Below are 144,179 nucleotides of genomic sequence, written 5' to 3' on the forward strand. Positions count from 1 at the left end.
CAACTATGCAGGTTACATAATGGAAAAACCCATTATCTACATGTCAAGGGAAGAGAAGGAAGTCCCAAAGACTGAAACATATAATTATGGGTATAGTTTTAACATACTGATAAGGATAAAACTATTCTCCAGTTTCTATCCAAAATGAACTTTTAGTGCTACCATTGTGCTTCAGACTTAGGAAAGGCTAGCTTTGAGAAGTACATAGCTTTCAGATGGTTTAGACAATGAAATTTCCACAACTGATGCATTTATGGAAACCATAAACTTCGGTGCACTTGCACTGTTTTTATCTGTCCCGCTGAGTAATTAAAGAGGAACTTCTTGACACACTGGGAACATTTAAGTCGCAATTCAAATTCACAATCTCCCTCCTTAAAAGAAAAGGTGAACAAAGCCAAGAAAAGCAAACACTTTAGAAATGACCTTGCATTATTCGTGGTACTACCGCAAAAATGCAATTCTAAGGGTGATGATGGAAAGGAATAAAATGCAACATTCATTTTCCACACTGAAAAACTAAATAATGCTTTGTTAGTGGTTTTTTCTAAGGGAACATTTTCTAGTCTTTGCCACTTAATCATAGCTGAACCCTTTACACATACAAAACACAATGCCATATTTAACTTTAGCCATTAGAAAGATGGATATTGTGTAGATGTTAAAAGAAGGAAAGATAAAGATAGAGACAATTGCATGATATTTATGGCATATAAAATAAAATACTGACCATCTATCACAGTTCGAAAACAACCAGTATTCTAAAAATTGAGAGTTGTGGCATTATTTAAAAATTTGGGCCAGTAGATAATTAATATGAGGTCGGAAAGGTCATCAGAGCTACCTAGAAACTAAACTGGTGCCGTAATATAAATTAGCTTGTTAGAAATTGAGTGAACAAGCTAGGCCAGCATCTACAGCATGATATAGCACCTTGGGATATCTCATTAGATATTTCAAATTGATGAAGTGCTTTAACATTCTAATGTGCTTATTTACTGATTTAAATTCAGCCCAACAAAGCAGAAAGAAAAAAGAGACAGAATACAGCTGGAGCTTAAAGGAGAACCGAGCAGGGAGGAAGCATTTTTACTGGATCCTTCAGAATTCATTTGTTTCTTATGCCAGTCATGTCAGTGGGCTTCTAGGGAGTGACTCTTCTCAAGAGGAAAAAAGAAAAGAAAAGAAAAGAAAAAAGCTTGGTATTTTTTTTTCTCTCAGACATTTGCCCTTCATTCTTGTCTGCTTTGTTCAAGAATCAAATACTGACTTTCTTCTGTCCTTATGCTGTGATTTTCGTATAACTAGATGCATGAAATCCTAACCTAAAATAAGCAGTATGTTGTTTTGCCTACAGTACAACAACTGAATTTTCCAAAGATAATATTTTCATTTTACAATATGTCAGCCTTTTTCTTTGGTGTTTTCTTAGTATACACACACTTAAAAAATCTTTTGGAAAGATTTTACCGGAAAAGGTTTCTCCTGAGCTTTGTAAGCATGTATAAGCACCCCAAGAGCCTCAACACTCAAATACGTGGCTAACGGTTTGCTGTCTTTGTAAGACTTGAATCTTTGCATTGAAGCTTTCGTTTCCCTCATAACTATATTCAGATGGCTCTAGAAAATGTTTGCTATGGGAAACCTGGTCAAATGAGGAGCTTTTAGAAGGCAAGTATAATTTAATTATTTAGGGCAGTTAGTTAGCCCTTTATCTTCTCTGAGAAAATACCACTAACTCTCAGACCCAATCCAGTTCATAAAACTGTAGAGAAAGCATGATTGTTTTCATGGGCCTACTCCTTTAGAAGATGATGACCAGTCACACCTGAGTATTGCCAGGGGGAATCCCACCAGCCTTGGAAACAAGCAAACCACCCCTTTGGGATAAATGAAGACTGTTGCCACTGTCAGCTTGTCTTCTCCCTCATTTATTTTCTCACCTCCCTTACTAAGATAGAGCTGTGTTTTTCTGAAAGTTTCTTTTAATCTGCCCTGAGGGATATTTCCTAGTTACTACTTTGCCCCAGCCTTAGTGAAGGCCACTTCCCATAGTTACCAGCTACCAACTCAACAGGAAATCACAAACCAACACTATGGATCATTACTTTAAGAACAACTTCAGAGTTCCCTGACTTTTTACCAAAGGGTCTACAATTTCCTATTTGCCAGAAACTGCTACAATTTACAAAAAAAAAAAAAACTGTATTTCTCAGGAATTGAATTCAGTCCTCTCTAACCTTAGTCTAGAATTTCCCAGGGATATGATAAAGAGTCCTCACTAGTTGATAGGACTTCAGCCTCTTTGCCTATATCATGGATTATCTGATTCTAACTGAAACCTTGCCTGGCAGAAATGTTGAAACAAACATAGAAAACTTTGAAATACAGCAATATCATTATGTTCCTGGGGACTCAGAGATTGAAAAAGCCAGTTCCGGTTTTGTTTCCATCTCAGGAAAGAATTTTAGGTGGCAAGGCCCATCGGTAGTTTAAGAGGAGAGATTTCTTAGGAAAAACAAGAGCCAAAAACCAAAACAATCAGTAATATATCCCCCTCCCCAAATGGTGAGACCTAGAGAATAAACTTTGCACATAAGATGGGAGACTTTATTTATTTATTTATTTATTTATTTATTTATTTATTTATTTTCCTGACTCTTGTCTTTTCCTCCCCTTGTCTGTAAGCAGATGATTCAAATATGCATAACGAGCATCATTTGTGATTCATTGATTCAATGCAGGTGAAGTTGAGTAGGCATCATTAGCTTCTTGCAACAGATAACTGTCTTTCAGGTCACTTTTATATCAGCTGGGTACCCTTCATCTTAGCCCCAGTGCTGACATATGGCATCTTCTTTTTGAAGCCATTTTTTTCTTTCTCCTACCTACTATAAGACCTAGTAAATATTTTTTTTTTACTCACTCAAAATCTAAGATATATCTCTTCACAGCTGTGAACCTATAGTTTTTGTACTTTATTTTTACTATGTAGCCTTGACCGGTTTTCTCCTACCCAAATGTTCATTTAATTTTTGCTCCCGACAAACAAGGCAAAAAACTAAAAATAAACCAAAATAGAAAAACCAGTACATCCCCTAACCTTCCTTCTAGTTGTTTCCTGTTGGCAAAAAATATCTCTTCCTTTTCTACTAATTCTAGCTCTCTCTTATGAAGAGAATGAAGTCACAAGGATAAATAATCCACGACTTGAAGGAGGATGCCGTAAGTCTACTAGTTCCCAGCTCCATATCATTCCCAGATCTAGCATTTCCGAACTCTTACCTTTTATTTTATTTTATTTGTGATTTAATAATGATCGACAAGATTGTGGGATGAGAGGGGTACAGTTCCACACAATTCGCACCACCAGAGTTCCACATCCCATCCTGTCTATTGGAAGCTTTCCTATTCTTTAGCCCTCTGGGAGTATGGACCAAAGATCTTTATGGGGTGTAGAAGGTGGGAGATCTGGCTTCTGGAATTGCTTCTCCACTGGACATGGGTGTTGACTGGTCCTTCCATACCTCAGCCTGTTTCTAACTTTCCCTAGTGAGGTAGGGTTCTCAATAGGTGGGGTTCCAGGACATATTGGTAAGGTTGTCTGCACAGGGAAGTCAGGTTTGAGTCATGGCAACATCTGCAAATTGGTGGCTGAAAAGTATTAAAATATAAAGCAGGACAAAATGTTTAATAATCAGGAATCTAAAGGTAAGAATAGAGCAGATGAGATTTGGGGTCTATTTTAAGTATATTCCAAGGGCCCTTGACTTTACTAATTTTTGTCTGGGCCTGAGAGCTTATGTGCAGGTGGACTAAAAGTATTGTCTGGGAAGATGGTGTCAGAGTTGTGAACTCTTACTTTGAACTCTACATTTACAGCCTACCTCTTTTAATAACTCAAAAGAGTTGCCTTTCAATGAGAGATAAAAAATAAAAAGACATAAACATAAAACTAAGTAATAATGGGAAAATCTATAAAGGATATGAACAGATTGTGAGACAAAGTGCTCTGTGGACAACGGAGCTGGAAAATTGGTGCAGACTGTGGTGTGCTGACCCTTTTTGTGGAAACATAAAAAGTTGTATATTGGGGGTCAGGCGATAGCACAGCAGGTTAAGCGCACATGGCGCCAAGCACAAGGACCAGTATAAGGACCCTGGTTCGAGCCCCTGGTTCCCCACCTGCAGGGAAGTCGCTTCACAGGCAGTGAAGCAGGTCTGTAGGTATCTATCTTTCTCTCCCCCTCTCTGTCTTCCCCTCCTCTCTCCATTTCTCTCTGTCCTATCCAACAATGAACAACATCAACAACAACAATAATAACCACAACAAGGTTACAACAACAAGGGCAACAAAAGGGGGGAAGTTGTATATTTTAGCTAAAATAGTCTTGCAAATTACCATTTTCCTCAAGAAAATTATTTAACAAAAACAACAACAAAATGGCTACGTTCAAGGAGAGGGGGTCATTTTTTTAAAAATGTATATATTTATTCATTTACTGTGTTTTTTTTGCATTCAGAGTTATTGCTGGAGTCGGTGCCTGCACAATGATGCTACTGCTCTCAGAGACCTTTTGTTGTTGTTTCATCTCTTTTTTATTCTTTTTATTTTATAGATAGAGAGAAATTGATAGGAAAGGGATAGAAACAGAGAGAGAATGAAAGATACCTACAGTATTGCTCCATCACTGCTTGCAAAGCTTCATTGTTGCAGATGGGAAGCAAGAGATTTAACCTGTTTTTTTTATTATTTTTATTGGTGATTTAATAATAATTTACAAGATTATAAGTTAACAGAGGCATAATTCTGTACAGTTCCCACCACCAGAGTTTTGTATACCATCCCCTCCATTGGAAGCTTCCCTATTATTTATCCCCCTAAGAGTAAGCACCAAAATTCTTTATGAGGAGCAAAAGGTGGGAGTTCTGACTTCTGTATTTGCTTTTCCACTGAACATGAGAAATCCCCAGCCTCTTTCTATCTTTCCCTAGTGGGGTTTCTATCTTTCCCTAGGGCACTGGAGAGGTGAGAGACACATTGGTGAGGTCATCCGCCCAGGAACCTCAGTTTTTTTCACATGTTAATGTGTCCTACTAAATGTACCACCACCCCATCCTGAGGAAGGAATATTTTGGAGCAATGATATTTGAACTGGAACTTTACTTATCATGAACAAGATATGTAAATAGGAAGAGTAAAAAAAAAAAGTACATGCTAAGAAACAAAGGAACTGTTATGGTCCTTGGCAGAAATAATTCAGCATATTCATGATAGAGAAGCAAGTTGTTGTCATAGTAAGAGAAAAGCAAGTTTAGCAGGTAGCTAAAATATTTTTATTTGGGAATATCAGAGACTTTCAGTTAATGATACATATGTTTAAACAGATTCCTATAATATGTACAAAGGAGAGAGCAAGATCACGGTTCTTAAAGAAGAAAAGACATGGATGAGGTAGAGGTAGGTGAGGTAATAGCTGAGGTAATGGTCACATGATAGAGACACAATGTGAAATGGTTAATGGTCACAAAATTAAAGTAGGTAAAAATAATTCTCTTTATCAAGTCTTTCAAGCAGGTTACTCTGGTTTCTATTGACTTCTTAGAATTTTAGCGGTATGTTTCAGTTCAGATCAAATATGAATCAGATTTAGCTTCAAAAGAACACTGAAGAGCTGAGAGACAGCACCATCAATAATGTAACAAACTTTGATGCCTGAAGCACTGCTGGGGACATCCCAAGTTCAATCTCTGGTACCACCGAAAACCAAAGCCAAACAGTGCTGTGGTTAAAATGAATTAAACATAAATAAAATAGTTATATTAAAGGACAGCACAATAGAGTTTCCTGTGGTGATCTTCTTCACTTCTATTTTATTATGATGCCAATGATGTTGATTCTTCACAGTTAAGAGACATAACATAATATAAAAAGAAGAAAGGGAGGGACAAAATTCTAATATGAAGTGGGAAAGATAAGGAATTATCTCATACAAGACTTTATGTACTACCTACTGGATTTTGCTTTTACAATCTCTTCAGTTGAAGTCCTCAGACATATTGAATTTGGGACAGGTACAGTGTGTGTGTGTGTGTGTGTGTGTGTGTGTGTGTGTGTGTGTGAATATAATATAATGCAATCACTTCCCTCTTTGATATGAAGAATGCAAGTGACCAGAACAGAAGTAGAAAGTTACATTGGTACAGTAGCTATTCATCTTGATATTTCTGGATTTTGCCTAATGCTTCATCTATATAAATGATTTTTTTTACTTATGAAGTTTGTGATTAAGTTAAAGACATGGTCAACTTCATCACTAAAAGATCTCTATATACAAGATAGATATATTCAGGTCTGCAAGTGTCTATGTTTCCTCCTCTCTGTCTTCCCCTCCTCTCTCCATTTCTCTCTGTCCTATCCAAGAACAATGACAAGAAGAATAAGTACAAGAATAAAACAAGGGCAAAAAAAAAAGAATAAATAAATAAATATTTTTAATTAAAAAATATATATATTGTCTTATGCCCTTTGGTGGAGCAGTGGTTAAAGCACTAGACTCTCAGGTGTGAGGTCCTGAATTGAGCCCCAAGCATCACTTGTGCCAAAGTGATGCTGTTTCTCCAAGATAAATGAATAAATATCATTTTCAAAGTGAAAAAAAAAATAAGGTAGATATAATTGTCCTACGTGGTACTGTTGGTGGGAGAGAAAACAAAGCTATTTTGAAAGTAGAAATAAAGGACGGATTTTACTGTTGTTGGACTAGTAAGTGGGGAGGTAAGTGAAAAACACAAGCCAAGAATGACCCTCCCCCCATTTTTTTTAATCCTAAATTGATAGTGTCACCACTCACAAAAATAGAAATGCCAGATGTAAATCAGTCTTGGGTAGAGAAATACCGGTCTATGCAGTAGAATGAAAATAAGAACAAAAGTGGTAAAAGAAAACATAGAAGATAACACTGCCCTTCCAAAATACTTCTTATAACTCTCCTTTTTTATGTTCAATACTCACTCTTCTTCAACTGCCTCAGAGACTCCTGGAAAAGCAAATGTGATTGAATGAATTAATGAGGACTGAATATCTATTCACATTATTTCAAATATCAGCAAATCTTGATTTTTGTTCCATTTTCAACACAAAAGTTAGTGTCACTGCCATTTCCTTCCCAAACTTTAATGGGCTATTGTTGGTGTCTTTTGCTATATTCATCCCATTTCAGAGATTAAATTTATACATAAATTCTTAAGGCATAAATTCTGCCTGTTCATTCTCTTCCATGTATTTCAGCAGTGCAAGAAGATCTCTTCCACATCAGTGATGTGTATTTATGTCCAACACAAGTGAGACAATATCTCTCTCCTTTTCTTAGTCTGTATTTGATGGCAATTCACTTAGACATTCTTAAATTCTATAATTCTTTCTAAAATCAAAATGACACTTGATTTCTTTTTTAGCCTCATCCTAAAGCAGTGCTTCTAATGATTGAATCAAATATTAGTAAAGTATTAGTAGATAAACACTAATATACAAAAGGTATTGACACCTCACAGCCAACTATCCACGCCTCCAGTGAGCTCTATTTGATGGACACTCACTCAGTTTCACTCTCAACAGAAAACTATCTGTCTATATGCTCAAGAGATGCAATGATTGTTATTTCACTACCATTTTCTAAAGGAATAAAATATGAATCTCATTTTTATATATCCATGCCCTCTAAGAACATTAATATTTAAACATTATTAAATATTCAATAGTTTAATTTCATAGCTAGATATTTAGAAAAAGTCACTGAGTCTTAGACATGCACGGTATTGAATAGATAATACCTGTAAGGCATTATCTATGAGTAAAGCAGAATAATATGAAAGTGAACATGCCAGTTCAGCAATAATTTTCCATGTGAACAAAACACAGACTTAATTTCATCTATTTAATGAATGATCACTATGTCTATAACAGGCTAGTGGTCCCTGTTATGAATGTTAAATTGACCAAAGACTGATTTAAAAAAAGATTAAAGACAAGCACTAAGTACAATGCAGTAAATGTATGAAAATAAAAGGAAGAGTTTCTGTGAAATCATCAGGAGGAAGGAAGAAGGTATATCCCTTTTTTGGAGGAAATAAAAATTCTGAACTTCAGAACTCAATTTTTCCCATAAAAACTATCAACTTGATTGTCTTCATAACTTCTATTTACTGGTCAAAATGGATGTGTCAAATAAATGGATGTAGATGAATTAAAAAAAAAAAAAGAATGGGGTTTTGATAGAAAATAAACAATTTTCATTGTTTTCCAGTGACTTATGTATTATCACTCTTGTTACAATCCAAAATGTTGTTTATACTATGCATAATTTAATTTGTTGTACTCTGAAAACAATGTTTTTAAACTGTCTTAACGTACACAGTTTTACAATGTAATTGACAATATTTGACTTAGAATTAAGTTTTGAGAAATAGTGCTCCACAACTATTTCATATATGCTCAGCTTGGAAGATGATATTTGTGTTTTTCTTTTTTTTTAAGTTTTTATTTATTTTTATTTTTTATTTTTTAATTTTTTTATTTAAGAAAGGATTAATTAACAAAACCATAGGGTAGGAGGGGTACAATTCCACACAATTCCCACCACCCTGGGTCCATGCTCCCAGAGGGATAGAGAATGGGAAAGCTATCAGGGGAGGGGATGTTTGTGTTTTTCTTAGCTTAATGTGATAGCAGACATTTTATAAAAATTCAGTGATCAGCTGTTAGCTCATTTAGGCTTTTCTAACTCCTTCTATAGAGCAATAGTAGTATCTTTAGAGAATTAGACATTGTACAGAATTAGGAACCAAATACAGCTTGCTCATGGTCAAAATTAATATCTTGGAAGGTTCAAGCATGTCTGACTCTAGGTATATACATCTGAAATATGATTTTCCCTCTGCAATATGTAGTAACATCCCACTATTTTATTTTAATGTTTCTCCCCAGTTATGTACACTCTCACTCATTAAATACTTAAAAAAAATAATATTCCACTCTAAGGATACACTGCAAACTTTTTCAGATTTATTTATTTTACAAAGGGGAAAGACAAAGAGTATCAGAGCACTGGTCCACCATGTGCACTGAAGTGATCACAACTAGGATTTCACACAAGAACAGAATAGGTTCCCTTGCTCACACTCCTTCCCTAATAATTTGAAAAATTCCTCTACATGGAATATTTGGTCCAAAGGTTAGTTAAAACTCATCATACCAGGTGCCATGTGATAGATGACCCTTTAGAGCACTAACACTATACATGCTCATTCAAGAACACAGAATCTAGCTCACCTGTAGGGGGGAAGCATCTCTCTGTCTCTGTCTCTCTCTTGCTCTTGCCTTTCATAGAAAGAAAAGAGAAATCTAAGGCCATACCACCCTGAACACGCCCGATCTTGTCTGATCTCCGAAGCTAAGCAGGGTCAGGCCTGGTTAGTACTTGGATGGGAGAAAGAAAAGAGAAAAAAAAAAAAAAAGCTTCTGGGAGCAATAAAGGAGTAGTACAGGTACTAAGCCGCAATGAAAGCCTTGATGGTCAAAAATAAACAAACCTGGTTATGGTATGTATCTGAAAGTCTAGAGATTTTATTTTGACCCCAGCTAACAATGTACAGTAGAAATTCTCACTTCACTACAGTCCTACATGTGCTAAATATGACATTACTTAATCCTCACTAATTTGGGAAATTAATAGCATATTTTATTTGATTGAATAATTAAATGAAGAGCCAAGTGGTAGCATAACTAGTTGAGTGCACACGTTACAATGCACAAGGACCCAGGTTTGGGCCCTGAGTCCCCACCTGCAGGGGAAAAGCTTTGTGAGTGGTAAAACAGTGCTGTATCTGGTATCTCTCAGTATCTCTCAGTATCTCTCTCTTTTTTTGGGGGGGTGTCTCTCTTTCTGTTTCCCTCCTCTCTCCTTATTTCTGGCTGTCTTTATCCAATAAAGAAAGATAATAATATAAATGATTAATTATATTTTCTTTACAAACTGCAAATATGTTGCATACTTTGGTTTCATAGGTAATACTTGAGTTTGTTTTTTATATTCTGTATTCTTTACAGAAATTAACGAATTTTAGTAAGCCTTTTGATATATGAGAGAATGGTGTTCTGAATACTTTACTCAATTTATTATCTTGGTACTCTGAACTTCAAATATCATTATTTTTCTTATGTCATTTATTTGAATTTCTTTATACTTATAAAGTTATTCACAACAATTTATCTTAATTTTCATCTGGCTGTTGAAAAAAGTTTTTATACGCAATGGAAATACTCACTTGTTAAAAATTATGATGTCATCTCCTTTGTATCATCTTGGATGGAAATGGAAGACATCATGTTAAGTGAGATAAATGAAAAAGAGATTAATTGGGATTTAATAAATTAAGACAAAGGTAATCCAGAAAGTGAAATGTGAACCGGGTATGGTGTAGTACATCAAAGCAAGAGACTCTGGGGAATGAGGGGAAGGTAAGTAAGGGTGCAAGAGAACTTTGGGGTCCTGGCAGATAATAAAGCATAACTTCTTTAAAATACTGAAAATAAAAATATTGAAAACATAATAAAATCATACTCATATATCAATGACTTCACTGTAAAGCATTCACTCCCTCAATAAAAGTGAAGAAAGATCTTGATTAACTTTTGTAAATTATTTAACTCATCTAAAATGATTTAGTTCAGATTATATAAAGACTTTTTTAAATTCTGGAACAGTTGTTCTAATATTATATAATGAATCACCTTTGTGAATCACATTCAATAAGCATCCCACTTCACAATGAACGAGTCACTTCTCTAAGAGCTGGATTTTTTCACTACAATGGCTATGACCTATATTTTAAACTATCCAATCTATTCCATAGATTGTCCTTTTTTTCTTTTGTAATATATTCTAATATACATTAGGGTAGTGCTCCAGTTGGGCCTTTGGACATTTTGAGAAAATATATTATGCTGCAAAAAGGTAGTAATATCTTGCTTTTTCTTCAGTTATGTATTGTTTTAATTTTAGTAATATAAATTATTTTGACTTTACATATAACTACTTTATTACTTTTTTAACTACTTAATCAGATTCAATAGAATTCTCATTCTCTTTATAAATATCTTATTAAAGATTAATTTGAAAATAATTAATGTAGCGATTTTTATAATCTTAAATTTCCCACTTAAGAAAATATCACATCTTTCTGTTTGTGATTTAATTTTTACTCATTAATGCTTTCAGAAAGAACTTGTGAGTTTCTTTATTCCTAATCCAATTGTTATACTCTTAGGGATATAGTGTTTCACAATTATTTTTGTGACTATTTTGGGGTACTGTATATATATTCTATTATATATATTAGTTTTTAATATTTTTATTTTCAGTATTTTAAAGAAGTTATGCTTATTTTACCTGAGAATAATTTGCACTATGTGCTGGTTTTTTTCCACAATAATAACTTTTATGACTGTTGATTGATTGTTACAGTTGATTAGTTCCTGTTCCAAGAACAACAATAGTGATGTGAGTTTCTCCAACTCTTGCTTTTTCTTTAATGGGAATGACTCTGACATTTCAAGGTTAAGTGTGATATTGTTTGTGGACTTCCACAGACAGTATTTATTATAAAAGCTGACACTCCCTATTAGCTCTCCATAACATTCATATTCAAATGTATTACTACACACTGTACATTTTTCTTTAACTTTTGAAAATAGTTTCTGACTTTTCACTTATATGTAACATTTTCCAGCACAAAACTGTGGTGACATAGTATACTGATGACCATGGAAGTCCAGGCACAAGGCTGATGTCACCCTTGACTACAGAGCATGCAGTGATCTACACAGGCGCATGGTGGACTGTGGGTGCATCCACTCTGTGCTGGTGTGTAAAGCATTGTGGGTAGACTGAGTAGACTTAAAAGTAAAACCAGCTGGAAGTCTGGTCTCTTTGGCTGCTGCTTCTTCTCCTGGTTAGACTAATGCATCTAGGCAGAGGCTGTTCCAGGTGTTCGCCATGGCTGCTTTTCCTGGGAACTGAACATGTGACTCAGCTAACCAGTAAACTCTTAAGACTCTACAGCCATGAGCAACCTACACCTCGGCTGATAATTGTTTATCTCATGGGACTGACCTATTGATAACTATTCATAGACTTTATGGACCTAGGGTATTTTTAACCTCTGATGATAACTGCTTACTTTGCAGTGCCTAAAATATATGTTCCATACTTTTGTCCTGACCTAATAAACCTTGTATTGTTTAAACCCGTTCCCAGCAACCTGCAGTTAATCTTTTATGCGATGCAGCCCAAAGACTCTTTTTAAGTTTCTAGTTACAACACAAAACCACTTTTGTTTTCATATAATCTGCCATACCTGGGCATATTAAATTTATCATTTGATAGAGTGAGCATATTAAATTTATCATTTGATAGAGAGGGCTGACGCACACAGCACACACAGTATGTTTTCTCCTGTATGCTTTCTTAGATAGGCTTTGAAATATAGAATATTATAATTATATTTTTATGAAAGGACTCATTTTCAAAATAAAACTTTTGGAGGAATACAGGATAACTTAAAAGGAGATAGAATTACCAGTAATTTGAAATCTGGAGAACATATTTATTAAGCTGACTAGATTTGGAGACTTTAAGAAATAATTCATTGACTCTTTGTTTTCACTTCTTCATAGGCCTTTTCAATGATTTTAATAATTTTATATTGCATTCATTTATGGATGTAACAATTATACACCCTGTATTTTCTTTCATTTTTTTTTTTTTACCAGACTACTATTCAGCTCTGCTTTATGGTGATGCCAAAGATTAAATTTGGACCTTCTGGGCACTCAGCCATGTGAGTTCGGTAAACTATTTTCTTATCTTCCCTGCTCACTGATCTGCCAAGTAAACGAAGTTCCAGATAAACCTTATTGGAATTTCTATTCATTAAAACTCAAAAATAAATGATAGTGATTTCTTATCAAACTTAAAAACAACAGCTCAAAAAAGCTGTCACTGTTCAAAGTCACACTGATGTAGCAAGTAATAAAGTTAAAATTCCAGTAATTCAGAGTCTAAATTTATTTAGGGAGTAATTTCACTTTTCTTTTTATAGTTACTAGATAGAGGCAACCATAAAGAAAGGAGGAAAGGGATAATAGAGAGAAAGAGCCAGAGAGACACCTGCAACACTGCTTTGCCACTCACAAAGCTTTTCTCCTGTAGGTGGGAACCAGAGGCTTGATCCCAGGTCCTTGCACATTTTAACATATGTACACCACCACCAGCCCTGGAGTCTAGACTTTTTTTGGCCATACTGCCTTGCCTCTTACATAACTTTGAAATGATCCTACGGATTCCCTTAACATGTTCTTCCAGTGCAATTTAAGACTATTTCCCTGTATTCTCTTTGAAATATCTTCCATCATCACACTTATCACACCACATAGACCAAGATGGCCTTAACATTACCCTGAGTAACTGTGGGACAAATTCCTTCCTAAAGGCTCCTGACCTTCTTTGAAAAAAAAAAAGAAGTAATTTAAGAAAACAATTGTAGGAGGGGGTAGATAGCATAATGCTTATGCAAAGAGACTCTAATGCCTGAGGTTCCAAAGTCCCAGGTTCAATACCTCCTCACCACTGTAAACCAGAGCTGAGTAGTGCTCAGGTATAAGAAATAAAAGAATACAATTGTAATACTCTTTTTGTTTGTTTGAAATGTAACTATTTTCCCAGATGTTTTCTAGTGTAGTAACTAGGAAGATCAATCTGAAGGAGCATTTCAATGAATTGTATTCATCAAAAAGATAATAATACCACTTACTCCTGGTATGTGTATGAAGACAAGTAACAACTAACAAGACACCATGGCCTGCATGTTGGTGAGTCCTTGGCAAAATCAGTTAGTGTACCATACTAAGAAGGCGATAAAGATGGCCTGCCTGTGTGAAGGAATCTCCCCACTCGATGTCCTAGTGATGGAAAACTTTGCTACTTATTTCTGCTCTGTAGCTGAGTTTAAAGTCTCTCTATTGTTTTCATAGTCTTAAATAATTTATCATGTAACCAACTCTTTCAGGTAATTTTTTTTTCTTTTACAGTATTATAGATAACATGTTCTATTTAGGGAGTCGGGCGGTAGCGCAGCAGGTTAAGCACAGGTGGAGCGAAGTGCAGGGACTGGCGTAAGGATCCTGGTTTCCAGCCCTGAGCTCCCCACCTGCAGGGAGGTCGCTTCACAAGCGGTGAAGCAGGTCTGCAGGTGTCTATCTTTCTCTACCCCTCTCTGTCTTCCCCTCCTCTCTCCATTTCTCTATGTCCTATCCAACAACGACATTAATTACAACAATAACTACAACAGTAAAACAAGGGCAACAAAAGGAAATATATAAATAGGTAAATATTTTTTTAAAAACTATTAACAAATAAATAAATAAATAAATAAAAATTTTAAAAATGTTCTATTCAGTGGCCTCCATCTGTCACTCTTAGAGATTTTTTTTAATGAGACATTTTATTTAAAAAAACATTTTTTAATTTATTTTTTTAAGGAAAGAAAGATACAGGGAGAGAAAAATCAGAGCACTCATCAGCTCTGGCTTATAATGTTCTGGGAATTGAACCTAGGACCTCAGCATCTCAGCCTCTGGTTCTCAACTGCAGGGAAAATGCTTTGTGAGTACTAAAGCAGTATTGAAGGGGTCTTTGTGGCTCTCTTTCTCTCTACCACCTCCTTCTCTCTTGATTTCTAGTTGCCTCTATCCAATGTTCTTAGAAACTTAAATAAAGTTTAATCCTATTCTTAATCCCAAAACTAACCATTAAAGCACTCAAGCATATTAATCATTTCATTAATATAACTCATGAAATACTGTGAATGAATAAATGAGTGAATGGGATAGCAGTTGAAAGCACTGATACTATGTTGAGAAGTTATTAACTAACTGGTGTCTAAGATATACTTCTATAGGAAATGTGGACACAGGGTGATCTCCTCCTAATATGTCCTTCGTGTCACTAGTTGAAACAGTACATGAAGCCTGTCCCTCAAGAATAATAAATTAAATACTTTGCTATATAGCAGTTGACTATAGTTCTGCTTCAGTAACTGCTTCCACCCATGGGCATCCAATTTTCTCAGATATCTGATCAGAAAGATGTTTTGTTGATAGTAAAGATTGAAGGCAGGCACAGTGTTTAAGTCCATCTTCTTATACATGTGTCAGGCAATATCTATAAAGAATGAAGGAGAGACTTGAGGTGTATAGGATATATTTATTTATTTTTATTTTTAGGACATTTCTTTTAAAAAGAGAAGATAGTTTTCAGATGAAACAGAACAAGATGGGAAAATACAGAAAACAGGTTTCAGGATAAAGAGAAAGGGGTTTTAATGTCATCAGAACCCCTGGCTTCCTGAATGCTAATGTGTTTTCTATGCATTTCATATAAAACAATTGCAGTAGGTCATGGAGTTTTATTGCTCATTTGAAGGTAAAAGGCAAACAGAAATGGGAGTGGGATAGAATGGCTGAGATTCTGTGTTCAGTAGTTCCTACAAATGAGAATGCAACAGAGTTATTATTTTTGTTTAACTCAACTTTTGAATGTCAGACAACCTTGCACTATTGGGACCATATCTGATAACTCTGTCTCTTTAGGGCCATACTATCATCAGATAGATTTTATTAATGAAAGGCAGAGCATTAGTCTTCATCATGATGCATTATGAGACCATAGTTTTTTCTTTATCCACCCATCAATAGACAACGAGATGTTTACAATTCCTTTTGCTATCTTACAGTGTTTCTTTTAATTATTCCTATTCTTCACTGTGTATAGTCACAGAGTTGGCAGTCAGCTGAGGTCAAGAACAAACACCTCATCACAGACCCCTGCAAGTGTCAGTCTGGCTTTGTTCTAGCACGTTATGATTGGACCCTCCTCAATCGCTATCGAACAGGCCATGGCCGGTGCCGCTATGTTCCATCGCTGGGGAGCCAGAGACGACCCGAACTGCCCCTGCGGCTCCAGACAGACTATGACCCACATAGTCAACGACTGCCACCTCTCCAGATTCAAAGGAGGTCTCAAAACTTTACATCAGGCTCAACCTGACGCTGTTGACTGGCTATGGAAGAAGGGCAAACGCTAGAAGAAGAAGTCATGGTACCATGTCTGGTTTCCAAGACATTTTCTTCTTTCTGAGTGAATTAAACTTATTTCAGTTTTAGTAACATTTTTGTATTATATCTTGTAGTCTATCTTTTTATACGTGTGTCAGGCAATATCTATAAATAATGAAGGAGAGACTTGAGGCTGATAGGATATTTTTATTATTTATTTATTTATTTATTTACTGTTAGGATATTTCTTTTAAAAACAGGAGATAGTTTTCAGAACAAACAGAACAAGACAGGAAAATACAAGAAACAGATCTCAGTATAAACAGATATTAGATCCAAACTGCTTTTTCACTGGAGAAGAGACTCTTTAAGTTCATAAGGTCTAAATGAGATAGACTTCAACATTGCACCCACCTTCCTTAAACTGTAGACTACAATAAAATCTTTACTATCAGCAAAACATCGTTCTGATCAGATATCTGAGAAAATTGGGCACCCATGGATGGAAGCAGAGTTACTGTAGCAGAACTATAGTCAACTGCTGTATAGCAAAATATTTAATTTATTATTCTTGAGGGACAGGCTTCATGTACTGTTTCAACTAGTGACATGATACAAATGAGAGGTTAACGCAAAGGCAATTATCTTCTGTCCACCTACCTGTTACTTTGCATTCAAGCACTTCCTTACAACTTCCTGTATTGCTACTTCCTTCCTAACATTTAGCACAATTTAAATGTGTCTATTTCCTGTCTTTATTGCTTAATGCTTGTCTCTTCCTCAAGGGACTATGATTACAGACTGTGCCATTTTTATTTTATATGCCCTGACATTTGATGGATACTATATAAATAATTTCTAAGTTGTGAAGTGAAATTTCCAAGGAGCCAGGCTACCATAGAGAGAGAAAGATAAAGAAAAGAGAGAAGTGAAAAAGGAAATGACTAGATGCTTTTAGTAGTAAGTTCATGAAAACCCAGCGGTCAAAGAAAGATCAGAAACCTGCAACTTTGATAAGGTCTTTCCAAAATTTCCCACCAGAAGAGAAAGGCATTGGCAACCCCCCCCCCCCCACACACACACACACACCAAACTACCTCAGCTCTTTAAAATAACAAAAATATACAGTTAAATTTCCTAACATTTATAAATGCATCATTTATAAGATGATGGGATACCTTGATACCTTTCTATAAACCATTTTAGCAAATGTATTTACAATTTTTTTCTTTAAAAAATTTATAAAATCCAATTTCTGAAAACAAACACTTGTTTACTCATGACTTGACCCATACCTGTCTAGAATTAAGGGGGCAGATTTTATAGGGGCTCAAATGATGAGAACACCTTTCATCCAGGGACCTTTCTTTTCCCATTTCACCTGTAACTGCCTCTTGGTGTATCCGTATCTCTTGCATTTTTTTTTTTAATGCAAGATCCAAGTTTCAAGCGACACATTGCAAAGAAGAATAAAACAAGGTGAGGGGACAAGGGCTCAAAATACTTCCCTCAAAGCATAAAATCTAGAATGGTAGCATATGTCACTCTGCTAATATATCTGCTTGGAGAGTAGTGAGAATAGTTGTGGACTGTTGTAACTGGTTTCGAGAAAACAGATCTGAGGAAAAAATGTCTAGAGTAGTAGTATAACTCTGTAGTAGTTATTTGTTCTTTAAAAAGCAGTGTTACTCAACCTTTTACTCAACTCAATCTGTTCTTGTGATAAATTAAACTGCATGTTATTCCTTTTTTTAAACCTTTTTGAAAGTTACCTTTATTTATTTATTGGATAGAGACAGTCAGAAAATGAGAGGTGGAGGGGATAGAGAGTGAGGGAGACAGAGAGACACCTGCAGCCCTGCTTCACCATTGGAAAAGCTTTCCCCCTGCAGGTGGGGAGGGGCTCAAACCTGGGCCCTTGCACATCGTAAGATGTGTGCTCAACCATGTGCACCACCACCTGGCCCCTCCTTTTTTTTTAAAAAAAAAAAAAAGCCAGTTATTAATGCATCCAATGAGAGTGTTTGACACCCTACTAATGCCCAATAAAGGCTGATAAGATGATGGTGACAACAAAGAATCTTTAATTCATTCATTTTCAATCCTTAAAAGCCTTAATGTCTTATTATAATAAAGCATGTGTGCATAAGCATATTCCTGAGTGTTTTTTTGTTTGTTTTTTTACCAGATACTGCTCAGCTCTGATTTAGGGTGGTACGGGGGATTTAACCTGCAGCTTTGGAGCCTCAGGTATGAGTCTCTTTGCATAATCATTATGTTATCCATCCCTGCCCTTGTGAGAAAAGCATCTACACACACCCTTTCAAATATCCTTTATATTATCATTCACTCACATCTGTCTATCTCCCATCATTAGCCTCTTAAACGTATCATTTTTGTGGTCAAAACCTGTGTCATCCCAGATTGAGGGTTAGAGACCAGGTGCTCTCCAGGAAAGCCAAACAAGGTTGGAAGAATAGTCAGAGTGATGCCTTTTCCCTAGAGACTTGGGTCCTAGTCTCGGTTGTACGAACAGTTAATTAAATGACCTTGGGCAAGTAACAACCCGTCTAGGTTTAGCCCCTTCATTTGTAATGTGACAGGACTCAGAAAGATCACCTTCTTAAATTCCATTTCTACAATGACTGTGATTAGTGCCTGTCAGTCTAGGCAACATCTTACTGTCTTAGCTAATAAGACCATGCATGTTCAAAATTCATCTCTCCATCACTGCCTAGTTATTACAATTCTTTATCAGTGTTCTTCAGATCAGTCTAAATGAGTGCTATGTATTTCTAAAAATACTCTCCCTAAAAATGGACCAGATAATAAACTTGTAGTTTAACGGATACACTCATTAACAAGTTATTCCCAGAAGTTCAATAACAATACTTCTCTAGGAACATGCCTATCTTTGCCGTAATCCTATCAATTAATCCTAGCTTCAGCAGACATTATTAGTCAGCAATTACTATTATTAGTGATGATGAATCAAATGCTTTTTTAAATATCCAGAAGTGAGGTTTTGTCTATAAGAAATAAAAAGAGGAATAAAATAATTTTCTATGCAATCTTTATGTTGTTCTGTTTTTTCTTTGTCAAGAGTATTGAGAAATGAAACACTTTGTGCTTCAACTTCATTGTGTCCATTGAACTTCATAAATTTTTATCGGTTATTTGCAGACTTTTAAAAAAAAAGCCTTCACTTAATTTTTGTTGTTCATTTCTCTTCAGAATAATTTATTTCTCCTTAAAAAAATGTTGTCTAAAAGGATTTGAAGCACACACTGAATGGCATTTACTCTTCTTTATAATGCAGATTTCTTTACTGAACTTATCTTCAGCAGATTCCTTAGAAATGCTTCCTACAACTGACACAATAACCCCAAAGATGAATGTCCTGAGTACATAGCATAATTAAATTAAAAGATGGAGTTTGATTATCTTCACCTTGTGGTACTGGTAGCTGGATCAGAGTATTTACATTCATGTTTTAATCCTTTAATCTAGGAATCAATGTGTGACCTGAGGCAACAAGTTAACAGCTTGCCAAAATCTAAGCTGGGCCAGATGGCAACATTGATCCAGATTTCAATTTTCCAAGACTCCTAGATATCCAGTGCAAGAGTCTGACAGTCACTGAGGAAACAGGATTCTTCCTACAATAACTCCCTGATCACCATGACATCACTTCACGGCAACTCAGGACACTGAGGTTTTTGAATTTTCTATAAAAAATATTTTATTAACAAATCCTGCTTTACCTGGGACACCATGGATCAAGATAAATGCCATTTATATTTATTTCAGTCAGGTAATTGCAAACATACAATATTCTACTATTTTACTGCCAAATTTTTCTTTCTGCCTCTTAGAACAGATTTTGAAATTTATAATTTTTAGGGGAAAAAAAACATGACTTCCTCAATCTTATTATTTTTTTTCTTTCTAGGCAAAAATTTCAGTCTTGCCATCACAGCAGATGGCAACACAAGGTTATATAACAACATTATACTCAGTCAATGACAATGTTTGTTTAAAAGAGCAGTGTGTTGTTTTTAGTAAGGACTCAAATCAAAGGGTTGAATCTCTCTGCTCTGAATTTGTGTACTCTTCAGCCTAAAACTTACTTCTCTGTGTGTTTGTCTTGATCATTCACAATATTTTCTTTCAACTTGTTTCTTCTAACTCACAACCTGAAAGATATATCCTTTGTCTTTCTTCTGGTCAAATTTTAACATCCAGATTGCGTCTGTTTCCAATCTCCCAAAGAACACTTGACGTCCATCAAATATTTCATTTTGTGGTGACTATTAATAAATTTTTCATCTTCAGTTGAGTAAATCTCATTTTTAACACCACAACTTTTCATTTTACCCTAACATTTAATTAATCAAGGATAATTAATTAACTAACTGCAATTACTGAGTTAGTTGCCTTGATTATTTCACTCTTGAAGTCGATGTGCATGTCCTTATTAGTTCTCTGATCAGTTCATACCCTTGCTCAAAACCTGTCTTCAGACAAATGACCTAAGCTTATTTTCCACCACTCTCCAACATACTAGCTCCCCTAGACTCAGGCTTGCATTCTCCTATTGAAAATGTGATGTTCATATTTTATTTTTCTCATGAACAATAATAGGACCTCTACCTCAGTGTCCTCGAAGTTATCTGCCTACTGGTGTTCATGTAATTCACTGTCACTTCAGTTCAATCAGGTCTTATGTCTTATTATATGTTAAAAGCTCTCTTGTACTATGCCATTTAGGTATCAGACCCAGATCTCTGACAGTGTCTTAATACCACCTATAACATCATACACGGTGTTTACCATATAGTATGCAATTTTTAGATTGTTCACAACATGAAATAATGTTTGTATATAAATGTACCAAAAGATTAATAATAGATATTCTCAGGATACTCACATAATATAAATCGCTGTTATGTATATTGTACAATAAGCAACATGTATTTTACATACTTTGTGTTACATTTTTATTTTGGGAAAATGTCCAGAGATGAAATTTTTAAGAGGATATTTTATATCTTGAGGTTGTAAAAGATCAAGATGTAATAAAAAGTAACAGCAGATCATTAATATAATTCAGTCAAAAAGCACAAACTTCTAGTTATAAAATAGATGTTATGGGGGACAGCATGGTGAAAACAGTATTTAAAAGTAGCACAGAAAACAAATACAAAAAGTGCTTATCGTAAGAAAAAAATCCTGGAGTTTGGCACTTGAAATGAGTGCCTGTGTGATTGTACAGTTCTTAGCAGTTCCACAAAGAGAGAGACAAAAAGAGAGAGGAGAGACCATAGCATTGTTCCATCATTCATGAAGCTTATCCTGGTGCCCTACATATGGTGCAAAATATCAAACATAGATCCTTGCACATAGTAAAGTGAGCTATCTGCCAACTCAAAGAAGAAAAAAAAACCAACTATGTAGATTTATGAAAGTACTTTTAATTCACATTATAGTTTTCTGTTATATTTATAAATGTCAAATCATTCTCTTATGCAAATATCAAATCATTATCTTTAGCTTCAAATGATATTTTATTTATTAACCTCAGTAAAATATAGCATGATTTATCAATGGATCATAATAGTATGGTTAGGTTATGGAGAATGAGTATTTAAAAGCTCTTTTCAAATGCAATGTAGTTGCATGTTATTAAAATATATCATATACTTTGGATTGATACATCCTTACAGGCTTATGGATAGAATAGTTACTTATTTCTTCAATTATCTAGACATATGTATTTCTATTCTTTCAACTTAGTATAAAATGAAGGTCTTTATAATGATATTATTTAGTCTTCAGAAGTGTGCTATACACTTGTTTAATAATCTAGTTATTTCTACATTATTGAATATTTTGTTTTAGTATGAGTCTAGTTTTAACTTTATTAATAATTTTATTAAGAACAAACTTCAAAAAGTTTATAGTTTCTACTTATTTTCTTTGAAAATTTTTTCAAAAAATATAGATTTTCATAGGATTTTTTTGGGGGGTGAATGGTTTACAGTACAGTTGTTGGCACATGAATATGGAAAGTATCTGCAAAATAACTCACTCCCAGCTTAGGACCTTTTCACCATCACCAAGACCTGAAAGTCTTCCTTGACCCCAATTATCATCCCGTCCTCCTTTTTGTAGAGTCCTTGGCTTTGGTGCAATACGCCAAACTAGTCCAAGGTTTACGCTATGGTTCTTTTTTCTGTTCTTGTTTCTTTTCTAAATTTGTGATTTAATATTGATTTACAAAATTATGAGTTAATGGATATAATTCCACACCATTCCAACCACTAGAGTTCCACATGTCCATTCCCTTCATTGTAAACTCCAGTAGTTCTCTCAAGGCCACAAATAGGGTTGACTATTATTTCTGTAATTACATAAATTTATATATATTTGCCCATTTTTTTCCCATGGTCCTGCCTTCTCTTCCTTTCTAAGTCACACCTCCATCTATTGCTCCTTCTGTTGTCTTTCCTCAATTCCTCTTCTCTCTCTAGGTCTTGAAGAAATTGGAGCTCAAAGCCCTCTGGTTATCCTTCCCTATCGTGTCTTTACCTCTGTGAGTATAGACCAAAATTCTTTATGGCGTGTAGAAGGTAGGAGTTCTAGCTGTTGTAATTGTTTCTCCACTGGATATGGGTGTTGGCTATTTGATCCATGCCTCCAGCCAGTTTCTATCTTTCTGTAGTGAGGTAAGGTCCTGGAGAGGTGAAGCTCCTGAACACATTGGTGAGGTTGTCTGCCCAGGGAAGTCAGGATGGAATCATAGTAGCATCTGCATTGGTAGATGAAAGGCCGTAAGATATAAAGCAGAACAAAATATTTAATAAACAGGAACCAAAAAGGTTGACTGTAGCAGATGAGTATAGGGATCTTTGGGTGGAAAGATACAAGGGATTCTATTTTAGGTTTTGTTTTGTTTTTTTATAGGGGCCCATGTCTTTTGTAATTTTTACTTAAACTTGATAGCTAACATGCAGTATGTCTAAGAATATTGTCTGGGAAGATTGTGTCAGAATTGAAAATAGAGCTAGAAAGCTGGGTTAGGGCAGAGAGTAACTCCCAAACTTAAAGAAAGTAGATATATACAATTAACTCTTTACCCCACCAATCTGACCTAGGCCCCATATATATTCATATTTAGTACAGGAACCTGTGAAACCTCTGAGTCCCAGTCAGTCTGAGCTTGCAGCCCAAGGTAACTGCTGGGAACATTCTTGCCTGCAAGAATCTCAGAACCAGTCTTCCTCCAGTGGCAGTGTAGGATGATCCAACCTCCCTTCAGAAAGTGGGGAAATCCCTACAGTGCTGCTTTATAGTCAAGGCAAAGTCCTGGAGAGTTCCACAGGAGAGATTATGGTAACATTTTTTATGGAAATGACCAGTGATGGTGGATAGAGGGATCTATTAGAGGTCTAGACCCATCATGTCTATGTGGGAATCCAAAGATTCTCTGACTAAGGTCCCAGATAATAGGACATTCTGGTAATGGCCAAAAATGCCACCATTAAGTGAGCCTTGTCCAGCTTTTGTAATCCTGTCTTTCTTTTCAAATTTGGTGAGTTTGGACTATCTCCCTGCTATTAAAGTATTGAGTGTCATTTGTTGAATCCAAACCAGTACTAGATTTATGGGGTCTGGCCTCAAGATAGGGAGGAAATACACCTAGATTTTAGTGAGGTCTAAGTGAACCTTAAGTTTTGCTGCATTTACTTGTTTGATGATTCTGATAAAGGTTGTCAGATGGATACTAATTGTCCTTTAGTTGATAAATATATTTTCCAGTATATGTCTTGGCTAATTATATATACAATGTTTCTTCTAAAGATTAGCAAGGGGTGAGAATGGTGCTGATACTGTCAGAATAAATTAGGATATAACTCTTATTTTCTTTTGCATAGTTAGTTGAGTAGTTGAATGACTGATGGAAGTGAAACAGGGGGGTATGAGAGGAAGAGGCCTAGGCCTAAGTAGTAAATATTTGATTAGACTATTTAGTGTGACTTCTTTAGGCTTTTATACTTATTTGCTGAGCTTAGTAGGTTAAGAACTAATCACAAAAGACTACTAAGATCTTTTACTTTAGGGTATATAGTTTTCTCTAATTTATGGATATGTAGAAACATGAACCCAGTCCTCTAGGCCCTAGCCTATATATAGGGTCTATAACTTTGTTAGAGAATGCACCATTTGAAATGAATCTAGGTAAGCCCATGTGTTAGAAAAAGTCTCCATATTTCTTAAATATGAAGCTGGAAGATTGACATCTCAAAGTTGGTGTGTCCGGATTCAATCCAAAGCAAAAAGGCAGTGGCAGCATAACCTGGCATGGTGGCACTGATTGTACATGGTTGTATTGATTTAGTTGAGGTCAACAGAGGCAGTAGAAAAGGATAAGGGATCAAGAAAGAGATATCAAGAAATACAAGAATATCCCACAGGTTCTAGAACTGGGGGAAATACAGATTTTAAAGAGGATGGGAAAGGTTCCTTTAAGTTCTGCCCAGGGAGTGAGATCATCCCATACTCATTTTTCTCTTTCTGGCTTATTTCACTTAGCATAATCCCTTTAAGCTCCATCCAAAATGAGTGAAGAGGGTGATTTCATAATTTTTAATAGTACAGATTTCTAAAGTGACTTGGTAGGTCATAGGGTAAGAAATAACTTGAAAGATTTAAATGATATTGCTCAATTTGCAGGGCTAAAGTACCCTCTGGATTTATTTTTGACACATTATATACTCTTCTAATAAGTTACCTTCTAAAAATAGTCATTGAATGGTGATCACTGCTACTTTCTGAGAAGATCTTGAAATAAATGGGTTCTAGTGTTGTTGTTACAAACAGGGGAATTCCTTCCAGGATTAGGTGCAAAGTTCTTTGACCCTCTCTGTGTGATTATGTTTTACTTCTTAAAAATGAGATGGTCATCTTGGCTTCAGTGTGCTCTCCAGTAATTTCCTCCTCTATTCTCATCACAGACACCTGATTATTCCTTTTAACAGATCTAATTCTATTAAACCCAAATAAAATGCAACTCAGTTACATTATCTTTCTTTCAAACATTCTCCCTTCAACTGTTAGACGTGTTTAGCAGTCTCTTTATAATTCAAGTTTTAGTGCTAAAAATCTTACCTTTTTTGTTCCAAAAAGCAATAAAAACCTGTTTTGAATAGACTGATTACTAAACATATTGTAGCAAATAAATTGAACTTTTCAGTCATACTTAATAATCTGTGCAGCTTAAGCTTAATATTTATACTAGGAGAATGACTACAATGAAACTCTTATTATTAGAAATTCATTTTTCTTCAAACAACCCCTTGAATTTATTTCAGTTCATTGATATGAGGATCCTTAACTTATTGATTACTATGAAAATATACTTTCTTTAGAGTATTCTCATATTTTATATCACTAAGTGAAACAAGTCAAAAGGAAAGGATGGTATTGAGATATATATATATATATATATATCTTGCGGGGAAAAAAAGAAAGAGGGTAAAACACAGGGTGAAACTTGAACTAGTTATATCTTATTGAAGCAGAACACAGGATTATAAAAAGGGCTGAGAAAGGAATTGGAAGACCATAGGGGATCCATTGTACAATCATGGAGGAAGACCAAGATGGAGATAAGAATGGCATGTGACAACTATCACAGAAAGATAAATAATATTATTTGTGTGACAGCAACAGTCATGTAATCATTGTTTCTCCAGTAAGATATTTGAAATTCTTTTTAAATTTTAAATGCCCATATCTGATGTGTTTATAGGCAGAAGAAATCAGAATGCAAGACATGTAGGTCAGCATGAACCATAAAACAAAAGGTGAGCTTTCTGATCCAAAAGTAGAAATTGTAGCTGCTATTTTGACTTTAGATTTTTGACAACATGAGCTAAGAGCATCCTGGGGACTGCTATTTTCCCTAGTTTGCATTCATCACAGAAAAAGAGGGTACAGATTCTAACACTTTTTATAGAGCTGCAAAAGTACTATTCATATCATACTTCCTGTCTTGTGTTCTTTTTTTCCTTCCTGAGTCTGTCTAAAAACAACACCAAAAGGATGCTTTTCCCTTTACCCCACTCTGCCCTTAAAATTATAGTTAAATCTTGACTTGGTCTCCACTGTGATACAACTGAAGGGGAGCGTTGAATGAAAAGATCATGGTTGAGTGAATTAATGGTCCATTGGACATCTTCCAGTGGCTGCTGGAAGTTGAATCTCTACAGAAATGTTGAACTTTGTCTTTACTGAGTGATGCCTGAGGAGATCAGATGTAATATATAGACAGCAATTAACAGAGGCAATGATTCTCAGCTATGGAAAGACACTAGGATCACCTGAGGACTGTTAAAATGACCAATTTCCAGGTAATTAGAATTGACTTGTCTGTGACAGGGAGATGCATCTGTTAGATTTTTGAATCTACCAAAGTATTTGTAATGTAAAGTCAGAGAAGGGAACACCTGAGTTGAAATTTCTCTGAAGTGGTAGCTATCAATTTCAAACAGTAGGCAAGAAAAGAAAGAAAATAGGGTTTCAGTGGAATAACTACTCTTACAAACCAGCAATTAGGGTATTAGAGAATAGTGTTTGGTGTGCTACTCTTAGTAGAAGGACTCTCAAGGGAAAAGTGGTTGAGTGTACATGTCACTGTGTGCAAGGATCCAGGTTGAAATCCTCTGTCCCCATTTGTGGGGTATAGGGAACTTCATGAGTGGCGAAGCAGGGCTGCAGATGTCTCTATTTCTCTTACCCCTCTCAATTTCTCTGTCTTATCAAATAAAAAAGGAAAAATGAAGATAGGCTATGAATCTTCTGTGAGCTTACTGAATTTCTCAAGTATGCATCAAACTTAAAAGAAAGAAAAGGCATTCTCAATAGAAACCAAGACATGAGGGTCAGCAGTAGTGCAGTGGGTTAAGCACACATGGCACAAAGCACAAGGACCAGGGTTGGAGCACCCGTCTCCCCATCTGCAGGGTGGTTGCTTCACAGACAGTGAAGCAGGTCTGCAGTTGTCTATCTTTCTCTCCCCCCTCTGACTCCCCTCCTCTCTTGATTTCTCTCTGTTCTGACCAGCAATAACAACAGCAATAAAGACAACAAAGGCAACAAAATGGGAAAAATGGCCTCCAGGAGCAGTAGATTCTTAGTGTAGGCACCAAGCCCCAGCAGTAACCCTGGAGGCAAAAAAAAAAAAAAAAGAAAGAAAAGAAAAGAAAAGAAACCAAACCAAGACAGAAATGCAAGCAAAAAGATTCAACTAACCTGTCAGGAGAGGTGATGTAAAATGGGCATCTTAGGAAATGTATTCATAGTTGAAGATTCTCTTCATATTTAGATATAAATATGCTATATAGCCCTCACTTTGGTGTTTTGGTAGAGGGATATTTTTAGGTGACATGTTAGATAATCTGTTTTATTGAACTGAGGACATGTGCTTGAAGTTCAATGGTTTTTCCATAATGTTTCTTTAGTGTAATGTTCTCATTTGATCTGAGTGTGAAAGTAAATCAACTTCAAAATGTATTAGAAAATTATAGACATTTGTGACTGTCCTAAGGTTTACTGTTATGGTCTAGCTTTCTGGCAGTCTTATTTATCCAACTCTAAAAGTCAAGAAAAGGGAAAGTCTGATAACCAATCATGATATTCCATAAATAAATAAATAAGTAAGTAAATAAAAGCTAGAAAACAGAGAAAAACTGGGTGAAGCACTGAAAAGCTCATTTTTTGGGGTGGAGTGAATAAAGATAAGTGAGATTAAATCCATCAGGCTCTTGGGCCAGTGCTTTCCCTGCCTTAACAGGTAGATCAGGAGGAAAGAAGTTGACTCAAATGCCAGGTGAATAGGGTCTTTATACTACCTCTTCCTCCTGATGCTTTTCTTTTCTTTTCTTTCTTTCTTTCTTTCTTTCTTTCTTTCTTTCTTTCTTTCTTTCTTTCTTTCTTTCTTTCTTTCTTTTTTTTGCCTCCAGGATTATTGCTGAGGCTCAGTGCCTGCACCATGAATCCACTGCTCCTGGAGGCCATATTTCCCCCCTTTTCTTGTCCTTGTTGTTGTAGCCTTGTGGTCATTATTATTGCTGTTGATGTCGTTCATTGTTGGATAGGACAGAGAGAAATGGAGAGAGGAGGGGAAGACAGAGAGGGGGAGAGAAAGATAGACACCTGCAGACCTGCTTCACTGCTTGTGAAGCGACTCCCCTGCAGGTGGGGGGAGCTGGGGGTTTGAACCGGAATCCTTATGCTGGTCCTTTAGCTTTGTGCCATGTGTGCTTAACCCGCTGCACTACAGCCTGACCCCCCTGATCCTTTTCTTATGCCTACTCATACTCTTCTGAACTTTTCTTCTTTTGCATGTACTTTTATCTTTTATTTCACCTCATGATTACCTGATCTGAAATATTATAACTTTGGGTTTGTTCAATTCCTTTAAGTCGTTCAGTGACAGTTCAGATTTACATTTTCTATTTTTGGAGTCAAAGGAGTACTGTCAACCTTACCCTGTTCTTAAGAACCATCTCTATCTTGTATTTTTTTAAGCACACTTTAGTCCTAAATGCCTATCATTTCTCATAGAATTTAAAGATTTTTTAATTGTCAAAGAAGAGAGTTTTTTTCTTCACTATAAGATAAAATTAAATCATAAATTAAGAGAATAATTTGATATATCCTAATGAGTTCATTTTTATTTTTTAATTTTGGATAGTGACAAGAGAAACAGAGGGAAAGGAGGAGAGAGATATCTACAGCCCTATTTCACCGCTCATGAAACCTCCTCCCTATAGGTGGGGACTTGAGCATAGGTTCTTGCACTCAACCATAAAAGCCTGCATGCAGCTCCCAAATGAGCTCATTCTACTAGCTATCATCAAGGGCAATTTTTGCATAACTTTCTATTTATTCTCAGCATGTTAACAAGCTTGAGCTTTATTAAGTTACTGAATGGTTTTAGAGAACTTTATTCAAGATCCTATAGATGAATTTAAAAGTCATATGTATGTGAGTTTTTAAATCAATTTAACTTTGGAAAGGTCAGGTTTGAGTATCCTACTTCCTCTTAGACTTCTCAGGTCTGTGGTCCAGGAAGGGCAGCTGAATTTTTTTGTTGTTGTTGTTAAGCACTTGCTTTCCTCATTGCTGGACTCCCACCTGGACTTGGAGTCCCTCCATATCCCCCAGCCTATTCACATTTTGTCTCTTTCCAAAGAACTGACTTATTGCCCAGATGTCCAACCACAGTTTCTATCTAATTTTTTTCTTGGCAATCTTTTGTAACAATGGAACTCTTCTCATTTGCTGGTCTTCTGGCCCAGATCTGAGTTCTCCACTGCACAATCCCAGTCTATAAGAAGGTGTCCTGTAACAAAGAGACAATGTGATTCAGAAAGAAACCATCATTTGGGTTTAGATAACTTATTCAGCAGGTCTAGTTTTATCACTCTATTTATTGAATATTTCTCCACAAGAAAACCTTGCCCCACTCCTATTTTTATATTTGGTGTTGTCCGAAGAGGCTGACATTAGTTGTGGTATGATTTAAAGATAATAAATTAGAAATGTGCTCCTCAAAGAGAAATAGTAACATTAGTAGGATGAATACTTCCTTGCCAATTCTATATGGGATTTTGGGGTCTTGGTGGGAGGGAAAAATTAATAATAATAATAATAATATCTACTTCCAACACTTTCTAAATCCTATTTAAAGGAATTAGATTATCTATTCACAGCCAAGGCTTTAAAAAAAAATTCTCACTGTTTTTGAGTCTCTTAATTCCTGAACATAAGTGTATTGTTTTTGAATATGACAGAGCCAAGTTCTAGCTAGTCATAATTATCCATTGTATCTATCCAGCTTTCCAAGTCTGGTCATTTATCACTTAACCATAATCACCTGTTACTAGAATCTTCCTTTCTTGGTCTGGATGAGAGAGATCCATTTACATATGTGAAATTCTGAGAGTGGCCAGGTGGTGATGCACCCGATTGAGTGTGCACATTACAGCTCTCAAGGAACTAGCTTCAATAGCCACTCCCCACCTGCAGGGTAGATGTTTGTAAATTGTGAAGCAGTGTGGCAAGACTCTCTTTCTGTCTGTCTTTCTCTCTCTCTTCCCCTCTCTCTCTACCTTCTCTCTACACAGCTCTCTGTCTATATACAAAATAAATACATAAAGGACTCACTAAATTAAGTAATAACCAAATGGACAATTTTGTATAAAAGTGGGGTGAGGAAATAGATAAAATTTTCACCAAAGAATAGATACAGGGGGTGGGGGGAAAAAGATATATATATAGTGTTCAAAGTCCATGATTATCAGGAAAATGCCAATAAAGACATTGAGATGCCACTTTATGAGAATGTCATACATTAGAAAGAACAGAAACAACAAATTCTGGAGAAGGTATGTGGAGAAAAGAATAATTCTATACTGCTGATGGGTTTAACTTAGTCTAACCCTTATAGAAAGTCCTGGAAATTTCTAAGCACACTAACAAAGAGGCAACCATATGACACAGTAATTTCTCTTCTGGGGAGTCAGAAATAAATATGCACATGCCTATTTTAATAGAAGTACAATTTGTAATTATCCAACTTGGAAGCAACCTAGATTTCCCATGACAGATAAGTGACTAAGAAAACTTTGGTATATATACTCAATGGAATACTACTCATTTATTGAAAATGAAATCTTCACCTCATCTTGAATAGAAACTTGAAGGAAACATGTGAAATGAGATAAACCAAAAAGAGAAGGACATTGAACAGATATTAAAAAATAAGGACAGAAATGGAAAACAGAAAATGAAACTTGGACTGAATAAGGAGTATTGAACCAAATCAAAGACTGGCAAAGGTGAGTAAAAGTAGGTATAGAAATGACACAAGGTGCATGATGGTGGAAGAGAGGTAAAGGGTGAGAGAGTTCTTAGGTACCTAACATGGAGAGATAAGTAATTATACCCATATATCAACAATTACACTATAAACAGTTTACCCCCCAATAAAATGTTTTAAAAATCCAGTGCCAGAGAAAAAAAATCTAATTGTATTAGGAATTACTTTGCATTCAACTGTAGTGTGTTAAATCAATACATAAATTAAATATGAATAACCTATCCACACTTATTCAGGTATGAAGATTATGTATATTCTTTATCAGTGTCATCAGACAGCTTACAAAATTCCAAAAATATTAAGAGAAAAAATAAGCAAATAATCAGTTGTTAAATTATAAGCACAACGGGAACACACATGCATCTATTGAGGAAAAACAAGCAGAACTTGAAAATGCAGTAAAATATCGACTACAGACTAGTATACATGAATTCACTATTCCTAACTCATCACCAACAATAGAAGTATCCATTTCAAGTATTTTAATAAAATGTAAGCCTTCTGGGATTTTTACACATTTTAATGCATGTTGAGTTATGAAACTCGAAGGCATTGGAGACCCTCACATTTCCTTCATCAGTTTTGCGCATCTGCAAGCTGCTGTTCGTGCTGCTATTGACACAAATGCAATACTCATTCTGTCAATAAAAACAGCATTGATGCTAAAAAGCATTTTAGAATATTGATCCCTTGCAGTCTCAGTATAATCTAAAACCACTGTTTATTATCCATTATCACCCATTGCTAGAAAAACATTTCCCACTCTCAAATTTCAGACCATTATCTAACGGCTGAGACTGCTGTTGTTGTTATTATAGAGTCAAATGCTTTCAGTATGTAACTCCATAATTGTACTGCAGGGGGAAATTCCACAGAAACTCCACTTCAGTTTTAGAGAACAGGGTGGACTATGGGAGAAGCATTTTCTCTGAGGAAACTGGTTTGCCAGAGTTCCTGGAACAGTCTGGCTGCAACAGACCCACAGCACTTCCATCTAAACAATCTCTATTGATTCCAGCAGCTGCCTAAATGGCCCATGACTATCATCCCTGAATGTATACGTTTGTACCACCATAATAAACTATCAGTCTTTACCCTGTATGTCACCAGTGCTAATATTACCTGAAATAAAAAGCTCTAATCTGCTTGTTCCATCTCCATATTTCTGGATACCTGTGACCTTTCGTATAATATTTATAATTGAATCCCCCTAAGGGCTAGACTGCTAACAATAGTGAGGTATCATATATAGACTATATTTTTCAATTTCATAACAACAATAGCAATAATAATACTAGTAGTGGTGAAAAACACTTGCACAGGGAGAGGTAGAGAGCATAATAGTTATGTAAAGAGACCCTCATGCCTGAGGCTCCAAAGTTCCATAAACCAAACTGATCTGTGCTCTGGTTAAAAAAAAAGAAAGAAAGAAAAGAAAAAGAAAAAAAACTTGCACAAGACTCTAATGCGTGATGTGCAAATACTATAAAGAAGTAAATTATTGATTGATTGATGATAGATAAAAGTGGACATTTTTCATTCTGATTTCTTGATTGGAAAATAGGCAAATTGTAACTTCAGTGACATATAAAAAGTCTTTATTTCTAGAAGCAAATTGACTAAATAATTTTGGAAAATAAAAGTTTTTGACCCCACTGGAGAGATAGCACAACGGTGCAAAGAAATTTTCATGGCTGAGGCTCCAAGGTCACAAGTTCAATCCCCTTTACCATTATAAGCTAGAGCTGAGCAGTGCTCTGGTCTCTCTCCCTCACTCTATCATTTTCTCATTAAAACAAGTAAATAAAACATTTAAAGATAAATAGCTCTTCTAAGCTAAAAAATTTCCCCTTTCTTTCTCTCCCTTCCTTCATTCTTTCCTTCCTTCCTTCCTTCAATCTTTCCTTTCTTCCTTCCTTCCTTCCTTCCTTCCTTCCTACCTTCCTACCTTCCTACCTTCCTACCTTCCTTTCTTTTTTGCCTTCAGGGTTATTGCTGGGGTTTGGTGCCTGCACTAGGAATCCACCACTCCTGGAGGCCAATTTTTTTTTTTTTTAAGTTAAAGGCTCATATGGGATTAAATAATTTGGCAGGGTAAACTCATCAGATAGGGTGTGTGGCTGACCATGTTCAGGTTTCAGCCTAGGCACCACGTGACTGTTTCTGTAGAAATAAAAACACTCATATTTTGATATCTTTTATCTGTTTATCTCTCTCTGGATGGGAAAGCATAATAGAGAAGTGAAATTGTTCATACTCAAGATGGGGGCTCTGCAAAATAATAAATCAATAACAATGAACAGTCTATGTTTGTATCCTACAAAACAGACATCAGACCATATTTTAAAGAATGCTTTCTATTAATTTACATTTACTTAAAAAATCTTTATAGTTTCAGCCTCCTTTCTCACCAGCAATAATTCCTGGATGCCTTTTAACAGAATCTTTGATTCTATTCAAGGGACAAGTTGAAATGCAAGGTGTCCTAACTAGATGATTTTTTTTATTTTATAAGTAAAGATATTTAAACTTGAACTTGGAGAAGCTTACACATTTAAATAAGAAAATTAGATACTCTAAGCATGCTTTGGGCAGCAAGTTGCAAGGTAAATCAATAAAAAAAAGAGTAGTGTAAGAGCATAGCATTTGTTGTCCTATAATTTTGTAAATCAATATTAAGTCACTAATTAATAAAAAAAAAAAAGAACATAGCATTGTTTCCTAAACACTTGAGTTTGCTGGATTGTCTTCACAGAAATAGAGCACAATGGTTCATGACTAACACAAATAAGTGAAAAGGTGAATTTTTGACAAAACCAGGAGACATATCCAGAGTAATGACTCAAACAAATTGAGGACAAATGAACTTGTTTCTATGTAGACATTTTCCCATTATAAGAGATTCACTTAATCAACTCTCTCTAACCATCAAAACTATATAGACAATATGGAAATGATAAAAATCAAAACCTGGAATAGAAGCAGCCAGAATAATTAATGGAACAATTGTAGGTATAATAATAAAATAAAATACTATTTTACCCCTCTAGTCTTAGACTGTATTCCTTAGCTATAGTATAGGTTCTTGATTTGAGCCCTAGCACCACATGGAAGCATCACCGAAGGAACCTGAGAAGCATCACAGAATGGTAGAATAGCTTTGAGTTGTCTTTCCTCTCTTCTCTCTTTCTCTATAGCTTTCTGCTGTCTCCTCACCACCAAATAATAATAATTTGTCGTGGACCCAACTCAGTAGCACCACCCATGTGAGGCCCTGAGTTGAGTTCATCTCTCTTAAGAATTAAAACAAAACAGTGATATGTCAAAAAATTTTCAAACTATTGGTACAAAGTCATTTTGGAAAGCTAGTATGTATAATGCTACCTGCCATGTTTCCTGAAACCTGCAAGTGTTTTTGTCGGTTTTTGACTTTGATATCTGTTTACGGCATACCAAAAGTAATAATTTCCACCACCATCTAAAGCTTGACTGGGAAAGGCAAAATTGTAGGAGAGATGAACATACAGAGAAGCAAATTTTAATGTTTAGTAGACATGTAATTTGTCATACTTTTCTTTTTGAAGATCCAATAGAGCATCAGTCAAAAACATAAATTACCATACTTTTGATTCTAAGAAAAAGTAGCAACAAAAGTGCAAAATTATTAGCTAAAGAAAAATGAATGTGTCTTGGTAAACAAAATTTGAGAGATATTTCATGAAGTAGATACATTCCATCAAGTGTGACTGAATTAGACTAATATATGATCTGATTAGACATACATATGTACACACAAAATATTTCCTGTAAATATTACAATTTGTGATATATTCTTGACAATCAGATTTGCTTAATCAGAATATAAAATTTCATAAAACTATAGCTCAACAGAAGAAAATTACCACACTCCTAATATTGCAAACACAATTAACTTTGAATTATATGAGTTAACAGTGCCTAACAAATTATCATTCAGCTCTAAAATTAAATTCTTTCATACCATTAGATTTGTTTGTTAAGCTCAAGTAGACAAAAGCCGTGTTTAATAAAATAATAATGGTGCTTTGCTAAGAGTGTCTTTGGGAAGCACAGATTTATCTAATATAAATCAAGACATTTCTACTATTACTAGTGAATATCGTGGTAGGTTATATAATAAAATTAAGAGAGAAGAATGCTCTTATGGGTTGTTTTATCTTTATTACAGGAAACCCCTTCAAATTAGCTCTTTAACTGGGTATTTTGTACTATTTGCTATAGCTACATGTAATACTTAAGTATAGACATGTTTAATATTACTTGACTCAGAGGTTTGTTTGGTTTTTTTTTTTTTAAGTCATACTAGTGTTTATTTACTAAAAAAGAACTTAAGAAGTCAGCCTTTAGGTTCATGATTAGTCAACAATTTGTTTGGTTTTATATGTTAACTCTTTTTTTCAGCCACCAGGTTCCAGATGCTAGCATGATGCCAACCAGACTTCCCTGGGCAGATGATCCTACCACTGTGTCCTGGGGCTCTGATTCCCCAGAAACCCACCCCACTAGGGAAAGAAAGAGGACAGGCAGGGAGTATGGATCGACCTGTCAACGCCCATGTTCAGCGGGGAAGCAATTACAGAAGCCAGACCTTTCACCTACTGCAACCCACAATGACCCTGGGTCCATACTCCCTGAGGGATAAAGAATAGGAAAGGGGATGGAATGGGATAGGGAGTTCTGGTGGTGGGAATTGTGTGAAGTTGTACCCCTCTTATCCTATGGTTTTTGTCAATGTTTCCTTTTTTATAAAGAAAGAGAAAGAAAGGAAGAAAGAAAAGTCAGACTCATCTAAACCTTCTCTTACTTTATCCAACTCAGATAATTTCCCCTATTCATCCTCCAAACACATTCTGTTAAGAAACAAAAAAACAAAATATTCAAGTATTTCATGTAATTGGATGTTAAAATGGAAATTTTTCTGTGTGACATAAATTACTCACACACATAAATTCTTTTGTTTTATTGGACTGAGATTTTAATATACCAGAAAACAAGAATAAGGGCATGCTTTAATTTCTTTATGTAAAGAAAGGAATTTTGCTGATATATTTGACTACGTTTTTTAGCAGGTTATCATCAGAGCACTATAAATCCAAGAAGTGATACGGGGGAGGTTTCTGAAAGGCTTGCAGAATAGTCTTTTGTGGAAGACAGAAATTATTTTAAAACAAAATCAGATTCTTGCTGCCTCAGATGGCTTGATTGCTGTCATAATGCATATGTGTTCTCATTCACTAGATATAGGGATCCTGGTAAGCTCAGCCAATTTAGGGTCTCCAATAATATTTGAGTGTGGTTTGAAATAGCTTTGTCATGAGGAGGACTAGGAAAATGTTTAAATTGCAGGTGTTTTGAGGCTGAGTGTAAAGTTAAAAGGACATGCAAAGGCAAAACATTTTTTGCATAGCATATACAGTTATTCACACGGATAGAGAGTGCAGATAATCATGTCTGTTACTTTAAGCCTAAAAATCAAATGGTAAATTAAAATGCTCACAGGAATGCACATAGTACTATGCACTAAGGCCCAAGCAAGGACCAGAGTTCGAGCCCCCACTCTCCACCTGCAGTTACAATGCTTCAGGAGTGATGAAGCAGGTCTGCAAGTGACTTTCTCTCTCCCCCTCCACTCTCAATTTCTCTATGTCCTATTCAATAATTCTTTATATATAATTTGTATTTATAAAAAGGAAACACTGACTAAACCATAGGATAAGAGGGGGTACTATTCCACAGAATTCCCACCACCAGAACTCCATATCCAATCCCCTCCTCTAATAGCTTTCCTATGTTTTATCCCTCTGGGAGCATGGACCCAGGGTCTCTCTGGGGTGCAGAAGGTGGAAGGTCTGGCTTCTGTAATTGCTTCCCCGCTGAATATGGGCGTTGACAGGTCGATCCATACTCCCAGCCTATCTCACTCTTTCCCTGGTGGGGAAGGCCACTGGGGAAGTGGGGCTCCCAGACACATTGGTTGGGGTCATATGCCTAGGGAAGTCCGGTTGGCATCATGGTAGCGTCTGGAATCTGGTGGCTAAAAAAAGCACTATTCCAGCCCTTAGTTTCATGATTAGTAAACAATTTGTTTGGCTTTATATGTTAAGTCTTTGTAGCCAATAAATTTTTTAAAGGAAAAAATGGCCACCAGGAGCCAGCAGCAAGCCCCAGTGATAACCCTGGAGGTGAAATAAATTAATAATAAAGAAAGCAACACAATATTAAAATAAACAGTTTAGGAACTTGGTTGTAGAACTACAAATTTGTGGTACTTATTCTCAGACATAGTATCATGAATATTATGTTTTTTTCTTTTAATCACTGTGCTTAACTTATATTAAATACTTTGATTTATAGCATACAAATATAATATTAATTATTATTTTCTGACAGATACTTATACACATGTTTGCATGAATAGACAAAGTAGTCATTGAGTAGCATCATGAGCTCAATCAGGTGACTTTTCTCAGCTTTAATTGCCTCTCCCTTTAAATAGGAACAGCAGTATTGCCTGGTTCATAAGTAGATGTTACACTTACATGATTTTACTTATAAATTAATAAAAACAGAATCTGACAAATAATACACAATTACTAGTTATTAAACCCTATAATTCGGCTTTAATCTCTTTACTGGGGGATTAATGGTTTGCAGTTGACAGTAAAATACACTAGTTTGTACATGTGTAACATTTCCCAGTTTTCCACATAGCAATTCAACTCTCAGTAGGTCCTCCTCCACCTTCATGTCCCAGGTCCTGAGCCCTCCACCCCCACCCCAGAATCTTTTACTTTGGTGCAGTACAGTAAAACTCCCATAATTCTTTTATTATTTTTTAAAGATTTTATTTATTTATGAGAAAGATAGGAGGAGAGAGAAAGAGCCAGACATCACTCTGGCACATGTGCTGCTGGGGATCAAACTCAGGACCTCATGCTTGAGAGTCCAAAGCTTTATCACTGCACCACCTCCCAGACCACAAATAATTCTTAATCTCGTGAATAACAAATTACTTACTTTAATGCTGTCCTTTGCTGTGGAAGCTAACATCTATATATCCAGAGGTTACTCTCACAAATCTGTACTAAAATTAGTGAAAACAATTGCTAACAGCATTTGTTTAAAATAAATTATATGTATGTCATTTTTTCACTAGTTGGGTAACTCCTCATTTTTTGTCTTCTATTTTTCAAATATTATATTCATTGATTGGTAGGAAATATTGGGACTATAAAGCTCTATCTTTCTTTCTGAAATCAGTATGCATCCAGCAAAATCTATATTCAGATGTCTTAAGTAATTCTCTAGTATTTCCTTCCTCTCTAACACGTACATAACATCTACATTACTTAGGGGAGTCCTGGGATTCCCAAACAGACATCATGGGCCTAGACCTCAAATGAATCCCTCTTTCCATTGTTAACAGAGATCTCTATAAGGAAAAATAAAATAGACCCCTTTGTCGTCCCCCTATAGGACCTTGCCCTCAACTTGGATCAACAATGGTAGAGAATCTTCCATTCTCCAAAGAGAGGCTTGACAACATACTCTATGCTACACCTGAGAAAGATGGGTCCTGATATTGGGGCAGCTTGGAATGTTCCTACTCATGACCACAGGGTGTGAGCTCAGATCTACAGGGATACAGAGGTCACATGGGCTCCTAAGCTGAATATGGGCCCCAGATCACATCAAATCAATGGGGTTTACAGTCAACAATGTTCGTACACCTTTCTCATATTTGGGAGCTGTTCTCTTCCCTGATTGAGCATTCTGGTCCTTTTTCCAACCATGATATCATCTCCCCAGACAATAACTTGGATCCACCTGCATATCAGATTTCAGGCTCGGGGGGGGGGGGGGTGGGGGGGAACTAGTATAGCCACAGGCCCTTTGGAATATAACTAAAATATGCCTACTAGCTATCTACAAAATGGAGGACCCCCCCCCCAACTCTTCATCTGCACTATTCCAGCTTTCAGATTCATGATTGGTCAACAATTTGTTTGGCTTTATATGTTAACTCTTTTTTCAGCCACCAGGTTTCAGATGCTAGCAACCAGACTTCCCTGGACAGACAATCCCACCAATGTGTCTTGGAGCTCTGCTTCCCCAGAACCCCGCCCCACTAGGGAAAGAGAGAGGCAGGCTGGGAGTATGGATCAACCTGTCAATGCCCATGTTCAGAGGGGAAGCAATTACAGAAGCCAGACATTCCACCTTCTGCATCCCACAATGACCTTGGATCTATACCCCCAGAGGGTTAAATAGGAAAGCTATCAGGGGAGGGGATTGAGCTACGAAGTTCTGGTGGTGGGAATTGTGTGGAGTTGTACCCCTCTTATTCTATGGTTTTGTCAGTGTTTCCTTTTTATAAGTAAAATAAAAAAGTAACATTTCCATTGCTTAAATTCTAAGAGCAAATGACTCTTATTAAAATGAGATTTTTATAGGTTCTAGTGTAGATCATTGCCTCTAGGTGTTGCAGAATCAAAATCAAAACTACTGAATAATTTAGTAGTAAGTTAGCAATTAACTGAAAATGACTCATTACAAACTACAGTTTGTGTGTGGCAAACAAGCTGACAGATTGTTATAATTCTGACAAATCAGTAGCCTCTCAGGTTTATGAAAACATAGAAAGTAATCTGTATAATAAAAATTAATATAACATTTTATATGCAGAAAATTAACTGTACCTAAAATTTCTTCCATGTACTATAGTTTTATTGGTTAGAAAAAATAAATCTTATATGTAGAAAAACTGGAAGGGAATCTGTACTTTTACATCACTTTTAGTGAGTCATACTTTAGTGATCAAAATCATGTAATCAATTTGCGAGAAATTTAAAAATATATAGCTTTATTTGGGACTAATATGATACCTGGTTTTCAATATTTTATTTTGGAAAAAGTAACAAAAAATATTCCTTACTGGTGATAAAAACTTTCATACAAAATATGTTTGGAAAACATAACAAGCAGTAGCAAACACTATTTTTATCATGGCTATACTGACATGTAAACGTGATCACAAAACTCTACAGGGTTGGAAATGTTGTTTCTTTATTTTTATATATAAAAAAAGAAACATTGGGGGCTGGGTGGTGGCTCACCTGGTTGAGTGCACATGTTACAATGCACAAGGACCCAGGTTTGAGTCCCTGGTCCCCACCTGCAGGGGAAAACTTCACGAGCAGTGAAGTAGTGTTGCAGGTGTCTCTGTTTCTCTTCCTCTCTACCCCCCCTTCCCTCTCAATTTCCAGCTGTCTCTATCCAATAAATGAATAAAGATAATAAAAAATATTTTTTAAAAAAAGAAACACAGACAAAACCATAGGATAAGAGGGGTACAACTCCACAAAATTCCCACCACCAGAACTCTATATCCCACCCTTCCCCCTGAAAGCTTCCCTATTCTTAATCCCTCTGGTTGTATGGACACAGGATCATTGTGGGTTGCAGAAGGTGGAAGATCTGGCTTCTGTAATTGCTTCCCCGTTGAACATGGGCATTGGCAGGTGGATCCATACTCCCAGCCTGTCTGTCTCTCTCTCTCTCTCTCTCTCTCTCTCTCTCTCTCTCTTTCCCCGGTGAGGCAGACTCTGGGGAAGCAGGGCTCCAGGACACATTGGTGGAGTCCTATGCCCAAGGAAGTCCAGTTGGCATAATGCTAGCATCTGGAACCTGGTGGCTGAAAAAAGAGTTAACATATAAAGCCAAACAAACTGTTGACTAATTATGAACCTAAAGGCTGGAATATTGCAGATGAAGAGTTGGGGGGGAATCTCCATTTTGTAGATAGCTAGTAGGCCTATATTAGTTATATTCCAAAGGGCCCATGACTACACTAGTTTTTTCTTTGGTTGTTCCCAGATTACATAAACTACAGAAGATAGAGGCCAAAGAGATCAGATTTCAAGGCAAAAGCAGCAGTTAGGTGTGTGTCATTCCAGGAGCAAGGGCTTCTATCTATGGATTCCAGGTCCTGTGTGCTTTCTGTATCTCAGTGCAAATAATAATAATAATAATGATAATAATAATAGTATTAGTATTAATATTAATATTAATTCAAAGCACTGATCCCTAGGATCTAGTGAGGTGATACAGTGGATCAAGCATTGGAACTCGAGTCTGAGGTCCTATGTTAATTCTCAGTATCACATGTGCCAGAGTGATGCCTTACCCGGGTTCTCTCTATTTCTTTTGCTTCCCCAAGAATAAATAAACAAATCTTTTTAAAAAGAATTGATTCCTTATAACTTACTTTTTGTATTTTTTTAATTTTATGTATTTACCCATTTTGGATAGAGACAGACATAAATCAAGAGGGAAGGGGGACACAGGGGGAAAGAGACATATCCAGCACTGCTTCACCACTTGTAAAGCTTGTCACTACAGATGGCAACCAGGGGCTTGAACCCAGGTTCTTATGTATTGTAACCTGCACTCTACTGGGTGCACCACCACATGGACCCAATAACGAACTTACTTTTGATTTGACACATTCTTGTCTTAATTTTTTTCCATGTGATATATCTATTTTATTTATTTATTTATTATTTATTTTTTATTTATAAAAAGGAAATATTGACTAAACCATAGGATAAGAGGGATACAACTCCACACAATTCCCACCACCAGATTTCCTTATCCCATCCCCTCCCCTGATAGCTTTCCTATTCTTTAACCCTCTGGGAGTATAGACCCAAGGTCATTGTGGGATGCAGAAGGTAGAAGATCTGGTTTCTGTAATTGCTTCCCCGCTGAACATGGGTGTTGACAAGTCAATCCATACTCCCAGCCTGCCTTTCTCTTTCCCTAGTGGGGTGGGGCTCTGGAGAAGCAGAGCTCCAGGACACATTGGTGGGGTTGTCTGTCCAGGGAAATCTAGTCGGCATCATGCTTGCATCTGGAGCCTGGTGACTGAAAAGAGAGTTAACATACAAAGCCAAAAAACTGTTGACCAATTATGGACCTAAAGGCTGGAATAGTTCAGATGAAGTGTTAGGAGGTACTCCATTTTGTAGATAGCTAGTAGGAATATTTTAGTTATATTCCAAAGGCCCTGTGGCAATCTGTTTTTTGTTTTTGTTTTTGTTTTTTTCTTTTTCTTTTTTCCCCTGAGCCTGAAATCTGATATGCAGGTGGATCCAAGTTATTGACTGGGGAGATGATATCATGACTGGAAAAGGACCAGAAAGCTGGATGAGGGAACAGAGTAGCTTCCTAATATCGGAAAGGGGTATAAATATTGTTGACTGTAAACCCCATCAATTTGATGTGAACTGGGGCCCATATTCAGCTTAGGAGCCCATGTGACCTCTGCATCCCTGTAGATCACACCCTGTGGTCATGACTAGGAATATTCCAAGCTGCCCCAATATCGACCCATCTTCCTCAGGTGTAGCAAAGAGTATGTTGTCCATCCTCCCTTCAGAGGATGGAACATTCTCTACAATTGTTGATCCAAGTTGAGGGCAAGGTCCCATGGGGCCCACAAAAGGGTCTATTGTGTTGTTCCTGATAGAAATGACCAGTAATAATGGAGAGAGGGATTTATTCAAGGTCTAGGCCCATCATATCTGTTTGGGAATCTAAGGTCTCCTGATTAGGGCCCCCGCTGAGGGGGTGGCCTGATAGTGACTAAAGAGTAATTGTTAAGGTATGCCAGTCTCTTGCCTTGATTCAGCTTTTTGCAGTCCTTGCTTTGCTGAGGTTAACTTTGGAGTGAGTGAAAGAACTGTAACAGGAAGTAGGTGAGGAGGGTATCTAAGTATAAGTAGACACCATTTCATTATGAACTTGATACTGACTCAGTACAGACTTTTGTGTATTTTTGCTTTCAGGTATATATTTTGCCCTAATTTATGGATACATATGAACATATGCTATATCTGACAGGACCTGTCCTATATCTAGGTTTTGGGACTTTATTAAGAAGTGAACCTCCTGGACTGGAATTAGAGAATACTATGAAAGGAAAGGTTTCACTTGAGTAATGAAGCTGAAGGGTTGACATTCCATGCCTGATGTCTCTGAACACAGTCTGAAATGAAGCATGCTGAGGTGGTACTCATTGCGTTGATTAGGCTGAGATCAGAGGATACAATATCATTTGGTATGACTTGATAGAAGCATGCAGGAAAGTGAGCCCTACCCTATAGGTTCCAGGACTGGGGAAAATATAGGCTCTATAGAGGAAGTGGGAGGTTCCTGCTGTCTTAGGGTTTAAGAAGACAATAGATAATTATTGCTATAATCACATTATTTGGCAATTGGGTTAACTTTGAAATATCTCTTTGTTTGGATTTGCTGTATCATAAATAACATCACCATAATTTATGTCCTTTGACATTATTTGTATATAGCTGTGCCACTGGTTGCTTCTGTTCTCCCTGGTCTAAGCTTTTAAGAGAGTCAACATATCAAAGACTCAGCCTATGTATTAAAAAGACTCAGTCTGTGCTTTAAAAAGTTTGAAATATTCAGTCAATTTTCCCCTCTCATATTAGTTATATAGTAATTTATATGACTACAGATTAATAGGAGTATACATAAACACCATTCCCACCACCAAAAGACTGTCCCATCCTATCCCCTCCACCCCCACCCAATGAAGTTGAACGTCCACCCTCACCCTCACCCCAGGGTTTTTACTTTGGTGCCCTACTCCAAATTTAGTCAAATCCTGCTTTTCATTTTCCTTTCTCTTATTCTTTGTCAACTTCTGTTTATGAGTGGGGTCATCCCACACTCATCTTTATCTTTCTGACTTAGCTCACTTAACATAATTCCTTCTAGAAAAGGAACATAGAAGGAACCATTTAGAACACAGTGAACATAGTTTGATTTATTATTATTATTTTAAAAGATTTTATTTATTTATTAATGAGAAAGATAGGAGTGAGAGAGAAAAGAACCAGACATCACTCTGGTACATGTGCTGCCAGGGGTCAAACTCAGGACCTCATGCTTGAGAGTCCAGTGCCTTAGCCACTATGCCACCTCCTGGATCACGAACATGGTTTGATTTCCAATAAATGGAAGCAATATACCATGATCTCATACTGCCTTCTTTCCCACAATCATTTCAAAACCTCACAAGGGAAAAATAAATTTAAATTATCATTATCTTATTGTTATAAATATTAGAGGGAAGGATAGCATTATCAGTTGGAACTCTCTCTTTTTTTCTCTTCTAAATATTTAAAAGTCTCCTCGATATCATTTTGAACTCAATGGGGAAAAAAGACGGAGATCTAATAAATCATTAACAATTAATTTTAGTATTTATAAATTCATTCAGTTTATTAAGTTCTGATATTCTTGAGAGTAGAGTTGGTTGGCTTCTATAATGCCTCCTGCTACAATATGTCCAGCACCTGATAAATATCAAACATTTTAGAGTAGGGAGTCAGGCGGTAGCGCAGCAGGTTAAGCGCACATGGTGCAAAACACAAGGACCAGCAGAAGGATCCTGGTTCGATCCCCAGTTCCCCACCTGCAAGGGAGTCACTTCACAGGCAGTGAAGCAGGTCTGCAGGTATCTGTCTTTCTCTCCCCCTTTCTGTCTTCCCCTCCTCTCTCCATATCTCTCTGTCCTATCCAACAACAACATCAAGAACAACAATAAAACAAGAGCAACAAAAGGAAATAAAATAAATCTAAAAAAATAAAAATAAAAGATTCTAGAGGAAACTATTGAGTTACTCAGTCATGTTATAGACTTTAGCCGCTTTCCTTTGGGAGGCTGTTTATTTATTAATTTCTTTCTCAACTTTTCTAATAAAGAAGTACTGAACTATGTATTGTGCTGTGCTCTAATACAAACACAATTCCCTACTATGTAATGGAAAGATTATTTTGTAATTTTAAATTGTCAGATTGCTTTGAAAAATTTTAATATATTGTTTCCTCCCAGAAAACTGGGCTTTACTGCTGACTCAGTATCAGTCAGAAATTCATTCTCTCAACCTCTACCCCTCGGGGTCTATTTCTCCAGTATTAGCACTTAGGCAATCATCCATTATAATAGAATCCCAAGACAGAAAGACAATTATCTTTCTAAATGAGCTTGTTGCTAATTAGTGTAAAAAATAAAATACCTAACCCAGAAATGTTTATTTTCCTGGAATCTCAATATACATGAATATTGTTTTGTTGCTTTCAACCAAGATTGTGAGAAGGATTTTTCTTCATTAGTGCCAGAACTCATGTAAGCAATAAAGATACATTAATTAATTATCCAAGCCCAACTCTGAAAAGGTGAGCCAATAATGGAAACAATTTCTATACTGAGGGTGAATATTCAGCTATCTAGGCTGATAAAGAACAAAGGCAGTAAGCACTAAGGACAGAGGTTTGAAAAGTTTGATAAAGGGGCTGGGCAGTGGCTCACCTGGTTAACTGCCCATATGGACAAGGACCCAGGTTGAAGACCCTGGCCCCCACCTATCAAAGGAGAGTTTCAGAAACACTAAGCAGAACTTAGAGTGAAGTTGATGTATTGCACCAAAAGGGATGCATTGGATCGACCTTCTCGTGGTGCATCCCGTGAGTACCCATTCATTGGGGAAACTGACGATCCTTCCTAGCTGACTGAAATGGATTCCAGTCACTTTCAAAGCCAGCAACAAGCAGCTCCTGACAGCTTTCAACCTGACGCTGTTGACTGGCTACGGAAGAAGGGCAAACGCTAGAAGAAGAATTGCACCAAAAGAAAATATTCTGGGTGGGGGCAAGGGCTCATGTCCTGGAACATGATGGCAGAGGAGGACCTAGTGGGAGTTGAATTGCTATGTGGAAAACTGAGAAATGTTATGCATGTACAGAGTATTGCATTTTACTGTTGACTGTAAACCATTATTCCCACAATAAAGAAACAAAAAAAGTTTTAAAAAAGGAGTGTTTCATGAGCAGTGAAGCAATGCTACTGGTCTCTTTCCCTTTCTATCTCCCCCACCCTCTCAATTTCTCTCTGTTCTATATCAAATAAATTAAACTTTTAAAAAGTTTTTTAAAGTTTGAAAAAAATGCAGGTAGTCAAATGAGAGGATGATGGATTTTGAAGCAAGAGAGATCAGATAGGGAGCTAAGAGTAGAAATTAATGTGCAATGATAGAATAGTTGGAAGAGAGAGTGTTTTGCAGGCATCTGTCATAGAGAGAGGAGAAATTGTACCCATGTATCAACAACTGTGGTATAAACTATTAACCCCTAAATAAAATGAGGCAAGAAAGGGAATTTTTTTTTAACAAAGTCTTTTAATGAAGAGATCTTCTAGTTTAGGGAAAGCGAGAGTGAAAAAAAATTGAGTTGCACATATCTTCTCAATGAATGGATCATCTTAGGAGCAGTTCTCTGCTTCAAAACAACTCTTTGTCAGGATGACTTTTATTATGAGTGATTTAACTATTGTTCTCAAAGTTCTAAGATTTGAGGGATGTATTTTCACAGCCACATAAATGTGTGTGTAATACACCACATCCCCCATCAAAGTCCGATGCACTCACTTCCCTCTGATAATCACTATTGTTCTCACAGAGTTTAATAGATAGGTTTGTTGTTGTTGTTATTGTTCCTTTCAGTTGCCTAGACTCCACATATAAGCAAAACCACGCTGTAGTGGTAGTTTCCTTTTTATTTTATTTTTTTACTTATTTCACCAATTATAAATCCTCCATTTCCATCCATTTTGTTCTGAATTATACAGTCCTTTTTAAATTTTTATTATTTATTTTCCCTTTTGTTGCCCTTGTTGTTTTAGTTATTATTGTGGTTGATGATGTCGTCCTTGTTGGATAGGACAGAGAGAAATGGAAAGAAGAGGGGGAGAGAAAGACACCTACAGACCTGCTTCACCGCTTGTGAAGTGACTCCCCTACAGGTGGGGAGCCAGGAGCTCAAACTGGGATCCTTATGCAGGTCCTTGCACTTCGTGCCACATGCGCTTAACCCACTGCGCTACCACCCGACCCCAATATTATCCTTTTTAACTACAGGGTAATATTCCAATGAATACATATCCTATAACTTCTTGATTCCATCATCTACTAATGGACATTTAGATAGATTCCATACTTTAGTTATCAGTCAAGTTGTTAAAGATTTGGAGAAAAAGGAACTCTGATATTCTATTGATGGGAATTCAAACTGATGCAGCTTTTTAAGGAAAAGTTTGGGTTGTCTTTAAGCAAATAAACACAGAATACCTTATGATCTAGAAATACCACTCCTACGTATATACCCAATGGACATAGAAACACCAATTTAGGGAGTCGGGCTGTAGCGCAGCGGGTTAAGCGCAGGTGGCGCAAAGCACAAGGACCGGCATAAGGATTCCGAACCCCGGCTCCCCACCTGCAGGGGAGTCGCTTCACAGGCGGTGAAGCAGGTCTGCAGGTATCTCTCTTTCTCTCCCCCTCTCTGTCTTCCCCTCCTCTCTCCGTTTCTCTCTGTCCTATCCAACAACGACGACAACAACAATAATAACTACAATAATAAAAAAAAACAAGGGCAACAAAAGGGAATAAATAAATAAAATAAAATATTAAAAAAAGAAACACCAATTTAAAAGAATATATTAATCTATATGCACAGAACAATTATTGCCCCAGGACAAAAACAGCTATTCTTTATAGTGTTGAATTGGGCCATATTCGTTGATTGCAGAAAATTTCTCTAACATCTGTTCTCAGCCTGGAAAAATGCAAACTGTTCAGCAAGTATTGATAATACCAGTTGATTAATTATAGTTCAGATTTACATTTACAAGGGCATTATTATTGACAAATCTCATATTTTCATTAAAGGGGTTATTTTCATATTGTCCTCTTCTGCTCTGAAAATCCAGATTTTTTTTCAATTTAAACAGAAATTGGTGAGGGGAACAGGGAGGGGAGGTGTTATAAGGGCAGCACTAATCAAACTATAGAGAAATGCTGACAAAGTTACACATCTCTTAGCTAATTTGACTTTCTGCTTGGCTTCTTTATCATCATCTGTTGGAAAATTTTACATAAATTATTATTCATTTGTCAAATAGCTATTGAAGACCTACTACAAAACCAACATTATGAAACATTACTATGATAGAGGAGTGAACTAACTCTAGGAAGTGAAATACTATGAGAAAATGGCCATACAACCCTCCTGATTTCTACCATATTGTCCTAAATTTCCCATCCTAATTCTAATTTGAAATTTAATTTCACTTAAACTAAATTAAATTTACTATCCTTGAATATCTTACTGTAATTTTGAGAAATCCTAGAATTTACCAACTGATATAAAAGCAAGGTTAAAAAATATTCCTTATATTAGATATTCCTTGATTTTTAAAGGATACATGAAAAACAACTTGAATATTAGTTTCTCTTGTTATAAATGTGCTAGAAAATACACACATTATTGGATCAGGAAAACCATTCACTTGTATTTTATGTTGCTTTACCATGTGTGTGACCCAGGTTGGAGCCTGACTCCTATTTCATTAAAAGAAGTTTCAGTACAGTGATCTCTCTCTCTTTCTCCTCTACCTCTCTGTCTCCAAGAGAAAGAACATGTTTAATACATTAAACATTGGAAAGTAAGAATTTGAGGTAGAAAACAACTTATCAATCATTTATCAAAATAAAATTCAAGGAAGAGAAGATGGGACCATTAAAAAAAAATAAGGATGAGAGTGGGCAATTACCTACAAATATAGACAGATAGTTGTAAAAAGTAATAGTTAAATCAAAGCGCAAGGACTGGCATAAGGATCCCAGTTTGGGCCCTGGGCTCCCCACCTGCAGGGGAGTTGCTTCACAGGCAGTGAAGCAGGTCTGCAGGTATCTGTCTTTCTCTCCCCCTCTCTGTCTTCCCCTCCTCTCTCCATTTCTCTCTGTCCTATCCAACAACAACCACATCAATAATAACAACAACAACAACAATAAATACAACAACAAGAGCATAAAAAGGGAAAATAAATAAATACAAAATAATTTTAAAAATAGATGAGTGTAGAATGGCTCTTGACAAGACAATTTCTGCTTAAAATTTTGACCTATGTGATAACATTTTGTGGGTCACAATAGTGCCTTTGTCTCGTTTTGTTGTGACACCTGTCTCATACAAAATGCTAGATGGGCTATCTTCATTTTTATAGTTCACTTAAACTATCCCTGGCTTTGTTCCAGGTTTTATGTGAAGTGGCATTCTTTGTGCTATAGTAACTTCTCAGATAATAAGAGAAATCATGTTATCATCTATCCCATGCTCCAAGCCTGACATCAGTTTATAAGTTTCTCTAAAGTCTGAACACATTTCCCCCATGGTCTGAAAACAGTTTATAATAAATTCTAGATCAATGGCTCCTGCTGAGTCATGACTGAACTGAAAAACTTCCCCTGTAGTAGCTAGGCCTGGAAAAAGTGAATGCTGTGGGTTTCAGAGAGCTACAGTGATAGACTGGATATGATATTGATTCTATCAGCCCCAGCTAAAAGTCCCTTATGGTTTGCAGTTTCCATTTCTCTGACCTATTATCTGTTTGTTTGTTTTTTTCACAAACCATAGTATCAGAGGAGAAACTAATTCTCTCTCTCTCTCTCTCATTCATCACATCTCTAGAATTATTTAGAGGTGAGTAGTTGAAAACAGAAATTGTAGTCATCTCTCACTGATTTCTTCTTGCTTAGGCATGAGAAGCAGATAATGCTTTGTCTTATCTGGAAAATTAGTAAAAATTCTCAAAAATTTTTTAACTGGGACGTATTGGTCATTGTACTTATGTTTTGACCTGTTACTTAAGTTGAATTGGTAACATGAGAGACTGTTGTGCTTAACCTGCTTCTGTTTTTACAAAGAAATAAAGATAAGCAATAAGTTCCCATTCATAGGCTGAAACATTTTATTTTATAAAACCCAGTTAACTAGTTTACTTAAACTTGATATGATGCTCCAGAGCTTCTTTTCTTTTTTTTTCACTGTTACTTATATAGTTGTTTATTACAGTAACAACTATTGATTGTAGTCTGTAATGAATTTTTTTTAATTTCTTTATTGGTGAATTAATGCTTTATATCCCACAGTAAATAAAATAGTTTGTACATGCATGACATTTCCCAGTATTCCATATAATAATACAGCCCCCATTAGGTCCTCTGCCATTCTTTTTGGACCTGTATTCTCCCCCCACACCCCCACCCCACAGTCTTTTGCTTTGGTGCAATACACAAACTCCAGTTCAAGTTCTACTTGTCTTATCTCTTCTGGTCTTGTTTTTCAACTTCTGCCTGAGAATGAGATCATCCCATATTCATCTTTCTGTTTTTGACTTATTTCGCTAAATATGAATTTTTCCAGGACCATCCAAAATAGGCTGAAAATAGCAAAGTCACTATTTTTAATAGCTGAGTAGTATTCCATTTTGTATATATACCACAACTTGCTCAGCCATTCATCTCTGGCTGGACACCTGGGTTGTTTCAAAGTTTTGCCTATTACAAATTGTGCTGCTAAGAACGTTTGTGTACATAGACCTTTTTGGATGGGTGTGTTAGGTTCCTTAGCATTTACCCCCAGGAGAAGAATTGCAGGATCACTGGGTAGGTCCATTTCTAGTCTTCTGAGACTAGACAGAAGTTGGAGCAATTTAAATTCCCATCAGCAGTGCAGGAGGGTTCCTTTGACCCCAAAGCTCTCCAGCATTTGCTGCTCCTACCTTTTCTGATGTATGCCATTCTCACAAGGGGAAATGGTATCTCATTGTTGTCTTGATTTGCGTTTCTTTTTTTTTAATTTATTTTTTATTTAAGAAAGGATAAATTAACAAAACCATAGAGTAGGAGGGGTACGACTCCACACAATTTCCACCACCCAATCTCCATAACCCATCCCCTCCCCTGATAGCTTTCCCACTTTCTATCCCTCTGGGAGCATGGACCCAGGGTCGTTGTGGGTTGCAGAAGGTGGAAGGTCTGGCTTCTGTAATTGCTTCCCCGCTGAACATGGACATTAATTGGTCAGTCCATACTCCCAGTCTGTCTCTCTCTTTCCCTGGTAGGGTGGGTCTTTGAGGAAGCAGAGCTCCAGGACACATTGGTGGGGTCTTCAGTCCAGGGAAGCCTGGCCAGCATCCTGATGGCATCTGGAACCTGGTGGCTGAAAAGAGAGTTAACTTACAAAGCCAAACAAATTGTTGAACAATCATGGACCTTAAAACTGTAATAGTGCAGATGAAGTGTTTAGAGTATTCCCTGCATGCTCTTGTGTACTTCTGCTTTCAGGTATATATTTTTCCCTAGTTTATGGGCACGGGTGAACCTATGCTCTATCTCAGGGGACCTGGACTATATCTAGGTTTGGGGACTTTATTGGGTAGTGGAACACCTGGAATGGAATTAGAGAATACTATGAAGGAAAAGTCTCACCGGAGTTATGAAGCTGAAGGGTTGTCATTCCACAGCTGGAGTCTCTGGACACAGTCTGAGCTGAAGCATGTTGAGGTGGCAGTTATTGCATTGATTAGGTTGCGATCGGCAGATGCAATATTATTTGATATGGATTAGGAGAGGCATGCAGAAAAGTGGGCCCTATCCTAAGGTTCCAGGACTGGGGGAAATATAGGCTCTCTAGTGGAGATGTGAGGTTCCTGCTGTCTTAGGGTTCAAAAAGACAATAGATAGTTAATGTTATCATCACATTATTTGTTAATTGGGTTAACTTTGAAAAGTCCTTTTGTTAGGGTTTGCTGTATAGTACCCAGTATCTTGTATGTAGCTGTGCATTGGTTGCTTCTGATCTACTTGGTCTAGGCTTTTGAGAGAGTCCGCATATCAAATACACAGCCTATATATTAAAAAGACTCAGTCTGTGGTTTAAAAACTTCGAGACATACAATTAATTTTCCCCCTCTCATATTAATTAACTAGTGATTTATATGACTACACTTTACTAGGAGTGTACATAAACACCACTCCCACCACCAAAAGTCTGTGTCCCATCCCACCTACCCCCCTAAAACCCCCACCCCCCCACCAGTCCAGGAAGCTGCATGTACACCCTCCCCCTCAAAACAGGGTTTTTACTTTGGTGCCCTACTTACAATTTGGTCAGGTCCTGCTTTTAGTTTCCCTTTCAGATATTCTTCCTCAACTTCTGTTGATGAGTGGGATCATCCCATATTCATATTTATCTTTCTGACTTAGCTCACTTAACATAATTCCTTCTAGATCTGTCCAAGATGGGTCAGAGAAAGTGGGTTCATTGTTCTTGATAGCTGTATAGTATTTCATTGTATATGTATACCACAGCTTTCTCAGCCACTTATCTGTTGTTGGGCACCTGGGTTGCTTCCAGATTTTAGCTATTATGAATTGTGCTGCTATGAACATAGGAGTACACATATCTTTTTGGTTGGGTGTTAATGGAGTCCTTGGGGTATAACCCCAGGAAAGGAATTACTGGATCATATGGAAGGTCCATGTCTAGCCTTGTGAGAGTTCTCCAGACTGCTCTCCTCTGCCCATTTTTGGATGGGGTCATTTGCTTTTTTGTTGCTAAGTCTGCTGAGCTCTTTATATATTTTGGTGATTAGTTTCTTGTCTGATGTATGGCATGTAAAGAACTTCTCCCATTCTGTGAGGGATTCTCTTTGTTTGTTTAATAGTTTATTTGACTGTGCAGAAGCTTTTCAATTTGATGTAGTCCCATTGGTTTGTTTCTGCTTTAGTCTTTCTTGCAATTGGGTTTATTTCATCAACGATGTCCTTGAGGTTTAGGTGGGAAAGTGTTTTACCAATGTTTTCCCTAAGTATTTGATTGTTTCTGGTCTAACATCCAGGTCTTTGATCCATTTGGAGTAGATTTTTGCTTCTGGTGAGATAAAGTGGTTCAATTTCATTCTTCTGCATGTTACAACCCAGTTTTCCCAGCACCATTTATTGAAGAGAGCCTCCTTTTTCCATTTAATACTTTGGGCCCCCTTATCAAAGATTAGATGCCCATAGGTATTGGGATTTATTTCTGGGCTTTCAATTCTGTTCCACTGGTCTGTGTGCCTATTTTTGTTCCAGTACCAGGCTGTTTTGATGATGATGGCTTTATAATATAGTTTGAGATCTGGGAAGTGTGATGCCTCCATTTCTGTTTCTTTTCCTCAAGATTGTTTTGGCAATTCTAGGTGTTTTCTGGTTCCAGATAAATGATTATAATTTTTGTTCTTTTCTCTTAAAGAAGTTTGGTGGAAGTTTGATGGGTATCACATTAAATTTATATATTGCTCTGGGGAGAATATTCATTTTGATATTTATTCTTCCAATCCATGAGCATGGGATATCTTTCCATTTCTTGGTATCAGTTTCTATCTCCTTGAGTAGCGACTCATAGTTTTCAGTATACAAGTCTTTCACTTCTTTGGTCAACTTTATTCCTAGGTATTTGATTGATTTTGCTGATACAGTAAATGGGAGTGATTTCTGGATGTCTTCTTCTTTAGATTTAGTGTTTGCATAAAGAAATGCCACTGATTTTTTACATTGATTTTTTTTAGCCTGACACCTTGCTATATTGCCTAATAACTTCCAATACTTTTCTGCTGGATTCTTTAGGTTTTTCTATGTATACTATCATATCATCTGCAAATAGTGAGAGGTTAACTTCTTCCCTCCCAATTTGTATTCCTTTTATTCCTTTCTCTTGATTGATTGCTTTGTCAAGAACTTCCAATACTATGTTGAAGAGTAACGGTGACAGTGGACGGCCCTGTCTAGTCCCCAATCTGAGGGGGAATGCTTTCAGCTTCTGTCCATTGAGTATGATGTTGGCTGTAGGTTTGCTATATATAGATTCCACTATCTTGAGGAATTTCCCATCTAATCCCATTTTTTGTAGAGTATTGAGCATGAATGGGTGTTGGATTTTGTCAAAGGCTTTCTCTGCATCTATTGAGATAATCATGTGGTTTTTGGCTTTGCGTTTATTGATGTGAATGGCATTGATTGACTTGCCTATGTTGAACCAGCCTTGCATTCCCGGGATAAATCCCACTTGGTGGTGATGAGCAATCTTTTTGATGTGCTGCTGTATCCGGTTGGCCAAGATTTTGTTTAATATTTTGGCATCTATGTTCATCAGAGATATTGGTCTGTAGTTTTCCTTTTTTGTTCTGTCCCTATCTGCTTTTGGTATCAGGGTGATGTTGGCTTCACAGAAGGTGGAAGGGAGTGTCCCTGTTTCTTCGATCTTATGGAAAAGCTTTAGGAGTATGGGTATTAACTGTTTCCTGAAGGTTTTGTAGAATTCGTTTGTGAAGCCATCTGGTCCAGAACTTTTGTTGTTAGGGAGATTCTTAATAAGGGTTTTGATTTCTTTGTCTGTGATTGGTGCATTTAGGTTTTGTAGTTTTTCTTGGTTCAGTTTTGGAAGGGCATATGTTTCTAGGAATTCTTCCATTTCTTCCAGATTTTCTAGCTTGGTGGCGTATAGTTCTTCATAGAAGTTTCACATGATTTTCTGGATTTCTGTTGTGTCAGTTGTGATATCTCCTCTATCGTTTATAATTATATGAATTATAGTCTTCTCCCTTTTTTGTTTAGTGAATCTGGCTAGGGGTTTGTCAATTTTGTTTAATCTTTCAAAGAAACTACATAGGCTTCACTGATCTTCTGTATGGTTCTCTTATTTTTGATGTTGTTTATTTCTGCTCTAATTTTAGTGTTTTCTGTCCTTCTGATTGCTTTAGGTAGGGGTCCTTTGTTCCTCTTCCTCTAAATCGTTGAGGTGTGCAGTAAGGTCCTTCATTTGAGCTTTTTCTTTTTGTTTAATATGTGATTGTATGGCTATAAGTTTCTCTCTCAGTACTGCTTTAGCTGTGTCCCAAATATTTTAATAGTTTGTGTCTTCATTTTCATTTGTTTCCAGAAACATTTGAATTTCCTGCTTTAGTGACTCTCCGACCCGGTGGTTCTTAAGGAGTACGTTGTTTAGTTTCCAAATTCTGTGACTTTTAATAATTTTTTGTTTGTTGTTAAATGTTAGTTTTACTCCGCTGTGGTCTAAGAAGATACTTGGGATGGTTTCAATGTTCTTCAATTTATTGATGCTGTCTTTGTGGCCTAACATGTGGTCTATCCTTGAGTATGTGTTATGTGGATTTGAAAAGAAGGTGTATTCCAGGTTTTTGGGGTGAAGGACTCTGAAAATGTCCAAGAGGTCTAGTCTGTCAATCTCTTCATTCAATTTTTCTTATATCTTTGTTGATTCTCTGCTTTGTTGATCTGTCTAACTGTGAAAGTGGGATATTAAAGTCTCCCACTATTACTGTATTACTATTGATGTATTTTTGGAATTCTTTCGGTAGGTGCTTGATGTATTTAGATGGTCCCTCACTGGGTGCATAGATGTTAATAATTGTTAAGTCTTCTTGGTTGATTGATCCTCTAATCATTATGTAATGTCCTTGCCTATCTTTTATTACTTTATTTAATTTAAAATCTATTGTGTCTGAGATGAGAATGACTGTTCCTCCCTTTTTTGTGGTCTATTAGCCTGTATGATAGTTTTCCATCCTTGCATTTTAAGTCTGTGTTTATCTTGTTGTGACAGATGGGATTCTTGCAAGCAGCATATGATTGGGTTATGTTTTCTGATCCATCCCCCTACTATGTTCCTTTTGATGGGTGAGTTTAAGCCATTGACCTTTATTGATATTATGGATTTAATGTATTGTAGTGCCATTGTTCAACAAATTTTTGTTTGCTCTGATATATTGCAAGTATTATAGTGATGTTCTTGTTCATAAGAGATCTTTTAGAACCTCTTTCATGGCCAGTTTGGTAATGGTTGCCTCCTTTAACTTTTGTTTGTCTAAGAAGGTTTTGATCCCTTCATCTAGTTTGAATGAAAGTCTAGTAGGATATATAATCCTTGGTTAAAACCCTTTTTCATTCAGGGCTTGATAGATATCTTTCCATTCTCTTCTGGCTTTTAGAGTTTGAGTGGAGAAGTCTGCTGATAGTCTTATGGGTTTTCTCTTGTATGTGACTTTTTGTTTCTCTCTTGTAGCCTTTAGGATACTTTCTTTATCCTTACTCCTTCTCATTGTGACTAGGATGTGTCTGGATGTCTTCAGTTCTCGGTTGATTCTGTTTGGAACTCTCTGGGCCTCTTGAATCTTGATGTCCTTTCTGTTATTCAGGTTTGGGAAGTTTGCTTCTATTATTTCCTCTAGAATGTTTCCTCCTCCTTCCTCTCTTTCTTCCTCTGGCAGGCCAATTATATGAATATTACTTCTTTTGGGATCATCCCATATGTCTCTGTTGTTGTTTTCAGTGTCTCTCAATCTCTTTTTGAGCTCTTTCACCTCTTTCTTTGTTTTCTCTAACTCATCCTCTGTCTGACTAATTCTGTTTTCTGCTTCTGTTAGTCTGCTTTCCCTTACCTCAGCTTCTTTCCTCAGTTCAGTTATTCCAGCTTTCAGTTCTTTGCCTCAAGATAATCAGTATTTTCCTTGGGGTCTCAACTGTTGTTTCCCTAACAGTGCCATTCCTTTCCTCCAAAGTTGTTTTCATTTCTGTGATTAATAAGTTTATCATTGCTTGCATACTTTTCTTATCTATGGTTACTTCTGGCTGATTTGTAGTTTCTTCTGGGCTCTTGTCTTCATTCATTGGAGTAGCAGTTTTATTTGTTTTTGACCTACCCATTTTTTTTATTTATGTGTTTCTTATTTTTATTTTCTGTTGTTCCTCAGTTGTTGTGTTTTGAGTACAAGCAACACTGTACTAAATACCTTTATGACAGATACAATCACCAACCTCAGGAATTACAATAGCAATTGAAGCAAGGATTGAAGCAGTTTAATCACTACCAGTTAGCCAAACAATGTCTCCAGTCTGTGAAAAAATAGCAACTAAGTCCAAGTGAAGAAGAAAGAGAAAGGAAAGAAGGGATAGCAAGAATAGAAAATTATGCAAATCTACTATCCTCTGTATATTCTAGGGGTAGCAAGAGGAGAAAGGGAAGTAGAGCAGAGATAAACACATAGAGAGTCCACTCTGAGTCAGATTTCTTCCCCATAATAATTCACAAGTGAATATCAGTGAATTCAGAAAGACAAAGGAGAAGGAAGGAAGAAATGGAAGATAAAAAAATAGAAACAAGAGAGAGAAAAGAAAAAAAATAAGAAATTGAGCTGTAATAAAAGTGCAGTGAAAGGAAATTTTTAACTGATTAATTATTTTTTATTTTATTTTATTTTTTAATTAGCTTTTAATTAGGAGGGAGAATGGGAGAGTCTGTAGAGGAGATAGGATTAATGAGACAAGTTCCTCTCAATGAAAGATACCTAAGAATTAATTCTGGTCAACCTAAAGGAGGTGGGTAAAGAGATACACCTTTATATAATATTAATAATAAAATAGAGCAGGGTAAAAAACCTCTTCCAGATTGCCTCAAGCCTCCTGAGCAAAGGCAGCTGATTTTTAAGAAATAAAAAAAACAAACCTCAGGACTAGACAAGAATAGCAGGAAAAGACAGTTATGCAAATCTACTATCCACTGTATATTCTAGGAGTAGCTAGAGGAGAAAGGGAAGTAGAGCAGAGATACATGCAGAGAGAGTCCACTCTGAGTCAGATTTCTTCCCCAAAATAATTCCCAAATGCGTATCAGTGAATACAGAAAGCTGAAGGAGGAAGGAAGAAAGGATGACAAGAATGAGAAAAAGAAAAAAAAAGAGAGAGAAAAAAAGAAAAGGATAAGAAAAAGAACAGCAATAAAAGAGCAGTGAAAGGAAAGAGTTTTTATTTATTTATTTTTTATTATTTAATTAGCTATGCTGGGGGGAGGGAGAGAATGGGTAGGGGTGGTAGGAAAAGTGAAACAAGTTATTTTAGCAGTGAATAAGACACCCAGTTCCCTAGCAATACAAAATACACTAAGAGTTAATTCTGGTCAACCTGAAGGAGAAGGAGAAAGGGGTATGTGTTTACCTTTTATTGATAATAAAATAAAACAGAGTAAAAAACCTGTCCTGTCTTCAGCTTGGATGGCTCTAGATTGCCTCAGGCCACCTGAGCAGAGGCAGCTGATTGACTACTTAGAAAGAAAAAAGGCTAAAGCTTTCAGAAGGGAATAGAATTAGAATGAATGACACCCACTGGTGGGACAGGAATATTGGTAAAGAAAGAAGTTCAGCAGGGGAGCCTGCTAGGAGATCTCTGGTCCCCAGGGACTAGTTATGGGGGGGAGGTGGAGGGGGTGTACTTCAGGAATAATAAATTAAAAGAAATATTTATTTTCCCTTTCTTTTAATTCTACTTTCTAACCCAAATTGAGTTATAGTCATCTCCTTGGTGTCACCACTAGGACCCCTTATTGACTGGCTTACTAAAGGCAAAAAATCCTACCATTTCCAGTAGATGTGGTCGGAGCTCAAGCCACTAGCAGCTTCTCATTCCGCCATCTTCCGGAATCCCCCCTTAATTTGCATTTCTCTGGCAATCAAAGTTTTAGAGCATTTTTTCATGTGTTCAGCCTTTTGGATTTTTTTTTTTTTACGGTGAATATTCTATCCATGTCCTCTCCCCTTTTTTGGATGGAGTAATTGGTTTTCTTGTTGTTGAGATTGTCAAGCCCTTAATATATTTTGGTTATTAGCCTCTGATGTATGGCATGTAAAGATCTTCTTACATTCTGTGAGGGGTCTCTTTGTTTCAATAGTGTTTTCTTTTGCTTTGCAGAAGCTTTTTAATTTGACGTAGTCCCACAGGTATATGCTTGCCTTAGTCTTCTTTGTAATTGGATTTATTTCCTTGAAGATGTCTTTAAAATTTATGCAGAAAATAGTTCTGCTAATATTTTCCTCTAAGTATCTGATAGTTTCTGGTCTAATATCCAAGTCCTTTATCCATTTGGAATTTACTTTTGTATTTGGTAAAATATAGTGGTTCAGTTTCATTCTGTATTTTTCAACCCATTTTTTCCAACATCGTTTGTTGAAGAGACTCTGTTTTCAACACTTAATAGTCTGGGCACCTTTGTCAAAGATTAGATGACCATAGGTGTGGGAGCTTACATCTGAGCTCTTAGTTCAATCCCATTGGTCAGTGTGTCTATTTATGTTCCAGTACCAAGGAGTTTTGATTACAATGGCCCTATAATTCAATTTTATAACTGGGGGTGTGATGCCTCTAGTTCTGTCTTTCTTCTCAAGATTTTTTTGACAATTCTAGGTCTTTTCTGGTTCCAGATAAATGTAACCTTTGTTCTATTCTCCTAAAAAATGTGTTTGGGATCTTCATGGGATAGCATTAAATTTGTAGATGGCTCTGGGTAGTATATTCTTTTTGATGATGTTAATTCTGCTAACCCATGAACATGAAATATCTTTCCACTTCTTTGTGTCTTTTTCAATTTCTCTGAGTAGTGACTCATAATTTTCAATATACAAGTCTTTCACTTCTTTGGTTAGATTTATTCCTATATATTTTATTATTTTGTTGCTATAGTAAAAGGAATTGAATTCTGGATTTCATCTTCTTCTAACTTAGTGTTTGCATAGAGGAATGCCACTGACGTTTGAATGTTAATTTTGTAGCCTGACACCTTACTGTATTGCCTGATGATTTCCAAAACTTGTTGCTGGATTCCTTAGGTTTTTCCATGTATACTATCATGTCATCTGCAAATAGGGAGAGTTTGACTTCTCCTCCAATATGTATCCCTTTAATTCCTTGTTCCTGCCTGATTGTTATGGCAAGAACTTCCAACACTATGTTGAATAGTAATAATGATAGTAGGCAGCCCTGTCTAGTACCTGATCTGAGGGGAAATGCTTCCAGTTTTCACCACTGAGTATGATGTTGGCTATGGGTTTGCTATATATAGACTTCACTGTCTTCAAAAATGTTCCATCTATTCCCATTTTTTGTAGCATTTTGATCATGAAGGGATGTTGGTTTTTGTCAGATTCTTTCTCTGCATCTATTGATATGACCATGTGGTTTTTGGTCTTGCTTTTATTGATGTGGTGGATCACATTGATTGATTTATGTATATTAAACCAACCTTGCATCCCTAGGATAAACTCCACTTGCTCATGATGAACAATCTTTTGAATATATTATATCTGGTTGGCTAGAATTTTTGTTCTATCCTTTCACTTTGAGTCTGTGTTTGTCTTGTTGAGTTAGGTGGGTTTCCTTTACACAGCATATTGTTGGATTGTATTTTCTGATCCATCTTCCTACTCTGTGCCTTTTCATAGGTGAATTCAGGCCATTGACATTTATTGATGTCAAAGATTGAAGATATTTTAATGCCATTCTTGGAGATTTTTAGAGTTTTCTATTATATGTCCTATTTATGGTGGCCTGACTGTTTATAGGAGACCTTTCAGAACTTCTTTCAGGGCAGGATTGATGATAGTTGATTCACTCAACTGTTGCTTGTCTGAGAAGGTTTTGATGCCTCCATCTAGTCTGAATGACAGTCTAGCAGGATACAGTAGTCTTGGTTGAAAGCCTTTCTCATTGAGCACTCTATGGATATGTTGCCATTCTCTTCTGGCCTGTCGTGTTTGTGTGGAGAAGTCTTCTGCTAATCTTATTGGTTTTCCTCCATAGGTGACTCTTTGTTTTATTCTTGCAGACTTCAGGATCCTTTCTTTATTCTTATTCCTTTCCATTCTAAATATGATGTGTCTTGGTGTCTGTAAGTCTGGGTTAATTCTGTTTGGGACTCTCTGGGATTCTTGAACCTTTATTTCTTTTAAGTTGTCTATACTAGAGATGTTCTCAGCTACTATGTCCTGAAGAATGCTTTCTTCCCCTCCCTCTCTTCTTCCAATGCTAAACCAATAATGCATATTTTTGAAGTCATCCCATAAGATTCTGTTGTTGTTTTCAATATCTTTTGATATCTTTTTGAGATCTCTTAATTCTTTTTTAGTTGTCTCTAATTCCTCCTCGATCTTGCTAATTCTGTCTTCAGCCTCATTTATTCTATTCTCTCTCCCCTCTACTGTTTTCTGGAATTCATCTGTTTTGTTACCCTGTTCTGATACTGTTTTTGCTTGTTCAACTAGTTGTGTTCTTAGATCAGCTACTTCAGCTTTCAGCTCTCTAATAACCTTGAGATAATTAGTATTTTCTTCCAGAGTCTCATTTGTTGTTTGAATTTCTGATGACAATTCTTTTAAACTCTTTACTCACTCCTTTGATTATTTCCTTAACTAGTGTTTGGATGTTGAACTCATTATTCTGTGCTTCAACCTTTGGGGGGTTTAATCTGGACTTTTATCCTGGTCCATTTATCCAGTATTTCTTCTTGTTGGCTTATCCATTCTAAATAGTATGTTATGTGGTCCCTCTCTCAGTACTTTTCAAATTACTGATCACTCTTGCCTGGAATGACTTGTGTCTAAGTAAGGTACTTAAAGGGCTCACAGTTGTGGAAATGACAGTTGTTTCAATATTATTTTAATCCCCAAGTTGGAGCACAGTGCCTTTTAAAGCCTCTTTTGTTCTTGTTCTTCCCTGTAGGCTATGGGAGCCTGAGGCTTTTAAACTATAAGTAGGCTTCTTAGCTTAATCACTCACTCCTGGTCAAAAGATAAAAAAAGGTGGGTGAGAGATAATACAGTGGTTATTCAAAGAGACTCACACTCCAAGGATCCAAAGCTCCAGGCTCAATTCAGCTTCTCTACCAAGCTGGGAAGCACTGTGAGTTTCTAAACAATCTTGTTTATAGTGTGTAGGTTCTGAGGCAACTATTCACTATGTTCTCATCAGAAGAACAATATGGAAAGGCTCCCACCACACAGCCCCACTGCTAGGCCACCAAGGTGTAGATCTTCTCCTGCGATTCCTGGTTAGTTCTGTGTCCCCTGATGTCAGTACAGGGCCTCCCCCTGATGCTCCAGCTCCAGCAATGGAGACTTACAGTTGCATTTGCTGAGTCTAAGGGAAGTCCTCTCCTCCCTTCAGCAGTCTTTTTGTTGGTAAAACAGACTGGAGGTGGTGCCTCAACTGTTAAACTGCTGGACTGTTACCAGCCACTTAATCTCTCCCTAGGCTTCTCTCTGTCCACAAGCCACACATATTTGCACTCACCTGTGACTTGGTATGTTCCTGAAATCATTCTAGTCCTGCCTTGTTGAGTTCGCAGATGATCTCCTTTAGTATTCCTAGTTGGCCTGGGAGAGGAGAGGAGAGAAACACAGATGCTGCTGCCATCTGTAATAAATTTATCTTCACTTCTTTTCTTGTTTGTTTTCTCAACCACCCCCATCCCCCGGCTTTTTTTTTTTTTTTTGCATTGATAGGTAAATTTAAACCACCAAGATAATTTTGACTGCAAAGAAGACTATAAATAAACAAAATTTGTAATGAAAAGAGACTGTGTAACCAAAGGCAGCATAAATGAAGTGGGATAAGTAGAAAACAACAGATTGTATCAAAAATTAATAACACAAAGGTGTATACAATAAAAACTGAACCATTATTTCTGAAAAGTCATAGGTCTCTAAGGCCAAAATTTATTCCTTTGAGGAAGTAGTGGTTCACCAGATTACAACATGATTAAAGTGTTAGAGTTTCTGCAAAAAAATAATAGTAAAAGAATAAAATTGATTAAGATAGACTCAAGAGTATTTTGAAAAGACTGCTGCAAGATGATGTGGTTTTATCTCCTATAACTCATATTCTTTATATCAAAGCCACTCCAATATTTTACTTATGGACTACACAATTAAAAATACAATTACGTGTCAGCTTAAATAGAAATTCTATCCTTTGTTATCTTCTTGGTAATTTAGCTGTGTATTTTTTGTTTCTTTTTGAGATTCTTCTAATAGTTTGCACATAATGTGAAAATTAGAACCCTCTGCCAGCCTCTGGTGAGACTGGCAAAGTGAAAAGGCAACTAGCCAATATCAAGATTTCACTCCCCTAAAATTATAGAAAAATACAGCCACAGGGATTAAGAGATAATCAAGTTTTTGATTGGAATAAAAAAGAAAACTAGATAGTGTGTAAATGTATGTTATGAAACAATCATTTTGCAAATAATTTCCACTTTTATTAATGTATGTGTAGAATCATCCAGGGCTTGGGAGATAGTGTAATGGTTATACAAATGACCTTCATTCCTGAGCTTCAGTGTCTCAGGTTAAATTCCCTGCACCACCACCAGAAGCCAGGGCTGAGCGGTTACAGAGGCCAGACCTTCTACATTCTGCATCTCACAATGACCTTGGGTCCATACTTCCACAGTGTTAAAGAACAGGAAAGCAATCAGGGGAGGGGATGGGATATGGAGTTCTAGTGATGGGAATTGTGACAGGTGTACCCCTCTTAACCTATGGTTTTGTCAGTGTTTCCTTTTTATAAATTTAATTTAATTTAATTTAAAAAAAAGAAAAAAAATTATAAAAATGGAGGCACAGAGCCCAGTGATATCTCTGGTGGCTAAATTGTGTGTGTGTGTGTGTGTGTGTGTGTGTGTACTTTGATTAAATACTTGCCACTTCCTTAAGTCCACCACCTATACTTCAAGTAAGCCACACATGAAGACAAAAAAAAAAAAAAGAAAAAAAAAACACCTAAAAACAATATCCTATTTCTTTGGAAATCAGGCTCATATTTGATAACTCATGTCTCCTACCATGGATCATGATTCAATAGATACCATGAAATATAATATCCTCTAACTTTAAAATTTCAAAATTACTTCAAGAAAAATTGAATCCTCATTATAATGATGGCTTAAGAAAACAATGCCAAGTTGATAATGTTTATCCAATGAACAATAAATCAAGACAATCTTGAAGTAAAACTCTGCAACCATATCACAGTAATAGTCTGAGCAGAAACGGAGCCATTTAGTGGTTGATGAATCTTCAGAGTGGAAGAAGACACATCAACATAAATTTTCCATATGATCATTTAGTTGCACAAATGTTTGGAAACAACAAAGATCTTTGTTTACCATACTACTGTAAGTAGTTTAACATACTACTTACAGATAGTAAGTAGTATGTTCCCGTGTGTGTGTGTGTATCAAGAGTACTGGAAAAAGTTCAGGAAAGCCCAGCAGTCGTCAGTTCTCATCTGTGTTTAATTGTCTGAAAAATCGAGGCAAGTTTGAATTACCCAAGTCAGTGGTGTTTTCCATAACCAACTGTTTTCAATAAACATACATGATCAGAAGCAGTTCTGCTTTCTTAATCCTCAGCATTTTGAAATATCTGTAGAGGGAAGCAATACCAGAGAGAGTGCAAAATATACCCTGTGGAGTGTTATGAGGCAGTGCATTCATTAAGTACTTCTTATGATCCTTTCAATAATCTACTGATGAATACCATATAAAATGATAGTCTTTCTAATGCTGCAGCTGGGATTACTTTACTTACTATATTTCAATTTTCACCACTTTCCTAATGATGTTTGCTCTTGATTATTCTACAAGATAAACCAAGCATTATTCTTTCTCTAAATTCAGATTAGTTTCACCCTTTACAGGATAGGCAAATTGATAGCTGTTTATAGTTTTGAAATGATTCTTTGTGACAATTAAAAAATAATCTATCACTGTCCGTGCATTAAAAACTCATCTGAGGGCGGAGGATTGGGGTGGGGATGGGACACAGTTTTCTGGTGGTGGGAGTGGTGTGTATGTACAAAAATTAAAACAAACAAACAAACTCATCTGATAATAGCAGAATTGAACAGTTCGAAAAGCATTAGCTACAAACAAATAACAATGAGCTCTTCCAAAATCTAAATTAAATAGATTATTTGCAATCTATAACTATATGAAAAGCAAAAACATGATGTGAAATAAATTCCTGTGTACATTAGCTTTGTAATGAAGTTATATACTCTCACAAATATGGGGTATTAGATGGAAATTTTCTTCAGTGAGGAATATGAAATACTAATTAAATAAAATAAATAAGTTTAAAGGTGATCAAGAAAGTATAATCCAGGGAGTCCGACGGTAGTGAAGCAGGTTAAGCACAAGTGGCACAAAGCGCTAAGACCAGTGTAAGGATCCCAGTTAGAGCCCCGGCTCCCCACCTGTAGGGGAAGTCGCTTCACAGGCAGTAAAGCAGGTCTTCAGGTGTCTGTCTTTCTCTCCCCCTCACTGTCTTCCCCTCCTCTCTCAATTTCTCTCTGTCCTATCCAAAAATGACGACATCAACAACAGCAATAACTACAACTACAAAACAACAAGAGCAACAAAAGGGAAAAGAAATAATAAAAAAACAGAAAGTATAATGTATAATCCTAATAACTAAAGTCACATACTGTATAAAAGAAAAAACATATACAAGTTACTATATATATATATACTATATTTTTTTAAGTATGTGGTATAATAAAAGATATAAATCTCAAATTTTTCTTTAGTGATAATGGATTATTATTAACCAGAGTGTCAGAAACTATCTTTATTTAATCCTAATGCTTTCTTTGTGTATCCAGTTTATGATCCTTTTTAGAAAGGTTTTATAACTCATAACACAGTGGTTAGTCTTTCTTGTGTTCTCTAGAAAGACTGACACAGCTTTATACCTAATAATTCTGACTTTATTATTTATTTGTACTGAGTTGGCATTAGGGTGATAATGAAAGGGGAACAAAGGAAATCATGGGATAAGTGTCTGTTGGTAGGACTTCTTGTTAGGTGAGATTTGCAACTGGTCTCCATTTGGATAGCATCATGATGTAACACATGAAAAAAAAAAAAGTTTAGTATTTCCTCAGATTCTGTTTTTATCTGTTTGTGCCCCATTATGTGTCAGTTACATTTTGCAGAATATACTTTAAAACTTTGTAAAATCAAAATCATTGGCATGGAAGAGATCCTAAACAAAATTACACACTACAGCAGCAGTGATGTGATTTGATCTCTAAGCCACCGTTTTTCAACTGTATAAATCAAAGAAACACTTTGGGATCTGAAGATCAAACATGTATTTAGAAACTCTTATCTATGGGCAAGTGAAACTAAAATCAGATTAAATAAAAACGACTACATCAAAATAAAATAAAAAATTCTATACATCAAAAGAAAAATCTGTAAACATAAATAGGCAGGCCAGCAAGTGGAAGGAGATATTTATATATAACACATCTCACAAGGTACTGATATCAATAGTCTATAAAGAAATCATATAATTCAATAGATATACATAAATATGTGAAAAGATCTGAACAAACTAACTATTCTCTAAAGAAAAGATACATATGACTGGCAAACATATGAAGAATTACTCCACTTATAATTAGAGAAATGCAAATTAAAACCATAATGAGATACCACATCACATCTTTGAGAATGGCCTGCATTAACAAATTAAGAAATGACAAACATTGGCGAGGATATGAAGAAAAAGGAAGTCTGGTATATTGTTGGTGAGTATTCATAGTGATGCAATTTGTTCCCTATAAACAAGTGAAAATACATTATGGTCCAGCAATATCACTTACCTACAGTTAATATTTTTATGAAACAATTCTAAAGTCAGAACAAGATTAGAGTAATATTACAAAAGGGTTTTTAAATGGGGTGAATATACTCTGAAAAAAAGTATAAAATTTCAAATAAAATATAAAAGTTAAGAGAGGATTTGAACAGAATATTCACAACAGAAGAGATCTAAAGTGTCAACAAGCCACTGATTTCCAGAGAAATGCAAATAAAGACAACAGCAACTACTTCACCCCTGGGAGAATGACATACATCAGAAAGGACTGTAACAACAAATGCTAAAGAGGTTGTGGGGGGAAAGGAACCCTCCTGCTCTGCTGATGGGAACGTAAATTGGTCCAACCCCCGTGGAGAGCAGCCTGGAGAACTCTTAGAAGGCTAGAAGTTGACCTACCTATGACCCTGGACTTCCTCTCCTGGGGATATTTCCTAAGGAACCAAACACACCCATCCGAAAAGATTTGCTTATACCTATACTCATAGCAGAACAATTTGTAATAGCCAAAACTTGGAAGCAACCCAGGTGTCCAACAACAGATGAATGGCTGAGAAACTCTTGGTATATTATACACAATGGAATACTACTCAGCTATTAAAAAGGCTGATTTCATTTTCTTCACTTCATCTGGATGGACCTTGAAGGAATTATATTAAGTGAGATTAGCCAGAAAGACAATGATGGATTTGGAATGCTTTCACTAACTTAAAGAAGTTGAAAAACAAGAACAGAAGGGAAAACACTAAGCAGAACGTGGACTGGAGTTAGTATATTGTAGCAAAGTAAAAGACTCTGGGGTGGGGAAGGGGCAGGGTTCAGATCTTGGAACATAATGGCAGAGGACCTAGTGGGGGGATGAAGTGTTACTTGGAAAACTGAGAAATGTTACACATGTACAAACTATTGTATTTTACTATTGACTGTAAATCATTAATACCCTCAATAATGAAATTATAATTAAAATATAATTAAAATGTGCCTACTAGCTATCTACAAAATGGAGACACCCCCAACTCTTCATCTGCACTATTCCAGCCTTTAGGTTCATGATTAGTCAACAGTTTGTTTGGCTTTATATGTTAACTCTCTTTTTAGCCACCAGGTTCCAGATGCTAGCATGATGCCGACCAGACTTTCCTGGACAAACAACCCCACCAATGTGTCCTGGAGCTCCACTTCCCCAGAGCCCTTCCCCACTAGGGAAAGAGAAAGACAGATTGGCAGTATGGATGGACCAATGTGTCCTAGAGCTCTGATTTCCTAGAACCCTGTCCTGTTGGGTAGTTGCCATCTCCCCCTGGCTTCTGCTTAACCATATGCCTATATAGGGATTTTACTGATCCAAAGCTTTGGTCTATTTACATAAATCACTTTTACATAAAGCACTCCAGGGCATTGGTGGTTCTATGATAGGATTCTCTCCTGCTCCACCCCCTCCTTGTCACACACTGATCCCTTCTTTGTCACACTCTGATTTTCACCAGTCACTTTTCTCTCCACCCTCTCTATATCACATCCTGTTTCCACCCTACTTGGAGAGTATAAAAACAGCTGCTCTTCTGATTAAAGACACTTGGAAATTGCTTTCCGGCTCCGAGAGTTCCAGAGTGTATCTCCTGCGGAAGTTGGTGCAGCATGAGTTCCTGATCCCTCTCCCACACAGCAGCCTAGATCAGCTCCAGTTGAGTTCTCTCCAACCCAGAGAGCACTAGCTCGGGAAGAAGTACCCTCAGGCTATCCCGGCACTGTCCAACTAGGGAAAGAGAGAGGCAGGCTGGGAGTATGGATACACCTGTCAACGCCCATGTTCAGCAGGGAAGCAATTACAGAAGCCAGACCTTCCACCTTCTGCACCTATAATGACCCTGGGTCCATACTCCCAGAGGGGTAAAGAATAGGAAAACTATGAAGGGAGGGGATGGGATACGAAGTTCTGGTGGTTGGAACTGTGTGGAATTGTACCCTACTTATCCTATGGTTTTGTCAGTGTTTCCTTTTTATAAATAAAATAAAAGATAAAAAAGGAAATAAAATAAACTGTTAAAAGTGATCTCTTTAACAAGCTACCTAAAAATGTTAAACTGTAAGAATACATGAAAGAACACTTACTTTCTCCAGTGTAGTGAGAACTATGCAGTTTCTACCAAGGAATTGTAAAAATTTCTGTGGGTAGGCTATAACCAAAATCTATTCCATGGGTATTTTCTAAACCCTATTTACTATCTCCTTAACTATTTTAAGAACATGTCCTGCACACCCAGTTAATAACAGTACTGAAGACTAGAATAAGTGGAAAACTGTCATTTACAATTAAAATCATGAAAAGTGTTTACATACAATATCAAAAACTTATGATAAGTAAAAAGAAGAGAAAAATCCATAGAGAAATATGTAGAAACATAGATATATAGAGGCAGAGAAAGGGGAAAAGACATTAGCATAGAGGGATATTTAATTATAATTCAGTTCTACTTTGACTTCTCTCAAATTCTAGAACCAATTTGCATATGTATTTCTTCCTTGTAGAATAGATATAATGAGCTCTATCTTACAGAAACATAAATTGTAAGAACTATGGAAATTAGAATTCTTTTAATTTGAAGTAAATAAATCTTTTTTCAAACCAAAAAATTCTCCCCAGTTCCTAAAAAATAAGAATGCAATGAAAACAAAGAGATTTTTGAAGATAAATACTGTTTGGGAGAGATAGTATAAGCTACCTGATCATTGAATGTTAGGTATCCTATCTTAACATTTGTCATGCCCTTATAGTTAAAATAATTCAACTGTACTATATATATACTGTTTCCCCTTAGAGAAAGTCTTTGACTTGGCTACCCATTTTTTAATATGACAAATCTTTAAGTAAAAGTGTAGGACAGTCAAATATGATACTCTGAATATGTAAGATGTATGTCTACTATTTATTTTCCCTATGAAGCTATGAATATGTTCCCTTCTTCTTACACATCTTCTCCTTCTCCTCCTCCTTCTCCTTAATTTTTAGTCATTGAGCCTCCCGAGAAACCAATCAAGGAGAAATGAGAGGTTGTGCCAATGTACTAAAGACTATACTGTAAATCATTCTGCATCTGGTGTTTTTGCATGTGTTTCTTCAATTTAAAGATTTATATCAAGTAAAATACATTTAATATTAAGTAAATCAAAATAGGATCAATAATTAAGCAAAAGAAAGTATATCAGGGCATCATAAGTAACACAGAAAAGCATACATATACAAATACATTATACAGATATTTGAAAATATACACCTAAACACACATAAATGAACACATACTAATATTTTAGCATGTGAATAAACAATAATCTTCAAGGGCATGCAATTATATTTTCAGTGAGACAATTTTATTTTCCATGTTGAATTTCCATTTTTCTTATTTGATCTTACTGAGGAAAGCTTCGTTACAAGGCAGCTTCGTTTCACAGACACAATCTCATGCCTCCCCAAAATACGTTAGTATTTCTCACCCTCGGTAATTACAATAAAGGTCATTCAGTAAATAAAAACAAAATGTATTCATATTTTTAACAGTAGTGAAGTTCTAAAACTATTTTAATTTTTAAGAAAATTGTTATTTTTAATTTTAAAAATTTTAAAGCAAAAGTAAAATATCTTAGAAGAATAGAAATGAAATTCGTGAGCTGGAGAGATAGCTCAACCTGTCAGAGCATGGAATTTCCATATCTAAGGCTTCAGAATCCACGGTTTGAGGAGATCATCATAAATTGGTTCTGCAGTTTGACTTCCTGAAGCTTAAACTTTTTCTTCTTATTGCTTAAACTAAGAGTTGAGATCAATTGATGCACAAGGTAGCCTACCATGTTAAGATTTTCTAAGAGTTAATGACAATGGTGATATAGTACTTTTATTAAGTTCAGCAGTGAGAACCTCAGCTTAGACAAGTCCAGGCCAGTTCTTCAGATGTCACAACTCAGTCATTATTACCAAGTGACAATATTTTGGTTCCAGTGTTTCTGGATCTTTCACTTTATACCAGATCTTGAATAACGGACTCCCGATAGCATACTCTTTATTGAAACTGCTGAAGAAAAAAAGCAGAGTTTTGTGTTTCAATTCAGGGTGCTTTATTTAGTGAAAATTGTGAAATTACCACTGACATTATCAAATTTAGCAAACTAATTTCACACTTATTGTAATTCATATCACACCAAAAAGCGTGATACAATTCCATATCAACTTCCCTCACTTGGTTATACACCCAGGAGATTCAATAGCCAAAAACTGAAAAAAGAGATTTGAGTAAAAGCAATAGTTTTAAGTTTTCTTCAAATGGAGTTTTGGCTTCGGATGGCAGAAGCTCTTATGCTGTTTCTATGGTAAATATCAATATCTATTACATCTAGTAAAATAGAAAGCTACCTTAAGTGGCAGGCTGTATTAGGTATGCCTCTCCTACTCAAAAATAACATTTTCATAATTTCAAAGGAGGATATCACTATGGATCACATTTCTGAAAAAAAAAAAAAAACACAATATGCTATAATAGTGGGTTGTGCAGGAAAACCAAGAGTTCCTGATGTAGGACCTACTCACCTCTTTGATAGATAAATTTCATGCAGCTGTAAGAGAATGTTTAAGTAAGTTATTTTTGAATGAGTACTTTTATGCACAGTGCAATTCTGTGCCTTAGGCAGCATGCTCCTATAACTTGGGTTGAATGATGTCTGGGTCCTGCTGAAACAAAAAGTATGAGATGAATTGTGTCAAGAGAAACTTTAGTTTATGGGCCATGCTCTAGCTTACTCACAAAGGTTTCTTTGTAAAATACAGTGCCGGAGGGTGCAGGCAAGGAGCAGAGTCTAGTTATTTCCCTGGTCAATTCCAACCAAACAAAATGAAAATGAAATAAAATGGCAGTAATATAGTCTTTCGAGTATAGAGGAGTTTGATTCTTCTGTCAGCTTCTTTAACTTTTTCCCAACTGTGTCTGGTGTTCTTTCTCTATTATTTATTGATTTAGAAACAAAGCTTTCTTTTCACTTGTTTACTGGCTTTACAAAGACTCAATTTCCAAAATAATATTCAGCTGGTATACCCCAATTTTTATAGCTGGCTTTATTTTGTCTCTAAATTGAACCTGCTCAGTGAGACCATAAAACCCATGCCACACTATTTCCTATCCCCTTTCCCTGCTTTGTTGATCTTTTAAAAAAAATATATGAAGTTCCAATATAATATAAAAGTTGTCAATTTATTTTATGCATTATTTGTCTTTGCCTCACCTTTGATTAGAAATTTCATGAAGGAATGCTTTTGTATTTGTGTTGCTCATTGTCAAATACCCAGAGGCTTTAAAGGTGATAATTGGGAGTCGGGCGGTAGTGCAGAGGGTTAAGCGCACGTGGCACAAAGTGCAAGGACTGGCCTAAGGATCCCGGTTCGAGCCCCCAGTTCCCCACCTGCAGGGGAGTCGCTTCATAGGCGGTGAAGCAAGGTCTGCAAGTGTCTTTCTTTCCCCCTCTCTGTCTTCCCCTCCTCTCTCCATTTCTCTCTGCCCTAACAATGAAGACATCATCAATAACAATAATAACCACAACAACAATGAAAAACAAGGGCTACAAAAGGGAAAATAGATATTTAAAAAAGTGATAATTAACTGTGCTTGTAGGCTTTTGTTCAGGGTTTAAAATGTTTTCTTTTTATTATTTGTACTTATTTATTGGATAGAGACAGCCAGAAATCAAGAGGCAAGGGGGAGATAGAGAGGAAAAGAGACAGAAAGCTACCTGCAGACTTGCTTCACCACTTGTGAAGTGACCCTCCTGCAGGTGGGGGAGCCAGGGGGGTTAGACCGAGGTCCTCGCACAGTGTCTCATGTGCGCTCAACCAGGTGCACCACCACCCAGCCCTTTTGTCCAAGGTTTTATGATATGGGATACCTGTGAAAAATAAGAAGGTAAAAATCTTAGAAATAGGGCTAGGAAGATAATATAATGGTTATGCAAAATTAATTTCATGCCTGAGGTACCAGAGGTCCCGGCTTCAACCCCCAACACCACCATAAGCCAGAGCTGACCAGAATTTTGGTAAAATAAATAAGTAAATAAATAAATAAATATATTTTTTAAGTCAGAATATAGCAAAGAGGAAACATGCAGTCTCTGCAGATCATTTCCTTACTGCTTCTTAGTGGCTTATTGTCCTATTTAGAATTTTCTAGTTTAGGTTATTGTTTTTTGTTCAATCTACTCATGCCTGTTTCATAAACCCTTTCTTTTTTTCTTTCACTAGGCACCTCTTTCCTACCTCATCCCTCATCCCTCCCACCCTCCACGCTGTTACTTTTGAAAGATGAGTAAATGGACCAGACTTTAAATCATAATATTATACCCCTGACTCCAATTACTTCAAATTTTACATCTTCTCGTCTTTACCCAAAACTCCCTTTCTCTTTGAATTTAAGATTGAATAATTTCAAGAGACAGTGCCCCAGATTTAAATAAATTCCTTTTTAATGCTATACTCTCTCTAGATTTGTTCTCTTGTTAAATCAAACTACTATTTTACTTGTTTGTTTTTCTTTACAGTAACAGGAGTATAGCAAAGCCAAATGAGGTATGGGAGGCCGTTTTAGAAATCCATCTCTGGAAGCAGGACTTTGTTAAGCCAGCATTCCCAATTTACCTTGAACTTTGCAACTTTAACATTGGGATGCTCACAGCAAGAGAAGTCTCTCAGTTTCAGGCATAAAGAACATTAGACACTTCAGTCAACACATGAGCAAGGATTTGATGCCTGACAACACGTTCCTGACAACAAATTTGTTTCCTTAAGTCTTCCTATATTGCCGTCTCCTACTTATATTCTAGTAAAACTACAAAACGATTCAGTATAATTCTCATAAAAAAAATGAAAATTCTTCCAACCATGCCTACTAGCTATCTACAAAATGGAGGGTCCCCCAATTCTTCATCTGCACTACTTCAGCCTGATTGCTATGGCAAGAATTTCCAATACTATGTTGAAGAGTAATGGTGACACTGGACAGCCCTGTCTAGTCCCCGATCTGAGGGGGAATGCTTTCAACTTCTGTCCATTGAGTATAATGTTGGCTGTAGGTCTGCTATATATAGACTCCACTATCTTGAGGAATTTCCCATCTATTCCCATTTTTTGTAGAGTTTTGAGCATGAATGGGTTTTGGATTTTGTCCAAGGCTTTCTCTGCATCTATTGAGATAATCATGTGGTTTTTGGCTTCGCTTTTATTCATGTGGTGAATGACATTGATTGACTTACGGATGTTAAACCAACCTTGCATTCCTGAGATGAATCCCAGTTGGTCATGATGAACAATCTTTTTGATATATTGCTGTATCCGGTTGGCCAAGATCTTGTTTAATATTTTGGCATATATGTTTATCAGAGATATTGGTCTGTAGTTTTCCTTTTTTGTTCTGTCCCTATCAGCTTTTGGTATCAGGGTGATGTTGGCTTCATAGAAGGTGGAAGGGAGTATTCCTGTTTCTTCAATCTTATGGAAAAGCTTAAGAATTATGGGTACTAACTGTTTCCTGAAAGTTTTGTAGAATTCGTTTGTGAAGCCATCTGGTCCAGGACTTTTGTTGTTGGGAAGATTCTTAATAACTGTTTCAATTTCTTTGTCTGTGATTGGTGCATTTAGATTTTGTAGTTCTTCTTGGTTCAGTTTTGGAAGGGCATATGTTTCTAGGAATTGTTCCATTTCTTCCATATTCTCTAGCTTGGTGGCATATAGTTCTTTATAGAAGTTTCTCAGGATTCTCTGGATTTCTGTGGTGTCAGTTGTGATATCTCCTGCATCGTTTACAATCTTATTAATTTGAGTCTTCTCTCTTTTTTGTTTGGTGAGTCTGGCTAGGGGTTTGTCAATTTTGTTTAATCTTTCAAAGAACCAACATTTGGCTTCATTGATCTTTTGTATGGTTCTTTTATTTTCGATTTTGTCTATTTCTGCTCTAACTTTAGTGATTTCTGTCCTTCTGGTTGCTTTAGGAGTGTTTCTTTTTTATAAATAAATTTAAGGAAGGCAATTCCTATGCTGAAAATGTAGAACTAAAAGATAACCACATGTCAGTACGTAAACTTCTATTTGCACTGACCATCTTGAGCACTCACTCAATATAATTCATTCAACTTGTCAATGTAACACAAACCAGGAATACATGCCTCTTAAAATCAAGGAAGAAATAAATCTTGTCTTGTAATTGATCCACACATTTTACTGAAAATACATTATCTATAAGTAGCAAGACTTTCATGAAAAGAATTTGATGAGTCATGTTTGAAAGCCACAGTAAAGTTGTTGCTTGTTTTTCAGTTGTAAGCCAGATGAAGGTTATTTACTTATTTACTGAGAATGTGCCATAAACTTTTAAATTTTTTAATCTTTATTTAATTTATTGGATAGAGACAGCCAGAAATCAAGAGGAAAGGGGAGGTAGAGAGGGAGAGAGAGAAGCACCTGTAATAATGCTTCACACTCATGAAGCTTTCCCCCACAGGTAGGGACCAAGGACTTGTGCATGATAACATATGTGCTCAAGCAGGTGCACCACCTCCTGGCTTCTGCCATAAACTTTTAAGGAAAATACATCTGTAGCATACAACTGTGGTCAGGAGATATTCATTCCTACATAGAATTTAACCACAAGTGTGTCCGTGTATGTGTGTGTGTGCGTGTGTGTGTGTGTGTGTGTGTAAAAAGAAAAATAGCACTAGTTTAGGATTTAGATGACTTGGTTCAGTACTAGCTTCCCTGTGTATGAGATATTAGAGGCTGAAGCACGACAGATTTCTAAGTTGACCAGTCAGCAGAGAACAGGAAGAACTCATCTGAATGTTTCACATAGTTATTGGCTGTTATTGAATAAATAGGATAATGACCTTTGGAGGTTTTTCTCAAGTATTTAGTATATCACTATTTGGTAACATCAGCTCTTCATGTCAATTAAATCTTGGAACATTAATTCACTGAAAGAAAGATTAAAGAATAACAATAAGTGTGTTAGGGAGAGACTTTTTATTAACAACAGAGTATGTTGTCAACAAAATAAGCTATATTATTTAAAACATAGAAGAACCAGATAATCACAGGTGGGTGAGGAACTGAAAAATGGGCAAGTGAAAACCTGTGAAGCAGTAACTGGTTAAGAAACAGAGGTTTGGGAGTTGGGCAGTGGCATAGCGGGTTAAGCACAGGTGGCGCAAAGAGCAAGGACCAGAGTAAGGATCCCGGTTAGAGCCCCCAGCTCCTCACCTGCAGGGGAGTCGCTTCACAAGTGGTGAAGCAGGTCTGCGGGTGTCTTTTTCTCCCCCTGTCTGCCTTTCCCTCCTCTCTCCATTTCTCTCTGTCCTATCCAACACCAATGACATCAATAACCACAACGATGTTAAACAACAAGGGCAACAAAAGGAAAAATAAATAAATAAATAAATAAATATAGAGAAAAAAGAAACAGAAGTTTATTTTTGCTTAGTTTTGTTATTTCTTGCTTCTAGTAAAATTAAAGCTACTTCACTAGATTGGAAGTAGATGAATCAGCACCAAACCAGGATTTTTGGACCTTGAGTTCTTTTCCTGAAACTATCATACAGAATATTCTGTCATGGCAGTTAAGAGGTCAGAGTATTATCAGCAGCCTGCTCTCTGGGAAGATCAGACAACAATTTCATCATCTGTTAAATGAGATGAGTGTAGGTTTGTGCATTCCAAGCTATTGAGTATAAATAGATTAAATTAGAAAACGTAGTTCTGTCGCTTGATGCGGCAGCAGCGGGACACAGAAAAAGGAGGTTTGGAGTAGAAAAGGAACACAATTTTTATTCCCAGGGACCTCAGGGTTGGGTTGGGAACACGGCAGTATGGGCCAAGTGGAGCCAGCCAAGAATGGCCGTCCCCCTCCTACCGCACCACTGAGCAAGACAACAAGAGAGGAGAGGGAGAGTAGGTGGGCTTTTTAGGTCAACATCTGGGAGTGACTTGTCAGGACAGGATTGGTTGGGGAAAAGCCCTGAAAGTACCGTATTTCTCTGTGTAAAGTGGCAGAGCCTTGGGGAGACATCTGCACAGCATAGTTCAAATCACAAAGTATGCAATAAGGCTAATCTTTGCTTCCTGGAACATGTTTTGGTTCATAGCAAACTCATCTTTTATTAGTTTTCATATTTCTTCTCAGATATCCTTTTTTAAAAAAATCTTTATGTATTAGACATAGACAGAAATAGAGAGGGTAGGGAGGTTAGAGAAGAGAAAGAAAGAGACACTTGCAGCACTACTTCACTATTCACAAAGCTTTTCCCCCTGCAGATGGGGACTAGGGGCTTGAACCTGGGTCCTTGCACATTGTAACATGTACAATCTACCAAGTATGCCACCACCAGGCCCTCCTAATATTTGCTCTTTACTATTTGCTATTATTCTTATCCTGATTTTGAAGTAAAAAGATATCAAGTGTTGTATATGCATATTTTATTTGTTCAAAATATTTTCCTAAGACAAAATTGTGTGCAGTTAATTGAAACATATTTTGGTTTATCAGCAAACTCATTTATTATTATTTTTCATTTTTCTTCTCAGATACCCTTTCATGTCTTCTTCCTTTGTCTCTACTTGAGACACTAAACTTGCTTGTGAATACTTTAAAATTCCTTTTGTTTTTTAAAAATTGTCATGTTGGACTGGAGAGATAACATGATGTTTATGCAAAAATAAATAAATAAAAGGCTTTTATGCCTAAGGCAGTGGAAGTCCTAGATTCAAACTCCAACACAACCATAAGTCAGAACTGAACAGAGTCCTGAAATAAATAAATAAATATCATCATGGCAAATATAACCATGAATGAATTGCAGTAAATTTTTTTGGACTGTTATATTGATTTGTCTGAATACATTGTCTTACATTACAACTTTATATATAAAAAAAAACTGTAACAAAATCCATATCACCCTTACTGTGTATAAAAATAATGGCCAACAGCAGCTCTCTAGAACTTTCTTTTGATGTTTGAAAATGTCCCTTTCAATGCAATGCTTCCTAGAAGGCAGAAATAGACTCTGGGAAATAAATATGATCGAAAGAGCTAAGTCATAATCACAAGGTGTGACCAGCCAAATGAAGTCATCTCTCCCCCCACATACACATATGTTCAAAGTGAGATAAACATGCAGATACTTCATTTATAAGCCGAACTTTCTTGAGAGACAAGTGGCAGGAAACACTGACGCTGAAAGCAATGTGACAACACTACAGTGTACAATGGCAAGAAACAACTCAACCCTGTAATTAATTTCTATCATTAAAGGCTCATCAATATCACTTAGCTGGTGAGTCTGACAGGATAGGAATATTACCTAGAGACAGATTTCCTACTTCAAAGGTTATGGTACTGTTTGCATATATACTTTAGAATAAATTACAAAAAGGTGAAAATATGGAAGACATTATGTAAAACTGGAGAATAACTAGCAGACCGTAAATGAGAGTGCTTGACATTGCCTGCCAGTATAAAGCTTGGCATCCTTCTTCCTTCTAAGAAGAAGTAGAGATTGGATTGAGAAAACAGTTGGGATATGACATCATACATGACTTCTTAGTTGTTGCCACAATGGTTAACACTAGTGGGATATACAAAATTGCCTCAACCCAGAGTAATTTTTAAAATCTTTTAAATTTTATTATTAGAGACAGAGAAATTGAGAGAGGAGGAGGAGGTAGAGCAGGGAAGAGACAGCCCTGCTTCACCACTCCTGAAACTTTCCCCCTGCAGGTTGGGACCAGGGGCTTGAACCCTGGTCCTTGAGCACTGTAATATGAGCGCTTTAATAGGTGAGCTACCACCTGGCCCCAAACTGTAGTCATTATTAAGGGGGAAGGGATGCATTGGATCGACCTTCTCGTGGTGCATCCCATGAGTACCCATTCATTGGGGAAACTGACAATGATCCTTCCTAGCCGACTGAATCCACATGGATCCCAGTCACTTTCAAAGCCAGCAACAAGCAGCTCCTGACAGCTTTCAACCTGACGCTGTTGACTGGCTACAGAAGAAGGGCAAACGCTAGAAGAAGAAGATGAAGGGGGGGGAGTTGGGCGGTAGCGTAGCGGGTTAAGCGCAGGTGGCGCAAAGCACAAGGACCAGCATAAGGATCCCGGTTCGAGCCCCCGGCGCTTCACAGGCGGTGAAGCAGGTCTGCAGGTGTCTGTCTTTCTCTCCCCCTCTCTGTCTTCCCCTCCTCTCTCCATGTCTCTCTGTCCTATCCAACAATGATGACATCAATAATAACTACAACAACAACAACAAAAAAAAACAAGGGCAACAAAAGGAATAAATAAGTAAATAAATAAATTTAAAAAAAAAAAAAGAAGATGAAGGGGGAAAAAAGTGAAGGAAGGAGAAATGAGATTGATTAGCTATAGTCAGTTGTATTTAGGAAACAGTTGAATTAAATTAATGTAGAATGGAGAGCATGGCAAGAAAACACATTCCCTGGCAGCTATTTGAATATGACTACAAAATGCACAATTGTTTAAAGGATAATAATCATGAAAGCACTTATACAGAAAGTGGTGAACTTTCCTTTAGTTTTTATCTTCTTAATCAAAGTCCACCAAGTGATTTATTTTACAGACCATTCTAAATTTATCCAGCTGAGAAACAGAGCCTCAGAAAAACTCCCCTGTCTGCAATGTATTATTGCATATAAGAAAACTGCACCTTTAAACCTTCACTTTCAGCATTACTTAAAATGACTTGTAATTCTGAGGTTTCACTGAGACTTCACATCTGCATGAGTTCACTGCATTCAGCACAATTTGACTATTTTTTGTTTTCTGAGAGAGAAGATGAGAGACAGAGAGAGAAGGATAGATACCACAGCACTGCTCCACTGCTCCTAAAACTTCCCCTTTGAAGGGTTGTTTGTTGTTTGAAGTGCTGTGCTCTCTTCCCTGTTTCTCAGATTTTTTAAAAAATATTTTATTTATTTTATTTTTGAGAGAGATAAAGAAAGAGAAAGACACAGAGAGAAATACCAGAGCACTGCAAAGCTCTGGCTTATGGTGGTGTGGGAGATTGAACCTGGGACTTTGGAGCCTCAGGCATGAGAGTTTCTTTGCATAACCATTGTGCTATCCACCCTCACCTCTTCAGATTCTTAATATTAGTATCTAGTTCATTCCATCTCCTTCGAAAATCTGAGTAGATTACAAGCAATGAAATAAGGTCAGTTGTACATTGTTTTGTAAGATATGACAGACTCTGGAATAAAAAGATCTATAATTTGAACTTGAATTAGTCTAAGAGAAATTCAGACTTTCAGAATTGTTTTGTTTTATTTTAGATTGTATCAATATAAACAGCAAAATGACTGTTGGGTCTTTCTGATTTTAATTAAACCTGTGCCTTAACAAAGTGTAACCTAACAATATTTCAGTGATGTGTGTAAATAAGATGTTGGCGTTTTATTTGCATTAAGGAAATAGAAACAGATTTATAAAATAATGAGTTACCTGTGCAGAAGAGACTCATGTTTCTCCTTAACTTTGCCTCAGGGACACCATTTCCTCTGTATTATCAGTTTTAACAAGTTTTTGAATTATTACAAGATCCAAGATCAGTTTATAGTAAGCTGATTGAATTCAAATACTGTACTTTGTGTAGACAGTTATAGAATTCACAGCTTGGATTTTACGGTGTTTGTATCACATGTACCAGGTACTGTAACTTTTTTTGTTCATTTGTTTGTTTTGTTTTTTTACTAATTCATTCAAATCACTCTCTGCATGTCTGAGTCACAGCAGATATTGTTCTAGGTGCTATGACAGGCATTAGAAGCAGAACCATAAATATGAAATGCATGACATCTGGGGAAAATACATGTGAATGTATATAAATAATTAGATCACAAACAGCTCAATTAAGGAAGCAAATAGGATTTTATAGATGTTACCAGCATCTGTAGGTTATTCTGATTGGTGAAATAGGTAAGAAACTGAAAGGGTACAAGATAGTTTTCTGTAAGTGAAATAGAGATAACTGAAAGAAATGAACTTGAAACAAAACAGTTGAATTGTCTCAAACTTTTGTTTTAAAGTAAGCAGTTGAACAGTTAATCCGATATCATTTTTTTATTTCATTATTATTTTTTATTATTTGATAGGACAGAAAGAATTTGAGAGAAGATAGGGAGGTAGTGAGGGAGAAAGTGTGGAGTTTGTAGCCTTGTTTCACCTCTTAGGAGGTTTCTCCCTTGCAGTGCTGGGACCTGTATCCTTGAGCTTGGCAAACATGTGCTCTCAACTGAGTTTGAGACTTCCTGGCTCAATCTCTTAGATTTTGTGATGACTATGTCAGTAACTAGAAAGGGCAGGGCAGGGACACAGAGCTATGGTACTGTGTGTAGTGTAGAACTTTACCCCTGTGATCTTACATTCCTATAAGCCATTATCAAATCACTAAAAATGTTTCGATGGTAAAGTGAAAGATCTCAAAGGAGGTCATACTGAAGACGAGAGAGCAAAGATGAAGCAGCCTAAGAAAGACTGGAAGCTCAGCTTTCTCAAAGTAGAAAAAAATACTTTATTAGGAGCTCTCTCAATGAGGAAAGAATTTGCTGTTTTAAGAACTTGGGAAAAAAGGCCCAGGAGACAGAAGCCAAGTTGAGCTTCCACTAACAGTAAATAAAAGACAGGGGATAAGAGGTGATTTGGGAGGTATAAGTGCTGGTCAGGTTTTTGTTTTATTTGTTTGTTTGTTGTTTGATTTGTGTTATCGTTTTGGTGGGGTTTTGTTGTTTGTTTCCTGGTTTTCTTGTTTGGTTGGTATGTTGTTGTTTTGTTTTGTTTTTACTTCCAGAGTACCACTCAGCTTTGGCTACGGTGGTGCTGGTGACTGAACTTATAAATTTTGGTACCACAAGCATAAAGGTCTTTTTACATAATTATTATGTTACCTCCCCAGCTCAATGAAAGGTCAGTTTGTAGATATTTCTAGGTAAATCAAGGCAACTAGTTGGAATTTTATTCAAAATTGAATAAAATTACTTGATTATTTTACTATGTTTTTGTTGATTAAAGGTTGACTTACAAGAGTGTATTTGTTATTAACTTTTTGCATCACCAGGGTTATTACTCGGTCTCATGGACTGTGCAATTAAACTACTAGCTGCAGCATTTATTTAATATTTTAGATGAAGGGTGAGAATCTAGGAAGGGAAAGAGGAGAGAGAGAGAGAAAAAAAGAAAGAGAGAGAGAGAGAGAGAAAGAGAGAGAGAGAACACACTGCAACACTATTTAATAACTCTGAAGCTTCCCTTGGCAGGAACAACCATGTGGCAGGCAGGTCTTAAACCTGGGTTCTCACACCCTAACACCTGTGCTTCTATCAGGTGAACCAACACCCAGCTCCCTATCATAGTTTTATCCTTCCCAAATATTTTTAAACTCTGTGTATAAACGTTATTGTGATTCACTGGGAAAAGTGGAGAAGGATCACCATATATATCTACATTTTTCTTGTAACTACTACACAAGCAACTAAATATCACTAAGGTTGACTGTGATTTCACTGACAGGAAATAGCAAACCAAACATTTATAAGGATAGTTTCCCTCTTACACCAATTATCTAATCAAGTACCAGGTCCTAAGACTTCTAACTTTAAATATTACTCCAGGCCAATTACTTCTCAATGTTGTCATTGCCACTATTCTAGTCAAGCCTCAAACATTTGTTGATACTTTTGCTGTAAGACCTTTCTACATTTTCTATTAGCCTTTTCTGTCTTATTACTTTATGGCAGCCGAATTGATCTTAAAATTTGCCACTTATATGCTACAATGATTACCTAGGCTTAAGAATAAGGAATCTAGTGATAGTGTACTCAGTTTTGAAAACACATTACCATGCACAAGGGCCAGGGTCTGAGCCCCTAATCCCTACCTGCTGGGGAGAGTCTTCATGAGCAGTGAAGAGGTACTATAGGTGTTTATCTCTCTCCCTTCTTTCTCACTGTCTCCGCCCCTTCAATTTCCCTCTGTTCTATGTAATAAAAGAAAATAAGGAAGGAAAGGGAGGAAGGGAAAGAGGGAGAAGGAAGGAAGGGAGAAAGGAAGGAAGGAGAGAATGAAAGAAGGAAGGAAGGAAAGAAGGTAGGAAGGAAGGAGAGAAAGAAGGAAGGAAAGAAGGAAAAAAGGAAGAAGCCTTAATATGAGCTGCAGGACACTGCAAAATGTCAGGCTCCTTTTCTACAACTTGTTACCTTACTTTCTTTTAATTTTTTTTATTTATTTAAAAAAGGAGACATTAAAAAAAGCCATAGGATAAGAGGGGTACAACTCCACACAGTTCCCACCACCAGATTTCCATATCCCATCCCCTTCCCTGATAGCTTTCCTATTCTTTATCCCTCTGGGAGTATGGACCCAGGGTCATTATGGGGTACAGAAGGTGGAAGGTCTGGCTTCTGTAATTGCTTCCCCACTGAACATGGACATTGACTGGTCAATCCATACTCGCAGCCTGCCTCTCTCTTTCCCTATTGGGGAGGGGCTCTGGGGAAGCAGAGCTCCAGGACACATTGGTGGAGTCCTCTGTCCAGGGAAGTCTGGTCGGCATCATGCTGGCATCTGGAACCTGGTGGCTGAAAAGAGAGTTAGCATACAAAGCCAAACAAATTGTTGAATAATCATGGACCTAAAGGTTGGAATAGTGCAAATGAAGTGTTAGGGGGTCCTCCATTTTGTAGATAGCTAGTAGGCATATTTTAGTTATATTCCACAGGGCCTGTGGCTATACTAGTTTTTTCTTTCTTTCTTTCTTTCTTTCTTTCTTTCTTTCTTTCTTTCTTTCTTTCTTTCTTTCTTTCTTTGTTTTTCCCCTGAGCCTGAAATCTGATATGCAGGTGGATCCAAGTTATTGTCTGGGGAGATGATGTCATGTTGGAAAAGGACCAGAAAGCTGGATCAGGGAAAAGAGTAGCTCCCTAATATAGGAAAGGGGTATAAATTTTGTTGACTGTAAACCTCATGGATTTGATTTGGTCTGGGGCCCATGTTCAGCTTAGGAGCCCATGTAACCTCTGCATCACTCTAGATCTGAGCTCACATTCTGTGGTCATGAGTAGGAACATTCCAAGCTGCCCTAATATTGACCTATCTTCCACAGGTGTAGTATAGAGTATGTTGTCCGTTCTCCGAAGGGAGGATGGACAAAAATTCTCTAATGTTGTTGTTCCACATTGAGGGCAAGTTCCTATAGAGGGCCCACAAAGGGGTCTATTGTGTTGTTCCTGATAGAGATTACAAGTAACAATGGAGAGAGGGATTTATTTGAGGTCTAGGCCCATCATATCTGTTTGGGAATCTCAGGACTACCCAAATAGGGCTCCAGCTGATAGGGTGGCCTGATAGTGACTAGAGTCATCATTTAGGTATGCCAGTCACTTGCCCTTATTCAGCTTTGCATCCTTGCTTTGCTAAGGTTAGCTTTGGAGTGAGTGATAGAACTGTAATAGAAGTAGGTGAGGAGAGTATTTAAGTTTAATTAGATACTATTTCACTAGGAACTTCATACTAACTCACTGCAGGCTATTGTGTACTTTTGCTTTCAGGTTACCTTACTTTCTACTTAACAATCATTCTGTTTTATTGTTATTGTTTATGTTTTCTCCATGCTCTAGTTTAGAGGTTCATAATTAAAGTGTTCATCCTAATACCTCTTATCTGGAATGCTCAACATATCTATTAGCAAATTTATTTTCATTCTTAAAGATCAACTTTATATTTCATATCGTCTAATCACTTGAAATTATCTTGAAAATAAGCCTTACAGGTCATTTCTCTTGAAAACAGGAAAGAGTCTGATGCAATTTATATAAAACAGTTAACTTCAGTCCTCTCCTTGGTCAACTAGGAATATCAAAGGAGTTTACCTGGGGACCCACCATATCACTGGTGAGTGCAAACAAATGTGGCTTGTGGACAGAACAAAAGTAAGACTTAGGGCCAGGCAGTGGAGCAGTTAAACATACATATTAAGGACCTGTGCAATGATCATATTGGAGTCCAGCTTCCCACCTGCAGGGGGAAACTTCACCAGCAGGACAGTATATCTGCAGGTGACTCTCTCTCTTTCCTTATCTTCCCCTCCTTTCTTAATTTCTTTCTGTTCTATCCAATAAAATAGAGGAGGGGGAGGTCACCAGGAGCAGTGAATTCACAGTGTCAGCACCAAGCTCCAGCAATAAGCTTGGAGAAAATAAAAGTAAAATAAAATAAAATGAGTATGCCTTATGAATTAGCAAGATGGTCTCATATTTCTACTTTATATAACTTACCACAATAATAAATTAAGTGTTTATTTATGAATTTTTGGAACCATGTATTGTCTTCTCTTATAATTTAAAAGTTAAATTAAATTATTTAAAGTTTAATTAAATCAAAGAATTAATAATTAAAATTATGCTTTAAAATGCATTCTGGTTTTTATTTCACAAGTTAAAATGAAAAAAAAAAGTGAGTGACTTAAAGTAGGTGGCAGTTGTATACTGACCCTGTTTAATGTGACCCAGGCAAATATTTCTTATGATCTATTGGCAATCATCTTTAGCATAGACTGGATTTTTATTACTGCCTTAGGCTATTTTATTAAGTATTTTATTACTAGAGCTTTATCAAATTATAAGATTCCAGGGGTATAGTTTCACATGAATATGTTTATAGAATTCACCAATGTTACCTGCTTTTCCTTCTTTAAATCTTCTGATGACCATGGTAATTCTCACAAAGTCTAAAGGATAGTTTGCTTACTATTTTTTTGTTTGTTTTCTTTAAGTCATTTAAAATTGTCAATAGTTGTTTTTCACCTCTTTTTGTAAATTTCTTTATTGGGGAAGTAATGTTTTACATTCGACAGTAAATACAATAGTTTGCACATGAATAACATTTCCCAGTTTTACAACCCCCACTAGGTCCTCTGTCATCCTTCTTGGATCTGTATTCTCCCCACCCACCCACTCCAGAGTCTTTTACTTTGGTGCCAATTCCAGTTCAGGTTCTACTTGTGTTTTCTCTTCTGATCTTGTTTTTCAATTTCTGCCTGACAGTGAGATCATCCCATATTCATCCTTTTGTTTCTGACTTATTTCACAAAACATGATTTCTTCAAGCTCCATCCAAGATGGGCTGAAAATGCAGTGAAGTCACTGTTTTTAATAGCTGAGTAGTATTCCATTGTGTATATATATACCAAAACTTACTCAGCCTCTCTCACCTGTTGTTGGATACCTGGGCTGCCTCCAGGTTTTGGCTATTACAAATTGTGCTGCCAAGAACATATGTGTACATATGTTCTTTTTGGGTGGGTGTGTTGGGTTCCTTAGGATATACCCCCAGGAGAGGAATTGCAGGATCATTGGGTAGGTCCATTTCTAGCCTTCTGAGAGTTCTCCAGACTGTTCTCCACAGAGGTTGGACCAATTGACATTCCCACCAGCAGTGCAGGAGGGTTCCTTTGACCCCACACCCTCTCCAGCATTTGCTGCTGTTACCTTTTTCTGATGTATGACATTCTCACAGGAGTGAAGTGGTATTTCATTGTTGTCTTTATTTGCATTTATCTGACAATCAGAGACTTGGAGCATTTTTTCATGTGTTTCTCTGTCTTTTGGATCTCTTCTGTGGTGAATATTCTGTCCATGTCCTCCCCCTATTTTTGGATGAGATTATTTGTTTTCTTGATGTTGAGATTTGAAAGTTCTTTATATATTCTGGTTATTAGCCTCTTGTCTGATGTATGGCATGTAAAGTCACTTTTTTTTTTTAATTTCATTTCATAGATGCATGTTCTGCCAGGTTTTCAACTCTGATTTTTTTCTTGACTGATGTTTCTTTTTTTCCCACTTCATTAGAAATGACCTCTTGTCAGTTTGTTTTATCCTAGTACGCTAAGATATTTAATTCATCTAACTCACTACACTTGTTCAAAGAATAACTTTATGTAGATGGCTTAATCACCTTTAAAGAGAGATGTGATTTTTTTTTCCTGCCTCCAAGGTTATTGCTGGGGCTCAGTGCCTGCACTAAGAATCCACTACTCCTGGAGGCCTTTTTCTCCATTAGTAGCCCTTGTTATTGTTGTTATTATTGTTATTGTTGCCATTGCTGTTGTTGGATAGGACAGAGAAAAATTCAGAGAGGAGGGGGAGATAGAGAAGTGACCCCCCTGTAGGTGTGGACCTGGGAACTTGAACCGGGATCTTTATGCTGGCCCTTGTGCTTCACACCATGTGTGCTTAACCCTGTGCACTACTGCCTGGCTTCCATTTCCTTTTATTTATGAAAGGAGTTGGAGAGGTCACAGAAAAAAGGGAACTCTGTTTCACTGCTGGTAAGAATGCAAACTGCAATATTATTTGATATGGATTGGGAGAGGCATACGGGAAAGTGGGCCCTATCCAAGGGTTCCAGGACTGGGGGAAGTAGGGGCTCTATAGTGGAGATGTGAGGTTCCTGCTGTCTTAGGGTTCAAAAAGACAATCGATAGTTAATGTTATCATCACATTATTTGGTAATTGGGTTAACTTTGAAAAATCCTTCTGTTAGGGATTGCTGTACAGTACCCAGTATCTTGTATATAGCTGTGCTATTGGTTGCTTCTGATCTACTTGGTCTAGGCTTTTGAGAGTCTGCATATCAATTACACAGCCTATATATTAAAAAGATTCAGTTTGTGTTTTGAAAAACTTCAAGACATACAATTAATTTTCCCCCTCTCGTATTAATTAACTAGTGATTTATATGACTATATTTTACTAGGAGTGTACATAAACACCATTCCCACCACCAAAAGACTGTGACCCATCCCTCCCACCCACCCCCCACTGTCCCAGGAAGCTGCATGTCTACCCCTCACCACAGAGTTTTTACTTTGGTGCCCTACTTACAATTTGGTCAGGTCCTGCTTTTAGTTTCCCTTTCAGATCTCCTTACTCAACTTCTGTTGATGAGTGGGATCACCCCATACTCATCTTTATCTTTCTGACTTAGCTCACTTAACATAATTCCTTCTAGCTCTGTCCAAGATGGGTCAGAGAAGGTGGGTTCATTGTTCTTGATAGCTGCATAGTATTGCATTGTGTATATATACCACAGCTTTCTCAGCCACTCATCTGGTGTTGGGCACCTGGGTTGCTTCCAGGTTTTAGCTATTATGAATTGTGCTGCTATGAACATAGGAGTACACACCTCTTTTTGGTTGGGTGTTATGGAGTCCTTGGGGTATAACCCCAGGAGAGGAATTACTGGGTCATATGGTAGGTCCATTTCTAGCCTTGTGAAAGTTCTCCAGACTGCTCTCCACAGAGGCTGTATCAATTTACATTCCCACCAGCAATGTAAAAGGGTTCCTCTGTCCCCACAACCTCACCAGCATTTGTTGCTGCTGTCCTTTTTGATGTATGCCATTCTTACAGGAGTGAGATGGTATCTTAGTGTTGTCTTAATTTGCATTTCTCTGACAATCAGTGACCTAGACCAGTTTTTCATGTTTGTTAGCCTTTTGGATCTCCTCTGAGGTGAATGTTTTGTTCATATCCTCTGCCCATTTTTGGATGGGGTCATTTGTTTTTTTGGTGCTAAGTTTGCTGAGCTCTTTATAGATTTTGGTGATTAGTTTCTTGTCTGATGTATGGCATTTGAAGATCTTCTCCCATTCTGTGAGGGGCCTCTTTGTTTGTTTGTTTCTTTGGATGTGCAGAAGCTTTTCAATTTGATGTAGTCCCATTGGTTTGTTTCTGCTTTAGTCTTCCTTGCAATTGGGTCTGATTCATCAAAGATGTCCTTGAGGTGTAGGTGAGAAACTGTTTTACCAATGTTTTCCTCTAAGTATTTGATTGTTTCTGGTCTGACAATCCATATCAAATAGTATTGCATCTGCCGATCACAATCTAACCAACACAACGATTGCCACCTCAACATGCTTCACTTCAGGCTGTGTCCAGAGACTTCACGTGTGGAATGACAACCCTTCACCTTCCTTACTCGGGTGAGACCTTTCCTTTCTTAGTATACTCTAATTCCATCTCAGGTGGTTCACTTTCTAACAAAGTCCCAAAACCTAGATATACACCAGTTTCTGTGAGAGAGAGCATATGTTCACACGTATCCGTAAGCTACTGCAAAATACATACCTGAAAGCAGAAGTACACTAGAGTTTGCAGTGAGTACCCCCCTAACACTTCCTCTCCACTATTCCAAGCTTTGGGTCCATGAATGCTCAACAATTTGTTTGGCTTCGTATGTTAACTCTCGTTCAGTGACCAGGTTCCAGATGCCATCAGGATGCTGGCCAGGCTTCCCTGGACTGAAGACCCCACCAATGTGTCCTGGAGCTCAGCTTCCCCAAAGACCCACCCTACTAGGGAAAGAGAGAGGCAGACTGGGAGTATGGACCGACCAGTCAACACCCATGTTCAGCGGGGAAGCAATTACAGAAGCCAGACCTTCTACCTTCTGCAAACCACAATGACCCTGGGTCCATGCTCCCAGAGGGATAGAGAATGGGAAAGCTATCAGGGGAGGGGGTGGGATATGGAGATTGGGTGGTGGGAATTGCGTGAAATTGTACCCCTCTTACCCTATGGTTTTGTTAATTAATCCTCTCTTAAATAAAAAATAAAGAATGCAAAATGCATGGGAATTGAGCAGTAGCGCAATTGGGCTAAGCACAGGTGGTGCAAAGCACAAGGACCGTTGTTAAGGATCCTGGTTCAAACCCCCGGCTCCCCACCTGTAGAGGAGTCGCTTCACAAGCAGTGAAGCAGTTCTGCAGATGTCTGTCTTTCTCTCTCCCTCTCTGTCTTCCCCTCCTCTCTCCATTTCTCTCTGTCCTATTCAACAACATCAATGTCAATAACTATAACAATAAAACAAAAAGGGCAACAAAAGAGAATAAATAATTAAATAAATATTTTAAAAAATAGAAATTTCCTCTTTGGAAGAGTCCTTACATAAATAAAAATGGAAGTACCTTATGATCCAGCAATACCACTCTAGGGCATTTATCCAGTAGGTAGGACCCAGGTTCAAGCCCCCAGTCCTCACCTTCAAGGTATAAGCTTAACATGTAGTGAAGCAGTGCTGCAGGCATCTCTTTCTTTTTTCTACTCTGTCTTTCCCATAGTCTCTCAATATATATATATATATGTCTATATCAACAAAAAGTAAGGAAGAAAGCAATTCAAATATATACTGTTGGCAGACAGCTTGAATGTATCCATCATCCAGAAATGTCCAGAACGCGTCAATCATAAAGGAGTTTTGCTGCATCACAATAACGCGTGGCCGCACGTGTTTTATCTCCTGTCAGAAAATACTGGAAACTGATAAAAGCAGGTCTTTCTATGAGTGAGGAATTATAAAGCTCACTGAAAGATGGCCAAAGGTTATCAAACAAAATAGGTACTCTGTCATTGACTGATCTTTGTTCTTTATAATAATAAATGGGCTTTGAATGACAGAGGAAAAAATGGCATGACTTTCCCTACAAAACAATATTTTTCAAAGACTTTGGAAAGGTTTACTACTAGTTTGTTAAATACTTGGGGAAATCCAACATTGAAACATCTTAATTTTAAATTTGTGTTTATGAGAAGGGTTTTGAGAGCTTGTTCAATAATCTACTTCTAATTTTTCTGTTCAGCTTTTCCAACTCTTTTTTAAATTACCTTTATTGAATAGAGACAGACAAAAATTGAGAGGTAAGGGGAGGTAGAGAGAGAGAGACAGAGAGACACCTGCAGCCCTGCTTCACCACTCACAAAGCTTAACACCTGCAGGTGGGGACCAGGGTCTCGAACTTGTGTCTTTTCTCATTATAACACATGCGCTTAACCAGGTGCACCATCACCCAGCCCCTCCAACTCTTTTTAAATTTTTTTTAAATTTCTTCATTGGGGAATTAATGTTGCTTTTTAAAACTTTTTAAATATTTATTTATTTCCTTTTGTTGCCCTTGTTTTTTTTTATTGTTGTAGTTATTATTGTCCTTGTTATTGATGTCATTGCTATTGGATGGGACAGAGAGAAATGGAGTGGGGAGGGGAAGACAGGAGGATCCAAAGACAGACACCTGCAGACCTGCTTCACCACCTGTGAATCGACTCCCCTACAGATGGGGAGTCGGGGGGCTTGAACTGGGATCCTTTACTCTGGTCCTTGTGCTTTGTGCCAGGTGCGCTTAATGAGCTGCACTATTGCCCTACTCCCTGGGAATTAATGTTTTACATTCAACAGTAAATACAATAGTTTATACATGCATAACATTTCTCAGTTTTCCACATAACAATACAATCCCCACTAGGTCCTCTGTCATCCTTTTGAACCTGTACCCTCCCCCCAACCCACCCTGAGTCTTTTACTTTGCAATACACCTCCAACTCTTTTTTTAACCATATAGTCTCTCTTTCTCTTGCCACTTCTTTTTCTCTCTCTTCCTTCCTCCCTTTCTTTCTTTCTCTCTCTCTCTCTACATATATATATATATATGTATATATATACATATACATATATATATATATATATATACACATATATCTTATATATTATTGGATAAAGACAGCCAGAAATTGAGAAGGGAGTGGGAGGTAGAGAGGGAGAGAGAGAGACATCTGCAACACTGCTTCATCAGTCTCAAATCCTTCCCCTTGCATAGACCACCAGGGTCTTGAACTCAGGTCCTTGTGCATTGTAACATGTGCTCTCAACAAGGTCCCACTTTTCCAGCTCTTCAGACTAAATCTTTGTAGGATTTTTTAATGTCTAGAAATGGATCCATCTCTTTTATGTTGTCCGATTTGTTGATGTATTTTTATGACAGTCTCTTATGATCTTTTGTATTGCTGTGGTATCAGTTGTGATGCCTCTTGCATCTTTTAAATTTTTATTTATTTGAGACTTTGATCATTTTTTTGTGCTTGGTTAATCATGCTCAAGATTTGACAGTAGACTTTTAAGATGGTAGAAGCAACACAAAGCACTAAATAAGGACTGTCCCTAGAAGCCAGAAGACAAATTTGCCTTCCTATCTCAAAATTTTTTTCAAATATGAATACATTTTCAAGAATTTCATTACTGCTTAGCAAAAAATAATTATAGTCCTGATTTCTCTTGCTTTTTTTAAATAATTGATCTTGTCTCGTAGCAATGAAATTATTTTCATGTAACTATAAAGAAAAAATATCTTGCTCTTACTGAGTTCCCTAGTAGTGCTTGTAAACCCCCATAAAGCTTTGGTACCCTTCAGTAAGTACATTTACTAGCCATAAATACAGTGTTTTTCCAGAAGAACAACAAATCCTTTCCATTTTGAGCTGAATTAAGTACTTTGTATAGGAAAAAAATTTGAAAAATAAGTGTCAGAATGAGTTACTTATTTTTGGCTGTTCATTTGATTTTCCTACAGCCAGTGATTGTTAAGAGCCTAAAAGAAGAAGAAATGATTTTAACAGAAATTCTACTAACTTGTTATTAGTGTCTATGAGGCTGGATATTATATGATGTAGGTCAAAGTAAGAGAACACTTCAATTCCCTTGAATTTTAGATGTGATTATATGTGTTGTATCAAGAAATGACTTGGTTGTACAAAAGTTTTATTCATTTTAATAGACCATGCTAAACCTTTTCCCATTAGGAAAAATTAATTTTAAAAAATGACATTATCTATATTTTAGAAGAAATCATATTTATGTGAAAATTCTTGGAAAGATACCTTTTTCTTCCATTAATTTCCTTTTTTTTTTCTTTTCTCCTTTTGTCATTTTACTGGGTAGGGTAATGGTTTACAGTACAGCTGTTGACACATGAGTCCAGTTTCTCTGTGTTTGGTACACTGCACCAAAGCAATCCAGTCTGGAGAAGGAGGGATAGAATGGGGTGGGGGGGCTGGGGGCAGCTGTGGAGTCCTAGTGAAAACTAAAAATTTTAATTGGCTCTATTATCATGACAACATATACATGGAAAATTTATGGAAATTTTTATATTCCAATTTAATTTAAATATTTGATATGTACTATTATCCAACAATAAAGTTCTCAAATGTTAATACTTGGAAATTTTATGAAAATATATACAATCTTGTAGGTTGCACAAATAGGGGAGGAGAAGACAGCAGATGTGTATAGGGTAATGGTCCCAGTGCATGATACTGGAAAAGGACCTAGCTGGAGATAAAAATGTTTTTCAGAATACTATCACAGAGAGATTAAAAAAATAAACTGTACCCATGTGTAAGCAATGGTAATGTAAACTATTGTCAAACCAGTGAAATAATTTGAAGAAAAAAAATGTGTGGGCTGCCGTCATTAGGTAACATGCACTAAAGTTGAAGCTGTATGATCCTATCTTTTCCTGTATTCATGATCTATAAAGTAGTAGTAGTAAAAGCCTAAATTCACAATCTCTACCACTGTCAACTATAAACTTTTAACTTAGAATTTACTGAATTTTCTTAGTATGTTCTTATGATCTTTAAAACCCTGACTATATATTAATAGATTTTCTGGTCAGGTAATGACAAAGTTTGGGTGGGTCTAAGAGGACACATGACAAACAAAATGACTGTATCCTTTTAGTTTGATTATTTTTTAATCTGAGAGCATTACTGTTATTAGTTTAATTCTAAAACATGGACTAGAAAGTCTTTAAGAAACTTTCCATCTCAAAAAATGTGATTCAACTGTTCAATCTTTTAAAATTAATTTATTTTATGAGAAGGCACGAATAGAAATTGCACAATGCAATCCTACCTCTTACTGATCCCTTTCCTACACGAAAGAGGCAATTATCTTGAGACAAGCAGTCCCTCATCTAGAAATTGGTTGTGTTCCAAAAGGTCATTGACTGGTCAGTTGAATGCATTAGACTCAGGCACATTCACCAGCAAAATATCAGAACATACTCACTGACTCAATTCCAAGTGGTGAAACTTCTGTCTGTAGCAAAAAGTCAGGTTCCTGGCTAAAGAGAAAGTTGAATGCTAATATGCAAGACATTGCTATGGGAAAGTATATGCAATGCCAACCACTGCTGCTTGCCATATGCTTTTATCTGTATTACAAAATTGTGGCCCTTCTAGGCTCAGTTACTTCTGGTAATGGTGACCATCATTAAGCATGAAAAGGAACTCCTTCATAGTACAAAGGGTAGTCAACAGATAGGGAAATCCTCAAGTAAATGTCCATCAGTTACTGCCTCTCTTACTCCCTTCCAAATGACCCAGTCATATCTGACATTTCTACCTTGAACTTGCCTCAGCACTTGCTTTCCCAGCATAGAATACACTCTTTTGTGTGTGTGTCCTAAGAAGTTTTCCACCATTCTAAATAAATGGAACCAGTGTTGTAAGCATAGCTTATCAAAATGAAACCGAGAAATAAGACGTAAGTGCCTATGAATCTATTTCTTAACAAAAATGCCTGACTATATGGATTAACATTGATGGTTCTTGAGAATGGCACATTATATGCAGCAATTATGTTATAATGCATGCATAATGTAAGAACTGGGGTATTTTTAAAACATTCACCCCAACTGCAGGGGGTCACTTTACAAGCAGTGAAGCATATATGCAGATGTCTATCTTTCTCTCCCCTCTGTCTTCCCCTCCTCTCTCAATTTCTCTCTGTCCTATCAAAAAAAAAATTCAAACATTTCATCTGAATAGAGCTACATAGATGACTAATTATAATATAGCGTACACACTATAACAGGATGTGTCTACTAAATTTGAAATGATCTTACGGTATCAGCGTCTGATTTTCATTCCTTCTAGTTTATTTATTGACTCTAGGATCATTGCTGGGATGATCCCAGTAGATCATAACAAACCAACCACTCCCAGTGATTTTTTTTCTTTCTTTTTCTTTCTTTCTTTCTTTCTTTATTTATTTTTCTTTTTTCTTTTTGTTAGAACAGAGAGAAATTGAGAGTGGAGGGCAGAGAGTGAAGTAGAATGAGAAACATTTGGGGTTAAGAGTGTGTGTAGGCAAAATGATAAGTGGAGTACTCCGAATCTTTTACACCATGACTGTTCCTTGAAGGATAGATGCCTGGTCACTGTTGATATAGAAACTTCTCTTAGAAGTATGTTCTTTTCTAGGAAAGCAAAAAGATTTTAACTACTAAGACAATTAAGTCAGATATTCCTATTAAGCCTCTGAACTTCTAATACATATGTTTCTTTTGCAGTGGACTGTGTTAAAACTACAATAGTATGAAGTGTCAGAAATTGTTCAAAACTTCAGAACAGATTTCAAAATGTCCTACCTGTCCTTTATAAAAAAGCAACTGAAACCTACCTGGATGCTGGGTTTGAAAATGTCAGCCTCATTAGCTGTTAAAATAATACTTGAAAACAGTATGTATCTGCTTCAAGAAGATGAAAAAGACCATAGGATATAGCAATGCCACTTCTGGATACCTATCACAGAACATGGAAATGTTAACACAACTGTATTTACCCAGGGTTAAGTACACAACACAATTTACAAAAGCTAAAATATGGAAGCAATCAGAATGCCTATGGATAGGTAGTTGAATAATGAAAATGTGCTATACTTAGACCTTGGACTATAAGTTCAGCAATAAAAGAGATGAAAGTGTAGCATTTTCAGCAAAACAAGACAAAACTCATAAGAATTCAAAGCAAAGGGGCTGGGTGGTAGCACACTTTGTTGGGTGACGTTACAATATGCAAGGACCCAGGTTTGAGCTTCTGGTTCCCACCCGCAGGGGGACAGCTGGTGGTAAAGCAGGGCTGCAGGTGTGTGTCTCTCTCTCTATCTATCTCTATCTCTCCCCACCCTCTTAATTTCTGGCTGTCTCTATCCAATAAATAAATAGATATAATTAAATTTTTTTAAAAAAAGAATTCAAAGCAAAATATGTCAGAAGAAAAGAGCTATATTAATTGACTGCAGTCATGTGTACAATATTATATTTTTCTGACATTCTCTAGTTATAGACTCAACTCTGCCCTTAGATATCACACATACAGAAACTCTTGCTGTTAAGTTTTCAAATTCAAGTTTTCTAAATTGTTATTGAATTTGAATTTGTATCTCAATCTTCCTGTGTCTGAATTTCTGTGTTCTCATCTGTAAAAAGAGGATCTTGCAACAATGGTAGGGACTGGCCCATTCTCGGAAGGAAGTTTGAACCAAAATACTCTACCACTCAAGGAAGATGAATCTAACAATGGATGCAGCCTAGAACATTCCTAGCTATGACCATAGAATTCAAGCTCAGACTTATAGGGATACATATACAGAGGCTCCTGCACTGAATATAGGCCTCAGATCAAATTGATGGGATTTACAGTTAAAGGTATTTATATGGTTTTCCCAGATTTGGAAGCTACTCTCTTCCCTGATACAGCTTTCTAGTCCTATTTCTAACCCTGACAACATCTCTTCAGATAATACCTTTGGCCCACCTGCATGTTAGCTACTGGGCTCAGGCAAAAATTAAGAGTCATGGGCCCCTTGGAATATACCTAAAATAGGCCTATTAGTTTTCTCCAAAACGGAGACCCTAAATCTCACCTGCTGTATTCGTGACTTTAGGTTCCAGATTATTAAACAATTCGTTCTTCTTTATATCTTAATGTTTTTTCAGACACTAGGTTACAGATGCTACCATGACACCAATCTGAATTCCTCGGGCAGTGGGCCTCACCAATGTATCCTGAAACCCCATTTCTCCAGAGCCTTGCCCCGCTAAGGAAAGATAGAAACAGGCTGGGAATATGAATCAACCTGCAATGTCCATGTCCAGCAGAGAAGTGATTACAGAAGAAAGACATTCCGTCTTCTGCACCTCATAATGATCCTGGGTCCATGCTCCCAGAGGGATAAGAAATAGAAAGGCTTCTAGTGGAGGAGATGGGATATGGAACCCTGGTGGTGGGAAATGTGTGGATTTTTACCCCTCTTATCCTATGGTTTTATTGATATTGTCTGTTTTTTATTTCATAAATAAATTAAAAAAGGAGGACCTTACTTCTTGACTTTCCCAGTTATATTATAGAATAAATGAACATACTTAATGTCCTTATTGGAAAATAAGAGTGTATACTGAAATTTATACTTATCTACATGTGTTTATATTACATTATTATTATTCTTATATTATAATAATTATATTGTTTATATATTAAAATTTCCATTGACTGTATTAATAATAATGATTGTGTTGAGTTTTTTGTTCCATACCCCAGAGGGTAAGAAATGTTAGGGGAAAATGACCAGATAATCTCTGAACTCCAATTCCATCAAGACCCAGAAGAAAAAGGGGGGAGAGCAAGGACATCTGGAAGTAGTAATAGGACTTAGAAAGTAAGAGAAGGCAGGACCATAGAGAAAAAAGGGGGTGACAAATATACACATTTAGTTACATAAGTAGTAGACAGCCCATATCTGTGACCTTGGGAATACTACTGTAGTTTTCAATGGAGGGACTGGTGACACAGAGCTCTGGTGGTGGGAATGATGTAGAATTCTACCCCTGTTATCTCATAATTTTGTAAATAAAATAAAACGATCAAAAAATAATGAGTGTATTGACTTTTGTGATGATGTCCCTTGCACTTGTCATACTTACATAACCCTTCTTACTCTGACACCTATGTCTAATTTTTAAGATTTATGTAAAACGAACCAGCAATTATGGCTGTCTTGAAATTACTTTCCAAAAGTCCTTAGAGAAACAAAAGGCTTAGTCCCTGGAGACCATCAGCCTCACACTAGTAATCTTTACAAACCAGACTCTTGAGTATAACTGTTTATTCTTTTCCATGTGTATGTTCCTGTGACATCAGAGCTAACCCCATTACAGACTTGATCCAAATACTTGATTCAAATCATTCCTTCTAACTTAGTCTTTTACTGACACCATAGTCACCTAGTTCCAAATTACACAACCTCATAGTAACAATCATCCTTCCACGTTCTCAGACACAGGAGCAATCTTGCCCAGGAGAGCAAAGAAGAAATATAGAGTTTAACAACTGATAATGATAATGCAGTCACAAGGCGCTAGTTGTGGAAGATGCTATAAAAAGCCCTTCCACTTGTTCTCTCTTAATGACTCACAATTCAATGTGGCAAATGTTGTTTTGACATCCTGTCACAGATGGACAAGTTGAGATTCGAATGACTCAAATGCATTGTTTTACTTCTTATAGTATTGGGGTTGGTGTTTATAGAGTGCTTATCAAAAGACTGGTGCTACCTAGGATTTTTTGTATCCATTTAATTCTAATAGGAAGTCTTTGACATAATATTAATGGTTTACTTTTTTTGCACATGAGAAAAATGGGATATATTCTGAGTTCAGCATCATGCCAGACTCATTACAGTGTTAACTATTATCTTCTCCTACTCACATAACTTACTTTTGATAAAAACAAACAAAAAAATAGTAAATTGCCAGAAATAGGTGCAATTTAAGAAATTGGGAGCAAATGATTAATTTTTAGATTGATGTATTACAAAAGTTAAAGTCATAAAATCTGGAAATTAAATTCAGCGTTGTCCATAAGTGACATATTTTAGGATTACTGACTTGACTGTCTTTTTTAAAGTTTCAAGTTTAAAAAAATTTAATTTTCATGTTTTCTGGTTATCCTGATTTCAATTTATGGGTAAGTGTATTGCTAAATAGTTAGTAAAACTGAACAATTTGTTAATTTCTATCAGTAACATTGCACTTGCAGAGACAAAAATTTTGAACCCAAATCTCTTATGATTCTTCAGTTTTTAATTATAATTTTATTGATTATTGGTTTTTAATACTATATAAATTTCAGGAGTAAAACAGTGCGCCTCTATATGTGTATAAATCTCACCACACCCATCACCAAAGTCGTAGTGTCATTTCATTTCTTCCTTGTTAATTAACAGTATGTCCACATGTTAATTAATACATAATAGTGAGACTGCTATCACAGTGAATGTGTATATCAAATTGTGACAATTGTACACATTCATGTGTTAATTTTTTTGGTTAATTTTTATTTCAATAAAGCTGAAAAAAGGCCAACTTTTAATAAAATCACATAGTATTTAAGCACCTATCTTATAAAAAGTATTATTGGCATAATATATGTATCACACTGAATATGGAAGGACAATATTGAGTATGAAATTAGAGAAAATGTTCTATTCATTTTAAACTTTTGTTTATGAGAATTTTTTATAATTTTTATAAGATGGAAATATTGGCAAGAACATAAGAGGGGTACAAGAGAGTTTTTTTTTCAAATGATCAGTTTATCATTTTCCAACAAAAGTTTATGCTAAAATAAACAATCTATTTGTAATATTCTTCATTAAATCAAACTTTCATACTATTTATATAATTTCACAATTGCATAGAGTATGAAGACCATTTTATAGTTAATGATACAATTTGAATTTAACCTTTCTTCTGAGAAGGTCCTAAACGTTAAGTGATCTGTTTAATCTCTTAGTATGCTGTTATGAAATTTTCTCTAACTCAAAACCCAATGACTCTATGTTTTTTTTTTTTAATAACAGTCATGTATAAAAATTTCAGTGAAACTTTTAAATTTAGCATCTATCAGTATGAGGTACATAAGACCAAAATGTCTCTAAAGTCCTGTCAGTTGCTGTATCTCTATTTAGACATTTGTAGTTGTTTACGTCTATTACTTAAGGTTTAGAATTGTATGATTTTAATGGAACAAAGTCACCAACAGTATATAATCTCCATTGTAAAACAAAGACATTTATTTTTAGATCACACATTTTATACAAACATGTGCTAATGCTTACATGCAGTGTGAATTCATTAATTAATTTGTACTGTATGACTGTTGATGGAGTCTTAGCAACTTGAAAGCACTTCTTAGTATAAACACTGCAACCAAGGAAGCTTATCTTCCAGTTTTCTGTATAATTATCTTGTTAGCTGGCATGTGTTGTCGTTACTGCTATTGTTACTATGAAGATTTTACTAAGCCTTATAAGATTACATACTAGTTTTCAGTTATTCTTAACAAAACACTGTGAAAAACATCTTTGTCACTATTGTATGTGAAGAAAATGATAATGAAATTGGTTACCTATCATTTAAAGTCACTGTTTCTCACATTAAACCTCATTTACTATAGTTCTAGTCCATTTATTATTGGTAGTCATTCTTCTTCTTCTTCTTCTAGCTTTTGCCCTTCTTCCGTAGCCAGTCAACAGCGTCAGGTTGAGCCTGATGTTATCTAGTGTCATTTCTGTCTAAGGAAATTTTGAGATGATCATGTCTGTGTTCTTCTTTGTAGTTATAAATTTAGAAGACATTGTAACAGCACAGTTGATTCTAATTGATACCCAAGTGAATAGCCTCAACAAAGAGGCCTATAATTAAAGAGGCATCTGATTGAAAATGAATAACTCCCTCCTTATCGTCTGCATTGCTTCTACAAGAGAAACACATACTGTGGCAGTAAGTCTGAAATCTCTGATATCAGCACTGAAACTACCTATCTCTATTCCAATCAGGCAAGATTTTTTTAACCAACATTACATCAACTTACAGAGACAAGCTAACAAGTACTAGAAATGTTTTAAAGCACTAAGAACACCGTAGGTACTTATTGTAAGAACTAGATGTCTTGCTTAAATTGTACATGTTGATTTTTCTCAGATCGCAATCCCCAGCTTTAAGCCTGTTAGAATAGGTTATATTCTGATATAACAAGAAGTGTAAAAATTAAATCTTCACATATAAATTTTGGTTAATAGCACTCTCGATATCTCATAAGCTGAGAACTAGCCAGAATATTCCACAAATAACTGAACCACTGAGGTTCATTGAGGTCTTAATAACTCTCAAACAGGGAAATTAAAGTTTCCTGACTAGAATGATAACCGAGTTTATTCCAGAGTACATATGAGTTTCAGCAAATTTCCTCAATGGAGTAATAATTAATATTACTTAAAGAGTCACTATCATCCAGAACTAAACTGGATTTAAAAAAATTAACATAGAGGTGTAGTCAGATTGTTTTCTTCAAATTCCAAATTAGATAAATGTGTTTTTGCTCCTTCCGTCTCATAAAATCCCTAGGAATATATATTCAAAGTTACAGAATTTATAGAAAATGAAGACAGAGTGTTTAAAATAAACATCTACCAGATGCAAACCTATGCAGTGAAAGTGAAAAAAGATAAAAAATTAAAAACAAACTCAATCTTTCTAGATTGAATTGTCAGACAAAAATTCTTTGAAAACAAATAAAGACATCCAGATGAAAGCTCTTTTCAAATGCATGTCTCTCTCAGCTTCTGTAGTAATTAGTACACTTCAGCAAGTTTCAATAACAATAGCTCATATGATTCAATCATGGTTTTTCTCTCCAAGCTTGTTCATTACCTGTCTTTGTATTTAACTCTTCATTTTTGACTTGCTATTTACAAGAAGATTTATAATTCCCTCCCTCTAGTGCAAATTATCTTGAAAGACATATTGAATATAAGGTAGAACTGTAAGTTCTAGTCATAATCTTATTAAAGTGCATTCCATTATTGTTACATTATTACAATTGTGTGATTTTATGAACACTATTTTCATCAAAACAGTTCTTACCACCATGTTCAAAAACAATATAAAAAAATAATAAACCTATAAATTGAGAAATAGAGCCAGATGGCCTCCATATAGGAAAATACTATCAAGAGTAATGAATTTTAAGCAGTTTTCATAATAGATGTCTAAAAACATGATACACAATTTCACTGGTACTTGGCATTGTTTAAGAAAAAATGCTTTGCATCTCTCCACTAATGTTTCTTGTCTTTCAGCATCTTGTAGTATCCTCATTAATCTGAATAAACTCAACCAACACAGAACAGGGTTGTTTTGGCAGAAGGACAAAGGACACTTTCCCTTCAACTCATAACAAATTGTTTTCATTAAGAACAAATGGTCCTGGAGCATCATTCTACTTGAGTATCAGTCTAGTGACAAGCCCAAAGGGTAGACCCAATGCTCACTGTAAACAATAAGAGTGGTTCTCAGTAAAAATCTTTCTGAAGTTTAAAATCTTTCTATTACGGCAGTGTAGCATAAGTCCAAGGTATCATTTTTGAACAGAGCTTCAATGGTTATTATTTCTTTTTTTAAAAAAATGTTTTATGATTTATTTATTTCCTTTTGTTGCCCTTGTTTTATAGTTGTTGTCATTGTTGTTGGATAGGATAGAGAGAAATGGAGGGAGGAGGGGAAGACAGAGAGGGGGAGCTAAAGACAGACACCTGCAGACCTGCTTCACCACCTGTGAAGCGACTCCCCTGCAGGTGGGGAGCTGGGGCCTCCAACCAGGATCCTTACTGCTGGTGCTTGGCGCTTTGCGCCACGTGCACTTAACCCACTGTGCTACAGCCCGACTCCCAATAGCTATTATTTCAGACCTTTGTCTGTTGTTATGACAGTTCCAAATAAAGTATGTATCACCAAGAGGTGGAATTTTTTTAGATATTAACAAGTTCACTATCAAAGGCAATGCCCTTCTGAAGTTGCATTAAGTTAATATCTTTCTGACTTCAGTCTTCTACGCCTTATGGAACTGGATCCTCAGGGAAATATTGATTTCAAATATGATTTAGGAAAATCATGAAAAAATATGTAACAATCAAAGTAAAATACATTTCAGCGTAAGTGCTACATAATGTGAAGATAGTTTTACAATATACAAATATTATCTGTAAGACTAATCCACAGATATTTCATAACATGACCTTTAATTCTTTTCAATGTTTCAGTGTGTTTTATTTTGAACTAACTTAGCCACACCTGAAAAATGTGTTCCAAGCTTGCAAGTCAGCCATGCGTTATAATATAATATAATGTATATTATCTGTAAGACTAATCCACAGATATTTTATAACATGACCTTTAATTCTTTTCAATGCTTCAGTGTGTTTTATTTTGAACTAACTAAGCCACACCTGAAAAATGTGTTCCAAGCTTGCAAGTCAGCCATACTTTATAATGTCATCTCATTACTTCTATTACTTACTGCATTGCATCTTCACTAAACATTTATAGATCTTAAGTTTCAGCATACTATACCTCAAAAATGTAAATGGAATCAGACGTCTAGATATAAATGAGGCTTTTAAAAGAAAGATTCAATATCAACTAAACCAGAACACTTCAAAAGTTTAATTGGCCTTGCCCTGAGCAAGAAGTGGAAGAAAAAAGAGTGGGGTTATATGAAGTACATTTTGGGTTTGTATAAGGAATTGATTTCAGGAAGAACTCCGGGCTAACTATGACAGAACATCATGATTCCCTATTCTTCCAACTCTGTCAATAAAATAACATTAGAGGATCCATCCTCTAAAGAAGCAGTATATCCTCTGGCTTCATTACCACCATCAGAAAACATTTTTGCCATTCACACAGTGGTTTCTCCACAGGAAGCAATACGGATTGCCTTGAGTGCAGGAAAGGACCACAGAAAAGTAGCTGTTATTTAATAAATCTTTACATCATCTACAAGGTAGGTGGTTACTTTATCTCTGTCTTTACTTTATCTCTGTCTGTAATCATATACATATACCCAAGCATAAACCAATACAAAATAAATCCTTTTAAAAGTGAGATAGAATTGAAGCAAAGAAAACTTAACTTTATAAAAACTCTCTAAATAGTCTAATATTCTTCATTAACACAGTGTATGACTAAAGTTATTTTACATTCTTTAAGTTATTTACTTCAAATCGAGAACTATTTAGTGGTGTTTCATATGTGAAATTACAGAGATACAAGAACAATTTGACCATTGAATAAAAAAAGGCAAAATTTATAACTATTTCTTTTTAATAGTAATGGTTAACAGACTGTAAGATAACAGGAGTACAGTGTTGTTAAAATTTGGGGGCGCCAGCAGGCCAGGCTAGTGTAGCGGTGGTAGACAGAGACAGAGACTGGGGACACATGCTGGGCTGAGAAGCTGCAGTTTAACCTTTATTCATGAACGGGCAAATCACCACACCATGTGCTTCTCCATCATTCTTCCTCCGCGGCTGTTCCTGGGACTCTGGACGTCCTTAGCATATGGGGCGGGGAGGAAGAGGGGTGCAAAACTAGCAAGGGCCAAACCATTTCTCTCAGAGGTAGGGGGAAGGGGAGCAAACCAACACGAAGAATGCCAACAGTACAGGAGTACAATTCTACACAGTTCCCATCACCAGAGTTCTGTGTCCCATCCCCTCCATTGGAAGGTATCTTTTGCATATTAATTAATTAATTTATTTTTATTATTTTTTACTGTTCATTCATAAAATAAAAATATCAACAAGACATAAGATAAAAGAGGTACAATCCCACACAATTCTCACTATCAGAGTTCTGTATTCCATCCCCTCTCTTGAAAGTTTTCCTATTCTTTATCCCTCTGGGAGCATGGACCTGGCCAGGATCATTATGGGGTGCAGAAGATGAAAGGTTTGGCTTCTGTAGTTGCTTCTCTGCTGAACATGAGCATTGGCAGGTGAATCCATACCCCCACCCTGTCCCTGCCTTTCCCTCGTGGGGCAGGGCTCTGAGGAGGTGGGGTTCCAGGATACACTGGTGAGGTCATCTGTCCAGTGAACTCAGGTTGACATCATAGTAGTGTCTGCAGCTTGATGGCAGAGTACTGGAGCTGAAGGGTTGAAAGGGTAGGTCTGGCTTCTGTGGACATATAGTCCAAAGTAAAACAAGTCGAAGTGGTACTGGTTGCATTGATTAGGTTGAGATCTGCAGATGCTGTAACAGTTGGTATAGGTTGAAAGAAGCCTGCTGGAAAAGTATCCATGCAGTAGAGGTTCCAGAACTGGGAGAAATATGGGTTTTTCTAGAGAACAGGGAGGGTTCCTGTTGTCTTAGGGATTAAGAAGGCAATAGATAGTTATTATTATAATCAGGTTATTTGGAAATTTGTTTGACTTTGAAAATTCCATTGTTAGGTATTTTCTGTATCATACAAGAACTTGTCGTATGCTTTACATTGGTTTGTTCTAGCCCTCCCCCACCAAGAGAATTAGGTCAGTCCAGTTAGTTTTCGCGTGCCCGCTTGGCCCCACCCCTAGGAATCCCGCCAGAGTTCCAGGGTTCCTGAGTTCCAGATTTTGAGAGTTACAGAGTAAGAGAGAGTTCCACAGTTGAAGAGTTTCAGAGTTCCAGAGTTGGGGAGGGTTCCTGAGTTGGAGAGTTTCAGAGTGCCAGAGTTGGAGAGGGTTCCTGAGTTACAGAGGAAGAGAGAGTGCTTGCGCCGCCCGCAAAGAGACAGCAGAGTTCTGTTTGGTGATTAGTTTGTCTTAGTTTATGAATCGTTGTTCCTGAATAAAGAAATACAGCTTCCCTGCCCAGCCGTTGTCTCTGAGTCTCTGTTACCCGCCCGTGAAGCTAGCCCGGCCGGCTGGAGCCACCAAATTTTTAACAAGAACTCACCATGATTTATGCCATTTAATACTATTTACATACAGCTGTATCTTATGTAGTGATGCAACCAGTTGTTTCTGTACCTGCAACACTGTGTTGCCACTTTTTGGAGCTTCTTTGTACAAGTGGGAGCCTGGAATTTGAACCTGGGTACTTGCACATTGTAGTGTGTACATTTTACCATATGTGGTACCACCCAGCCCCTGAAAGTTCTTCAGAATAAGCAAACCATGTATTTTTGCCCTAGGTAAAATAAATATTTATAAAAGTATCATATCTAGTTACTATCAGATTAAGAATGGCAAGAACTTTAAGTTATTATGTGAGTACAGTCTCTTCTAAATCAGGACAATTAGACCATAGATAGATAAAATAACTAAATATTTTGATAGACTGATTGTGAGAGAGAATATATATGTGTGTGTGTTTGTGTACGTATGTATGTTTGTATAATATTATGTATTATATAATACATATTCCTATAAGGTTTTACATTACAGTGAGCAGTAATATTTAATATTTGGTTAAAGAACCTATGATTTTATTTTGGGCTTTGCTTCTAAGAATTTATATAGTTTATGTTTAGATTAGGAAGTGAGTGAATATAAAATATATAAAACACACAGATTAATCTCATAGTGGTTTATAGAAAGAAAAGGAGGAAAAAAAAAAAAAAACATAAACCACCCAATATCTGCAGTTAGTCATTTCTTATTTAAAGAATCTCTGTAGTTTCCAGACTCTGCTAAACAGAATATAGAGATAACCAGAATTTAGGACTAGCAAGTGTAATAAAAGAGACAGATACTTTAATAAATAATGCACTGACTATGTGATAGGCCTATAATAGGCATACAAAATATAATGAGTGTAAAAAGAGAATAATAACTCCTAAGCAGGAAGAAAAGGCTACCAGGACCAATTAATAACTGAGTTGAGTTGCTAAAGATTTCATTAACCATAGGAGAAAGGGTATATTAGAATGAGAAAAAAAATATTAGCAACTGCACAGATAACTAAAGAGATACAAACAGCATATTGCAGAAAATAGTCTCAGAAAGATGTTAGAGCTGTGAGGTAGATACGGAATCATAAATGTCTACATATTATGCTGAGAAGTAGGGCATTTTTCCTGACTATCCATATTCCCATGATTTATTTGATAAAATTCTTTTAAATATTGGAAATCAATAATGATTCATGACACAAATAAAGAACAAATACCCTCATAGGAGACTAATTAATTACAGCATGAAATTATCAATCAAGGCCAAAATATTGTCACAAACTCATGATGAATAATGCATAGGGAATACATAGTGAATGGATAACTTCTGCCTAGTGAATCCAGTAGATATTATAAAACTTAAGGGAAGGCTGATAAATGATACCTCTTCATTAGCGGAAATGCATTTGTTACCTTCTGGAATATTTAGCTGCAGCATATCACTTAAGAACAGCTCTTTAAACCTTTTTACAGATTTACTTCAAAATAGATTGTGGAAGAAAAGCTTTCTACTCTATGTATTCAGTTTTACTTTTTAAGAGACTTAAAATTAGTATACTGCAATATCTTGAAGCTCGCATAAAGTTATGCTTATTGTTTTGTATTATTACAGGGAAATAATCAGCAAAGAATTCAGAGTATATGTGTATGATTAAATGGAGAAATTTTTCACTATTTTTAGAAGTATAGGCTATAGATTGCATAAAAACTATGACAAAGTATATATAAATGTAAGCATTCATAAGTTTTGCATTTAAAATCTACAAAGCTTAGATTAAAGTTACAAAGAACCTTTTAAAATGTAAAAACTTGGGGCTAGGTAGTAACATCTGGAAAAGTACACATGATACAATCTCCAATGACCCAGGTTCAAGCCCATGGTCCCTACCTACACAGGGGAGCTTCACAGGTGGTAAACAGGTGTGTAGGTGCTTGTTTTTCTCTCTCTTTGTTTCCTCTTCCCTGTCAAATTCTCTGTCTTGTCAAATAAAGGGGGGAAAATGAACACCAGGAGTTGCAGATTCTACTGTCATGCTGTATAGACATCAAGCCTCAGCAACAACCCTTGCAGGGAAAAAATAAAATAAAATAAAATATGTAAAATAAAATAAAATCAATATGTAGCATCGGATGTCCTGATTTCAAAATCTTGTCTGTCAGTGAGAAACTGTGGTTTTAGCCAAGTGTTATTGCCTCTATCTTTTTTTTCCTTACAAAATGTAAGCAATAAAAGAATCAAGCTCTCAGAATTATTTTAAGGAGCTGATGTGTTAATATGTGTAATGGCACACAGGAGCCCTGATCCTCCTAAAGAAAAAGAAGAAGAAAAAAAAAAAAAACATGACAAAGGAATATGTCTTTCTAGAAATGAAACAGGGAACTATTCCCTAAATGATAAGACTCTGCAGTGCTTCTCAAATTCTGCCCTATAGGTAAAGACTAGTCTGTTCATGAAGAAGGGTTACTGTTCTAGAATTTCTTCCTTTAAGCAAGGAATTTGCAGCAGTGTGACAAAATAAGCTGGCACTGAACCAGAAATTAAGTATCTGGGAAGCATTGTAATTGCATAAATGAAACAAGATGTCTTAATGCAACAGGTTATAAACTAGGAGTGGCTAAAGGAAGGGAGAAGGAAACCTTTATTAAAGAAGCTAATAAGATGGAAGCCTTATCCCAGAAAAGCGTGGTGTATGTATGTACATGCATCTTTCTCTCTTTTTCTTTCTTTGACTCCCTTAAAGTCACAGTAATTTAAAACATGCCACCACAAAATAGTCTTGTCCTTGCTGGGCACAACTTTATTTATTAATTTAGCAGCTAATTTATAAATATTTTGTTAGGCTCCAGAGGATTTTCCAGATGTCCGTATCAGATTCTAACTTTATATGGTAGATGTGGCTTAGATTCATGGGGTCATTGAGTTTTACTCTCATGATAATATGTCTTGAGTGTTGACTGAATATTTGTCTCTAAAAATCATTGTATATCCTTCATAATTCTATAAATTCATTGCAACTTTCCGCCAGAGTCAGTATGTTCCCTTTCTGGTACTTAGAATAACATAGTACAAACATTTGGATAACTAATTTGTCTATTCTATTTCACCTTTACAAGAAATCCTAAATGTTATTTGCTTTTTTAAAAAAATTTATTACCTTTATTTATTTATTGGATAGAGACAGTCATAAACTGAGAGGAAAGGGGACAGTAGAGAGGAAGAGAGAGAGAGAGAGAGAGAGACCCTCAGCCCTGTTTCACCACTTGCAAAGCTTTCCCCCTGCAGCTGTGGGCCAGGAATTTGAACCCGGGTCCTTGTGCCTTGTAACATGTGTGCTCAACCAGGTTAACCATCACCCTGTCCCCCTAAATGTTACTTGAAACTTCAAAGGACACAATAAAATGTAATGTTATAAGTATCAGAAACTCTACTTCCATTCGAATCTTAGAAAAGTCTAAATTTTGCATACATACCTAGCACAATATTCATATTTTCTTACACTACTTGGTGCTGAACTGTTTTCAAGCATCCTGCTTGAATTTCTTGCCCCCATTCCCCACCATCACTGTCATTCCTTGTTAGGTCTGAGACTCCAAAGTGTGCCTCTCCATGCAAATGCCATCATTTGCATCCTCCCATCTTTATGATTCCCAGGCCAATTACAGTTGTGCTGGTCTAGAAATCCCTTGAGTTCTGATAAAGGAGTTCTTGGGCTTGTGCAGGAAGATAACTGAACAAAGGAATGTTTGTAGAAACAGATTCTTACTTAAGATTACCTTGTCAGAGAACATAAGAGACAATATCCCATCTATACTCTGGCAGATGTCAGGAGCTGTGTAAGCAGAGCAGCAGGAAGTTGCTAGGCAATACAGAATCCCAGAAATAAAAATCTAACAGTTCTACTACATAAAATATTAAGTCCTATGTGGCATCTTCCCGGCACTCTCAGCAAATATGGAGACGCTTGATGAGCAACATTAAGTTATAAATTTAACAGCAAGGCTTACAGAGAAGACATTTCTGTCCTGTATTTTTTCTTTGAAAGCTTAGGAAGTGCTTGATGTGATTAATGATGATCGTGGAGGCCGCCACCCACTTGTTCTGGGAATGGTTGTCCTCTGTTTAAGTTGGTGACTCCAATTCTTCAGCACCCCTTGCTGTGTAATATATTTTTTTTAATATTTATTTATTTTATTTACTTATTTATTTTTGCCTCCAGGGTTATTGCTGGGGCTTGGTGCCAACACTGCAAATCCACTGCTCCTGGAGGCCATTTTTGTTGCCCTTATTATTATTATTGTTGTTATTGCTGTTGGATAGGACAGAGAGAAATGGAGAGAGGAGGGGAAGACAAAGAGGGGGAGAGAAAGATAGACACCTGTAGACCTGCTTCACCAATTATGAAGCGACCTCCCTGCAGGTAGCTGGGGGCTCGAACCAGGATGCATACTCCTGTCCTTGAGCTTCAGGCCATGTGCGCTTAACCCGCTGCGCCACTGCCCAGCCCCCTGTGTAATTTTTTAAATTTTTTTTTATAAAATCAGGTGTTTCTGTTGAACAGGCATCCTTCTATATTTAAGGTGGTGCTAATTACAGAGGAAAAGTAGAATGTAGTAAGAGGTCAGTGCATCAGTAGAGTAGGTGCTAAGCACCGTGATTTAAGAGTCAAAAAGGCAAAAGTCTTGAGGGGGAATTGCCCTTTTACATGGTGTTTTTAGGAAAATTACAATACTATTTTGTCATCTCTTTAGTCTACCTTCAATGGTTGAGATCATACCTAAGATCATAGAAGATAGTACGGCTTTATATTATGTCACTGCAGCTACACCAGAAGTAAACAACCCATATATTTTTTTTTTTTCTTCAGTGGATCTGCACCAAGTCCAGTCATTTGAAAAGTATGTGTGTGTGGAGGTGGGGGGGGGGGTGGAGATGGCAGGAAGCAATGAAGAAGTTGGCACTTTTCTGGAGCTGCTTAAAAGTTGACCTAAGGATGCTGCTGTTTTCCTGCCTATCATGATTACAAAAAGTCTCTACTTACCTGATCCAGAAGAGACAAGAACCCTCATATGTCCTAACATAGTAACACTTAGTAGTTGGAGTTGATTATGCCTAGTGAAATAAGTAAGGAGATGGGGGCTGGGTGGTGGCGCACCGGGTTGAGTGCACATGTTACAATGTGCAAGGACCCCCGTTCAAGCCCCCACTCCCCACCTGGAGGGGGAAACTTTTTCGAGTGGTAAAGCAAGACCGTAGGTGTCTCTCCGTCTCTCTTTCTCTCTATCTCTATTTATCCCTTCCATCTTGATTTCTGGCTGTCTCTATCCAATAAATAAGTACAGTTTAAAAATAATAATAAGAGATGAAAGACAAAACTACCAGATGATTTTACTCATATGTGGAACCTAGAGAACTGGAGTACATTATCCAAATAGAAAAACAATAAAACAAACAAACAAAAAAAAAAAACAGAAACAAACTTTCTCTAAGACTTTGTGAGAACTACTGAGAATGTGGGAGCACAGAATTTGGTGATGGGAATGGTATGGAACTGTGCCCTGTACCCTACAATCTTGTCACATATTATTAATCATAAAAATAAATAAAATACAAGAGATTGGTTTACAAAAATCATTTGTATTTCCACATGCTAGCAATGAAACAACCATAAGAGAATTATTATTATTATTATTATTAATGAGAAAGATAGGAGGCAAGAGAGAAACAGACACCATTCTGGTACATGTGTTGCTGGGGACTGAACCCAGGATTTTATGCTTGAGAGTCCGATGCTTCATCCACTGTGCTACCTCAGGGACCACAAGAGAAAATGATTTAAAAGTCATTTAAAATAACATAAGCAGCAGTCATGGCTCAGTGGTAGAACACAAAACAAATAATTAAAAATAATTAGAAATAAATAAGTTCCTATAGATTTACTGGGGACCACGAAATCTGTAGAGAGAGTGAGTGTCAGAGAGACGATTGAGGAAGTTAAACAAGTGCCCTGAAGGTGGACTATACAGGAGACGCTGACTGACGTATAGCGGCAGCCAGGACGACCTGGAAAATGCCCCCACCTGTGCCACACTGACTGATCACTAGACAGAGTCATCTGGGCACAGTCACAGTGAGCTGCACTATTAGGGATGTAGGACTATAAGGGTGTAGGAATGTAACCTTGTATAAAAGCAAATTGATTTTCATGTGTTAATTTTGCATCTTGAAGACTTGCTGAACTTGTTTACTAGATCTAGTAGGGTGTGTGTATGTGTGTGTGTGTGTGTGTGTGGATTTAAAAAAAAAATGTAAGCACATTAACTTAAATTAAAGCCACCCTGTGATATTATCACACACCTATAAGGATAGATGAAATGGAAATAACATATAATAGCAGGAGTTAGGCAAGGTAAAAAAAATGGTAGTGACCTTTATGCAATGCTCTGAGAAGGATGAATGATTTATTATGGAAAAATTAAAACTAAAAGCAAGAATATCTTACTTACCCAGAAATCACACTCCTTCATACGTATTCAAACAAAATTAAGCTCACTATTTACCGGGAGATGTGAATGTGTGTGTGCATAGCAATTGTACTCAGAAATAATCCCCAGGAAAAACAATTCAAATGTCCTTCTATAATATAGAGGATAAGAATTTTTTTTAATATTTTCACATAAAAATACTATAAAGATCGAATTACAGCTGTGTTGATTGATATGAATGAGTTGAGGTCGGTGCATAAGTGCAAGGATCCTAGTTCGAGCCCCTGGTCCCCACCTGCAGGGGGAAAGCTTCATGAGTGGTGAAGCAGGGCTGCAGGTGTCTCTCTATTTTTCTCCCTCTCTATCTCTACTTTCCCTCTCAGTTTCAGGCTATCTCTATTCAATCAATAAAGATAATTAAAAAAGTAAAAATGTGAATAAGTCTCGCAAATAACTAAGAGGCCACTACGGTCTGTGCTGTTAGAACTTACAGTAGCAATTTCACTCGGCAGTGCTTGTGACTGAAGGAGTTCATCACACAAATAGTCTGAGTTTGTGAAAACTCATTGGACCTTACAGCTGAGATTTTTCCACTCCAATGCTACCCACATTCCACAGCATTTTGTGTGTCTGATGTCAGCACTGTTCCTATCACAAGTATCCATGGCGTTGGCAGGTAGCCGCCTTTCATTTCAAATTTGTAGAGAAAACTAAGGAGGAGACAGATCCATTTATTCAGGCTTTATATATTACTCAGGAGCAGGCATTTAAGGGTACAGACCACAGGTGTCAGATAATCTATGTGTTTTATATTTAATGAATTTCTGTGTTTGTTACATGAACTACACTCTAAAATGCCGAGACCAGAGAGAAGACTATTTGCCCAGGTCTATGGTAGTTCTGACAAGTATTGAACAGGTACCTGTGGCCATAAATTAAGGTATTTGTTTGAATGTCACTGTTAACTTTATCCACTTTGTAGACATTCTTTCTCATTTTTTTAAAAAAATTTTTTCATAAAGTTCTGTTTCTGATATATTATGGTCAAATTGCACATAAGCATGCCTTACCTTTATGAGAACAAAAAGGCAAAGAATATATCATTTTTAAATAAGTGTGAACCTGGTTTAAAATCCAGTGATTTCTTATATTTGTTTTGATCAACTATGCTGTTTTATATCCCTTACAACATATATAAAGTTGTAACCTATGAATGTCTGTTTTTAGCAGTCTCTGATGAATCTTAATGTTGGATTCTGAACTCCAAAAGAGAATAAATACTTTACATGGTCAACTCATTACAAATTAGAAGTGTCTGCAAATTGGAATTCCTTATATCATGGGAATAGATTCACTGGAGGCTTGAAAGTAGAGAAGTAGCCTTAGGAAAGGAGAGGTGTGTCGCTAATTATCACTTTTGCAGGCAGGTGCTCACTCAGATCATCAGAGGAAAGCATCAGGGGGCTCTGCTTTGTATTCTGTCAGCCAGCTGATACCACCTTGCTTCAGAGGCCCCCAAAGGGAGAAGACAGGGCTATCGACTGAAACTAGCAGCGGTTCTGTATTCTTGACTGAAACATGCTCAGAAGAGTCTCCTGAGTATTTCTGGAAGAACTGTCACACAAGGATCAAGGAGAAAAACAGCTGATTTAGGGTGGTATGAGTGGAGAAAGAGAAAAAAGCAAAGATAGGAAGTGAGAAAATTAACTTGTTTCTCTATTGCAGGAAGATGTTCTATGGATAGCTATACATTATGTGAAAGCAAAAGAGAACAACTTTCCTAACTACATGTACTAAGCATCCATAAGATATCAACTTGCAAGCACCCAAAACATCATAAGGAGTGAAGGAGGGGGGTCCAAAGTAACCTATGTGCTTGATTTACTCACCTTTACAAAAGAGGGAGTGAGAACTGATGAATCAATAGTTGTAATTGCCCCAAGTGTAGGAAGGAACCGAATATAAGAAAAATGTAAAATGCATTATGCTTGTTAAGTATCTGTTATTGGATCATTTGACAAATGTCTCTTTGGGGCTATTTTTTGGGAGAAAAGAATACTTGGAAGACATTTATTACGCAGATATGGAAAAATATACACATGTATAGACATATGCATTGTAATTCATTAACTGCCCTTTCAATAAAATGGGAAAAAATGTAAGAGAAAAGGAAGTTCTGGCTTATCTTGGATAAACTCAGAGGGCTCTTTTCAGTAATGCCTGAGCCAGGGTACCGGGGAAATGGGATGTATGCATTCATCTGTCAAATTGAATTTTGCAGGAGTGCCATATCATTTTTCATATTTTTATTAATTATATAGGATCTATGTGTACAAATAGGGGAGATTTTTTAGTAAAGTCTATTACTCTTGTTGTTAGGACATACATATATATGCTCTCTTCCTCATACTCTGTAGTCTCCAAAAATCACATATTTACTGGGTTAAATTTTGAGTGAAGGATTATATGTTAACAATGGTGAAAAGAGCTGACAATTTGGTGCAAGGTGTGAAGTGTTGAGTCCTATTCTGGGGATATATGAAATTGCACACCTGTAATTACAAGAATCTTGTAGATCAAGATATCCCCAATAAAATCACTTTAAAATCTAAAATAGGGAGGGTTGTGTCAAGATGGCAACTTGGGAGCAACAGCTGCCGTGAGCTCCAAAAAGCAGGAGCTTGCGACCTGCGATTCTCTGAATAGGGTAGGATACTGAGCTGTCTGTAGGAGAGTGAATACAGGCTGGTCAGGGTGACAGCATAATAGAGTCCCATAACTCACTCCTAGGCTGACAAACAGAGGCCAGGGGGACAAAGAACAGAAATCTTTTGATTATTTCTGAGCTCACCCCTTGCCCCACACCCCATAACTGTCCCCCAGGGGCCGGACAGCCCCTTCTAGCAGGCTTCCCGCTGAGCTATTTTCTTTACCAAGGTTCCTGGCTCATCAGGTGTGTCATTCCAAGCTTTTTCCTTTTTGTTTAACTTCTTCTTTTTTTTTTTTTTTTTTTAGTGGCTGGAACTCTATTTGAGTGATAAAATACCTGACCAATCAGAGCCTCTTCCCTGCCTTGGAAAGACTACCTGGAGGTGGGTTTTTTTTTGTTGTTGTTGTTGTTGTTGTGTTTATACTTCTTACAATTGGCTGTCTTTATTCAGGCTGCCTGCAGCCAATCCAGAGTGGTCCAAGCTGCAGACTGACTGTTAGGGCTTTTTACTCTGTTTTATTTTCTTATTACTATTATTATTATGTGCGTGTTCCTTTACCCTCCTCCTTCAGGTTGACCAAAATTAACTGTTATTTTTTCCATTGCTAGGTGACTGAGTGTCCTATCCATTGTGAGAGGAACTTGTTTCTCTCTACTGTTGTTTTCGATGGGGTATATTGTTTTCGCCGGGCTGGCTTCATGGGCAGGTAACAGATGACCAGGGACTCATGGCTGGGTTGTAGGCAGTATCTCTTTATTCATGCAGGGCGCAGCACAACCTAAGACGAGCTAAGCTAAACTCAAGTACAGTACCGTAAAACTCACAATGCTGTCTTTATATATACTTGCCAAGTAAGGTGGAAACAGGATGTGACATAGAGAGGGTGGAGAGAAAAGTGACTGGTGAAAATCAGAGTGTGACAAAGAGGGGGCAGATTAGGTGAGAATCCTATCACTGAACCACAAATGCCCTGGAGGGAGGGTGGAACTTGTTAACAGTGGTTATGTAAATAGAATAAAGTGGTTATGTAAATAGAATAGTGTTAAGCAGGGGGTATTTAAACCAAATTAAACAGAAGGGGTCTCATGCATACCAACAATTCCCCCTTTCTTTTTAACTAATGGCCATTGTGGGGTGAACAGAAACCTATATCGTACAGGCGTTTTCAAAAGAACTGGCATAAGACATGGAAAACAAAATATGCGAGCAGCAATAACCAGTATGATGCCAAGGGGAGCTTTTCTTGCCTCAAAGGGCAAGGCCTAGCAGGCGAAAGGGCATTTCTTGCCTCTGGGAACACTTCATGCCTCTGGGGCATCTCTTGCCTCAAAGGGCATTTCCTGCCTCTGTGGGCATCTCTTGCCTCTTGGGGCGCTTCATGCCTCTGTGGGCATAACCTAATAAGAAGGGGGCACCCAAAGTTTCCGGTCAGGGAACTGAAGTGTGGCCCAGAGTAAAATGTTCCAGAGACAGAGAAACTGTCTCATAATGAAACAGTAGAGGCTTTGGCAAACCTCTTAATAAGTAGAAAGGCAACCCATGGTGGATGGGTAGCCAAGTTTACTTATCTGGACGATGGGAGGGTTAGGTCCCACGTTGATGCTGGTCCATGTTTCAGGGCTTATTTCAGTCCCTGTTCAGGCGCCATATTTTGTTTTCAATGGGGTATGTTGTTTTCGCCGGGCTGGCTTCACGGGCAGGTAACAGACGACCAGGAACTCATGGCTGGGTTGTAGGCAGTATCTCTTTATTCATGCAGGGTGCAGCACAACCTAAGACGAGCTAAGCTAAACTCAAGTACAGTACCGTAAAACTCACAATGCTGTCTTTATATATACTTGCCAAGTAAGGTGGAAACAGGATGTGACATAGAGAGGGTGGAGAGAAAAGTGACTGGTGAAAATCAGAGTGTGACAAAGAGGGGGCAGATTAGGCGAGAATCCTATCACTGAACCACAAATGCCCTGGAGGGAGGGTAGAACTTGTTAACAGTGGTTATATAAATAGAATGAAGTGGTTATGTAAATAGAATAGTGTTAAGCAGGGGGTATTTAAACCAAATTAAACAGAAGGGGTCTCATGCATACCAACATGCTACCTCTTCCCTCCACTCTCTTTTTTCCCTCCTCCTAGCTAACCAAAAAAAAAAAAAAAAACTCTTTCCTTTCACTGCTTTTTTTTTTTTAATTCTTTTCTTCCTTCCTCCTTCTTTTGCTTTCTGAATTCACTAATACTAATTTGTGAATTATTTTGGGGAAGAAATCTGATCTGTGTGTGTGTCTCTTCTCTACTTCCCTTTGTCCTCTTGCTATCCCTAGAATTTACAGTGGACAGTAAATTTGCATAATTGTCTATTCTTGCTTCCCCTTTTTTTCCTTTTTCTTTCTTTTACTTTTAGATTTGGTTGCTGTTTTGTCTTGGACTAGAGGTGTTGTTTGGCTAACTGGTATTGGTTGAACTGCATCAATCCTTGCTTCAGTTACTATTGTAATTTCTGAGATTGGTGGCTGCATTTGATGTAAAGGTCTTTAGAATAGCATGGCTTGTACTCAAAACACAACAACTGAAGAACGACAGAACAGAAAAATAAAAAACACATCAATAAAAAGAAATGGTTAAATCAATAGCAAATAAAACTGCTACCACAATGAATCAGGACAGGAGTAACCATAAATCTGTCAGAAGTAACCATAGATAAGAAAAGTATGCAAGAAATAATAAACCTAATAATCATAGAAATGAAGATAACTATGAAAGAAAGGGCTATCAGAATTAGGGAAACAACAGATGATACCCTCAAAGAAAATACAAGCTACCTAGAGGTAATTAGAGAAATTAAAGCTGAAATAGCTGAGCTAAAAGGCCAATTAGCAGAACAAGCTAATACTATAACTGAACTGAAGAAAGAAGCCAAAGCTGAGGGAAGGGAAAGCAGATTAACAGAAGCAAAAACAGAATAGCCAGACAGAGGATGAACTAGAGAAAACTAAGAAAGGGGTAAAAGAGTCAAAAAGAGATTGAGAGACACTGAAAACAACAACAGAGACATATGGGATGATCTCAAAAGAAGTAACATTCGTATAATTGGCCTACCAGAGGAAGAAAGAGAGAAAGGGGAAGTAAATATTCTAGAGGAAATACTAGAAGAAAACTTCCCAGACCTAAACAACAGAAAGGACATTAAGATTCAAGAGGCCCAGAGGGTCCCAAACAGAATCAACCCAGACCTGAAGACACCAAGATACATCATAGTTACAACAAAAAGAAGTAAGAATAAGAGAAAGGAATACAGATTGGAAGGGAAGACATCAAGTTCTCACTATTTGCAGATGATATGATAGTACACATAGAAAAACCTAAAGAACCCAGAAGAAAATGACTGGAAGTTATTAGGCAATATAGCAAGGTGTCAGCTACAAAATTAATGTACAAAAATCAGTGGCATTTCTTTATGCAAACACTAAACCTGAAGAAGACATCCAGAAATCACTCCCATTCACTCTTGCAGCAAAATCAATAAAATATCTAGGAATATAGCTGACCAAAGAAGTGAAAGACTTGTATGCTGAAAACTATTACTAACTATTCAAGGAAATAGAAAATGATACCAAGATATGTAAAGACATCCCATGCTCATGGATTGAAAGAATTAATATCATCAAAATGAATATTCTCCCCAGAGCCATATACAAATTTAACACAAGACCCATCAAAGTTCCACCAAGCTTCATTAAGAGAATAGAACAAAAACTATAGTCAGTTGTCTGGAACCAGAAAATACCTAGAATTGCCAAAACAATCTTGAGGTAAAGAAACAGAAATGGAGGCATCACACTCCCAGATCCCCAGAGCCCCATCCCACTAGGGAAAGAGAGAGACAGGCTTGGAGTATGGATCAATCATTCAACCCATGTTCAGTGGGGAAGCAATTACAGAAGACAGACTTGTGTCCATACTCCCAGAGGGTTAAAGAATAGGAAAGCTATCAGTGGAGAGGATGGGATATGGAGTTCTGGTGGTGGGAATTGTTTAGAGTTGTACCCCTCTTAACTTATTGTTTTGTCAATGTTTCAACAAATAAATAAAATCTAAAATAGGGGGCCAGGCGGTGGTACCCTCAAATAAGTACTTATTTGAGGGTACATAATACTAAGCGCAAGAACCAGCACAAGGATCCTGGTTTAAGCCCCCAACTCTCCACTTGAAGTGGGGATTCTTCACAAGTGGCAATGCCAGTCTTCCGGTATCTATTATTCTCTCTCTCTCTCTCTCTCTCTCTCTCTCTCTCTCTTTCTATCTCCCCCTCCACTCTCAATTTCTTTCTGTTTTATCCAATAAAATGAAAAAAAAAAAAAAAAAAGGCTTCCAGGAGCAGTGGATTCATAGTCCTGGCACTGAGCCCCAGTGATAACCCTATCATTAAAATAAAATAAATAAACTCTAAAATATAGCAAAGAAAACTCTTGTGGCTGGAAGAAATGGAATAAAATTGTTTGAGCTAAATAACCAGATCACTGCTCAGCTCTGGCTTATAATAGTGCAGGGCCTTAAACCTGGGACATTGGAGCCTCAGGAATGAGAGTCTCTTTAGCATAAATATTATGCTATTTACCCCCACAGCTACCTCTTATTCTTTACTTTTACTTATCGGGTGAAGCCCTTTATTATCTCTTGCTTGAATTACTGGGGAAGTTTCATGTACTTGAGATAGCATTTTTATTTTCATCCAGACTTGTTTACAAAGATATTTTATGGGAGTCAGGCAGGTTAAGCGCAAGTGGCACAAAGCCCAAGGATCTGCATAAGGATCCTGGTTTGAGCCCCTATCTCCCCACCTGCAGAGGAGTCGCTTCACAAGCGGTGAAGCAGGTCTGCAGGTGTCTCTCTTTCTCTCCCCCTCTGTCTTCCCCTCTCTCTCTCTATTTCTCTTTTTCTTATCCAACAAGGACATCAATAACAACAATAACTACAACAATAAAAAAACAGGGGCAACAAAAGGGAATAAATAAGATAAAATTAAAAAATCTTTAAAAAAACAAAGATATTTTATAAACACAAATTTGACTGACATTTTGCTTTTCAAAACATTTTGTTACTTCTTAACAAAAAGCACATTGAGCCGTCACACTCTGATCCAATATTTCTTTTTAAGCTATCTCTCACCACCACCAGTTACACTTGATTTCATAACTACATCAATCTTCTTTTGATTGCCCTTACTTTGCTCCAATAATATGGTAGCACTTTCTACGTTATCCTGGGCAAAGGGAATTAGAAATGTCTGGAAATTTAAAGTATTTACTTTACTATCATTTAAGGTAGATTAAAGTTTTGGGGAAGTTCAACACAAGTAGCTCCTGAAGTATATGTTGTACTAATTATGAATTAACAGCAGAATGATAATATAGATTATAATATAATATAATATTATATTATATTATATTATATTATATTATATTATATTATATTATATTATATTATATTATATTATAGAAAGCAGTAGCACCGTCCTTTCTAGCATGTTATAATCATAATATTGATTTTTGTTTACATTCCAAAAGTAGCTAAATGGTCAAAAAGTCATGAAACTGTTACTATGAACATTTTTAAAATTTGTTTAATTATCTTTATTTATTTATGAGAGAGAGAGATAGCCAGAAGTCAAGAGGAATGGAGAGATAGAGACGGGGGGGGGGGCTGGGTGGTGGCGCACCTGGTTGAGCGCACATGTTACAATGTACAAGGACCTGGGTTTGAGCCCCTGGTCCCCACCTACAGGGGGAAAGCTTTGCAAGTGATGAAGCAGGCCTGCAGGTGTCTCTCTTTCTCTCTCCCTTTCTATCTCCCTCTGCCCTCTCAATTTCTGACAGTCTCTACCCAATAAATATAATAAAATTTAAAAAAAAAAAAAAAAAGAAGAAGAAGAGAGAGACAGAGAGTCACTTGCAGCCCTGCATCACCACTAGTGAAGTTTTCTTCCTTCAGGTGAAGACCAGGGACTTGAACCTGAGTCCTTCCCCATTGTAATATAGCTTCTCAACCAGGTGCACCACCACCCAACCCCAATAATTTTTTTAGTAAGTATTCTTACTGGGACAAATGTCTTGTGCCATTTTGTTGCAAATTTACAGAGAGAAAAAAAAATAGACAATTCTAGCTTCATCCATATTGTGACAAGCAAAGGGAAAAATGGAAAACATGACTTGCTTTTGGATAATTGAACCATCCTCATTCTCTGAATATAAGGGTAACAGTTATAGCACACAGGAGACATGGCTGTGATACACATGAGCACGTAATACCCTTTGTTTCATAAAGAAATACTTTTATTTATTCCTGTTCTAATATTGTTATTTATTCATTTATTTATTTAAGATAGACAACTGAAACAATTTGAGGGGGAGGAAAGTAGTTTAACCTCTCCTGAAGCTTTTCCCCTGAAGTTGGGGACCAAGGACTTGAACCTAGGTCCCTGTGCACTATAATGTGTGGGTTCACCCAGGTGCTCCACCACCTAGTCCTTTTGTTTGTTTGTTTGTTTGTTTTGTTTTAATTTTAGTTTTAATGAGGGGAGAGAGAAGGAGAGACAGATACAGAGAGACCAGAGCACTGTTCAGTGCTGGCTTACGACGATACTAGGGACTGAACCTTAGAACTTTGGTGCCTCAAACATGATTTTTTTTTTTTTTTGCATAACCATTTTTGCTACCTGCCTTTATGTATTTATCAACGGGAGAAAAAAAAGAGAGACTTTTCTCCAACTCATTGACTGTCAGGGAAATGCAAATAAAAGCAACAATGAGCTACCAGTTCACTCCTGTGAGAATGTCATACATCAGGAAAGGTAGCAGCAACAAATGCTGGAGAGGTTGTGGGGTCAAAGGAACCCTTCTGCACTGATGGTGGGAATGTCAATTGGTCCAACCCCTGTGGAGAGCAGTCTGGAGAACTCTCAGAAGGCTAGAAATGAACCTACTCTATGATCCTGAAATTCCTCTCCTGGGGATATATCCTAAGGAATCCAACACACCCATCCAAAAAAGATTTGCTTATACTTATACTCAAAGCAGCACAATTTGTAATAGCCAAAACCTGGAAGCAACCCAGGTGTCCAACAACAGATGAGTGGCTAAGTTGGGATAAGATTCTTCATAGACACACTGTGTGGTCATTTTAAAGCAGGTTTGAGTTTCATGTGTAAAGAAGAATAATCATAACTGAAAATATTTTGTTTGAAAAAAATCCGAAGTCATAAACATTCCTTGGCATTTCTGCTGGTCTTGTCAAGGTCTTTCTTGCTTTTTTTTTTTTTTAATATCAATTGGCATGTAACATTACATGAGTTTAAAGTGTATAACACAATATAATGTTGAACATATACAGTGATATATTTCATTGTGATGATTTTAGAAGCACTAGCTAATATTGTTATCATTCCTTATATTTATAAAGATCATGTTGAGATATGGTAAGATCTCTTAGTAACTCTGATATTTATAATACAGTATCATTGAGTGTGATGACTATTTTTTTACATAAACGAAATTTTATTTTCTATTATTTATAAATATTAGTGATTTGTGGTCCGGGAGGTGGCACAGTGGATAAAACATCTGACTCTCAAGCATGAGAGTGCTTGAGAGTCATGTCTGGCTCTTTCTCTCTCCCCCTATGTTTCTCATTAATAAATAAATAAAATCTTTAAATAAATAAATAAAAATATTAGTGATTTAACATGACTAAGGGACAGGAACTTGCAGAAATTAAAAAAGAACAGAAAAGGAAAGCAAAGAAGGGAAACAGGCAGAAAATAAAATGAAAGGAAAGAAAAGGAAAAACAGAAAAGAGGAAAGGAGAGGAGAGACAAGAGAGGAGAGAGAGAGGGGAGGAGAGAGGAGAGAGAGGGGAGTGAAGGGGAGGAGAGGAAGAGAGGGAAAGAAAGGTGAGGAGAGGGGTAGAGGAGAGGAAGAGAGGGGAGGAACGGGGAGGACAAAAGAGAAGGAGAGAGGGAAGGGGAGGGGAGAAGAGAGGGTAGGAGAGTGGAGGGGAGGGGCGGAGAAAGGAGGAGAGGAGATGGGAGTGGAGGGGAGGAGATAAAGAGAGAGGGGAGGAAAGGCGAGGAGAGGGGAGAGGGGAGGAAAGGAGAGGGGAAAAGAGGAGAAGAGAGGGAGGAAAGGAGTGGAGAGGGGAAGAGAGGGGAGGAAAGGAGAGGGGAAAAGAGGAGAAGAGAGGGAGGAAAGGAGTGGAGAGGGGAAGAGAGGGGAGGAAAGGAGAGGGGAGAAGAGGAGAAGAGAGGGAGGAAAGGAGTGGAGAGGGGAGGGGAGGGGAGAAGAGAGGGCAGTAGAGGGGAGAGGAGGGAAGGAGAAAGGAAGAAAGAGGGGAAGAGAGGGGCAAGAGAGGGTAGGGAAGAGAGGAGGGAAAGGGAGGGGAGGGAAGAAAAAAAGATAGCTGGACTGCTATGGGGGAAGGTTAGGTGGGGCAGGCACAGAAATTGGTGGGGAAATATGGTGGCTTGTATGCATCAAATGTGGGTATGAGAAAGTTCCTGAAACTTGTTAATTCTGTGATCACTATTTCTGAGCTAGTTCTCTAGCGCTTATTCATCTACTGGTTAAAGTTTGATCTTTAAACAACATTCACCACCACCCACCCACCCCCAACAAAATACAAACACTTTCTACAATCCCTGGGTTCTAGTAACTACTGCTACTATTTTACCTTCTCCTCTATTACTTTTTTATTCTGTCTATAAGTAATATGATACTTAGAGAATTTCCCCCCACACTCCCCTTTTTTGTTCTGTCTGGTTTAGCTCATTTACTCTTCATGTGCCATCCAACTTGCTGCAAACAGAAGGATCCTCCTTTTTCATATCATTGCATAATATTCCATTGTGTATGGATGGCGTGTCTTTTTGTTGTTGTTGTAGTTACCAGGGTTATCTCTGGCACTCAGTGCCCGCACTGCAAATCCACTGCTCCTTGCAGCCATTCTTCCATTTTACTTGATGGAGCAGACCACAGTTGAGAAAGGAAGGGGGAGATAAAGGGGGAGAGACATCAGCATCACTGTTCCACCACTTGTATAGCTTCCCCCTTGCAGGTGTTGAACCAGGACCTTGAACCTTCGTCCTTCTTGCTCTTAGGAATGTTTGTATTTGTGCTCCGCCACCTAGCCTCTACATGCTGCGTCTTGTTAACCGTCCATTAGCAGACCAAGTTCTCAGTTTTTTCAGTACCTTGGTTATTGTGAATAATGCTGCAATAAACATGATTATGCAGAGACCCTCTCATGATACTGATTTCAGTTCTTTTAAATAACCAGGAGATGAGTTGTGGGAATATGAAAGTTCTTTTTTTTTTCCCCTGAGTACTACTGCTCAACTCTGCCTCATTGTGGTGTGGGGAATTGAACCTGTTACCTTGGAGCCTCAGGCATTCGAATCTCTTTGCATAAGCATTATGCTATCTCCCGCACTCAGTACTCAGTAGTTCCATTCTTTAAGAAATTGTTCTCATTTCTTACATTCTCACAGTGTATGGGGAAAAAAATGTGTTTAAGCTAGGAGAATATTATAACTGGAGTGTTGTAACTCTGGCTTAGCCAAGAAGGAGACCAAGGCCGCATGGAGGGCAGGGAGATTCCTTTATTTTACACCAATGAGATCAGGTGGACTTGTACCACACCTGATAGGTCCTCTGCTTTGGCAAGCAGCTTTTATCCTTTTCAAACTGGGCAAACTGATTAGATTCGGAGCTGGACTGAAAAGGGTGCGGTCTGACTGGTTACAAAACAAACTGAATCAAAGGGCCGAGTTGATTGTTTACAATCAGAGTCCACCAGGGTGTGGACAGAACTTACCGAAGTATGCCGATTGTTTACAGACAGAATCTGCTGCGAGATGGCTAGATTGGTTGCAGATAGACTGAACATCCATGGAAGAAGTGTGCAGATTACTTATTTCAACACATTTGCATAAGGTTTCATTTTCTAAAGAGATGTATCTGTTTAGCTTCGCACACACTGAAAGTTAAAATAGAGAGGACTGGATATATCACTTATTGCAAAATAGACCTGAATTTAAGTTGCAGTACAAACTCTTTTTAAGCTTTGTCTTTCATGTACTTTTTACTGTGGGTGACTTTAATCATGTCTGAACAGTTCATCATTTAACGTATATAATTATGTAGCCTGCTTTCACTACTTAATACTGACTGGTAGGTTTTGTATTGTTTTTGTAATTTGAATAAATGCTAAGATTTCCATTTTAAAATAATAACAGTCTCATGCTAGTTGTCTTCCTAAGCATTTTAAATAAACATAGTTGATGTTCACCACAGTCCTATGGCTACGAAATATATACTATTATTATCATCTCAGATTTTCAGATTAAAGAAACAATCACACACACACACACACACACACACACACACACACACACACACACAGGATGTGGCTTGTCCTTATTTACACAGAAAGTAAGGGGCATGTCAGGCATATAAATCCAAGCAGCGTGGTTCTGACCTTTTACTCCTGGGCTTGTTTGTCCATAGGATGCCTTAGAATATGTTAACTGGGGAAGTATTCTATTTAGTACTCTGTAATTAGACAGTTAGGTTCAAAATAGCTATATTCATGCTTGCTAGCTATGTTAAAGGCATTCATGACTTTTCAGAAATTCTCTCACCATAAACTATTTAAATGTGTGTATGTAATACGATTTGAAAGTTTATTTGAATATTAGAAAGATCATTTTCTATTAATCATCTTAAAGTCATTTATTTTTACTAATCTGAGATCTCTAGGACATATTAAAATTTTAATAGCAACATCTTCACCATGCTTATAATATTTTATGTGTGTCATGCCTTATCAAAATCACATTATAAAAGTATAGTCATCCGAGAGATAAGGTTTCTTTCAGGTTTATTTTAAATTCTTATCCTACTTGAAATAAAATCTATTTATTTACTTCTATGTAACTTACATCCTAATCTCAACTAATTATTTGATTAAAAATACTTAATGCTTTGTGAATAATCTTTTATAAGTTTAAATTTTGGTTTGTTGGGAACTTCATGATGCATTTTTGCATAAGAAAGCATAGAAAAAAATCATCGTTTCCCAACAGTTTAATAATTCCCTAAACACACAAAGAAAGAAAAACTTACACAAAAGAACCTTTTGAAGTACCATATGGGATTGATTGTTTCTTGCATAGAATCTGCCTATGATATTTTTTCCTTCTGTGATTAGATCAGTCTGCAATATGAGAGTAAACATGCTGTCACAAAGTAGACATCTGGTTTTCATGCAAAGAAAACAAAGATTATTTTTAAAGGTTAATAACCTTTTAAAACCTGTTTTATTCATTGGCTAGAGACAGAGGAACTGAGAGAAGTGGAGGTAGAGAGGGAGAAAGACATCTGCAGCACTGCTTCACCACTTGTGAAGCTTTTTCCATGCAGGTGAGGACCAGAGGCTTGAACCCAGAAGAGTAAGTCCTTTTCATTTTTTTATTAGTGGTTTAATATTGACTGATAAAATCATAAGATAACACGGGTATAATTCCACAGCTTTCCCAACACTAGAGTTCTTTGTCCCCATCCCCTCCACTGGAAACTGTATTAATTCTCTTAAGATCACACATACGGGTTGACTATTAGTTCTATGACTATATTTATATATATTTGCCTATTATTATTTTGCTATGATTCTGCCTTCTCTTCCTTTCTAAATTACATTTACTACTTCTGAGTGTCCTTCTCTTTTGTTTTCTTTTTTCCTCTCCTTCCAGGTCCTGATGTTATCAGAATTTACAGCCCTCTTGTCATCTCCCCCTAACATTTAACCTTCTCGGAGTATGGACCAAAATTCTTTCTGGGGTGCAGAAGGTGAAAAATCTGGTTTCTATAATTGCAGAATAGTTTTTTTTATCACCCATTCATAGTATTTATATAAATGTTATAATACCACACAGTTAAGTTACACTTTTACTTCAGTGCAATTTCAAGAAAAAAAACATAATACAATCTGTGTATTTGGAAATAGCTGAATATTTCTAGCTATGAACATAAATGGGTCTCTGTCACTGGGAACAGAACTGATCCTCTCTTCAGTTTACTTAGTTTCTGCTTCTGGTGGGATCATATGTGGACGAATACCATTAAAAAAGTAGGATAAAATAAAACTCAGACTCACAGAGCTTCCCAAGAGGGGAAAACTGGCAAAATTACAAAGCTGCTGTTCTTTTCATTTCACCATACACTAGTGAAAATATTACCACAGCGAGCCAATTAACATTCATGGACTGACAATTAGGAGCCCCTGAACTGAGCTATGTTAACAAGAAAATGAGCAAAGGTGTTGATACTTTAATAACTATGTTAAGATTTTGCTGGTGGGCACATATTTAATGATTATCTGGACATTTTTATAGCCTTACTGAAAAAGAAAAGCTATATTTTAACTGAGGCTTCCAGTGAGGTAGACTTTAAATGACCCTTTTACCACAATAATTTCCTGGCAAGGCTGTTTTTGGGGAAATCTCATCATACTCATTTTTGTCATGGAGATGACAGAAGTCATATCTATGAGGAAAACAGTAACTGTGTGGAGAAGCAGGGAGCTACAGCATCACACAGCCACCCTGAGACTTAGAAAGACAGGCTGTCTGCATTTTTTTAGAGCCTCGGCTTGCTGGAGGAAAATGAAATATGCTATTCAAAGGTCAGTGGACTCAGAGTAACTCTGCTTAAAGATTTTGTTTTTCTCTGGGTGTCTGGCTGTAGCACAGCGGGTTAAGCACACATAGCGCAAAGCACCAGAGTAAAGATCTGGTTCGAGCCCCCAGCTCCCCACCTACAGGGATATCACCTCACAAGTGGTGAGGCAAGTCTGCAGGTGTCTATCTGTCTCTCCCTCTCTCTGTCTTCCTCTCCTCTCTCGATTTCTCTCTGTCCTATCCAACAACAACAACAACAGTGGCAAGAATAACAATAACGACAACAACAAGGGCAACAAAACAGGTAAAAATGGCCGCCAGGAGCAGTAGATTCCTAGTGCAGGCACTGAGCTCTAGCAATAATCCTGGAGGCAAAAAAAAAAAAAAAGAATTTGTTTTCCCACACATCAGGAGATGGATTTTTTATGATTAGCACTGAGATTCAAAAATAAAAAAAAACCTAAAGCCCATCTCAGAGTATCATTTATGAAATTTGAAACAGACAGTAAACTTCACTAGAAACTAAGTTCTGAGTATAACTAAGTATAAAATTACTACCATGTCCTCTGAGGGTCTAAAAATAATTCTTTCATAACTCTTTACATATTTAGAGCATGCAGAAAGCTCTTCTTTATATTGAGTTTTCAACTCAAAAGATTTTCTATTGAAATTCTAATACACAATACCTGCACATTGCATACTCTTTAATGCACTAAAGAATTTTTCTCCCCAACTGCATAAAGCCCAGTAGGTAAGATTAAAGAAAAAACAAATGAACAAAACCACCTTCTAACCTACTTTTCTGAAAAAATAGGGTCAGAAGAGATTCTTCATTAACTCCCAGCACTACCATATTAAATTCTTTATATATTTTATTTTACTTTAAATTTTTTTAATTCTTTTTTTTAACTTATCTTTATTTATTTATTTATTTGGTTAGAGACAGCCAGAAATCGAGAGGGAAGGGAGTGATAGAGAGGGAGAGAGACAGAGAGACAGCTGCAGCCCTGCTTTACCACTTGTGAAGCTTTCCCCCTGCAGGTGGGGGCCAGGGGCTCGAACCCAGGTTCTTGAGCACTGTAACATGTGCACTCAACCAGGTGTGCCACCACCTGGCTCCTACCTTAAATTCTTTTTAACTAGATCTAACTAGTACCTGGAATGTTCTTTATTTCAGTAACTGGAAAACAAACTCCATTATATTCAATTCTTCATAATAGTATCTCGGAAAATTAATATTCTCATTGAGGACAATAATTTTTTTTTTCAAAATTCTATACTTGATCTACTTTCCTCATCACTTCTCTTTGTCATCCTCCTCCTTTGCTTCCTCCTCCTCCTCCTCTACCTCCTCCTCCTTCACCTCCTCCCACACATAATGACTCTGTTGGACATACTGTGTATCCTCTGTGTTTAAAAGATTGTCAGACATGTGGTTGGTGGTGATCTTCATTTAGGCACTAGGTCAAGTTGAGATAGGAGAAATGAGACCAACCCATAGCAGAACATTAGAGTCTGTTGGAAAATGTTCTTTCTCCCATTCCTTCTTGAAAGGTACAGATTAAAAGAAAACCATATATATGTTTTATTCCTCTATTTTTGCTGATAAGCTATCACAGCTAAAACTATTTCAAAACTCCCAGGTCTTCCTTTTTTCAGATTAAAAAATGAATAAGTTCTACTCAGCAGAAGTAGTCAAAAAATTAAAAAGGAGTATTTTAAGCATTTAACTATGATTTAAATATGTTTTTCTATTTGATCCTTTTTCACCTTAGCATATATTAAACGAACTACATTTGGCATTAGCTTCATTTAAAGACAGTTTTACCATCTGCTTTTCCCCTTATCCATAATATTTGAATGAAAATTTTAACACAGCATGAATATATAGATATAGAGTTACAAATATATGCACAGATATTCATCAAAAATAAGGCAATTATTTAAAATAAAGAAAGCCTACAGATCAGTTAAGGCATGCCACAATTAAGTTCAGTAGATCACAGATTTGCTGATTCTTTTGTTTTTAACCCAACAGAATATTTATTCAACAGATGACTACTGGCATTGTTAGAAGGCAGTAATGCATCTAAACCATGTTTGCTTAGCCTAGCAAAATAATAAATTGTGCTGTGTTTATCCTTTTGTTTCTAAGGCCAACTGTTGGCTTTATTTAATACCCTCTTAACATGCTAATGGCTCCTAATGGTCACTTCAGCCATCAGTTAAACAAACCATTAAGTTGAGAAAAGAAATTTCAATAAAGGCAATTCACTAATTTGTTGATTGTTAATGGGCATTAGCCCATCCAGGACCTTAGCCTAGACATATAGTTTAACTCAGAATCTATTATAATAGTTCCTCTATACATAGCAAAGAGGCTAATTCAGCATTCTGAGTACTGCTATTTCCAGAAGACATTCTACCTAGGTTCTATATGCAAACGAGATGTTTTCAATCTGTGACTTATGCATGAAGAATAGAACCTGCCAAAAATAAATAGATTTTCAAATTATATAATTTCCACATAGTTTATAATTAAGGATAAATGTACAAATGTCCTTATAATTTCTTTCTCAATTATTAAAGTCCTGCTACTGCTATTTATGTTTTAGATCTATTTTTGTTTTAAATTCAAAATACTCATTAGGCAATCAAGACGCATTATTACCAGGAACATGAAAACCAAAGACTTTTGTAAAAATAAGAATTTGCTGTTTTCTTCCTGCTCACCCTCACTGATGAGAGACTAAATTGCTAGAAACCCTTTCTGTGCTGCATTGTCAACTAATCTGTTTATTTTTAAAATAGAAATGTGTCTTAGTGACACTTTTTAGATCATTTACTAAACTTGTCTTATATGGGTGGGAAAAATTAAAACAATTGTTCCTCGGTTTTTAAATATATCTTTGCTTGATTTTGTGGATTTATTTATGTATTTATTTATTTTTGCCTCATTCAGGGCTGCAGATATTCACTAATGCTCTTAGTCATTTCCCTCATTTCCTATTAAAATTTATTTTATTTTCTTTGTTAATATTATTTTCCAATGAAATTAAGATAGAGATAGGGAATGAGATCAGAGCACATCACAGCTCTGGTTTATGCTAGTTCCAGGAATTGAACCTGAGGCTTCAGAGCCTCAGGCATGAAAATATTGTGTATAATCATTGCTTTCTCCCCCGTGACATTTTTGTTTGTTTGCTTGCTTTTCTTTTCTGTTCTTTTTCCTTTTCCTTTTTCTCTTTTATTTTTATTTTTACCAGAGCACTGGTCAGCTCTGGTTTACAATGGGGGAGTGAATCTGAAACTCTGGAGCCTCAGGCAAGAGAGTCTCTTTGCCTAACCAGGATACTATGTCCCCTCCCCTCCCCTCCATTCCTTTTATGTCAAAGACAAAGACAGAGAGGTAGTGAGAGATCACAGCACCAGAGCTTCCACAGTGTGTCTAGTACTCCCAGGTGGTACTGGAACTCAAACCAGGGCAACATGTAAGACAACACAGATGTTATGGCTTGAGCTGACTTCCTGCCCTGCATCTTTATTTTTTAATATTTATTTAATATTTATTTCTTCCCTTTTGTTGCCCTTGTTGTTTTGTTGTGGTTATTATTATTGTTGTTATTGATGTCATCCTTGTTGGATAGGACAGAAAAAAGTGAAGAGACATGGGGAAGACAGGAGGAGAGAATGACAGACACCTGCAGACCTGTTTCACCACTTATGAAGTGACTCCCGTGCAGGTGAGGAGCCCGGGGCTTGAACTGGGATCCTTAAGCTGTTCCTTGTGCTTTGCATTCTGCCTTTCATCTTAAATAGTAAGTTACTATACCTCTGTTTCAAATAAAAAATAAATAAATCAGTAAAAGATACCTCTGTTTCATTTTGTAGTTGAATTCTTCCTGGACTAAACTGAAGCCATTTTTCCTTACACTGATAATTTAAGGACTTATTGGCTATTGAAAATACACAAATCTTCCCTGAGGACAATGGTGGAGGCAAGTCAGGCCTGCTGTATGGCACAGCCCCAGCAGGTTAGGACGAACTGCAAAGCGGGGAGTCCTGGACTAAACTGAAGCTATTTCTCCTGACACTGATAATTTAAAGCCTTACTGGCTATTGAAAATACATAGATATTACCTGAGGACAATGGTGGAGGCAAGTCAGGCCTGCTGTATGGCACAGCCCCAGCAGGCTTGGACTACCTGCAAAGTGGAAAGTCCTGGACTAAACTGAAGCTATTTTCCTTACATGGATCATTTAAAGATCCATTGGCTACAATTGGAGATGCACAAATAACCTGGTTACAATAAAAGGAGATCCCTGGGGGAAGTACATTGTGACAACAATTATGGCAATGACTGTGACAAGACTAAAAATGGCCTAGGAGCAGAAGCTGCTGTACCCATTGGGAGGCTTTCAGAAAAAGAGCTATTTGTAACCATTATAGTTTCTTTCTTTTTTTTTTTTTTACCCCTCCAGGGTTTTTGCTGGGCTCGGTGCCTGCACCATGAATCTGCAGCTCCTGGACGCCATTTTTCCCCCTTTTTGTTGCCCTTGTTGTTGTAGTCTCGTTGTGGCAATTATTATTGCCATTGTTGATGTTGTTCGTTGTTGGATAGGACAGAGAGAAATGGAGAGAGGAGGGGAAGACAGAGAGGGAGAGAGAGAGATAGACACCTGCAGACCCGCTTCACCGCCTGTGAAGCTACTTCCCTGCAGATGGGGAGCTGGGAGCTCATCTTTATGCCAGTCCCTGCGTTTTGTGCCACATGTGCTCCCACTGAGCCACAGCCCAACCCCCCCATTATACTTTCTTAATTAGCTGGTCTCAGACCAAAAGCCAGAACTATGGGTGGCTTGTAGCATGAGTGGCAGACTGTGATCTCTATCTAAATATAAAGAAGGCCTATTGCTTACCCTCACCCACAGATACCCTGCTTCCATTTACAGGCATCCATGATGAGTATTAGGTTGTGTAGTTAAATAGCTAATGTTAGGATGATATGGGTAGAAGTAAGTAAGCTTTCATGAGCTAAAAGTTAGTGAACTTTCATATATGCAAAGGTTAACCAGAAGACAGCCCCCATGGTATATGCTTACTTTACTGCGGAAGATTTCTTTAGGTGGTGATCTAGTTATACCCATCCAAGAATGGGTTAAGAAGAAAAGCTATGGGGTTAGGTGGTGACGCACCTGGTTAAGCGCACATGCTGCAGTGTGCAAGGACCCAGGTTTGAGCCCCTGGTCCCCACTTGCAGGGGGAAAGTCTTATGAGTGGTGAAGGGGGATGCAGGTGTCTTTCTGTCTCTCTCCCTCTCTGTCTCCCCCTTACTCTAGATTTCTGAATTTCTCTACCCAATAAATAAATAAAGATAATAAATTTTTTTTTAAAGAAAAGCTATTAGATTTAGCTCCAGAGAAAAATGTTTATTCATACAGAAGGTCAGAGCAGGTCAAAACTTAGAAAACTTCATAGTTCAACAATTGTTGTCTACCAACCCTAATTACTTATCAATTGGCTTTGTATTTATCACAGCTGCTATCATGACACTTCTATTCCAGATAATGAAGCACAGTCATAATCTAACACATCTTTTAAAAGAAAAAAAAATTAAAAAATCAATCATTTTCTCAAACTGATGCCACTGTTTCTGGTTGTATATTATAGATCTCACTTATATGACAGCTTCCTGGTTGAAAGGCAGGTTGGATGTGCTTTTGACCTGTCATGTCTTTCCATATGTGTTCCTCTTGATGAAGATTCCTCAAGACCATATCTTTTGACCCCAGTAGAGGTTTACTTTATGACCACTATCACTATCTGCTAGCTCTCTAAATATACTTTCCCTTTTTCCACACACTTACTCACTCAAGACAGGTAACTGAACACTTTATTATATGCCAGTATTGTTCAAGGTCATAGGGTATCTGCAATAACTTCAAAGAATGGAGACGACAGAACAAATAGAGATTATATTTTCAAATAATTTCCGGTACAGAGAATAGAGTCAACCTTTTCCAGTTATATTACTTTTCACTGATGATTTGATTACCTATCTTAGAAGTCATTTTTAAGGAATATTTCAACCAGAATATTTCCTAATTTGGTTTAAGAACTCTAGTAAACTTGTTAAAATCTTGAAAGGTGATTCTCCTAGAATTGTGTAATGATTGATGGAAAGAAAATGGTATTATAATGTTAGTTCTTGACATGTATAAGAAATAGCTAGAAACTACTAAAGTATAATCAGTCTTTTTATTTTTAGACTTGATTATAAAGTTGACTTTGCCTCTAACTGTAAAATGAAAAAATACATTTCAGATTGTTAAGTTCCACCAGAAATAGGCATTGTACTTTTAAAAAGACACACAGAGAGAGACAGAGCATTGTTCAGCTCTGGTTCATAGTGGTGCTGGGTATATCTTAAGATGGTCCTGAATTGCAAAAATGACCTGAGGGGCTGGGTGATGGTGACTAAGTTAAATAGTTAAGTTAATACTAAGTTAAATAGGAGGAAACATAAGGACCCACTCAAGGATCCCGGTTTGAGCAGTGAAACAGGTCTGCAAGTGTCTATCTTTCTCTCTCATTCTCTATCTTCCCTTCCCCTCTCAACTTCTCTCTGTTCTATCCAAAAATATCTGAGAAATGCACACACAAAGAAACTCACCTTTGATACTAAGACATTTTGTTCTGGATTATTGATAATGAACACACAACATTTTATGTAACACCCAACCAAGACCTGTTCCCATTTGAATATGACAAACATATCAAGTATGCCATATTCAACTCATTTATGATATTAACTATGCACAAAAGAGTCAAATCAAGTTAAATTAACATTTTATAGATTACAGTATGCCAGAACTTTATAAAAGAACATGGTACTAGGCTTTCTCTTTCTAAGTGGTTCTCAGCAAGAGGAATTAGGATCTTTATTAGTGTCCCACCCACATTCACCTCTGTGGTTGGCATGAGAAAGAAAGGTAGAGACTGATTATCAACTCTGGGAATATAAAGTCTCCCACCCCACCATCTCTTTCACAGTGCAATGTTGCTTTACTTGCCTTAGCAGAAGTTGCACTTGCTCACTGTGGATTGGTCACTCAAGTGATTTATCTTCCAGTTCATTCAGGTGACAGTATCAAACTTACTCTCCTGTTCAAAATTCATCACAATTTGAGGTTTGTGATGATTAACCAATCCACATTGTGACCTCAGACTGATGATGAATACAGTTTTTGAGCTAAGAATTCAGATATTATAACCAGCTATAGAAGCTAAACTTGTTTCAATTCTGACATCTCTGAGCAACCTCAAATTTACACAGTCCTCTGGATAATACTACTATCTTCTATTTCTAAAGTTAACAACAGCTATTAGGCTATTTTTCTTCACATTTCATCTTTGCCAGGGTCTAGATGATTTATGGACTCTCACAACCCTTCTCAGGAAGAATTGATTGGGTCATACTTTGAAACATCCCTGAAATTCTAAACAAATGATATTGTCAGAAAAATACAAAGAAGGGGAAACCTACAAAGCAAAACAAAAACACGTCTATGGAGTGGTGAAACAAGCTAAAATCACAGCTTTCTGAATTTTGAGTTATAAGTAGAACAGGACTGGTACTTGGCTTTTTTTTTTCACTTGGGAAGCAAAAACTATAATTAATTCCTACAAATCAGATCTTATTTCTCAGAATAAGAAGCTAGAGTGCACATGAAGGGGAAGCAGAAAATGAAGCTGTAATCTCTTGGGTTGTGGGAAAAGTCATGACTTATTTTTGCAAAGAAAAACACATCATGACTTTTCTGACAACCCAAGAGGAATATAGAAGGTCATAAACTAAGGTGAGAAAGTGACTCAAGTTACCTGCTGGTATAGTCACTAGTTTGGTTGGATAGCCAGTATCACTAACATCTATACCAAGAAATGCTATACCAGACCTAGTTCAAGATTAGGAGCCCACATTTTTCTCTTTCTCCCTCTCTGTTTCTCTCAGCCTCTCTCCTCCTCCCCTGCCCTCATGTAGTGAGATATACCACAGCACTGCCTACAATGCATGAAGCCCCCAGTGCCATTCCTTGCGTTGTAATGTTGCATTAAGTCTCAAATCCATAGCTCACACATGGTAAGGCATGCACTCTCCTGGGTAACATATCTCCCAGTACCTCACATTTTGTCTCTTTCTGCACCCCCTTTCATTGACATATATCTGAATTCCTCCCATCTTGCAAAGCAAATATCTCAACCATTATTCTATCATAAAACACTGAATTTTGACTAGGCAAAACCAGAATGATTTCTAGAAGTGTTTGATTTTCATATATTGTTGAATTAAAAATTCTAAGTACTTGCTATGTAAGTGTCTTAGACCAGAATATATGCAAACTTCAGACTGAAACTTGGTTCAGTCACTCACTCACTGCTGTATAATATGGAATATTAAAGTAACTCTCCAGCATTCAGTATTCTTAAGACTAAAGTCAAGATTGTTGTGAAAGTTAACATGTGAGTAAAGCTGTTAATTTCATGACTGGAACACAATAAGTTCTGAATAAATGCCAGGCTAGCTTCGCAGGTGGGAGACAGATGACCAGGAACTCATGGCTGAGCTGGGAACACAGTTCAATCTTTATTGATGAGCAAGAATGCAGTGCAATCAATCTAATCTCTATTCATTAAAAAATCCTGTCCTTTATATCTCCTGAGGCCGAAGTGTCAGGAAGAGGAAGTAGGTAGGATAGGGGGTGGGGAGAAGGAAAAAGTGCTCGAACCAGTGGGGATTAAACTGTGGAAAACAGGATGTGACTAGAGAGGGGGCGGAGTGGAAAAAGAGAGTGAACCAGTGGGGATTAAACCAATGCGGGTCTCAAACAAAACAATGATTATGTAAACAGACCACAGCATTAAGCAATGCAAACGAACCTAAGGTGATGATCAAAACAGAAGGGGTCTTAGAAGCAGAATTAGAAGCAGACCAACAAATAAATATGAGCAATTCTTGCTAGAGAGTTTTTTTACAAAGGAAAATAAATAAATAGCTTCCCCATGGTCTGGGAAGTGGCACCATGGATTAAGCATTGAACTCTGAAGCATGAGGTTATCAACAAATGAATGGGTTAAACAAATGTGGTATATTGATCAGCTTCATAAAAGAAGCCAGTTCTGACACATGTGGCAACATCAACTAACTTGAAAATATTATTACTGAGGTCTCATGGGAAATGGAAATGGATATGGGATTTTAGTCTGGGAAGATGAAAAGCATGCTGGAGATGAATAGTGATGATGTTTACATAACATTACAAATGTGCCTAATGGAACTTTATTGTCTATTTTAAATGATTAAAATTATATATTTTATGCTTTTTATGTTTCATTACAACTTTTTGACAGGTGGTAAAATAAATGAGCTCACAGGTATTCACCAGAATTCAATAAGTCTTCCTTTTTTTCCCTCTCAGCTATTTTATTATTGCTGCTTAATTTTGGTTTCAATAAATTGTATTTCTTTCCTATCCAAATTGTAAATTTCATTTTAGCTATTATTCAGATGTAAATCAAAGACATACAAAGTGAATTTTCATCATATCCTGACTTTTAGAATTAGTTTCAGTATCCAACAGGAGTAATACCCAGGAGTGCCTGGTGATGTGTGAATTTTAAACAGTGAAAATGAAAGCATTACTTTCTTAATAAAATCACACAAACACAAATAAATGAAAGGAAGGAAGGAAGGAAGGAAGGAAGGAAGGAAGGAAGGAAGGAAGAAATGAAGTAAGGGAGGAAGGTAGAAAGGAAGGAAGGAAGGAAGGTAGAAAGAAAGGAAGGAAATGGAAGTTCACATTAACATCTGAGCTCTGTAGTGAAAATCAACCATATGTTATAGAAATACTATTCAAAGTACACTCTTAAAAATAAGACACATTGGTAAATCTGCAAATTATAATATAAACACCTTCGTTTTGTTATAAAATGTAGTAGAATAACTATTCCAAAGACAAGAGATATGCAGAGCAACAGAGAGTTTTTTCAAGCATCATGTCTTTGGTAGGTTACTAAATGTAAGCAAGTTGGGTGGTGTCAGTGGGGAACACACAGCTATTTAAGTCTTCTCTGCTGGGAAGATGTTTTCTTATGTTGTGATATATATATATTTAACCCATCCCTCACACTCTCATTCTTTTCTGAAGCATGTCTGATAGTCTTTCCCCAAGCATTGTCTTCTCCCTGTGATGTTCACGCTCCAAGGACTGTTCAATAATCAAGGAGTTAAAATATATAGTACTTCATTTCTCTTTCTTCCTTGCTAAGCCTGCTATTTTTAAAACTTCTCTTCTTGTGTATTTTATTTTATGTTATTCCCAAATTTCCCTTGCTTTGTATCTAGCAAAATTTTTGATTCTCAGATTTTCTCCAACACTGCTACCTGATAACTTCCTGCTTTGGCAGGATTCATGGTTGTCTAGATCTATTTATGGTCTGAAGAAATTTTTTCAACCAGCAAAAAAATGCTCTGCTTCATATTCATTGCTCTAGTATGACTGCTACAAATGCTGAAATTATTCTAATATAAATATGGATATTTCAATAGCAATGGATTTCTATGATAAATAATACTTAGTGATCTTCCTCGAATAGTCATGAACTGCCTGTTTTTATTTAATTATTAGATGCACTTTCACATCTCAAGTACTACCAGAACACTTCTTGGCATCCTTCCCATTTTCAGAACTTGTTAACAGTAAGCAAGAAATATGGACAAGGGGCAGTGGTAAAAGTCTGGAAGTGAAGTAAAAGAACTAGTTGATTAAGTCTCTTTCCTGACCAGTATATCTTCATGGAAGCCTCATATAGGCCTTTTTGTATGTGTCCTCTAGAAATGATTATTTAATATGCCCTCAACTTTGCCCACCCATCCATTGCAAACATAGCCTATGAAAAGAGCAGATAAATCTAGATGTATACTGTTCTCCCTAACAAGATGTGTTGAGATGTTCCTTACAACAGCTCCATGTCAGCAAACCCTGCCCAGGAGAAATACTTCCAGTTGCATCTGTTGTTTGTGGTGCTGTGTTTCACTGTTTCAGGCTGGCAACTTTCAGGTAGAAAGAGAGAGACAGAGGGCCGGGTAATAGCGCACCTGGTTGAGCGCACATGTTACAATGCGCAAGGACCCGGGTTCTAGCCTCTGGTTCCAATTGGCAGGGGGAAAGCTTCGCAAGTGGTGAAGCAATGCAGCAGGTGTCTCTCTGTCTCTCTCCATCTCTGTCTCTCCCTACTCTCTTGATATCTGGCTGTCTTTATCCAATAAACAAAGATAATAAAAAAGAGACAGACACAGGAAGTAGGTGGGAAGATACCATAGCACTGAAGTTCCCTCCAGAGCAGTGGGGGCTGAGCTGAAACCCGTGTAACGCAAATGGGGAAGAAGAAGCACCACTATATAATGAAATTATTTTGCCATCCTCCAACTATGTTTTTTAAAGAAATAGACTTACAGAGATGTGACTTCACTTTTCTAAAATAAAAATCCAACTTTCAGTGGGGATTAAAAAAATGGAAAGTATCTCCAGTGTTGTTTTAAGGGGGACAAACTCCTGAAGAAAACAAGAGATCAGAATTCATTACACCACAATTACTTTGACGCATGTTATTATGATATTTCCTCTGAATTCTATTGGAAAATCCATACTCTGTTTTTGAAAAGAGATTTTTCTTGTTAGATTTCTAACATCAGTGTCCTCCACATCATTTAAACTATCACAGCATTCTATTTCACTCTTGGTTAAAGATAAAGGATAATACATTTCTTTATAGCCTTAAGCATCTATTTTATGAAAATCAAAAAGCACAGGAAGTATAAAAACACAAGATGTATGTGTTCTTCCTATTTTACAAGGGATCTAGTTTTTCTAGTTCTAAACAAATTATTGTATAAATAAATGTGCTATTTAATCTAACTTAAAGTTTAACAAGTAGCCCCATATCTCTGTAGTGATTATTTTGATACATAGTCACTGAGTCAAGTCAATTAGTTCCAGAATGACAGGCAAGGATTCAAAAGTGATCAAATAAGTAGAAGACAAAGCACAATGTACATTCTTTGATATAGTTTAGTGAGGTTAAATAGAAAAACAAGAAACAGAAAAATTTAATTCTGAACTAAAATAACAGAACATTAAATTAACTCAATATGTATATGAAGAAAAAGAAAACATATAAAAACAAGATAACTCAATATTCATCTACAAAATGAATGTTCACTATATATGTTAGAAAGAAGATAATTTTAAGTCCATCTACCAAAAACTTAGATAGCATTCAATGTGGGAAAATTACATATATATTTGAATTCAAATACATGCTTTCCTTTAAGAAGGTCTCTGTCTAGTACCAGAAGTAAGTAAGTAAAACACAAAGAGGACACATTCAATATTCCTAGGAATAGAGTGAGTAAATGTGATATGAAGATAATAGTTCCCTTTTAAAGGAAAGTCCAGTACTTATACTAAAAAAAAATTGAGGAAGCTGAAGATTACACTGTTAAGGTCAAATGTTCTTGAATGATACATATTTGGGAGCAATATGGGATAATACAAAAATGAAACTATAAACCTCTAAATCATTATGTTGTCAGTAAGCCCAATTTTTAAATGATATTTGTATATTAGAAACATGTTGTTACTTTAAAAAAAACAAACAGCACTGCTCAGTTCTGGTTTTTGTTAGTGTGGGGAACTGAACCTGGGACTTTGGAGCCTCAAACATGGGATCCTCTTTGCATAACCCTTATGGTATCTACCCCCACTCCTCAGCTACATTCTTATGAATATACACCTCAGTTTTTCTGTAGTGTTCGTGCTACACTGTAGTTCAGAATTCTTCCCTCAGCATTAGGGATAGGCCTGTGGGACAAGGGATCTGAAGCTTCAAATAGCTAGGGCATGGTCACTTTGTTTTATGATTCACATGTTTTCCATACCAATGGGGGAGATCTTAAAGGTATCACCAAAAAATGGCCAGAGAATTCTTGGAGAGCATAAAAGAACTACTTTTACACAGTGGGAGGAGTTTTTAAAAGGTAACCACACCTGGGAAACTGTTTCCAATAGGAAAGACAGATAACCTCAGCAGACCAAAGGGAAGCTTGCCCCAAGTGTGCTGTGGGTGGGGGTTTAAGAGAAGGAAAGATGCATGGATGGACCTTTATCTTTCTTTGTGCCCCTCATGGGTCTGAACCCATGAATTTTCTTTATCCCTTAATAGTGTGTGTGTGTGTGTGTGTGTGTGTGTGTGTGTGTGTGTGTGTGTGCACAACTTCTATTCACATCTTTGTAACAAAGAGTTCATATTTTACATACTTGATCATAGAGTCTCTTGTAATTGTTTCCAAGAAGGTGCCATCAGCGGACTTTCCTAGGAGTAGACTGGTGGTCCTGAGACTGGTCCTAGCCAGTCTCTTCCCACAACATCAGCATTACAAGGAATACTCTTTTGTCTTTACTAAACATATAAATTCATACACAGTGCCTAATCAGTCAAGAAGTTGTCCAAAGCAGTGCCTTTACATCCAATCTGACTTCATTGTATAAGTGGCTACCTAGAAATATGAATTATTAGACAAATAAATGTTGTTAAGCAAATACATATCAGACATGGGGAAAAAAATCTAGAGAAATGAAAACGTTGATGATGAGAAAACTGAGCATGTTTTACTAAGTAAGGAAAGTAGACTAGCAGGAAACTATTCATCCCACTAAATAAATAAGATAAAAATTGACAACTTAGCTCTCACTGAATTATGTTTGTCTGGTTATTTCTTCAGTTCCTTCCTTGGAGATGATTCTCTTGAGGTGGCGTTGAGGTAAAGCCAGTAATAGTAGTCCCTGGGGACTACTTCCTCCCCTGAGTTAAACATCCTTTGACTTTTGAAACCACAACTGAGGCTCTTTGACCATACCCAAGAAGAGTCACAGAAGAGTCAAAACCACAGGCAGAAAATTTATAGCATCAGCGTGCTTGCCTCTAGAACTCTGCGATTGTTTCCTCCCATCCTTTTCTCTTATTCACTGATCCAGCTCCCTTTCTTACCTTCTAGAACAATGTTTTGTGTTATTCCTTTATACATCAGAAGTTTCTGCATGACAGATCTGATCTTTAGTATGGTTCTGAATAAGTGAGGATTATTCTTTTTCTTTTGTAGAATGAGAAAGAGATGATTATTATAGGCAAAAAAGGACACAAAGACATTTGACATGACCCCGGCTTATTCACAGCTTTTAAGGCTGGGATGGTCTCATAATTGAAAAAGTAAATATAGACATGCAAGAATAATATGAAGCAAAGAGAACTGCATTCAGAGGAAACGATGCAAAATACTAAACATACTTATTTAGACTTGCCAGGAGCCATTTCTCTGCTTTATAGATGATAAGCTTTGAGACAAGGGAACCCCTGAAGACAAATGTTAATTCCCCCCTGGGCAGGCCATTTCCCCTTAGGTAAACCATTTATCAGTAATCAAGTGAGTCAACACAAGTGAGTCAACACACAGTTTGGTTCCTGCCATTTGTTGCAAGGAACATTCCTCTTTGAAGGAATGTTTGCTCCCCCTTCCCCCTCCTCCAGTATTCCCCCTCCTTCCCCAAAGCCTTATAATGCCTGTGTTCTCAATAAAATTTACAGCTTGATCAGAAACTTGACTTGCTGTCGTTCTCTCGTGTCTCATGTTCCTTCATTTCAGGTTTCATTGGGTTCCTAGCCCCTGTTCACCGCCCTGCTGGTCGGGGCATAGACTAACTTCCAATTAAATAGATAGCATAATGCTTATGTAAACAGTATCTTTGGCCTGAGACTCTGAGGTCCTAGGTTCAATCTCCTGAACCATCATAAGCCAGAGCTGAGTAATGCTCTGGTAAAAAAACAAAAAAAATAATAACTTGTTTAGCTATATAGCATAAAACACTATTAATCTATAACCCAAAACAGATTTTCCTAATCCTACTGCCTACTAATTTAAGAATAAGAAAAGTAAGTATTTAGAGATTGGGAAATTACTGTATATTGAAATATAGTTTGCAGTTTTCAAAAAATTTACATACATATTCATTTTTTTCTTTGAGTCCTTAAAAATTTATGATTATATAGCAGAAAGAGGTAGTATGTGGAGTGGAAAAAGACTCACTATTACTCTATACCTAATAATGTTATGACCTTGAGAAAGTTAGTTTCCATTATGAAACAGATAATGATAGTACTACATCATGATTGTCTTCTGTGAGGAGGAGTTTCCTCCTTCCTAACTACAAACTATACTCCAGAATCTAAACAATTTTGTGAATTGTTTTGTGAATGTAAATTATTATTGGGAAAGACTACATGAAACTGTCAAATTAGTTCAGTCAATCTTTTTATCAAAAATGCAATCTATGAATAGACATCATAGAAATGATAGACGTCTAAAATAAATTTAAGTTTCTCCCTCTCTCCCTCTCTCTGTCTCTACCTCTCTCATACACGCACACACACACACACGCACACACACACACACACACACACACACACACACACAACCCCTATGCCAACCTTTTTTTAACCAGAGTTTATATATCAAAAGAATAGTAAAATTCAAGTTTCTTACGTCCATTCAAAAGTCTAGCACTATTTTCAAATCTCATAAGGAGCTAAAATCTTTAAACTCTTTCATGAGAGATATAAGTTAGATGTAAGAAAGATCTGTTGACAAAGATAAATATAAAGCATAAAAATGACCCTGAGTCCATACTCCCAGAGGGTTAAGGAATAGGAAAGTTATCAGGGGAGGGGATGAGATACAGAGTTCTGGTGGTGGGAACTGTGAATAATTGTACCCCTCTTGTCCTATGGTGTTGCCAGTGTTCCATATATATATATATATATATATATATATATATATATATATATATATATATATATATGTAAAAAATGACTTGCCACTAGAAATCGTAGAATTTTAGTCTTTTAAAAACTATAAAATTTTAGAGGTTGCCCTTTGCCTGTGGTGGTTTGGATATAGTTTTAAATGGAAGTGGCCTTTGAGAAGTGGTGGAGCAGATAACCTTTCATAGTCTCTTTTAGTCTCTAAATTTCATTACTTTGTAATGCTATTATGGAGAGCACATACAGGCAATCATGCATACTCATTCAGAGGTCAAGCTTCCAGAAACCACAGGAGCTGATATATAGACTTAAAATTGAGAAGGAAAAATGGTAAAAGTAAGCTCTCAAACAGGAAGAAATATTAACCATTTTGCTCAAACCATTATATTTATTCTGCAGGAAAGGTAGAACCACCCTCAGACTTCTAGATAACTACACATGGAATAAGATATTGAGTAACATTATTCACAGTAGCCAAAGATTGAAATTAGCCTAAATGTCCATCAACAGATGGCTGGCTAAAGAAGTTACGGGATATGTATTCCATGGAATATTACTCTAGAATAAAAGAGAAAAAAAAAAAAACCAAGATGGCATTATATCCTTTGGGACAAAATGAATGGAACTGGAGGTGATTATGCTTAGAGGAATAAATCAAGAAATGAAAGACAACTGCTGGATGGTTTTGCTTATATGTGGAATCTAGAGATCTGATTTACGTGAACTTTCCAAAAAAAATAATAAGCAAGCAAAATAATAAGCAAGCAAGCAATTTTTTTATTTCCCAAATAAACAATTCTGAGAAGCATGGTGGTTCTCTGTGGGAGTGTGGAATACAGAACTTTGGTGGTGGCTGTAGTGTGGAATCATACAATGCCATCGTGCAATCTTGTAACTGTTTATAACAAATAAAAAATATTAAAACTAAATGATATAAAAAAGAATAACAGTGTAAACAGCAACCTAATCTAAAGTTAAAAAAATGGAAGAATAGCTTATTTCAAAAAGTCTTCTAAATGCCAATAATTTCTGAGAACATCACTTTGATGCATATGATTAAATCATTGTTTCATAATATTTTTTCTTCCATCACTAAGATGGGGGCCAGACTTACACCTGGGTTATAGATGTGACAAAGCAAGAACCCTAA

This window comes from Erinaceus europaeus, chromosome 4 (genome assembly GCF_950295315.1).
Source record: "Erinaceus europaeus chromosome 4, mEriEur2.1, whole genome shotgun sequence".
NCBI lineage: Eukaryota > Metazoa > Chordata > Mammalia > Eulipotyphla > Erinaceidae > Erinaceus > Erinaceus europaeus.